Here is a 106870-nt window from a genome sequence, read left to right on the forward strand (position 1 = left end):
CTCCTCCGTCCTGACGTCAGAGAAATGTTCAAATCTGGATCAGTCTGTATCAGATCCGTTGCAGCCCCGTTTTTAGAGATTTGGGTATGGAGGAAAATAGAGAGGGTTGTGTTTTCTGACACTTGGTGAGTTCCCTGGAACACCAGGGACACATATTCATGTATAAAAGACGTACAAAAGTGCATTTTGCATGATAGGTCCCCTTTAATGTGTCACCGAAGGGAAAATCATTCCCCCTTAACTTCTACAAAATATATTTCTATACTTTATTCAGGTGGACAAGTTGTCTGGGTTATCACCATTATTATCACTCAACCAAAACAATCGAATTTAGGAGTTTGAGTTTATTCAAGCACACATTTAGTCCATTAGCTAAAAGCACCAGAAGCAGGATTTAGGGGACTTCTACTGCACACAACCCTGTAGGTCCTTACACAATCTAATGTCCTAGATTCGACATTAAAAGCTACTGTTATATTCATGAGCGGAGTGTGGCAGTCACAATGTTTTTGGGTTGTACATTGTTCATTTATTTGTTCAAGATATTTCAAACAAAAGCACAAGTAATCAACAAAATCAATGGTACATTATGATTAAAAACAGATTACTAACAGCTAACTCTTTAAAACAAATAGTGAATAAAATCACACATGAGAGATGCATGATGATTTAACATAACTTGTGAATACAATTCTGTATTTGTATGCTATGTTGAATGATAGAAATGATTGTAACCATAATATTCAGGATAGAAAAATAAAGATGTAAATGTATTCAGCCGGGAACAAGTATCTTTACCTTTGAGACATTACATACAATCAAAAACTTCCTACATTAGCTCTGTGATTCTGTCATTATCTGCTACAGCCATTCGTATAATCCAGCATAAAGTGGATCATCTTTCTTTCCGTAACAGTCTTATCTGTGCTGAGAGAAATTAGAAGTTCTCATAGTGATGAATAAAATGCGCCTGATCCCTCTTGTTCATCTGCTGGCAAGCTTTCTCCACATTCTTGGTCAGTCCTGGTGGTCCGCAGCTGAACACACCAATTTTGCCCACCTACGGAAAAATTATACAGATTGAAACAGGCTTGTGTTTCAGACAAACATTAGGGAGTTGAATATGCATGAAGCACAGACCTCTGGATGAACTTCCTGCAGTGAGCTGAGAAAGGAGACCAGGGGAGGCCGTCCGAAGTGTGTGACGGAGCGCAGGCCGGTGAAGAGGCTGCGGTTCCACACCTTCTGAAAGTGGCGCTCACACACATACTGTCCACACATTACAAAATAAGTGATCCTTAGTGGATTTCATTAATATTTAACTTTAAACAAACTGTTTAGGGAAATATCCTTAGAGCTTTCTTTCCGAGAGTTAAATGAGAAAATCAATGCCACTCTGTTTGCTAAATATGAAACAGCAAGCAGCCAGTTAGTTTAGCTACTTACACAGCTTTGTTGAATACTCAATCCTGATTAGTCTATTAGGTCATTCCACCGTCTGTTATATCTGAATTGCTGACCACTGCTATGGAAGCAGTTCTGAGCTTTAAAATAGGTTATAATAACTTTAAGATAATTAAAATCATGAATTACATTTGGGTTAAAAAGTGGTAATTGTTGGATTTTGGATCCAGCTGTTTCCCCTGGTTCCAGTCAGTATGCTAAACTAAGCTAAATGCCTGCTGTCTGTGTCTATATATATTTTCTTTCAAATATAAGAGGGCTATCTTCTCATCTAGCTCGCAGCAAGAAAACATGGGAACATATTTCCCAAAATGTTTGAATATTATTATATTGTATAAAACATATACAGTATTTCAACATTGAAGTGATTATTTGTTAAATATTTAGCTGTATTTTACTCGATTTTATATTTTCTACACTTGCAAAAGTGGACTGCAGATCTTACCAGCATGGTGGTGCGGAGGTCAAACTTTTCGGCCACCTGAGTGATGTAAGTGTGGACAGAGACTAGCTCCTGCGTGTCCATCTCCTCCACCTCCCTGATGATGTCTGACACCCACTCAAACTGACGCTGTGTGCGTGTCACCCAGATGAAGTACACCTTCAAAGAATCAACGCATGTTAGTGACAGAAAAGAGAGGAAGAGATCGTATAGAGAGTGAGCTTCATGCACAAATAAGAAAATTGCACGGAGGGATACAAAAAAAAGAGGTAATGGTAGGTTTAATTATAAGCAGCACCTTTTTACACAGAATCTTGGACTTCATGGAGGACTTGAACACGAGGTCTTTAAGGATGGAGGTGAATGGGGTGATTCCAATTCCTCCTCCCACCAGAACAGACACCTCAAAGTCAATCCACTCCTGATGGCCCTCGCCAAACGGGCCATCCAGGTACAGCTGAGGGTGAAATCAAATAGGAATATCAGTGTCATGAAAAGACAAAGAATGATGAATCAGATTGTTTACACACATAAAACAATACTTGAACCTGCCTTTGGATAGGCGCCAAGCTCGACCAGGCTCTCCTCCGTGTAGAGGTCTCGGAGCTGGCTGGTCCACGGCCCCACCGCTCGGATGTGCAGACTCAGGGTCTCTTCATGCGGGGCTGACGTGAGTGTGAATGGATGGTACTCATCTGTGCCTAAATTCAGGCACGCAATACGAACCCACTGGCCTGAACGGTACACGAAGCCCTGTGGTCGCTTAAACTCCAGATGTGTCACACCTGCAGGTAGGACAGCCGAGGGACAGGTGAATTTCAACACAAACAAACAATTTCAGTACAGCGGATGGAATAGTGCTTTTTAGTTAGTGAAGACAGAGAATAATTAAGCTATTTCTAAGGTTTTCAAGAACTATTACCTGAAGGCAGCAGCTCAGCTCTCACCACAGGGATCTCCACATTTTTCCTGCTCAAACTGATCAGTTTATCCAGCAGGAAGAGCAGTGCAGGTGGAATTAAGTAGATGTAGAAACGGGGCTCTTGGATCAAGGCAAAACTGCCATGAATAACTGTCTGTTGACAAAGCAAGCATCACATTGTTCTTAAAAACTGCCCCTCAGCATGAAAGCCACCTGAAGTGCATTTTGGGTATTTTAAGGTCATAAAAGTACTTACTAGAATGTACACGACAACGTAGAGGTAATGTGTGATCCAGAATGCACGAAAGCTGATGCGACGGAAATAGCGTGAGGCAAAAACATACATAAATGCAAAAGTAAAAAGAAGCAGGACACCAGTCGTTCCTAGGAAAAAGACAAAGAAGAGCAAATAAACTGAATTATAGCACAACAAAAAAAGCTTAATTAAACGGGATTGTCCCACTCTCAATAGTTTTAAAGGTCAACTAAAAGAATGGTTGAGAAACCAACAGACGTGCAATCACCGCTAAATGCACTTTAACACAGGGGTATCTCCTCTTGCACTTTATATGTCGTTGCTGCTATATTGTACTGCCATGTGGTAAATGCTTGTATATGCTGCTCTTGCTCTTTTGCACATCATGTATTTGTTTTTGCTATGTGTATAATTGTCATGTTCTTAAATGTTTTATGCGAGAGACTGCCGATGGAAATTTGCTCCAAGCTAAAATGTGGCATATTCACACTATTTGCATTTTCTTGTTTTAAGTGTTCATTAATGTGCATTGTCCCTGCTAAATAAACGATTAAAAAAATAATAATAAAAAAACCAAAACAAGTCTTATCATACCTGGAACAGTTTGAAAGAACCACCATGACCACTTCATAGGAAGTTCAGACCTGAAATGAAAACACATATAAGTCTGTGAACATGACTTTCCACAAAGTGTTCTGCTAGAATCAGAAGGAGTATTCAAACATTACCCGTTGTTATTAAAGACTTTGGGGAAAAGACAAGACAGGATGCCAAGGTCGCTGATGGAGAAGATCCAGATGTTGACCAAATGGCCCAAAGTATGAATAACTACAGTTAGAATAGAAAAAGGAGAGAGGTCACATTAATCAAATTTAAAAAAGTGAAGACACCAGAACTTAATCTTCCATAATCCCTCTCTGCTATCATCTCCTTGCAGTCTCCCAACCTGAAAGGACGATGGCAGTCATGGCCATGAAGCGATGGAAATCAATGGCTGCGTCGAATGGGATGTATCGGTTGAGGAAAGTCTCTCGGCACAGCGTGATGAGGTTGCGACACACAGTGAGCAGCATGTAGGGAAACAGGAAGGAGATGGCGGCAGCCGAGCCACGGGCGATGACGATGCCCACCATTGAAGTCTCTGGGATACCTGTGGCCTCAGACTGCAAAGCGTAGTCTGAACAACAAGGTTTTTAAAGTGTTCAGAAAAGGCACACTGACAAAAAAAAGGGTATGAAGCTGAAGGAAATAATTAAAACTTAAACAAAGTGAGGAAGCTTTACAATTTCTACTCACAGTAACACCTTTCAAGAGCCACGCCAGCTGTGATGCCGTACACGACGATGAAGCAGACGATATGACGGCGGTAATTCTCAATGAAGCGCTTGAAGTGCTGGATGTTTTGCTGAATTGGGTTCCTTATGTACTGCTCGCGCTTGGGCTTCACGTAGACATTTGGAGTGCTGACACCTAACCTGAAAATATCAAAATCCATCAGATTATTATTGAGTGGATATACTGTTCTGTCTATTATTGTGCGGTTCAGAGGAAGTCGGGTGTGATACTTTAAAATACTTTAAAAAAAAAAATGTAAACCTTGGTTTTTCAAACAACCACAGTTTCCTCAATACATAAATATTAGAGAAAGAAATAAGCAAAAGGTACTCAGGAAAACTTTTTTTTTAAACTATAGATATAGTTTTCAAAAATCTAAAAAGAACAAACTTTTTCCGTCTGCGTAGCTCCGATCCATCTGTCTTGTAGTTGCTGTAAACAAGAAATGGACGAGCTAGTAAGTTGGGACACAATGGATATAAATGAAATGAGTGAGTTACAAAGCTCCAGTGGATCTTTGTTTTTATCCACATTGACAAGCAACAGATTTGTGATCTGGATGAGTGATCGTAGTCTGTTTGCTGACCTGTTTCCTGGACAGATGAAGGACACTCTCTGGTCTCGACTCATCCGCTTCTTCCCCTGTTTCTCCATCCCTGCACACACATTCATTTCATCAGACAAGGTCAGAGAAATGAGGACGAACAAAATAGTTTTTACACCAAACTTTTCTGACCTTTGACATTGAGCTGGGCAAACTGCAGCTCCTTCTCGTGGTCTCGCAGGAGGAAATGGAAATCCTGCCATGAGATTTTCTCTTTGTTATTAAAGCCTGCGGCCTGCATCATGGACTTGATGCCATCCTCCGCCTGACTCTTTGACAGAGCACCGTTGGAGATATCAATGAAAGACCTGCAACACAACAAAAGGGCTAAGATGAACCAACAGATAGAAAAAAAACAATCGAAGCAGACAGAAGGAAACATCGATCAAACCTGAGCATCCGGGCAAATTCTTCTTTTGATAAGAAACCAGTTCCACCAATGTCGTTCATGGAGAACATCAGTTTGGATTTTTCCTCAGAGGATCCTGGTTAAATACAAACATCATCAATGACATAATGTAAGACTAGACTTATTTTACTAAGTTGACTGGTACATGACCTTTTTTTATTAAATATCCGAAGTGCCAGTCATGTAGTCCATTCTCTATCCTAGATAGAGGATGGAGAATGGACTACATCTGGTCTAAATCTACATAACATTAGTCTAGAAAATCTGATTTATTAATTGATCTACTTCATTCATTCATTTCCAAATTTGTTCTGCAGCTTGATTTGTATTTGCAGCTAGACAGTCATAGTAGGTATCCCTTAACATTATTTTAAATTTTATTAAAACGTTTTAGACACTATGGTCTAAATGCTGTTTCAGAGTCTTTTTCATTTTTGCAAGAATTTTGAAACATTACATTTTTATGTATAAATGTTTATGTTTAAAACTATATTTTCTGCACAAATTCAAGGATATTTGCAGAAAAATATTCATTGCACATTTATTAGTACCTTTCTTTTCCTTTTTTTTCCCAAGTGGTGATAAAAATCCCACCTCAAAAATAATTCACTCTAGAGAATCTAAACCTTCAAACTGTTATGCAGTGCTTGGATGACAGCATACCTAAACCTAAAACAACTACAGCATTTTGGGTTTATGCATTTTACCTTTCATAAAGATAACCATCACATCCAGAAACTCTTGGAAGGAGAGGTAACCGTTTCCATCTTTATCTGCGAGTGTGAACATGGAGTCTACAAATAAAGAGTCAGACTTGAGGCCCAGTGCATCTGCAAACTCAGACGCTGTCAGCTCGCACTCGAGGACCTCTCTGGCTTTCTTGCGTGAAACGCCGCTCATGTCGCCGGCGTCACACTTCTCTATTTCCAAGACCTGTGCACAGGAGGGACATATCATTACACGTAACCAAAGTGTCATCAGTAATATCATCGACGTTGACTAATGACTGAGGTTACTGGATGTCCATCACACATGAGGTCACCATCAAGACCAACAGATAGTTCTTTTGGGTAGAGGTCAGACCTACTTTGACCTCAAACAGGGATTAACAACATTTTGTGGTTAGCTGCTGCCGTTGAGGATGAGGTAAACATCCAGAGGCTGTAGTTACCTTGGAGAAAGCGTGTCGAATGAAAGTTTCCACAATCTGAGCCCTCTGCTCTCTGGTTAAAGCCTCTTTCAGCAGTTCCCTCTCTCTCATCTCCTTCACTCTAATCTCCTGGCCAATGTCTGTCACCCCCGGGCGCAGATGCTTGACAAATGCTGCACGTTTGCTCTCGTCATCAAAAAACAACACCTGGATGTGCAGACAGGAAAGGAAAAACAGGACTGGAGTCAGATAAAAGTGATTTAGATCGGGTACATCTGCAGAATTGTGCTTGCATCGACGGTTGGATAAGGTGAAAATAAGAGCAAAAGCAACTTAACTGCAAAAGAGAGAAAACTGGATTTGCTTAAAGTGCAGAAAATCTTAAATGTGAACACATTATTTGGATGTTTATGCTTACACAGGAATCAGAATCAGACTGCAGCTGTTTTAGATCAAAAACCTGAACGTGAGCCCCCCGCCTGTCCTCACCAGGTCGTACTCTTTGGACACTTTGAGCAGCAGAGCTTTATGGTTCCTGTCGTTGGAGAGAAGCACGTCTAGGCAGTCCTGGTTGCCCAGCTTGAGGCAGCGCTGAGCGTACCCAGATCTGTCAAAGACCTGCAGCTTCCTCCTCTCATCCACCGCCACGCTGACAGGATGCAGAGGTTTTTTATGGCCCTGCCACTCATAGGCTGGAGAGCAAATTCAGAATGAGACGAGGTGAAAGGCAGGGCTCGGGATGATGATGAGCACAGGATTTAAAATAACAGAAACTACCAGATTGGTTTCACTGTCATCTGTCAAGAGTTTTATTTGTCTGGTTTAATAAGTTGGGTTTTGTAGCTGACGGAATATAAATCATGAACGGTCATTACCACTTCAATTCATTCATCAGCTCAGTTTCACCATTGTGTTGATACTTATATGACATCATAATGGCTGCTGAAGGGCGGTGAAGCAGTAATTCAAAGCTGATGATAGGCAGTTGTGTAAAACTGGCATCGAGTCAGTTTTTAAAACCTGACTTATAGATATTATGTTTTTAACAATCAACACTATTAAAAGGATCCGATTTATTTCGTACCAGCAATTCCCACAGCTGGCTCCTCTGTTCTGTCACCAGCCTTTCTTCTTCTCTGGAACTTCCTGTACCTGTACTTTCTGAGATACGCTACCATACAGGCCACCAGGAAACTAACTGTGGAAGTAAAAAAGGATCAACAAAACTGCTGAGGAGTGAAATCTGAATTATGCTGAGTGAAAACAGATGGATTTGGGAGTGTGATACTGACCAACAGGAAAGAGGAACAGAACAATGATGAATATCACGAAGCCAGCTTTACTTCCATCTAAGTAATTCAGTCTAGTCGCATTGGTGCAGGGATGGACAATGGAAGCATTCAGCTGTGTGGGCTGAGGACAAGGGTCACCTAAAGCAACAGAGAGCTGTTTCCTTTTATCCATGCTTTAAATGTTTGTTAATGAATCAAATATAAAACACATGTTTTTACCATTCTTCCAGAAGAACACATTATTTTGTATATCAGTGGCTTCTGCACTTGTGACTGCGATAAGAACATCATGAAAGTTTACATTGCGGATCTTCTGGATCTCCTCATCTGTGAACAAACTGGAAAACAACTGTATTAAGAGCATATGAGATAAATCACACATTACCATAGGATCAGATACATTGACAGTTATGTATTTATTGAAAGACCTACAGAAAGGAGCTTACCCATTCTGTTTGTTCTCAAACCAGAAGCGGTCTCCATTTCTGATGCGTTCAAACTGGTCTAGGATTATGGAAGAGAAAACTGGACCCGGAGCACCGACAGCCTCCAGCAGTCCTCCGGGGAAGAGCTCCAGTTTTGAGATATCTCTGTTGTACAGCTCTGCAATATCCCGGAGCAGCTGTTGGACACAATTACACACTTTGAACCACAAGATCACTGCCAAACTTTTTTCATGTGCTTTCATCATACTTTGTTGTAAGATTTTAACCTGTGGGTTGCTCCGGTTGAGTTCAGGATTTATGTCTTCAAATGTTTTGACAGGAGGCAGATCCAGAGCTTTTCTGATCGCAGTGTAACTACGCAGGCCGAAGTCTCTCCCTCTTTGGACCGTCATGGCCACCAGATCTGTCCGCGAGAACCTCAAGGACCCGTACATGAAGTCTGTCAGGGCGCAAATCAGATCAGATGAATGAACTACCTTATGTGTGTACTGTATATGAATGATTTGTAGAGGGATTTTATTGTGCATTTCTATGTTATATTTAAGATTTTCTGACTATTGTGGTTCTTTTAATTTCTGCACCAAAGCAAAAAGGCAAATTCCTTTTATGTGAAAAACGACTTGGTAATAAGCCTGTTACTGATCCTTCCCACATGCAGTGAATAATCATAAATAAACACCTCTAAGGTCCTCCACAACAGTATTGTCTTCTCTCTCTGCGATCTGGGAAGCCATGCCCATGACGAGGTCGTCCACATCCTGGCTCGTATTCACATTGTTACTCTAGAAACATATGACGAAGCATTAATAAGGTATAATACACCGCTTAATACCTTAAATTAAATGCAGATAAATTATATACCTGACGTTTCCAAAAGCTGTTACATAGACGCATTGCTGGTGATAAGCTGCCATCCATGTTGACAGTCTTCCGAAAATGGCAGGTTCTGTTTCTGAAGGACAAAGGAGACGTTTTATTTCTTATTAGTTATTTATACTGTATTTCAGATAGGGCAAGACACTGCTGACAGCAACATATGGACAATATTACACTTAATTAAAGCCCACTATACAAAATGTTCTTTGGTTTTACAGCTTCCAGGATAATAAATACTAATACCTCATGTAAACACCAGGTGGGGCCATAGTGATGCCAAATCGCATGGCAGCTGCCTGAAACTCAGGAGAAATCCCCGGATCAACAAACCTCTGGTAGCCTGTGCACAGATAGATCAGAGCATAACACCATACAATATAAGAAAACATTATAATTTATAATCTATCTTGGAAATAATCCTCCTGCATGATAACTGTGATACATTTATTGGAGCAAAGAACTGGAAACACAAGGAGGACACTGGAGAGCTTCAAATTGATGTAAGACACTGAAGATGTATTGGAAGAAACTTTGCTGAGACACAGTGGTGACACAGCCTCTGCTCAAACTAACTCTGAAGTTATCTTCCCCAGTCCCTGATACCTAACCACTCCTAAGGGCATAATTAACATTATACTACAAGACGCTCACAAAATGTCCTGTTATTGTGTGAAGAAGAGATTGTTTTATGGTCATGTCTAAAAAACACAGCTGTTGGTGAAACCCATGCACAAAATAAGTGCCTGCCTTATCATCAACAGCTTCCCCAGTGCTGTTTGCCTGTGATCAGAAAGAGAGGGGTGACATGAGACGTTAAGGCTCAAATAATCAAAACTAAGGGCCAAATAAATAAATTCCCTAACAATAACAACCTACACCATAATCAAAATGGTCAACGTTAACAAAATAAGTATAGATATAAAATGAAGAGTGATTAAGGTGCTGGTCTTATCAGCCCTTTGTCCTTTTAACTTTCTTCAGCAGCGGCTGCTTATTCAGCAGAAGAAGGGGACTGAGGGTGATGCTGTGCTGACGAAGCACATATTTGTCAAACACCAACAACGATAGCTCACCTCACCAAGGCTTGTGGTCATCGGTGCATTACCTGTTCCCCTCCACTTGTACGCACACGCACTCTGGCTGAGTCTTACCTGGATAAGGAGGAAGCTTTTTGTCTCCAAGATATGCAGGCAGCCATTCGTAGAGAGCAATATTCTGTGTGGAAGAATAAGATGGGAAAAAGTTATTGCAGCATTTGAATCCACACTAAAACCCAACATGATTGCATTACATTTGATGATTATATATCCATCCTTTTTTGTGATATAGTTTATTCTTATACATTAAACTCTTATTTTAATGTTGATATGAGGAAAATATTATCTGATAGCAAATAGTAGAGTATAATTTTCAATATAAGACGAGAAGCTACGTGTTGAGGACAGTTTTTGCAGTGGACAGACTCAACTAATCAAACAAGAAAGAGATGATGCATTCGCAATTAAATAAATCCATAAATCCATAACATTAAGACCACCTGGCGTACATGTATCCTCACTCTCTCCAAAGTGCAAATTAAATCTGCAGCTGAGCAGCGAGAGGATTACATGGAGATGTTTCCTTCTACCTGAAAGCTGGCCACAACGGTCTTCCTGGCGTTTTGAAAGAGCTTTTCGTCTGACCACGCTGGGTGTTCCTCATGCAGTTTGTAGGCTACATAATTGTGGTAGCGAAACCAGATAATCCCCTCTGCTGCCGTGAACATGTTCTCATTGGCCCAGGCATTTCCCAACTCTGGACACAGAAGATGGCACACATTATAGGGAATTCTGCTTTTCCATCATATGAATTCACATCACTGCAGCTACAACCTGAGAAACACACACTAGGTTGTATATGCGACATGTTTTTATACAGCGTGGTGTAGAAACTGGAAAGTGCAGTGTGACAATCTGATTGCATTGATTGATGAGGATATCTGAACACTAATGTAATGATAAATGATCTGTTTGTTTTGAAGGAAGCGGCAGCAGAGCGGTGACAACAGCAGATGATCCTCCGCCTCTCCCCCACATAATTACGACAGACTTTTAACAACACTAGCAACAAAACACTTGTGTCATGACAACTGCACTGCTTCTCAATGCTATACAGAGAGGGATTTACTGTGGTGAGCCTCACAAGCCATTAACACAATAATTAAAGAGTCATGACTTACGTCAGGCAGGGCCTCTCTGGACTAAGCCTCACAGGCTGCAACACTGATCGAAGCAGACGTGGCGCAAATAATATTTGCAAGAACGTCTTGCAGCTTGGTTTCTGCTGCAGTATCGATTAGGTGGTACTATTACCACATACACTGAAAAACAATATTTCACAAACCAGATTGTTTTAAAGCTGTAGTTCAGCCAAACACACACACAAACCTATTTGATCTCATATTGAGTGAAGTTTATGCAGGTTTTAGAGTAGAGTAATTTGCTTAGATTTGGAGATCTAGTATATGCACTTTTTAACCTGTATGCAAGTGTCAAAATAAACTCCTTTTAAGTTAAAATACTCTTTTAATGAGGAGAGAATGTCTACAGGCAGAGCTGTGGTCTATTGTGAACTTAGAAAAATACATTGCTGTTGAGTTTGGGCCTTAAAGGTCATAAATTAAATGCCACTTAGCTCCCCAGTTTTGGTATCCAGCCAACATTCCTGCTTCAATAAATCACACTTAACTATAAGGTTGGAGGTACTGCCCTCCAGGTAAAGAGGAAATTATATTTGACCGTGCTCTAGAGTAAATCAATGACAAACAGTCAGTTAAGTGCACTTTTCTGCAACTAATAGCAGCGCTGATGTATTTATAAGATGCCCTCGATATTGACCCCACTTTCTGCTGACTCACTGATTCAATAATATTACTTATTTACAAATGGTGTTATGTTTCCGGTCAGTTCTGAAGTTTCTCACCATAAAGGCCTTTTGGTCCATGGTCTCCTGTAGAGGGGTCAGCGGCACTCCACATGAGACTTGGTTCTTTTCCCTGATATGGCATGTTCCCCTCAGAGCCTGAAGTCAGGAGCCCTCCAGAGAAGCTTCTCAGGGAGTCGGACCAGGAGCTGGAAGGGCCGTAGATGGAGCTGCCATCTATCCATGCTGTCACCAAGTTCACCTGCACGTGTTGCATTTGTTTGATCATATTTGTGTGTTCTATTGGACATTATAGTGTTCAGGTTTATCAGTTGTATGGGGAGGCAGCATTATGAGGATACCATTAACAAACCTTCCGTTTTATACTGATACCTGTGTGCGAGGGTTACTGGGACTCTGGCCGGACTCTTTGTCCCACAATCCTCTCTGGAAGGGCAGCAGGACCTTCCCGGTGTCAGTGGGGTCAAATACAGGATCTCCCTTTGGGACTGGGATGTTCATAAACTCAGGCGGACATCCAGGTGTTCTCGAGTCAAAAATGTCAAACGAAACATGATAACCTAAAAAGTACAAAAAATAACAATTAAATGCCAAAAAACTACGAAAACATTTACATGGTTGGTACCTGAATGTTGTGTTATGCTCACTCACAAACAAAGAAATTATGTCATATTAATGGTTTAATATCAGCAAATATCTAATTTAATTTAGAATATGCTTCTCTAAAATATTATGCCTAGGAGTTTGCCATTTAAATCTACGTTTACATTAGCAACAATGAAAGTAATACCTTAAAATCGTGGGCAACACTTTCGGTAAGATTTAAGTTGAAAATAGCATGTCGCCATTGTGGTGCATTCTCATTCTCACAAGTTGTACTTGTTGCCTCAATGTTGTATTCAGTCATGTATCTCTGACTGCATTTATTGAAGGTGCACTTCAATGCAACAACATGCATGATATATATTTACCGAAGAACAGGGAGAGCACGGTCTGGTTGCGTGCTGAGGGCCGACCGGAAGGCCCCCCGGTCAGCAGGCTGCTCAGTCTGCGGGGGTTTGGCAGCAGAGGCTCGTGGACAGGTTGGTAGACTCCGTCCCAGTAATCCGCGGGCACGAGGCGCACAAGGTAGGAGCCTGCACGAGCACACACACAGTGAAGTGACCCAGGTGTTCTGGCAGCCTGCACGCTACTGTTACTGCTGCTGCTGCTGCTGCAAACTTTTAAAACTCTGTAACTCACCGACAGCTCCGCGTTTAGGATTCCCTAAACTGTTGTACCAGCCGTCAAAACGAGGAACCTCCCAGGTGTTTTCACAGCGTGAATCTGTTCAAGACATGTCGAGTTTAAACACTATTTTTCGAGATTAACTGAGCTGTTTTATGTGACCCTGAGTATGAAGCACAACTGCTGTCTACTTACGTTCACTGAGTATGAGCACCAAGCCAACCGCTGCGCAGACACTCAAAACCCATTTACGCAAATCCATTGATGCGAGAGATGCTGCTCAGTCAGTCTGCAGCCAAGAGGAGTGAAGGACTTCTGAAAAGTGAAGACAAGGTGAAGGTAAATTACAATTTTCTTTCAAATTACTATTACATTTCCTTTTAAATATACTTTGTTGGTTTAGCCTATATTTAAAAGGCAGGACATTTAATGCTACAACCTTTTGTCTGCTTTAACACACACCAAAACGTAACAAAACTTTGATTATGTTCCTGTTAGCCTTACCTGTAAACTGCAGACATCCAAAGATAATGACTTGTTTGTTAGAAGAAGATGAAATAGTTGAGTCTTACCCAGTGCAGGGGCTATAATGTAGTCGCAAAAAGGAGCACAGGTGAGGGATGGTGCAATAGTAAAGCCTTCATGTGTTGCATAGATTTTCACAAACTGCATGTGACCTGTGTTGCCTAAATGGGAATGGTCATATGTTTGGATCACTCCTCTTTTCCCCAGCTTGTCAATACATCCTCCCCCTCACAAAGGACACAAAGGGGGGCCGACACTATAAAAGAAGTGTATGTTTCCTCAACATTCACACTCTTCTGCGGTCCTCATCTTTCAACCTTTGGGTAAGAAAGACCTTTTGCATTTTTTTCTGTGTGTCTTTGATTGGTTTGTTTGTCACATTGGTTCAAATGAATCCATTACAATTAAGAAAACAGGTGGATGTATACAATTGCAAACCTTTGTGCATTACACTGATTAATTTATTTGCAATAAAGATATGCAGTACCAGGGAATATAGATGAAATTACATGAGTCAGACATATTACTCAAGAGTCAGATGTTTTACTCAATTAAGTGGCGTGTTTCAGTATTGTCCCATCCTTATCTACTGTAAGAAATAAGAGCAGCTATCTCTGTATCTGGAGGAAACTGAGAACCCTTCCACTAACACTGTCTTCTCTGTTAAACTCTCTAGTCTCAACTAAAGCGCTAAGATGACTCTCTTCGATGACATTTACCCATTCTACCCTCTACAAAGATCCTCCTTCCTCTTCAGTGGCCATTTGATCACAATAATTCTAGTCTTTCTTTTGCTAGCAGCCAGTCTTCTTATCATTTTGCCAGGGATACGAGGGAAGTCGGTGAGTTTCAAGCATCAGATAAACTTTTACTCACTGCAAACATCTCAGAATGATTGTCTCCTTTTTAATTCAATGTACATGAAATAGTTTTGAACTACTTTCCAATCAGAGGCTGTTCTGGATGATTCGAATAGTTACCAGCTTGTTCATAGGTGCAGTGTTAGTGGGTGAGTTTTGTATTCTTATCACTGTCGTTGAATAAATCACACAGATTTTCCTTTCCGTGCGAACATCCCTCACCTTTGTGTCTTTTCTCTACAGCGCTCAACTACACCGACGACTGGGCTGAGGCAAGAATGACCACTAATGCCACCTATAAGTCTTTCAGCGACGCAGTGGTTAATGCTGACATCGGCTTGCATATTGGGCTGTACGGTATCAACGTGACACTAAAGGGTGAGTCAGTGTGGCTGCTGTTGTGCAGAAATGTGTATTATACACTCATACACTGATTGCTTACCCTAGCAACTTTGATCTTTTGATCTTGATGCTTTTATCTGGTTAAATAAAGGTTAAATAAAAAAATAAAAATCCAGATGTTCACTCAACAGACTGATAATATATTCCTGTCATAAAACTACAACACCCTTTTGTGGGAAATGTGTGATTTTAGTTGTCATAAATGCACTCCTGTTTTCTCTCTCAGGGAACCCCATTGTACAGTTCAATGAGACCATAGACTACAATGAGATGTTCAGCTGGCATGACACTATTGAAGAAGAGTATGAGGAAGCTCTGGAGAAAGGTTTACCCAACCCCATCCTGTACATAGCTGAGAAATTCACCATAAGCAACCCATGTGGACTCATCTTTCAGTACAGATACTCTGGCCGATACGCCTCGGCAACCCTCTGGTAACATTAAATACCTGCATACATTTTGGAGTTTTAAAGTACTGTCAGTTTAAGCAGATGGTAGTAAAAGTAGTTGAATTAAAACATCTGCACACTTTCACAGGACGGCTTTCTGCTGCTGGATTCTCGCCAATATCCTCTTCTCCATGCCGGTCATTCTGTACGCCGGGTACATGATGATGGCCACCGCTGCCTTCATCTTCTTCGCCATGGCTTCTTTCTCCACTATCATGAACGCACCTCAGTGTGTTTTCTCCATAGGATCCGATTCATTTGAAGCACAGTACAGCCATTCATTCTGGCTGGCTCTGGCTACAGGTAAAGATAATAGGCTTAACATTTATTTAATATGTTTGTATGTTTTAAACTGTACATTTTCAAACAGCTGTGAAGATTTCTAGTAATGGAAATGTTTTTCAGGTTTGCTGTGCACCATCATCGGTGTTCTGGTGACGCTGTTGCACTTTCTCATACCAGAGAAGATGAAAGAGGCTTTCAGTGTTGGTGTCGACAGTTATGAAGATGAGGATGTTTCTTATGGGGAGGGCTACCTTAACGCAGTTTTTCTTGATGGAGTGACAATTTCACCGCTGTCATCAAAAGTCAGAGAGGTAAGGTGGCAATAATTAGAGCTTAATACCTCCTTTTGACACCTTCTATGAATTTGCTGTGAGACTTGACTTTGATATACATTTTAATGATGCAGAATACATATTGAACTCTGTGACGAATGCTGTATTAATAAGGGATGCCATCTTGAAATCTAATGAATCACTGCTAGTATAGCTACCATGGCAACTAAATCCTTAAAGCTGAGTGTTGCACTTTTATGTTCATGTATAACATTTAAGAAAGGTATTTCCTTCTCTGCTTAACTGTGACTGAGATGATTTTGTTTCTGTGTTTTAGGAACAAATATGACGCTGTCCTGGTTTCCCTCGGGGAGCTTTTCCAGCCAATACTTGAAGATATTTCTTGCTGAATGTGTTACAGATTAAGTGTCTTATTTCTCATCTGTTTTAATTATCTTTGTGAGCCTGTGAAGTGTTATACATCATTGAACTGTACATAGTTGTATTTGTGAAGTTCTAATGTCATGTTGCAATAGTTGTAGGAACAGTATATGAAGTTGTATGGGATCCATGCAGTATGTATATAAACTGATCAATAAGGAATCTGTCATTGTTCAACTTCCTTTCGTTCATTTCAAATGAAAGATGAGACAAATCGTTAATTTGACGACTTTCTTCAGAATTCATGGAATGCATGCACATAGCCATGGCAACACTATGTGGCTTACTTTGATCATACTTCCTGTGGGTTGAAGTATCTTTATTTCACAGCTTCTAAGATCCAAATAAATGTGAAAAGATGAGAAGTAGAATAAGTAGCAAACTGCCTCGTCAAGAATAATAATCTCTTAAAGGGACCCTATGATGCTAATTTTCAGGTTTATTTTGTTTATAGTGCCTCAACTGTGACATGTTTACATGCTTTAATGTTGAAAAAGCTCTGTATTTTTCTCATACTGCCTGTGCCGCAGCACCTCTTTTCACCCTCTGTCTGAAACCAGTGCCAAGTCTGCTCTGATTGGTTAGCAGGCCGGCTCTGTTGTGATTGGTCAACCGCTTATAGATGTCCCGCCCCTTAATCACGAACAATGTGTTTTAGCAAATAGAAGCGCGAGTGTAACATAGTGATGTCATTATGTTACGGAAGTAAGTATCGAGTCTAATGGAGGCGTTTCAGGCATCGGGGGGGGAGTGAGTGGGAGAGAAAATCCTTCTGGAGGGAACTTCGAGATTTTAGCCTTTGTAGACCATTTACATGCACATAAACCTATATAACACACTACAGGAAAGGGAAAACCCTGAAAAGCATAATAGGGAACCTCAAACCATGCAAATGTAATGTATGTCTTGTGTGTTTGTAAGTACTTTTTTGCTGCAACACCTCAATAAAATAAAAAACAACAACAAACATTCATCAGTGAGATTGTATTCTTAGTGTTATAACATTACATTCATTCAGAAATGTATATTTTGATACATTCTTGTACTGTTTGCTCTGGGAAAGGTAATGATCACCGATTCTGTAAGTCTTTGAAAAGTAGTTGTGTCTTTGGCCTTCAGCATCACCATAATACACAAAGCTTTTGTACAGCATATTATTATCTTATTTTAATACTTATTTTTATAGATTATCATGTCAGATTGAGAAAGAATCCCTGGTCAGTAATTCTTCATAATAACATGCATATACTGTAGGAGTAATATGGCCTTTCCAACCAATTCCTTGAGTAGTCCAAAGTATTTACAGTATAAGCACATTTTGAAACTCCATACACATTATAAAAATGACTAAATAAAAAATAAATGTACTAATTTATCTCTTCATAAGAAAATAATCGTGACCTTAAAGCTACTTCTCTTCAACACCAGAAACTTACGTACAGTACTACAGACAGAGTATTCACATTGTAAGGCCATTATGACAATGTAATTCAAGATAAAACCTGAAAATGAGAACCGGATGTTCTTTACAGCTTTGCAACAAGAGGCCGGGAAAATAAAATGATAGAAAAATAAAATCTCCCCGTCCCACTGAGCCACCTGTCCATCATCTGTCCTTCGCCTCCACCCAGCCAGACATGCAGAGCTACAGTGGGCTGATCCATGCACGGTCTCTAAATGTAGAGGGGCGTCTCCTGTCCCGTCAGCAGTCTGAACATCACGGCAGGCATCGTCTTCATGTTGATCTGGCAGAGACGAGAGGAGGGGGGGCAATTACACTGTCAACTTAAGGGTCCGTTTATAGAGTCATAATCACTTGAATCCTGGCCTAATTGACTTCCTTCTGTGACACCAGAAACTCAGAGGAGACCTTGAATCAATTAGTGACAAAGAATATGCTTCTATGGCTTTAATGGAGACATATACTGTGATGAATAGGGGCAAATAAACTCACAATAACATCACACGATGTTCACATCTTCGTAAATGTGTAAGTAATGGATCTGACCAAGAATGGTTGACTCATCAGAATCAGAATACCTTTATTAGTCCCACAGAGCCTAAAGAAAACTGACCTAATAATACACTTTGTATATTGTAATAAACTGTTCACAAAAATAATCAGATTGTTTTGCTCTGGCTTTAATCTTAACATTTAAGGCATCCTTATTCACTCTCTTGCTGAGAATTAGGTGATGATATTGCTCATCTTGTACATCTGTATTATATATATGAAGCTGCTGCTAGCCTTCAGTTAGCTTAGCTTAGCCAAAAAGATTAGAAACAAGGTCAACAGCTAGCATTGCTCTTTCCAAAGGTGACATAATACACCTACCTGCACCTCTGAGCTCACTTCTTAACAAGTTGTGTCAAGTTCTTTTAATCTGTTCAAATACCCAACGGTAGAAATTAAACATCAGGGTTTTACAAAGGTTTTTGTGGTTGACCATTCTCTGGCTTAGTAACCGTGAGCCTAGTCGTCACCTTGAGGTTTTGTTTCACACTTAAATGTGTTGTAAACAAACAAGATATGACATGATAATTAAAATTAGCTTCAGTGTTGTTTGTAGGTGGATGAGGATATTAACTTTCATTTGTACATTTGAGCTAAAAAACAAGATAGATTTGTGTCCTAAAATGTATAGTGTAGAAGGCCTGAAATTAAATCATGCTTAATTTTTTACCGCTCATCTGCTGCTACACTTTTCAGCCAACAATCTAGCCCAAACCAAATGTAAAGATGTATTTGATTGATGAAATGCAAGCAGTAGTAATTTATGTAACCAAAACTCTGTGCCTTGAACTAATCTCTAATCTGAAGGCATAACTTTGAAAGGCCTTTATGCTACAGAGACTTGTGTGGGGCAGTAATCAGAGAAAATTGCCATCTTGTCGCATGATGTCTTCTTACCTCACCCACTGAGACAGACAGGGTTTGAACAATCTTCTCGTGTGCCATGGCAACAACACTCTGACCATTTATCTCAATGATCCTGTGTCCAACACGAACACCGCCTCGCTCAGCTATGCCACCTCGCATCAGACTGCAGATCTGAGGGTTGAAAAACTGCATAGTTTACAGCAGACACTAAACTCAGTGGTTTTCTTCAGAAGCTGCCAAACCCTTAACCTAAAGTGCCATGCTTCATACCAACAAAGGCTTACTCACAATGCCATTCTGCACACTGAAACCAAGCTGGAACTTGAGATCAGGTCTCTTGATGAGGACAGTGGTGACAGGAGGGCAGCTCACAATACTCAGCTTTACCTTCACCTGGTTCTTCAGACCCTGAAGAATAAAAACCGATTTTAGGATTCCAAAACCAAAATGAATTCATCCTACTGATGGGTAATACCTGCTGTAGCCAAATTCCTTATTCCTTTAGTAGTGTTTAAATCCACATTAAAAACATGTAATATGTAGTTTATTTGAAGTTGATCCTTTATACCTGGTGCTGCTCAAATAATAATACTAAAAGTAGTCTGCAACAAATGCACTATTCGCTCCAGTTTGAGTAGCATTTGCAAACAACTAGGAAATTGTTTAGTGATATTTCGTTAGAAGACTAAAGGAAAAGGGGAATATGTTAAATCCATAATGAGTTACCTTGATGATGCCCTGACAGGTTGCCAGTGGCAGACCCACCAGACTTGTGTCATTGATGGACATAATCTGGTCCCCAACACTGAGTTTTCCGGAGCGAGCTGCAGGGCCGCTGTTCAGCATGCTGGCCAGAATGACGGTGGGCAGGATGGAGCCCCACCCAGACTCCACAATCACCACACCAAGACTCTCCCCTTTCTGCTTCTCCACATTCAGCTGGAACCAAGAAAAAGCTTTTTCAATCATTTTGTAAGCACATTTTGAATGTCACATGCCAGGGTTTAGAAGTACAGTGAATGATGTGGAGGGAAATCCATCTGTCCTCATCCACAAATCACCTGAAGCCATAATGAAAAAACTTCAAACCTCTTTACAGTTGTCTGAGTTTGAGAAATGGACGAGGTCATCGTGGTACATTTCCTGGGAGTTGATGATGTCACTGTATTGTTTCTGGCTCAAGTCGGTCGGGTTGATGCCGTTGGCTCGCAGGAACTCTCTGTAGGCCACGCTAAAGGCCTGACCGATGGACTGTGCAATGAGCTGAGCCTGTGGGAAGGGGAGAGTTTGGGGAAACTACTCAGCAGAAAGGCTATCCCAGTTGACAACAGCAAGGAGGTGGGAAAGATGACAATGTTATAGACACCATCGGAACAAACATCTGATATAAAACTAAGGCATATACTCAAAACTCAAAATGTATTTCAGTTTAGCAGCAAATACTCACATCTTCAGACTCAAAGACATAGCAGATCATCCTGTACTGACTCTTCCCTTCGCCAGCAGAGTCAGGAGACTCTGAGAAATCCTCTGATGAGGCCTGAGACAGGCGCCTCCGAGCCATCAGAACCACAATACTGCCAATGTCTGCGATATAGGAAATGGTCCGCAAGGCACTGTCCATCATTGTATCCTGCGTGGAACAACAATAATGGCAATCACTACTCAGTTATATAGACTTAACACACAAGGGAAGCTTATGTGTTAGATTTAACACACAAGGGAACACAAAAGAGTTACTAACCTGTGTGTCAGCATTCAGCACTTTGACAGCTTTGGTGGAGATAAACAGGTCCACTTCTGTCATCATTTGAGAGTCTTCATCTTGGCTCTTTGAAATAAATATATATTATTTTAATCAGATGTTTAATATTTGTTGTACCTGTATGTTACAATGCAAACTCTTAGCTTATTTTAAAGACACTAACATGGCCGTTGAGAAAAAAGCCTATGCAACAGCACCACCGTGTGGTAAGGAAAGGACCATGCTGCATAGTTTACCCTTTACAAATAAATCAGCTGGCAATATACAGGTACATATACACATACAACTCCCACACAAATACAAAGTAAAATGCCTTTTTGGAGCACAACCCACTTGCATTGCTAAACAACTACCTTGTTGTTTTACTCAGAGGCATCAATATTGATTCTTAAACCTGCAAACACTGATAGCAGTTGGAATCAAGTTAGCTCGATGGCTAAAGATTAAAAGGCAATGTCTTGTGTTTTTTCCCATCATTTTCTAATCAATTTGTCCTGAACACAAAGACCAGATTAAAGAAGAATGCATGCAGCAACCTCTTTAGCAAGTTAAATATGTATAAACTAAATCAATGGATATTAATGAGTGTCTCTGAAGAGACAGATTACCTTGATGCGACTGACAGCTTCATGGGCCTGGGACATGCGGACAGACTTGGATGGGTTTTTATCAGACAACACCTGAGTGCAGCCAAGGTAGTTAGCAGCAAAAATGATCCCATCAATAAGATCCTCTGGCTCACAGGGACCTGGGACTATGCAGAAAACAAACGGCTGTCAGTGGAAACATTTGAATGTACTGGAAAGATTTATGAAATATAGGAATATTATGAGATAATCACCATCTTCAAAGCTTGGGAAAGAAGCAGCTTCCTGTGTATTCTTAAAAATAAGCATGTCAATATTAGCCTTTAATTGTACAGCATTGGTATGACTATTAATACCTGAGATACATATCAGTTAATCATAGTAAATATTGTATAAAAGCATATCAAATAGAATCATTAATACAAGAAAAATAAGGCAATAAATGTTCCAGTGCAGTCACATAAATAAATAATTATTTGATATAATAAGTGGCATACAGAAAAAAGTATTCTTATAGTGGGAATATCAAAAATGGAAGTTTTGGAGATGGAGAAAAGGCAGATTAATTCCCTTAAACTACATAAATTAAAAGAATGTGGATGTCATCAATGAAACATAGTCTTCTGTTTTGTAAAAAGTATTCACCTTGGGTGTGTTGCTGTCCTCTGCAGGGAGGGGCTCTGGACTCGGAGGCCTCCTCGGCTGCTCCGGCACATCCTCAGGTATCACAGCCGTGCTCGGCTTCTCCCCCTGTTGTATTCAAACATCTGCTATAACTTTGGCATGTCTTGTTTTTTTAATTTCCTATTGTCCTGTGTAAATGATAACCCCATGGGGAAAGATACTTTTCATGGCAAAGCATGTACTTAACATCATACTGCAACCACTCTAGGACACAGTGAAGGTAGATTGTGCAGGAACAAACACAAGCCCCAAGGGATGGGATCTGAAAAAGACCTGCCCTATTTGCATTTGGTTACCTGCTGCGGTTTCTCTGGTCGTCTCTGCCTGTCCTCAGGAGGCTCCTTCTGTGGTTCTGGTGTTTGATGAGCAGCCAAGGCTGGTTTGGTAACCCTGGGTTCACTCTCCTGGCTGTCGGCAGAAGAGAGACTGGCTCTGGGAACAGGAGGAGTCTCTATGCGAGGCGGGGCCTTCTGGGTGTCGGCAGGAGGCTGAGCATGTGCGTGACGAGGTGGCGGGGGAGGATGAGGCCTACTGGAACCAGACCGAGCTTTGGTCCTCACCACAGCTTTTTTGCTGTCCTTTGACAAAGTCTTTGGACGCTGTTCACTGCTGTTGGTCGTGCATCCTTTGATCCCAGAAACAATGGGCTCCATGTCCTCTCCTGCTACCCTCCTCCCTCGTCCTTTACCCTGCCTCTCTGTCTCCTTTGAACCCATGTGAGACGCCTCACACTTCTTACTAGCTACGGGGATATTACGGTTTCTGGCCACTCGAGTGTCATCATCTCTCTTCCTTTCATCACCTCCCTTTCTAACTCTTTCATTCTCCTTGTCCTGATAAAGGCTGGTCTTTCTTTGAACTATGGTCTCTTCCTCCTCTAAATCCTCTATAAATTTGGCCCCGTCCAACACTTCCTCTATCTCATCTCCGTCATTGAAGAAAAACCTGTTCTCCTGGCACTTTTTCACCTCCCTCTCTGCTTCAGCCACAGCAGTAGGAGCACAATGCGACCTAAATCCATGGCCCGTCTTGTGAGGTTTAGTGTCTGATTGTGATCCCTCATATATTTCTGTGCCATGTCCCGGCCTGGGAGTAAACTGGTCAACAGCACTGCTGCTGTCATTAATATTATCGCCTACTGCATGCTTTATATAGCCACCATCCTCAGGAGAGTACTGTTTGTAGAACCTCGGGTCCACAACGCCCTCTCTGTTTAAATGCAGTACCTCATCGTAGTCCTGCTCCACATCAGAGCCCACGTTGTCGTACTCGGAGCAGGTGTCCTCCATGTCCTCAGGACTAGGGTCACAACTCAAGTACAATTGGCTTGCAGGGACAGGAATCAGCTGGTCTTTGATTTCATCCTTCAAGGTGCACAATGATTTCTCAGACGCCTCCTTTACCAAAGCTCGCTGCTCTTCTTGTCTCGGTTCAGTGACTCCTGGACCGGAGCACGGTGGAGGGCTGGGGGCCAATACTTTGGTGATGGGTCCTGGCCTTTTTCCATGAACCATAACTGGCCTTTAAGCACACTATACCTTCAACCCTGTGAACAATAATAGATAACCACAATTAAACCTCTGAGATGCATTATGCTACTTTTACACTTCACACCGTGAACAGCACATTGTCTTTTTTCACATAGAAACAGAAACATTGAACAAATGTTACTTTTTAAAAGATAATGTACAACTTTACCGCCTGTTAAATGTCTTTACTGAAACCAATGTACTGCCACATGTTATTCCTATCTCTGTTATAAATACACATATTATTAAGGCATTCATATTTAAAATGTCAGCAAAACAACTTTTTCTCTTGCTTACCATCGAAAATCATAACACACACTAACAACACATTTTTGGAGCATATCTCAAGCAATCAAACTATATCAGATAACATATGATCACAGGTTAGTTTCCACAATAGCACACAAATTAGAAACATTATATTAGAGTAAATATATTTCTTTACATTCAATACTAACACAACCCCTACTCCAAGGTCAAACAGGCCACCTAGTATCAAGTTATCTATCTATATATCTATTACTTCATTACCATCTAACACCAACATTCACCATCTGACTCCTTTTGTCTATGACTGCTAAGGTTGTTTGTAACCTGTCATCTTGCTTTGAATCTGCTCTAATTGTGCCTTGATGTCCTGCAGAATAGGAGATATGCAACAAAACCATTGAACAGCAGCATGTGATGTTTTTATGATGTCAAATAATTGTTACTTTTTCAATTAAAGTGATATTCTTCCTTAAAAACGTATCTCTGATACACTATTATCATTTTAGTCTATGCACCAGATTCAAAATCCAAGTCAACTTTTTATTTGATGATTAATCGATTAATCTGCAAATGTTTTAATTACCACTTAAAAAATGCCCAAAGAAAAAAAAAATACATTACAATAATAGTTTGCTGCAACCCTACAGTGTGTAGCTTTACACCAACAAAATATATTATAAATATGATTCATAACAAACAGAAAATACGTTCATCATTTAGGCCTTATGCATTCCCTGGATCCATTACTCTATTTGAATCTTTTATACAAAAGAAGAGCAACATAAAATGCTTAATTCTGTTCTCAGTCTAATATTTAAGGCGTTAACACTTAATAGTGGCCTTCTGACAGTAGCTCTCACACTGAACACAGTGGGCTGATATCCGCCCAGTCTCAACATGTCAACACCCTCATCAAAACATGAATCGTGAAGGCTTGAGGCTTAAATGGGAGAAAAAAACAGTACGATTGTGCTATTTGGCCTTAAGCTTTTTGAATATTATTTATGTTTATCACACTAAACACAATAAATCCTAACCGCTCACAGTGTTGATCTCATGACAATGCAACTGAGATTATGCTGTTATGAATACAAAAACCTAATCCCCCCAGATCACCTCCCATAGGCTATTACACGCGGACCTAATCATGACCTCTCCATGGTGCTGAAGTGCTTATTAAAACAATAAGGGTCATTATGGTCGCGATTTCACGCAGTTCGCCCTGCCCTTCACATATTTGTGTAGGTATCTAATAAAGCCATTCTGATTAACTTTTGCCGCAGCTGCAGGAGTGGATGTTGTGGTGGCTCCGGTTTCCCCACAAGTGGACGCCGCATTCCCATCTGCTTAAACATCGATAAGATAATAAGATATATGGTTTTCCTGCGCATATAGCACGCAGTGATGGATCTGACTCCCTGCAAACACACTCTGCTGAATTCATCATCTGCAAGCAAATATTATCCTTCTGCTGTAATGCACATCGACCTTGATTTGAAGCATCGAGGCTGCATCATCCAGTTTATGGGCTGACGTTGTACCAAAGGACCACATCCAGCAGCATTGTCTTCGGCTCTCTTATCGCAAGACGAAGAGGCCTATGTGCATCACAAATACATGTTTCCCCATCCAAACACAGACAATGCTATGTGGCACTTACCAACATCAGTCCTGTCGGCCGCACCTCCTTGTAAAATGCCCGTGTGCTGATCACATCAGATTGCTCTCCGGAATGGTGATTTTTGAATAAAAGCCGCACAGCAGCCCAGGAACCTGTGTAGAAAAACACACCCCCATCATCATGTGCTCACTGCTCGGTCCCCCAACTAATTACACTGTGATAGGCATAATGACCACAGAGACAAACATACTGTACACCTAAATAACTGACCGGTATCGTGTATGTATATATTTCACTTTAAAATTCTGTTTTTTAATTTCCTATTTGGGGATTTTCCTATTTAATGTTTATCTCGGCTTATTTTGTAGCTACTCCTTTTCATTTTCACATTGTGTGAAATGCCTTGTTTACATGCCGCTGTATCGAACACAAATTCCAAATTGGGATCATTAAAGTATATCTTATCTTATTATCTTATCAAAAAGTTAAAAACCCTTCCAAATCTTAATTTCCCAAAAGATTAACAGTAAATTAAAGGAGAAATTTACGATGTAAAAAAAACACTTTCTATTTTTTGCATTATAGTAACACTGACTTTATTTAAAAACACACATCAATTAATATAATTTAAAATTGCTTTTTTCTTTATCTTGTTAGCGTTTAGGTGGTTGAGAAGTATCGATGTAGTTGGGATCGATTGGTACATCCTTATCAGGCAATCTGCGCTCCGCTGGTTAAGCCTGGGAAGCGGGATTGTTATGATCGTGCAGCGCTCTTCTTTTCTACCGGTATGTTAGCTTCTGTTTTCAATTGACAGTCTTTTTATATTAGTGTTTTAGCGTTTTTCTAATGCATATTTGAACCACCAAAGCTACATGTGTATACTCGTTTAAAGAAAGTGTTTTTATGAGTCGAGTTAGCCAAACAGAGCCATTAGCAGTATCTGTCGAGCCTATCCGTATTATGCAACAAAGAAAAGCTTATAAAAAAGCCTTGTATTGAGCAGCAATTCAGCCTGCATCATGACGGAAAGAGCCAGCAAAGTAACACCGAGAGGAAGTTTGTCATTGTCTAAGAGTAAGAAGAAAGGCAATGTCAAAGCTGGGATTTCTGCCAGTCCTGCCACCACCACACCTCCCATCAGCTCCTTCTTCAGCAGCCAGCCCCCCCCTAAACTGGCCTGCCCCCTGTGTGGCCAGCTGGTACCAAGATTCAAGATCAATGAGCACATTGATTTGCAATGTCAGAACTTTGAGAGAGGAGACAGCAGTGCAGCCTCAGCAAGTGATACTGTCGTGCCAAGCAAGCAGCTGTCACCCATAAGGAATCCCCCAAAGTCCCTAAAGCTGGATCCAAAGAATGAAGAAGAAATCAAAGGCACCAAGACCAGCCCTTATTTCAAGAAGAATGATTCTCAGCAGGCACCACTGGAATTGAGAAGTAAAAGTGTGGTGAGGACCATTGACCTGGGAAGTCTCTCCTCCAAGTTATCTATGAAAGGACATAAGTCACCTAAGAGGACAAAGACAGGAGATAAACGGGCACCAATGGATCCTGAAAAGGCGATATGTTCATCTCCTGAGACCCTCAGCAGCTCACAGAAAGAAAATATTCAGACTTTAGAAGCCGAACAAGATGGTGTGACAGTCATTGACCTCACAGACACTAGTAATGACTCTCCAACAGCAGTGGAAGATATATCATGTTTAGACAAAGGACGTAATCCTGAACGCAAAGCTCCTAAATCAGAGAAAGTGGTTACTCTAAAGCTGCTCTCTTCTTCCTCTAAAGTTTTGGTGTCTAAACTATCAAAGAGAAAAAAGGGAACACCTTCCACTGGCAGCGCGTCAGGACTAAGAAAGAAAGCAAAATATGAGGGGAGCAGCGTTGAGCCAGAGGACGTGTTTTCTAGTGACATTAAAGCAGCGATGACTGATACAGACCAGACTAAAACTGAGGGACCTTCTACCACTACTTGTGACCCCCTTCTGACTTCAGAGGAAACAAATGATGCAGCGATCAAAAGTGATACACAGTCAGAGTCTATTACTGAGAGCATCCCGAGTGACCAGGCTGTCGATCCCCTACGGCTTCCCTACTACCTCCGTAACTTCCTGACCGTACTACAGGCTGTGCTGGAGAATGAGGACGACAGGTCATTGTTCAATCAGGATGACATGTCACTCATCCATGCATTCAAGAAACTCTCAGGTAATGCCGATATAAAACTTGAATTATCTGTAGATTATTTTCCATGAATTGTTACACAAGGACAAAATAGTCAAACATATACATACTAGTTTGTCCAAAGGGATATCTTTAAATGCCTTGTTTAAACGTCCGAACATCAAAATAATCTAGGGTTATATGTATGCTGTAAAACAGAAAAGCAGGACATATTTGTATTTTAGAAACTGAAAACTAAATTTTCTACCATTTTGCATGACATTTTATTAAATGATTAAAGATTAACCGATTACCATAATAGTTTGCGATCGACTATCTGAGTAGTAGGCAGATTGTTGCAGCTCTACCTTCTGTTATTGTTATTTATTTTAAGAGAGGCCTCATCACTCACATGTATTTTCCCCTCAAGTCATGGGGCAGAAGCTGTATGTGAGACTCTTTCAGAGGAAACTGAAGTGGCTCCAAGTGAATAAACTGGATTATGAAGAGATATGCAGTGATCTGGGACCTGTGGCTCAGGAGCTGGTTCAAACTGGTTTTCTCCAGTCAGGTAAATGATATCTAATACTATCGTTTTTATTTATGGAGCCTCTTTAGAAGAGAACACCTCTTGAATTACTTGGAACATGTATATTGACAGTATGATTTTGTTAATGAAGGATTTAGATGTTGTTATATCGTAACTTACAGTTTTAGCTAAGTTGTATAGTACCAATCTTTTTTGCCATATAATGTTTTTAACATTCTTTTGAAAATAGCTATATGAATAAAGTATTTTTAAGAACATACTGTATGTTATCCTGCTGTAACACCACATCGAAAACATCTTCTAGTTTTATCTCGTTAATGCTCATCTCTGCTGTTTTTGAAAATCCTAGAGTGTGAACTTCAGGACTTGGGGGAGACTCTCGATCTCCTGCCCGCTCCTGATCTCAAATCTCTGGCTAAGACTTTCCATCTGGGCAATTCTGGGACTCAGAAACAGCAGCTGGTGGACGGACTTCTCCGTTTGAGCCGGCAAAAGTCCCTCTTCTCTGTGTCCGCTGCTCAGAACATCATTGGGGCTGTCATTCTCAAAAGGTGAAACAATCAAACACATTGTGTGCATTGACAGTTCTAGTATTGCAGTAATGATCTCACCCTTGTCTCCTCTTACCTTTTGAAAGGGCAAAGCAGCTTGCAAGTTCCTGTGTGCGCCTGTGTCGCGGTGCTCGAGCCGTCTTCTCTCGGATCCTGCTCCTCTTCTCTTTGACGGACACCCTGGAGGACGAGGAGACGGCGGCTGGTGGGCAGAGCCAGCTGTTCACCATTCTGCTGGTTAACTCTGGACGCCTGGCCTTCCCAGACTACACCGTGCAGCGTTCAGCCAAGGTGTTCCAGGACAGAGAGGATCTCATCAGGTGCGGGGCTGCACAAAGAGCTAAAATGTAGTATAATGTATTGTATATACAGAATACATATTAGGGCTGGAACGGTATACCGAAGTCACAGTTAGAATCGTTCCCAGTTTTATGAGCCCTGGTTTGGTGTGCAATAACTGCAGTACAGTGGAAAACTCCATATGCATAAGGCTAGATTTATTTTCATTTCTTTTGAGTAGACAGCAGTGCAAGGCACACAACTTTTTCCGGAAGACAACAATTCACAAAAGGCTATAAACGTGAAAGGCTTATACTCCAAAATATACAAATTAAAACATTTGCATTAGGAGTGTTTTAATATGTGTCACATTGGCTAAATGTTCACATTAACAAACAAAAATATTCAGTGTTTGACTATATTTACCGTGCCGTGACAGTTCGGTAGTAATACAGGAACCATTACAGTCCTAATTAATACTCATGATTCCATCTATCCCACTAGATATGAAGCATCCATGCGGACCCTGCAGGAGGTAGTGTCAGCCATGCAGGGGGGTCAATGGGAAGAGGCCATGGAGCTCTATACTGCGGCTAAAAGTGTCTGGAAGGAGCTGAGGACAAACCATGACCTCAGGTGACATAAATCTTTTAAATAGCTTCTGTCTTAAACCAAGATATAAATTCCCTGGATATCGTTTAATGCTAATATTACCACTATGTTCGATTGGATAGTCATGAGGAGGAGCTGCCTGTGTTCCTACGCAGCTTCACTACAGGATGGGCTTACACTCGGGTCTTAACCAGAGGGGTGGAGATCTCGCAAAGGCTACGTTGCTATGAGGTTTTCTGACCCTGTCCACTCGCATTTACTGTAGATCAAATAAAAGTACTTTAAAAGGGAAAAGTGTGTATTCAGGGGTTACATTTCTAATGGTTCTTCTTCTGGTTTGCAGGAAGCAGTAGAGGAGCTGCAGTCCTTACTGTCGCAATCTGTTTACTGTCCTGACAGTCGAGGCCGATGGTGGGACAGACTGGCACTCAACCTTCACCAGCACCTTAAAAAACCTGAGCAAGTGAGCACCGTTACCCTCGGTTCCATTTAATCGTGTATCTCTTTGTGTGAGTGCTCAACAATAGCTATGGTGTTTTTATTTGTTTGACAGTGTTCTTTACCCATTGCTCTCAGGCTATATGTGCTATCAGAGATGGGATGTCAGACCCTCTGGTGCGTACTGGACACAAACTGTCTCTTCATCAGAGAGCTGTCAGGATGAAAGAGTCTGCCAGCCTGAAGAAGCATCGCCTGCAAATGAATGACATGCCCACTATCCAAGTTGAAGATGTCACTCATGTGAGTCTAGCACAGCTCAAGACCCAATACTTACAATAATGGAATAAGAATGGCCACAAAATCAACATTTATATAGATTACCAGGGACTACAGATGAAAAATAGCCTCTTGGCTAACTCAGGCACATTTACAGCAATGTTAATTAATGTGTTAAATAAATGAATAAATAAAATTATATAATAATAATAATAATACATGTCATTTATATAGCGCTTTTCCTGGTGCTCGCTTTACAAGCAAGTAAAGAAGATATATATATATAGAATGATAAAGAACAATCACAGTTTAGAACATACAGTATACAGTATGTATTTGATTGCAAAAGTACATCACTGGAGTAATCTAATTTGCTGAGTGTAATGTTATGTTTCTAACCACCTCATAAGATACTTTCACTATGAGCACTGAATAATATGAGTACAGAGAGCAGTAAGGCAACCACTATGTCAGCTAGAGTGGAGAGTGCGGTCAAGTATAAAGAGAACATCACAGCAATAATGAAATTTGCTGAGCTGAAATGTTGTTACATTTATTACCACCTCAAGCCTAACAAACATGTTCTACTCTCATTTCCTCTCCTCTTTCTCAACTCAAAGTTTCTTACCCTCTCTCTTCAGCACTCAGCCTTAAACCACCAGATTTAGCAGCTCTGAATAATTTCTTCTGATTCATTTTTTTAATTGTTCTCTTTAAATGCCTACAAGGTGACAGGATATTGTCTTTAAAGATACACACACTCATGAAATTACTGGCATCTATCAAGCCTTGAACCTGACACACAAATACAAACGTCACACACACATTAGCTACTGACTCTTCCTCTGTCAATGTTTAATAAACGTAGCGCAAGTCGGGGACGGAATATCAATTTGCCAAGATAACCTAATGTTACATCATCGTTGGTTGTATATAAAATAATGAATGTATGAAATACTGTTTGTACCTTTGTCTGCAGGTGACCATCCGGGGACAGCTGTTCCCCCACGAGGGGGGCATGGGAAAATCTAGGTTTCTTTTACCAGCAATTGGAGATGGGGGAGAGAGTTCTGATGCCACTATTATATGCTCTGTGGAAGACCTGTCTTTAGCACATTACCATCAACAAGGCTTTGACCAAGGTAAACAGTTTTGCTTCACCTATTAAACATCATTCTGTATTCTTTATTGTTATTTATGTATTATTCATGTAAAAGGGATCCATGGCGAGGGCTCTACATTCTCAACATTGTTTGGCCTTCTGCTATGGGACATCATTTTTATGGAGGGTATTCCAGATGTTTTTAGGAATCCATACCAGGTAAAGTAAACCCTATGAATACAGTATTTGTGAGATTTCAATGAAATACCAATTCAACTAATCTGCCTTTCTTCTCACAGACATGCCCGCTGGATCTTTACACTGACTGTTTCTATGAGAACAGAAAAGAGGCGATAGATTGTCGTGTGCAGTTACTCAGCGAGGCTTCTGTGGAGACTCTGCATGTCATGTTGGCGGAGGTGTGGACCTCCCATGAGGGTATAGTGTGTTCACTGGTCAACTGGGAGCGCTTCTCATCCCTGCAACAGGCACAGGTATTTATTTGTCCAGCTGGTAAATATACACATAGTGGCCACTTGAAAAATCGAATTCAAAACAAGGCAACTGCTCAGCCACAAACTCTACCTTTTAAAATAATAAACATGTTTAGATTTGATTGGCACTGTCAGCGCTGTATTAGTTTTACTTTAAAGGGGACCTATCATGCAAAATGCACTTTTGTACGTCTTTTATACATGAATATGTGTCCCCGGTGTGTCAGGGAGCTCACCAAGTGTCAGAAAACACAACCCTCTCTATTTTCCTCCATACCCAAATTTCTAAAAACGGGGCTGCAACGGAGCTGATTATTATTTGAATTTTTCTGACGGCAGAAAAGGGGTGCTCCGCCTATATGGGCAACTCTCCACCTATCAGGGGAATGAGAGACCGCTCGAAAGCGCTGGAGACGCTGTAGTACATATGCCAGGCCTGTAAGTGGCGCTGTAGTCTGCCACAAAAGCAGAATCAGCCCTTGCAAAAACAGTGCTGGAAAAGAGCAAATAGAGCGAAATGAGGCATGGCTAAAATGCATGATCTGTTTGATATTTTGAAAAAAACACTTCACAGACATGTTTTATATAGGTATGGCCCTACAATATATGTTTCAAATGTAGCATGATAGGTCCACTTTAATGTTTATTATTGAGGTCATAGATTTCAGTGGTGTTCAAATAGACTTCATATTATTGAGAGGTGTTTCTAATGTTTTGACAGCCCCATTTACAAACATGAGTTGGCAATTAATATTGGAAACACATCATTTTTATACTCTACATATCACAATATACATTATACAGTTGTTACAGATGGACAGGCCCATGTAAAGATTCAAAGTGGCCTTGATATGCTATGACAGGTTAAGTTCAAACAGATTTTGTCTACCTTTGCATGTCACCACTTTTTCTATCGCAGTCCCTTGTGTCATGCATGAGAGGAGCCTTCTTAGGAGGGGTAATAAAACGAATGGCGAAGGACTACAGACACTGCCGTGGAGGTTTGCCTGATCTAGTGGTGTGGAACACCTCAAACAACACCTACAAGGTGAGACCACACCATATGATTGATTTCTGAATTTGATATTGTTCTTTGTGTGTGGATTTTCGACACTCTGTGGTACCTGATTCCTTTACATCGATTGTACTGCAGCATGCAATGGACTGTTTCAATGTGGGCTGTCTTGTTGTTTTAGCTGGTGGAGGTGAAGGGGCCAAGTGACCGGCTGTCCCAGAAGCAGCAGATCTGGCTGGATGAGCTTCAGAAGCTGGGGGCAGATGTGGAGGTGTGTCACGTGACGGCGACAGGAGCCAGAGGAGCTCGTCTGGAATAAGCAGACACAGAGGAACTGACTGAAAAGCTGCTAATTAATCAGATTGTGGTCAAAATGGAAACATCAGCAGACAAGACTCTGGGAGAAAATATCTGGGTACTTTTTCTGATTCATGATCATCTAGAACCAATGTTCATCTCAAAAACTCACGTCATCTTCAACATGTCACAGATGTAATCCTATTTCTGTAAAGGAAGTGTGCCTTGCAATATGTGGCGTTAACCTGAGGGAAACCACTGCATCAGCGGGAAGAGGATGAAGATCACAAGATGAAGATCATCACTGAGAAACAGAAATAGATTGCCTACAGATAATTAGAGTTGATGTATGACATGAAACGAATCCAAGGTTCACACACCAAACGATGTTTTTTTTTTTTCTTCGGTTGCCAAGCAACAAAAACTCACAATTTGTTGGAAGCTTAAAGAATTGTAAGACAGCTCTACGAGATTGTATGCAAGTAATTACTGTGATAAAATAGTACTCTACCAGAGAAATGTAAGAACAAGGCTGCCATTAATGTATTAATCATATGGTTTATAAATGTCAGAAAAATGTGAATGTTCTTAGAGCCTGAGATGCTTTCTCAACATTGCTTGTTTGGTCTCATCAATATCAATACACTGTATAAAAAAAAAGTTAACTAAGAATAAAAAATAACTAAACTTTACAAAAACATATGGAGAATAATTTAATATCACTATCACTTAACTGAATCCTATATTAAGTGACAGTGGTATGGTTGAAATGAGAGTAGTGAATAATAGAAGAGTCAGCATTGCTTTGTTTACAGTGAACATCATGAATTAAACCTTATTCCCCCCAAGGCAAATTTGCTTTACACAAAGAGCATAAAGGAATATCAAAAGCACATCAACAACCATACATGACAACACATTAAGCAAGGAAAACATAAGCATCATAAAAAGTAATCAGCATATATTATTTGGTGAAGACACTTATGGTCAACAGCCTTGTGTCACAATATGAGCTAAGATAAAATAAGATTGGGAAGAATACAAATTAGACAGAGCCAGAGGTATTTGTTAAGACTTAATTTTTTAACTTTTGAGTTCAAAAGGCAGACATTTCTTTGTTTTGCATATGGAAAACGTGTATACAATTTTCTTTCATATTAGGAAATGTAATGGGGATGAACAATTTCCTACAGAGGCACCTTTGCCCCGAGGGCAGTAGCTGGAAATTATGATTTAAGGGATATTTCGCCGTTTTCTGCGCCAGTAATGGTGGAAGGAGATCTATAAACAGTGCACACATTACATTACAGCCAGGCATATTGAATGCTGTGCCTGGGCGTGCTGTAATGTATGCATTCCTGGATCATGGATGCATTTGGGGGAAGGGATGGCAAGCTGCCGTGCGTCTGACGTCATGACGCAGGAGCGAGGAGGCGATGAGAGGAAGGTGCAATAAACACACAGGGCGTCTGCGCCTATCTAAGTAGGACAATAAAGTGAAAACGGTATCAATGTTCTAACAATGGATTTGTCAGACATGCTTGTTCTTAAAGTTTTCCTGTTCGTGTATTTACTAAACCACACCCAAGGTGAGTGAGGCGTTTTGAGAGAAAAAGCGTTTCAAGTTGTGTTAAATCCATGAAGCTAAGAGGAGGGCTGGTGTTAGCTCACAGTGGATCAGCAGGGCCTGCTTGTTATGAACAGGACTGCACCCTTTTTGCCGTATTACTTCAAGCTAATAAATCATATATAGCGTAAAAGCTGACTTGGATTCGTGCTGTCGATTGAAATAAACCGGTATTGATTGGTTATTTCTGTGTGTTGTCACCGTTTTTATTGTCAGCTTTGTGTCGGTTTTGTTGTTATCGTGCGGATAGCGCCGACAGCCATTGTTATGAGAAGATGGAGATGCCGACCGGGTGTACGGACCGTTAGCTTTGTGCTAGCTAACACTTTAGCTGCTATCATCACGATTAATGGGAGGAATAAGACATGTAGCTCCTGTCATTATGTTACCTGCACAATGGCAGGGTTTACCATTTTACATGACTGACACGTTTTCGGGATTGCTGGCATCGTTTTTCTTTCTTTCCCTGCTGTCAATGCTTATGCTACTGTCACTATTCTCTATTTTACCTCAACGCTACTGTGTAGATCTATTTCATATTTGAAAAATCTGTATTATTTGTGCACGAAATTGCTCCTACGTAAAATGCTCCATTGAATTGTGATGTACCTGTCGTTATGGCATCCTGCACCTGCTGTATATCCCGCTGCTGTGCTTTTAAATCGTTTACCTGCAAAATAATGAGCTACATATGATTAACATCTTCTTATACAATGTTCATTCAGTTCATTAGGGTCCATATTTCTATTTGGCAATCAGTATACTTTTTATATTAATCTAAATTCCTTGCCAAACTATCAAAAACAGCAGTAACAACTTTTTTAATTTTTTTATTATAGGACTTCCTTTTTATTCAATGCTTATAATACTTTTATTTTCTAGTCCTTGAGAGGTAAATATATTTGAGAATAGGCTTGGCCTTCACTTCTAATTTTCACCTCAATGAAACATTTAATGTTAGCAACTAAATATTTCATACTTCACATGAAAAGAGAAACCAGCTGAAGCCTGGGTTACTTACCCCTGTTTCCTCAATAGTTGAAACACTGAATCCTATAATTTAGGCTCTCTAGAAAGGCATAATTACCTACCAGACGGTACTAATTATACTGTATTTACTGAACATACTTTCTCTATGTTAAGGGGCAAGGATGTGATCTTACAGACTCAATATGCAAAAAAAAAAAACTTACTTTCAATAGGAATTAAATGGCCTTAACAAAATTACTACCTTTGCTCGAAATGGAGTTTGTCAGATTGCTTTTGAGTGTGAAGCATGTGCTGAACGTGTGGGAATTTCTTTCCTTGGAGCCTGCCTCCTACTCCACTGGTGGCAAAATAATGATGCTGGGGGCTGTTGTTAAGCACTGCTTCAATACAGCATTTAAATTACTGAAATATAAATAGCTCAATTTAAACATGCAGACCATACTGATTTGCTGTCGGTCATCTTAATCCTGTGTGTAAAACATCCGCCTGATCTTCTATTTTTAAGGCCCCTAAAGCATCCTAATATATACCCTGCCTCAGTTACCTAGTCTAAAACCTAGCTGTTATACTGTAATGTTGCCTTTAAGATTCAAATAAAACTGTGAAATGTTTGAAAGATATTGTTGAATTAACACACATAACTAACATTGGCATCTGGTAATAATAGTCGATGTAACACTGTGGTATCAAGGCTGTTACAGGCTTATGGAATTGGATGTACGTTTTTTTTTGTTCCTCATCATATGCTTGTTAACACCTTTTCTCTGGCAAACACATGTGTTTTTGTTCATTTTCATCCATATACAACCCAAAGGACTTAAAAAGATTGGAACAGAAATCCTAGGATTGCTGTCTTGTAAACAGATTAGATTTGATCTGAATTCTCTGACATTTAATAAGGCCTGTGTTTTCGTTTTTGAATGCTAAATATGAGGTCCTCCTTTTCTTCCCCAACAGGACACTATAGAAATCCCCTGAACAAGTACATCCGTCACTATGAAGGTCTCACCTACGAAACAGAGCCGGTGCACAGCAATCATCAGAGGGCCAAGAGGGCGTTCTCTCCTGAAGACAAGTTCCTTCATTTAGATTTCCACGCCCATGGAAGGTTGGTCAATTTTCCAGTTCTAAACCTAAAGGGAAATTCAGTCTGGATCTCTGTCTGTCTTTATGTCTCCTCTTTATTCACCTGTCTGTCTGTACATCTGCACAATTATCCCTATTCCTACCTTCTTCATGATTAAAGATGGATGTAAGCTGTAGCAGAGATTTGCAGTGTGATTGACAGTTGTTTACATTTAATCCTGTTTTATTGAATCTCAGACCTGGTCAGGGGCATCACATTTGCTCCATGGTGAGGAAGGGTCAGCCTTGCTTCTGCCTGTGTCGTTTCTATGTGCTCTTTAAAGCTTAACTTATGTATCTCTTTCCAGGATATTACCTAGCATTGGTTTTAAATAATCCAACTTCTAAATTGTGAAGATTGCCTGTTGTGAACTTATCATTTCTAAGCTTGGTAATGTTGGTTGAACAAAAAATCTATTTGCCTAACAGTTCATTTAATAATTTATAAGATTAACCAGCAGAATAATAAATGATTAAAATAATTGTAAGTTGCATCCCTGGTGTGGGTTTGTTCTGATTTCCTGTCACATTTCCCTCCCTTTTTATTGTATAATAAAGTGATTACAGAACAAGTTCAGGGTCACACCAAAAGAGAAAAAACAAAGTAAGACAAGGCTGAACAACAAAAACAAAGGGGACAAGATTTTCCACAGTCTGAATACATGCAGGTCAGGTGAAGTAGAAACTGTTAATGTGTTGGTGTGCATGTTAGCCCTGTAATGGCTCTGGTGTTCCTGTTCACTTGCTACCTGGGTGGGGAAACCCTTTAAGGTATAGAATAGGGCTGCACTATATATCGTGTCATGACGATAATCGCGATATTAAGTAGGCAAATGAACTCAAACACGTCATGTTACAATTCTTTTGCTGCTTGCTACAAAAGGAAAACTCGCGCGGCTCTCATGTCAGGGGTACTTGAGTGAGTGACATGCAGGCTCTGCATGCACAGCAAACCACCGATCACAATCAAATCTCCAAAGCAAACAAACCCGAAAACACTGAATAAAGTAGTTTCATGTGTTTCTCCAGGGCAGTTCGGCGCTGCTAACCGAGCTCGCTCAGCTTGTTGCTCTGATAACTTAAGATCCAGACCTCCGTGACTAAAATCCTTTATCCGGTTAAATATAGTTAGGAAAATACCAATTGTATAGCATTTCAAGTTCAAGAAAGGATGGTTTGCGGACAAAAAAAACTGTCTTTCCTTCAATTCCTGTATTTTTTCATATCGCAATATATATCGCAGGGGGAAAAAAATCGCAATGTCAGTTTTTTCCAATATCGTGCAGCCCTAGTATAGAAGATGGATTGATGAACATATGTAGTTTTTATTATGGTTCTTCCTCCAGCATTTTGCAGAGGTGTTATTGTTTGATGGAAAGTGTCCACACTTCATGACAAAGTCAAGACCATCTGGCTGGGCTTGGCAGAGGCTGCTTCTCGTCCTGCCTGTAGCACGGCCTGCTGTTCCCAAACCGATGCTGCTTAATAGGGACAACAACGCAAAGCGCCGCGCAAGCAAACGCACAGAAGGAAGTGTCTGTTCCTTTGAAAAGCAGAAATGTGCCGGCTTCTTTTTCTTTTGAATTCATGACAAAGCTGGAGACACAACTCCTATTTAATTTGCAGCACCCGATCCACCTTCCCTTTACTTGTACAGTGTAAAAACATGTTCTAAGATGTATATATAACTTACATTTTCTTTTGTGATTTAAGTCATACCAGAAAACAATGGTGGTGCAATGGATTCATTCAGATCACCAGATGTATTTGTAATTAAGTCAAGTTTGACTCTAAATTGTACAAAAACCCTGCTTTCTTGCAGATACTTTGCAGTTAAAAGTCTGAACTACAGAACCGTAACCTTTACAGTATACTAAGAACCAAAAAGAGCACTGTTAGGTGTTACAGGAAATCCTAGGTTTGCTGTAACACCTTTTGTTTCTCTGCTTTGATCAACAAAGAACAGCATTGTTTCAAGATGTCCCATTTCCCCCTCTCTTACAAGATAAGACAGCAGTTTCCCTTCTGCAACAGAAAGCACCTCAGATGTTTTTCTCTGGCAAACCATGCCTTCCCTTTCACCCTTTTTCCCCCTTTAATTTGCATTTTCCTTCTCCTCAAAGACCGGGTGGATATTACTACCTCCCAAAGAGAGGCCAAATTTAGATCCACACCCAAATACAAAGGCTCTCACTGTGTGACATGAATGCAACGGTTTAAAGAAACAAACTTCTTCCAAAATAGATAACGCTGTTGTTACCTCCTTCATTACATTAATTTGCTTTTTTTTTTTCTATTCCCTGAAGTTTAATTTATTTTGATTTCAGGCATTTCAATTTACGGATGAAAAGGGATTCCACCTTGTTTTCTGAAGATTTGAAGGTAGAGGTTTCAGGAGATGAGGTTCCATTTGATACCTCTCATATCTACACCGGAGAGATCTACGGTGAGACTGATCTTGTTTTCTTTAATATACTTGTTTTAATATAAGCTACAGTGATGCTTGATCTTGTGTGAATCCTCTGACACCTTCACCTCTGTAATTTGGATTCCCAGGGGAGAAAGGCACCCTGACTCATGGCTCCATTGTGGATGGTAAGTTTGACGGCTTCATTCAGAGCTACCAAGGCACCTACTACGTGGAGCCTGCTGAGCGATACCTGGAGGACAAAGACGTTCCCTTCCACTCCGTCATCTACCATGAAGACGACATACGTGAGTCCCCTGCAGCCACACAAATACTGACAGGATGTAATCCTCATGTAATTGGATGCACGCATATGTAAATGTGTGATCGGGAAGTGCAAGGTTAGGGCAGCTGAGAGGATGGAGGCAGACTGGTGTGATCGCCCCCCAGGGAGCAGAGAAACCCGCGGTGCTCATTAGCGGAGTAACACGATCCTTCTCTCAGGCTCATTTTAGCACTCTTACCAATGTTGGTACTTATAGTGAGCACTAGGCATACTTCATTTCACTGGCACCCCCTAATTTCACATCATCTGTGTACATATAGTATGTAGCTGAGGGGCAAATTAAACAGAAATGTGAGAGGAATCGCTAATAAGAGCGACAAAGAAAGTAACGGCTCACTTGGCAAAGCTAGGCTCAAGTGGCGTGTAAGCACATCCATTAGCTGATCATGAATAGCAGCAGAAATAGAGAGACTCAGGGGGTTAAGTAGCTAACATTGTCTTCTATAATCCTAACTGTGTTGTGTCTGCCTCTCTCTCTCAGACTACCCGCACAAGTACGGCCCGGAGGGAGGCTGCGCTGATAGCTCCGTGTTTGAAAAGATGAAGAAGTACCAAGCCTCGGCCGTTCGTGAGCCACCCAAGGTGAACTTCACCACACACCACAGTAAAGCCCAACAGACTCTATTAAAGGGATATGAATATCTTCGTCAGGGTCAGAGATAACTATGAATACTCTCTTTAAGTCTCTGTAAGCACTGTGGATATATTGACTTGTGAGAATAGCTTTTGTACTTTCTATTTAAATATGGAATTTATGCAGAAATCATTATGAACACACTGCAGCTAAAATCACAGCCTAAAAAGACCAGACATTATTTATTCATCCCATGTTTAGATGGAATATACACATATATATGTTTTATTTAACTGCCCATTTCCTACTCTCCATCTCCTTTCACCAGGAGCTCCACACGGAGGCGGGCTCTAATGACCCGGTGCTGCTGAGGAAGAAGAGGATGGTTCAGATTGAGAAAAACACCTGCCAGCTGTTCATTCAGACCGACCACCTCTTCTTCAAGTACTACAAGACCCGGGAGGCTGTCATCGCTCAGGTCAATTACTGTCACTCACTTTACACATGCTACTTATCCATATACCTGATACCATAACTGTGCTCTATAAGAGAAGTTAATGTTGGGAAGGGTTAGTTTGTAAAGATACAATAAAAATGTGAAAACATGATGTTATGATTATTTTGCACCAAGCACAGATATTTTAAAGGGAGCTGTTGGTAAAAAGGAGACATTGCTGTTGTTGTAGGTGTAGTTAATTTGTAATTTCTTACTCTTTCAGATCTCCAGTCACGTCAAAGCTATCGATGCTATCTATCAGGGAACAGACTTCATGGGCATTCGCAACATCAGCTTCATGGTGAAAAGGATCAGGGTAAGTCTCAGGCTGATTTTAAGTTTTGATTTCATTTTTAAGCCCCTTTCTCCCTCTGAACTCATCACTATCATCCTATTCTGCAGATCAACACCACCAGTGATGAGAGGGACCGGTCCAACCCGTTCCGCTTCGCTAACATCGGCGTGGAGAAGTTCCTGGAGCTCAACTCGGAGCAGAACCACGACGACTACTGCCTGGCTTATGTCTTCACCGACAGAGACTTTGATGACGGGGTGTTGGGTCTGGCCTGGGTCGGAGCCCCTTCAGGTACTAAAAGACAGTCCTCTATGACCAGGAGCTGCACATAATTGTCTTATTCTTAATAATGCAATATAATTATAATATTCCTTATGCAAGGTTGTGTGCACAATGTCACAAAATACTCACAATCTTGGTTGAATATGGGATTATTCTAAAAAGGAAACAGAGTCATTTAATTGTGTTGTATCTAAATGGCATATTGCAGCAACACCATGAAAAGTGTCAGTGGTATTTGGGATTGCAAATGCTGATTGATTCAGACTGTTATGAGAACCAAGCAGCTTCAAATACCAACTCCGACAATATGCAGATGGGATGATTCCCAAAGGTTTCATTACGGCCCCTTGCCATTTATCCGTTGCACTCTGTAACTCAGATGTTTTCTGTGCTACATTCTTAATTTGAAGTTCTAACGGAGAAATATTGCACTGTTGAAATCTTTAATTTACTTTTGGAGTTTGTGTGTCTTCTGGTGGCAATGAAAAACAATTTAAATGTAATATTTTCTAACAAATCACTGTCATTATGTTGAGAAGTAAGGCATTAAATCATCCGGATTAAAAAATGGTCATGACATTAATCAGATTCTCCCTCTCTAATGAGCTAATGTGATTCATGTTTTGTTGCTCTGGTTTTTAAGAAGTCTTGCTCCAACTTGTGCTTTTCTTTCCCAGGGAGCTCGGGAGGCATCTGTGAAAAAAGCAAGCTGTACTCTGATGGGAAAAAGAAGTCTCTGAACACTGGTATAATCACTGTACAGAACTATGCCTCCCACGTACCTCCAAAAGTCTCCCATATCACTTTCGCACATGAAGTAGGACACAACTTTGGCTCCCCGGTGAGTGACTTAGATGTGCCACTCTTATGCCTGATGGAAATTAATTCATTAGTCTCGCAAACTTTTTTTCCCTTCTGCTTCTTACCCGGTTTTTTTCTCTCGCATTCACAGCATGACTCTGGATCTGAGTGCACTCCAGGAGAATCCAAGAGCCAAGACAAGAAGGAGAAGGGCAATTATATTATGTATGCAAGAGCCACGTCGGGAGACAAGCTCAACAATAATAAGTTCTCCATCTGCAGCGTGCGCAACATCAGCCAGGTGCTGGAGAAGAAGAGGGGAAACTGTTTTGTCGGTACGTTTTACTGTTTTAGTTCTGATCTTGTTTTCCTGTACTAATGTGTTGGGGACATTTTAAACCCAGTGCCCCATTTTCTGATTTCATTCAGGCAACTATCTGGCACCAACATATCGGCTGGTAACAGCTTTGAAAAGCAACCTTGGCGTTAGTCCAGGACTATTTTTAACCACAGTTGTTGGCATGTTGTGGAATTTTTTTGCTTTTAGGATATTTTTGTGTCACACTTAATCCAACTGTCAAATCTGAAGAATAGAATACGTGTAATATTTACTGTATATAGCTTTTGAAAGCTTAGCTTATTTTGCACCTGATGTTTTGTAGCCTCCATCTTGGCGGATGTGACTTGAAAAATATTAGCTTGTGGTGAACGCCTCAACCTTTGACACCTGTTCTGTGTTATGTTGTTGCCTTTCCTCAAACAAACAAAAAAAGGTCTGTTTGAGTTTATTGTTGCATTCAAGGGTCTGTTTCTATTTGAAGAGTTATATTTGTTGCAGCAACACATTGTCCTCAGAACAATATTTGTTTGGCTTTGTAATGAGACCGTTCTCAAACACTTTTATCCTTCAGTGCAAGAAGTCAAACCACGAGACATGTTCCAGTCTTCGGGGACCAGCCTCAATGTTTGTTTTCCTTCCCCAAACAGAGTCTGGTCAGCCCATCTGTGGTAACGGCCTGGTGGAGCCCGGGGAGGAGTGTGACTGTGGCTACAGCGACCAGTGCAGGGACCAGTGTTGCTATGACGCCAACCAGCCTGACAACAAGAAGTGCAAGCTAAAGCCCAACAAAGTCTGCAGGTAGGATTTCGCTTTTGACCATTTTGAAGTTTCATAAGGAAAATCTGGCAGCTCCTTTGTGATCATCGTTCACCAAACCCTTCTCTTTCCCACAGTCCCAGTCAGGGTCCCTGTTGTACCCGAGAGTGCTCCTACAAGGGTCGTAATGAGAAGTGTCGAGAGGAGTCGGAGTGCGCTCACCAGGGCATGTGTAACGGGGTCGGCCCTCAGTGCCCCACATCTGAGCCCAAGGCCAACTTCACGGCCTGCCACGGAGAGACCCAAGTCTGCCTCAACGGGGTGAGTGGCTGCAGACTTCACACCTGGGAGAACCGGTTGTTATAGCAACTTTATTTCCATACCAGTCAGCGTCTGATCTGGCCTGTCCTCATGCTCCTCCCCCGCAGGGCTGCTCCGGATCCATCTGTGAGAAGTACGGGCTGGAGGCCTGCACCTGCGCCAGCCTCGATGGCAAGGATGAGACGGAGCTCTGTCACGTGTGCTGCATGGAGAAGAGTGAGTCATTTACCCTTTTGGCTTTTTTTTAATATAATGTGCTGTCCTTTTCATTTAAATTGAGTTGACTGTCTGTGATTCATCTCCGCAGTGAATCCCAACACGTGCAGCAGCACAGGATCAGAGCGCTTGTCTCGGTTCTTTAATAAGAAAGTGACCACGCTGCCAGCCGGCTCCCCCTGCAACGACTTCAAAGGCTACTGCGACGTGTTCATGAAGTGCCGTCTGGTCGATGCAGACGGCCCGCTGGCCCGGTTGAAGAAGGCCATCTTCAACCCAGAGCTCTATGAAAACATTGCCGAGTGGATTGTGGTGCGTATCAACGTCTTTGATTCTGATTGGACGGTTGGAGGGGTGTTTTTTTTTTTTTTTGACTGTGCTTGATTTGTGCTTGTTTCTCTTCTCCAGGCCCATTGGTGGGCGGTGCTGCTGATGGGCATCGCCCTCATCATGCTCATGGCCGGATTCATCAAGATCTGCAGTGTGCACACTCCGAGCAGTAACCCCAAACTTCCTCCTCCCAAACCTCTTCCAGGTGAGTCCACAGATTTACACACAGAGTTCATTAAACCAGAGGAAATTAAACATTTTATTTATAAATGTTTTGTACATGGTGTGTATTTAACATCTGTTTAAAGTCAATTGAGAACAGTTAACCTGTATGTAGCACCTGCATTTCCACGGCACTGATGTTCATTTACAGTTGTGGGGTTGTTGTACTGAAGGTGTTTTTGATATTGTGTCCATCCCTTGAAAATAAAACGTATTTGTAATTGCATCTGTTTAGTCTTATGCATAGTTAAAAAAGAAACTATGAAAAACAGGCAGTGTAACTGTTAGACACTAAATACTGAAGTGCCAGTAGCTGTTAATGGGTAAAGGATCAAATTGTCAATAAATAAGATCAAATGCTTTGACTCACAAATACAAGTAAGGATACCAATGGTCAGAGAGTTTTGGAAACTCTTTCCTGAGAGCAATTGTAGGTTTCGCCACTCAGCGTTTTAACTTGATGTTTTAAGTAAGGCCAAAATTCAACTCAAGATTGATTCTGACATGTTTGCACAGGATAAAAGGCAGCACTATAATCAGAATAATCGGCCTCACTGTTAGCCCCCTACATGAAAGTGAACAGTCAGTTTGAGTGATTTATTTCACATTTTTCATTCAGTTCTTTCATTTTCTCTGACTGAATCTTTTTCCTCATGCAACACACATTTGAGGTTTTGTATGAAAGGCTTTCAAATGACAGACCTCGAGTCTCAGGAGTTTAGAAACATCTTCTTTATTGCCATACTAGCGAATGTGAGAAAATTACCCAACTGTGGGTTTGTGCTGTCAAAGGAAAGACGTAGAAGGTAATTAAAAAGAAAATGGGGTCAAACCGTACAATTTAGAGCTTCAGCAAACATTAGAGCTTACTATGCTCCCGTCTCATCATCTGACATGCCTCCAAAATGATTAGCGTACTTTCTGACACAGACAGCGAGGCAATTTCACTTGACTCATCTCTCACAATGTGACATGCAACGAACTCACACGATGGTTGTTACTGCAGTGCAGGCATCAGGAGTGTCAGTAGGAGCAATTTTAGCTTGGAGTAAACGCACAAAAACTCCTTTTGCAACCAGCAGATTCTGCGGAAAACGGAGATCATTCTGGCCTCTCCAGGGGCCTCATTTATAAAGCCTTGCGTATGATTGGCGTGGGAAGTTTGCTTACATAGGACAAAGCAAATAAATACGCACCGACACTTTCCGATTCATAAAAGACTGCGTACCGGCACAGGACTTGCGTACGGCACATCCTACGCCGGTTTCCCTTTTTATAAATCACAATCAACTCGAAATGCGGCGCAGCTTTTGCGGGCTTCACGTAACGCCCATATTTGCCTATAAATAGTCAAAGAAACGCCCATTCATTCATTCATTGTGACTGACTGCATGAAGAAGATCGCAGGAAATGACGACAGAACAGCTAAAAAAGACATCTCACACCGTGTCAGATTTTGGTTATTGTGGGGAGGTCGAGATAAATCATATTGTTTGGTGGATGCAGTTTGAACCAGAGTAGCAGCATGGAGGTCGGATCGTCACCAAAATAAATAAATAAGTGGTCCGAAAAAGGTTAATGACAAAAAAAATACACATAGCCTAACCTTCCTCAGGCAGTGTGTTTGTCCCGGGGACAGGAGACACCCCCTTGATGAGAAACTGTAAGAAATGATCGGGGAATCCCTCCGGAGTGGAGTCATGACGACTGGATCTGAATTATTTTTTTGTTTTTGGTGGTTTGTGTTCCAGCTGTCGATCAGCAACTATATATCCATAATCCACCAGTTAAAGGAAATACAACTAATGTGTTGTGTTAGTTTCCATACCTCCTGTGTTTTACGAGCGACTTATCAAGTAGGCTATTGGCGAACGGCATAAAACATGATTAAACATGATAGTATATAAAACCATGCTCGTATCTATACAACCTATAGAAATGCAAAACGGCGTCAGTTTAAAGTAATTATATCCTTCTGTTTACCGCATCATTTATGAGAATACATTTCTTAACAAGAACATAATCGAGGGGTGATCAATAACATTTCCGTATTTATTTATTTCTCCAAGTTATGTTTTTGTGTGCACTTAAGATTGGCTTTAATCAATTTGTGAAAAGGAATTCTTCATATTTGATAAATGAGAGGTAACATTCTATTTATGGTATTATTTCCACATATTTCTCTCCATTCTTCCTTCTGCCAACGGTGTCGCAGTTTCTCGTCTCTCCCGTTGTTGTGCTTAGTGCGTACGCATGGGTTAGAGTTTGCGTGGAGGACCGCACATTTTCCCGTCAAGTTTGTTTTTTATAAATCGTAAACATTGCGTAGAAACTGGCGTACGCCATCTTTTGAGCGTACGCACCGTTTATAAATGAGGCCCCAGGTCATGTTCTTGCAGATGAATTTCATCTGTTGCCATCAGGGCGTAGATATGCTCTACCTGCTCTTAAGACACATCGCTTTTCTAAATCATTCATCCCCTCTGCACTGAAACGTTTAAATTCTTGATAGGTTTTTTAACTTGATTATTTATTTACTTATTTATTGTGATGCTATGAACTATTTATCGTGTAAATTGGAATGATCCACATCCAGGCCCCCGGGGGTATCTGTGTGCTTTCTTCCTGCACATGACATAATCTGCTCATAACCAATTGCCCCTTGCAGGATTAATAAAGTGGTTGATTGATAGATAAAATCTGTCTTCTAACGAGCTCACATTACTGCCTTTCCCCCCCCCCCCGACAGGCACTCTGAAGCGGCGGCGAGCGCAGCAGCAGGCTAACGCCCAGGTGCAGAACCAGTCCCAGCACCCGCACGGCCACCAGCATGGGGGGGGGCAGCGGCAGCCCCCCCGGCAGCCCCAGCGCCAGGCACAGCCGCAGAGGAACCACCGCCAGCCCAGAGAGAACTATCAGATGGGCCAGATGAGACGCTGAGACCCCGCCCCCCCCCTCCCCCCCCCCCCCCCCAATGCCTTGGCTCCTCCTTGTGCCTACAGTGGGAAAACAAAAGCGTCACTCCATCCAAAGAAAAAGCCTGACATGGTTGTTAGTCGTCATCATATCCTCCATTTACAGACAAAAACAGACACGCGTGAAAAAGAGAACACAACTATCTAGCAACTCGATTGGCTCTTTGAGGAGTGGACTCGACCATCAGCCATTTCCAATGCAGTGCGATCAAGCATCCTTTTCCACCTTTTATTTTTCTTCTGTTTAAGGAGTGCCAAGGAGTTAAGGAATCATGTGTAGCTTTAGTACATTCTGTGATGTGTTTTTTGTTTTATTGCAACGTCTTCTTGAGTGACACGCCCGTGGCTGCTGGTGAATTGTTCCGTGATTTTTCTTTTTTTTTCCGCCATTCTAGCCAGGAATGAGAGACACTCGGTGGGGATTTGCGGCACTTTTGTGATTTACACATGTCAAACGGCAAAAGACACAGGCTCCGGTCTCTCGTGCAGACCGCCTTCTGCATGTGACTGTACATATTTAGTGTATCATAAGTGAAAACAAACTATTTCTTCTACTGTAAATGTGTAATTCTTCACTTTTCTTTTATTCTTCGGTTAGTGCTCTCAGGACTCTTAACACGTAAATGAAGGAATGATGGTTGTGAAGAGTTCCTTGGACGTTGCTGTTGAGGATTTGGCGCCATCAAGTTCTCTTCGCAGTCGTCCAATCAGGTGGATCTCTTTCACTTTCGTTAGATTGATAGATTTCCAATTTGGGTCACCATATCCCACTTTTCAGGCCTTCTTTGTTCAAGGTCCCTTTTTTCATCTTTTTTTTAGTTTTTTGTATTGTCTTGCTAACATCATGTTTTGCTCATGTTGTGGAACAAGCCGAATGAGGTGAAGAGTCATGGGAACAGAAAGGGAGGATCACCTTTTATTGTCTTTACCGAATTGTTTTTGATGAATAATGAAATAACCACTAACTGAAGCTGAGGACGATTCTACCTGCTCAGATATGAAGACGAGGGAGAGGCTGCTGTGGCTTAGTTTAGAAGTGAGAGTGTATCATGTTACAGAGTTAGTTTACATGAGTGTGGAAATAAATTGAAAAACGACTCCGGTGTGGATGTTCAAAAAAAATGTGAGATCAAATCATTCTATTATTCTTCAGATAGCCAATCTAAGAATTTGTCAATGTGGGCATGCAGACACATTTATTAAATGTGACTTTTAATTGACCAAGGTCTGTAATACTTGTATGTCACGCAACACTATTTCCTTTGACAGCTATTAATGTGAGTCTTAAAACCAGTGGAAGGCGCCGTGTAACGCAGCAGTTTTGTCGCACTACTCACACATCTCCTCAGTGTGGTCACTAGTTTCACAAGAGGCAAGCTGCTGCTTTTTATTTCTTATTTAAACTCACCTGCAGTTTACTCCCGCTCAGATTTCATTACGGACTGAATCCCCTTAAGAGCTCATGAGTGCCGGCCTCCATTTACATCAGTGTGCTATAAAACTTTAAACAGCTGATCTTTTGTGCACAGGTTTTGTAAAAACACCGTTTTCAGGAGCCAGTGAAAATGGAAAGCAAGAAGGAGAGGTGATGGGTTGTTGTTGGACTTTCAGACCTCAGGTGTTTCCATCCAACCTTAGTGCGGCACAGCATGAGGGGCAAATGACAACATGATTATACTAAGCAAAAAATATTTGATATTTTGTGCAAAATGTCATGTTTTACTTGCCGATAAAACATTTCTCCCACCAAATAGGATGTGGCGAGTGGGTGAAAGGTTAGCTATAGACATATTTTGCATAATATGTGTGGCAAAGGACATTTATTGCTCTGACTTTATTTTACCCTAGCAGTATAATTTTGAATTGCATGCAATACTAATCACAACTAATATCTTGCAACACTGTCCTGATGGTTGTAACATTCACACATGTGCTCTGGAGGGGACATATTAATAACGTGTCTCACGGTTTGACGCGGCAGATGAACTAGGCAGGTCTGCGGTCGCTATAACGTCTCATGTCTGTACAAAGTGGAGCTCTTTTTAAATTTCATCTACATGTAAACTTGTACAGTACTTCGAAAATGTGCATTTCATTTGAAAATGGAAAAATTACATTTTGATACATCAGTTTGATTTTTTGTATTCTAATTCCAGAGTAAGTTGTTCAAAGATGTTCATATGTGACAAACTTTCCTCTCTAAGTTATTTATGTTCTTATATGTGCTAATTGAACTGGAGTTTGCTTTTCTCCACCATCATCAGTGGTAAAAACAATTCAGGGTGATGGAGTAAATGTTACATTCTCATTTCTGTCTTTGTTCTCCTGTGGCATGGTTTGGGTAGAAGAGCAGAAGAATAATGCCTGTAAATTTACTTTCTTTTTAATTTCGTAGTCTTGGTAAAGTTTTTAGATAAACGTGCACTGAAAATGTCCAAATTGAGTTGAAATGTTGTAGGTGATGTAGGCCGAAAGAACACGATTAAAAAGTAATACTACTGTCTGATTTTAATGTTCACTGTGTTTTATACAGTATCGGAATTTTTTGTTCACTTTGAACATTTTTACTAAAAAAAAATTTCAAATTGTATTGTGCAAAGAGATGTAATTTTTGGAGTACTTGAAATGCATTAATTAAAAGACTCGTTCAAAAATAAAATAGACCCCTGTTTACTGTCCGTAATGTGTGCTCTGTTTTTCTATTTTAATTTGTAGTATATGCTGAGGATTAATTCAGAGGAGTTTAAAATGGCACAGATTTTACAAATGGAAATCAGTTTTTTTTTGTTTTCGTTCAGTTATAAATGTCATCTGAATCTCGTGGTGATTTCAGTGGAGTTGTTTCAGATTGTGCTTGTGATCTAAAACGCAAAGTCTGCAACCTTTACTATTGTACATTCAACTTGTTTTTGTAACATAATGTATGAATGATTCTAGCTGACAATGTTTTCTCAAAATAAATAGAAAAAATGCATCAAATGTTTATAAAACCAAGGGTCAGATTTATAACATCCTCCTGTTTTGTTCATAAAGTTTTCCGTGTGACCAACGAGGATTTGGATTACACGTTTCTTTTTTGATCCTTAGATTGACCATACAAAGGGATATATCATGAGTTATATTGAATTTCAATTACATAATATTGACCTGCAACTTGTTATTAAAGGCAAGGCAAGTTTATTTATATAGCACCTTTCAACACAAGGTAATTCAAAGTGCTTTACCAAAATGAAAAACATTAAGAAAATGGCATTTAAAAACTGTCATTAAAAAGCAAAGATAATGAAATAAACATTAAAAGAACAAATTCATGAATAAAAGTTACAGTGCAGTTTAAGATATGAATATATCAATTAAAAGCAGGCCAAAGGCGGGATGGATCATCCTCATATTGGATTTTGTCATTATACTTCTTGCATTATAAAGAAGTCTGAGGTTTAAAGAAGCGATTTGAGGATAAGACCCCTTCTTCCCTTTTATCTTTCAATTTAGTATCTGATGAATAATGTTTGCCTTATAATCTAGCCCTCTCAATACTGTTGCACTTTTGAATAATAATAATAGGTTAAATTTGTATAGCGCCTTTCAAGGGACCAAAGGCTGATTAAACTTATTGACGGCTTTTCCGGGAGTGATGACGTTCACTGCATTGGAAAGTGTATGTCCGATCCTGGGAGCACGCATTTGCACATGCAGTGGAAAGTGGCCAGCCATTGATTTTCAATGCGGATCCTCAGCTGTGTCAACCACAACAAGTTGACGTTCAATATTTTCTAGATAATGCAGGCGGTGAGTTGTATTGCAATATCTACAAACTCAGATATATACAAAACATGTCTCTGAAGTGTTTGGCTCGAAATACCAAACAGATCATTGCAGCATCCCATAATCCTCTCTGTTTCAGCCCTGTTTCAAAAGTGCTGATTCTCTGTCTGTTACTTCAGATGAAAATAAGGAGCCACTCCCCACGCCCCTCTGAGAGATATTTGGTTAAAAAGAACACAATGGTGCTCTAGGAGGAGATTCAGGTGATAAGGTGGGGGGGGGGGTTACCTTGGTTGGTTATTGGCTAATGGTTACACAAGCCAAAACATCGTTATGACATAAAGTGGCCAAAATCTGATCAGCTCATTTTCAGACTGGTTTTTGTATAAATGGATCAGGACAAAAAGTGAGCGAATCTCAGAGGGGACGCATGTTTATGTATAAAAGACATAGAAAATGGATTTTGCATAATCGGTGACCTTTAAACTGATGCACCATTCCATTTTCTCTTACCTCTCCAAGCTGATGTCCCTGTGTGCCTTTAAACAATGACCCTGCAGAGAGGACAATGGGACTGCTCTGTGTTTCTGCTGTTAGAGTTTCAGCTCGGTGCGAGGAGCTGACGCCACACACAGAGGAGCGAGCAGCACCTTTTGTCTCTCCTTGCAGTGACAAAGCATCATTGTAAAAACAGGCACCCAGGGGCGTCACCCGCACTGAACTGAGTGACACTCGCTTCAACACTCAGCTGACCCTGAACACACCATCATACAATATAACTACCAGTTCAGTGTCCAGCCTCACATAATGCTCACTAGATTCTCAAAGCACAGATATTTAACAAATTATAATTTAACCAATAATTATGTGTCCATTGATGTATTTACTTTTAGTAACAATTGAGAAATAGTTTTAGGTATACTTGTTCATTTCCAGATGTTTTGTAATGGATTAAAAAGTGGAATAATTGCAAGTATAAAGTTGTATAAAAACAATCTCAGAAGTACATTAAATGTATAGTTAATACAGGCAACAGAGTGAAGGCAAGTTCACAGAACAACACATTATAAATCGTACTTGAGGTCATTTAAGGTAACATTAGCTAGAAACGGAATTCCTTGGGCTGAACTTATTTGGTGTGTTCATATGATTTCACAAAGACAAGAAAATGCTATTTAACAGACCCAGTTCTCAGCAGACTCTGTGGGATTTTCTCACAGTACTTTTTACAGCGGCAGAATCAGCATCCCACATCATCCAAACCCTTGGTAAGGTGTGAGATGAGAGATGTGCTCCATGTATACAATCGTGCAATGTATACACGACATGGACAATAATGAGATTTCTACTTTGACCCTCAGGCTAAACGCGTCGTGCAGCTCGCTAATTCCTTAAATTAATTTGATCAAGTACTGCCTAAGTGCAATTTTGAGGCCCTTCTAGTCTACTTGTGTATTTCGATCTTGTGCCGCTATCAATCTCAACTCCATTTAAGAGATACATGTTGTGGTTTAGCTCCATTTTATATAACACTTTCTATTATTATGATTTAATACAAAGAACACATGACAAGCCTCTAAAATATAAAGATTTAAATAAACAGCTGTAGAACTTAAAGATACGTGGACAGTGCATCTGCAATAATAATCCACTATGTTAATAAAACAACACATGGACTGCTAAGTAAATACTTCTACTTGTGATACTTTAAGTACATTTTTCTGTGAATACTTCTGTTCCTCCACTTAATTCATGTTTCACTGTGCGTTACTTCACTTGGCTTTCACTGTGCACTATAATAATTGTGACACTTAGTAGTTGTTTCAAATTCTTTGATTTAAAGGGGCCCTACCATGCTAATTTTCAGTTTCATATTTGTATTTTGTGGCTTTACAGTAAGATGTGTACATGCTTTAATGTTCAAAAAGCTATTTATTTTTCTCTCTTTTCACCCTCTGTCTGAAATCAGAGCCCAGTCTTCTCTGATTGGTTAGCTGGCCTATCACATACAATGTGTTGAAGCAATAGAAGCGTTAGTGGTACATAGTGATGTCACTGTGTTACATAAGAACACAAAGGAGTCCAATAGAGGCATTTCAGGCGCGGGGGGGAGAGAAACTCCCTCTGGGGCAAACACAGGGATTTTAGCCTTTGCAGACCATTTACATGCAGAACAAATTATATAACATACTCCAGGAAAGGGAAAACCCCAACAAGCATACTAGGACCTTTTTAAAGGACCTCACATTCTCTGTTTTAAGGTGGGAAGACATCTTATTCATGCTCCAGTTGGAAAGTTGTACAAGCAAATATGTGCTTTTTAGATTTAGATGCTTTTTTTGTGGATGACAGGAAGATTTATAATGTGTTATATGTATCCGCATTCCTTATATAACTTCAAAATCAGAGGTACCGCCTAGAGTTCGACTTCAAAACAGACATCTCACTGTGACTCAAATCCTCTTTAATATGTACAAGGACATTAACTGGAGTTATCAGCTAATACAGGCAATACTAATAAAGGCATAATGCACTGGGCTGACACTGAGAGGTGTAATCATCCTCTGCAATCATAACTAAAAACAAATGATCCATCTCTCGTGTGGGTCCAATAATAGTTGAAGGTGTTTACACTAATAGACTAATAAATGTACTGCTGGTGAGGTTTCCTGCACAGATTCATGCCTGCCGTTACTGTCCTCTCTCCCTTTATGACACAAGCCGACATAACAATCTAAGGGACGTTTGACAAGGTAATGGTGTAAATGCTGAGATGGGAATTACATAAACAAATTGTCAGCTTTACTGCAGTTTTCAGTGATCCCTGAAGTGAAATATCTGTTATGAAATTGATATTTGTCGAAACTTTAATGTAGACAAAACAACACAGATCAAAACACAATAATTAAGAAAGCATAGAAGGGAGGATTCCTCTTGGTTTGCAAAAGAAGAAAACAATAATAAGTTAGAACAACAGAAAACAAAAGTAGATATACAGAGAATAACAACACAACCACTGGTGTAAACAGGGAGCAAAACTAAAAGGAGATTGACAGGGATATACATCTACTAGTTCAGTATCAGATGTATAGTTTATCCAAATAAAGGGTCTAATATCTATAATACAGTATTTACAACATGTGTATGTTAACAATGTGAAGCCCACAGGACTGAGATCTATGTGCTTATGAAACATAAAACATAAAAAGTTATATTTCAGAGGAGACAGTCCAGTATTTGGTGTGGACACAGAGGAAACCTCCGTACAGATGGACGCTGAGTGCAGATTAATTTGACCAGAAAGTCCTGAAAGTCTTTTTGTTTTTAGCTCATGGTGATCATCTCATATTTGTCCTTGATGCTGTTCCCCTCATCATCCTCTTCCTCCTCTTCCTCCTCTTCCTCCTCCACCTCGTGGGTCGGCTCGGGCTCGGCGCGGGGGTGGTGCAGCTCGATGAACGCATAGTAGACGACGGCGGCGACCACCCCCCCCACCATGGGCCCCACCACAGGGATCCACCACCAGTGGTTTCCGGTGCTGCGGTGGGAAAAGGAAAAAAAGTTAAATAAATCTGTGGCAGTCAGAGGCCACTGCAGGTCAGGGGCCACACCGGATCATTCACAACCATCGACTTCCTGTCAAGCGCATGTGACGTTATGTAACACCGTGCTTCGTGTCAGCAGCTCGCATGTTCATCAGTAGACAGGGTGACAGCTCATAAACGATAGATATACAATTATTAACTGTCTCCTGTAACAAACTCTCAAATGTAATTTTGGGCTAAATTAAGTTCAAATCTATTTCTTTAAAAAACATAACTTACTTATTACACCTATATACAAATTACATCCTGGTTAAGTTTGACAACCAAACCAACAATACAAACAGATAAACATCATATTACAGCAAAAAACTTATCTCTCTCAAAAAGAGCAATTCACAAAATGCCATTATAGACATCATGCATACTATTTAGTCTATATAGTCTATATGCTTACTCAAAAACTATTTAGTTAATATAAATATGTGGGTTTATAAAATGATAGGTGTTCCCTAGAGATGTAACATATTTTATACAATTTTTTTATATTTCTTATTTATACTTTTTTTCTTTTAAAGAATTATCTCATATGGCTTTTCCTTAATTCATAAATGTAATACGTTTTAAAATAAAGGCATACAAAATAACATGAAAAATGTATGTGTGCGTGCATGTTTTTGTTATGTGAAGGGGTTTCCATTTATAATTACTTTTGTTGAGTGGCTGTGTGTTTGCTTGTATATTACTGTGGTCTCATATGTATGCAGTGATGCTACCAATGTTCTATTCATGTGTATATTTTCAGATGTTGTCTTTAAAAGTGTAATGAAATTAGCTACACAAATACAATTGCCACTCTAACTAACATAAGGCTCTTAGGGTCTGTACACAGTTACCTGAAGACCTCCATCCCCCATCCTGCTACGGCTGTGAAGAGCCGGGGGCCCAGGTCTCTGGCGGGGTTCAGGGGGTACCCACAGTTCAGCCCCATGGACACACCGATGGCCATGATGATCAGACCGATGGCCAGCGGCTCCACGCCTTTAGGAGCTCCGATGTTCCCGTCGTCAATGATAGCCAAAATACACAGCACCAGCATGCCCGTCCCCACCACCTGCAGGAGAGGAATGGCACTCGTTTGGTCAACTGGAAATTAGGCAGGTCAGGGATAAAAACAGAAGTAGTATTTTATGTAATTCTGTTTCTTTGTTACTTTAGTTGAAGTGTTTTGCCTTCTCCTATTCCTACTACTGTTTTTTGAGAACTCTTGGTAGAAAAATGCGTGAATGTCTTTGTTAACATATCATATATTTCATAACAATTGTGTTGGTTTTAAATAATATTTGTAGAGATAATGTGTATAAGTTTTAGGCTGTATTGGGAACACTGTTATCACATTTGCCACATTTCTGTTTGCCATGTATATAAATGTTATGTTCATAAATGTTGTATGTGACGGGCCTACGGATGGAAATTAGCTCAAAGCTAAAATCCGGCTCATTTACATTTGAAAGCATTATTTTGTTTAAAATGTTCATTGATGTGCACTGTCCCGGTTCAAATAAACGATTAAATAAATAAATAATAAAATGTGTTTAGCACATGATTCCCTCTGTAATATTAATCATTTAATCTTGATGGTTGAATAAAATATGGTTTTAACTAATATTTATATTTAGTTAGCACAACCTTTACAGCACAACTGATTTTCAAAAGTTAATACTAATATGATCGCTCTGCACAATCACACTGATAAGACTTATCTCAGTGGTTCACCTGATGGGTTTTCATCAGTTTTGAGCTGTTAGATGTGTTATCTGTGGATCGCTTCACACACTAATGGTGTTAAGTAAATAATTGACCTTCCAGATAAGGCCAGGAAATGGCAGGAAATGGCAGGAAATGGGTAATTAGCCCCAAAACTGAAGCAAAAGAGGGGGTGTTCTCTGATTAAAGGGGGCAATCAATTTTGCATTGGCTACACTGGCCAGACTTTGTTGAATTAGAGCCTGAATTTGAGCCTTAATGCACAACAGAGCGGACGTCAATGTTGCCACTGACGTCACGGTGACCAGATCTCACCTGATCGATGAAGCCGCCGAGGACCGTCAGGTGTCTCGCAGGGTAGGAAGCAAAAATGTGGCCTGTTGCATTGATTCCTGTGACTGACAGAATCCCACTGGTGAAGTCCATGAAAGCATCTGTGAGGGGATAATCAGACATTAGTTGTGCAAAGGAATACACTTATATCTCACATTGATGACGCTTTTTACTCATACAAAGTGGTATGGTGTAATATTCATGTTAAAGGAATAAAGTTGAGCTGTATTCACCATAGTATAATCCAAAGACTGCAGCAGCTCCAGCAAAAGCACCAAGAAACTGAGCAAGGACGTAGAAGGGGAACTTCCAGATCTTCAGTTTGCCCAGAATCACCATGGCCAGGGAAACAGCAGGGTTCACATGGCCCCCTGGGAGCAAGACAAAGCAGAGGGTGAGAGAGGGATGCAGCGGGTGGGGGTCGTCTGGCATGATACCCTCTCCATCATTAGTGAGGCTGTCACATTTACGAGGGGCAGCAGAAGGGGAGCGGCCCCCCTGGGCGGTGCAGGGTTTTGTTATGTATGTATTGTTCACGAGCAAAGAGGCCGAATAATGGATCACTTATTTAAAATTCAAAGTAGAAAACAAAAGGGAGTATTACTCAGTTCCTTTTTTATTTCAGGCTGTGCTCCCATCCTGACAGATTTTACATTTTAAAATGTTGCCTGTCAGTGATTTGTCTGCATGAATTTAATTTTATTGTGTTAATGTGAAAAAGCCCTCAAAACTCACCTATTCACTCTTGCTCTCAAATTTTAATCTTCTACCCCCTTGCCTCTTTAACTCCCTTTTAACTTAGTCCAGGACTTTTTTATTTATTTGTCATTATTTCCTTTATTTACTTGTAAAACGTCTCTGAGCACCAGGAACAGTGCTATATAAATACCTTGTATTATTATTATTGTTATTATAAATTGGAAGTAGCTGCAGCTCAGATGAGGCGAGCGGGGTCGTTCGGGCTGAGTCTGGTGAACGGAGCCTGTGATCGATGCAGTTTGCAGGACATTCAGTGCCCAGGGTTATGTATGACCCCGGAGAGGCTGTGCACTCGCACTAACAAATCAATGGTCAGTGCACATTCATTGGATCTGCGCAGAGCTGGCACGTTCCTGCTGACACTGGAGTCGTAGAGGTGGCACATGGCTGGACAGGAAGCCATAACGTTATATCATTACAGACTGCAAGCCTCATGAGTAACAGTGTTTTCATTACAGGCGAGCTGTGTATGGTTATTTGTAGGTTCTGGCACAGGTCGTTTTTGTAATAACTATGAATTATTTTAATGCAGTCTGCGGCGCTAAACAGTAGATTAAATGCAGCAAATAAGCTGAATGTGCAAACAACAAATTAACAATATAATTAAAGCTGATATTATTTTCCAGTAAATTTGACAGGATGCCAATAAACAGGATGCCAATAATAGTCTTGACTCAAGAAAATCCATTAACAGTTATTTATTTATTTCTCTTGCACATGCATTTAAAAAAAAAAATCTATTGCACGTGTGGTGGATGTTGTTTAATAAGTTGTACTTGATTGGAAATAAACAATTAGGTGCAGAGGTTCCTACAGCCACATTAAACCACCTTACCTGACACTCCACCGGCCACGTACGCCGCCATCATCAGGCCCACGGAGAAGCCGATGTGGACGGTGAGAGGCTCGCCCAGGGTGTTTCGACTGAGGACGGTCTGAGCGACTGAGCCACAGCCGAACAACTGACGAGGAAGAGGAGAACAGACTGTCACTAACATCATAAAGAACAAGGAGATTTCTGCAGTCTGGAGTTCTAAACTATACTGAAGAAAGCATATAAACAACTTCTCAGACTTGACACAACTTATAAAGCAAACCATTTTTGCACTTTTGACAATATTTAGATTTCTAACATGAGAAAAACAAAATGTTGTAAATAAAATGATACTTACAACCAAGACAAATGTCCCCAGGAATTCTGCCAGGAATTCCTTGAATATTCCATGTTTGAGAGCACAGCGTTGCCTCATGCTTTTCTTCTGTTTTTTCTCCATGTGTCCCTGTGCCAATCCCCGTTACAACTACCAGATGTCGAGCAGTGTGAACCTCTGGAGCTGTCAGATCTCCACCTCTGGCCGACAGCAGCCATTCAGCACACACCATTGATCCATTTGGGACCATCACACTCCTCTTATCAGCCTCGTCAACACACAAACTAGAATTTGTGTTGCATCTCCATAAAATGCATCTTCAAAACTCATTTTCTTTAATTGTGTGTGTCATCACAAGACAAACATACAGCTTTTAAAAGTTACTGGAGTTGTAAACACATGAGTTCGTAAAACACAGACATTTATTCATTGGTTTAAGTTTGCAGTTTGCATCATATTACAATAACACACAACAAAAATGAATAAATTAGAGAAAAGATTAATCAAATTGAGTACACGTAAATAAGCTTTTTTGCATTGTAAAACCTCAGTCTGTCAGATATTGCAGTTATACATTTTGCCACAAGAGGTCAACCTTGGCAAGGTCTCTCACTTTAACAACTGCAAACATTATGAAATCACACCTGAGTTTGTTAATGGAATAATGTTATGATATCAACGATTCTTCAAAGAAAGTCCAACATTTCTGAAAGTCCAGAAATTGTTATTTAGCTTTTAATCAGTCAATCAGATCCCAAGTCTTCCAGGTCGTTCCCGTTGTCTTCCCCGGCCTTACTGACAGGAGGCGATTTCCTCTTGCGCCTGTAAATGCAAACACATAAAATGACAGAAATAGTTATAGAACAACATGATTTAATAAACACTGTATCTTAGACAGAAACTCAGTGGCAGGAGGTGAGTGGTCACCTCATCTCGTTCCGCAGCGAGCCCAGTTGACCGTGAAGTTGCTCGTTGGCCTCGATGTGCTCGTCCACTTCCCTCTGCAGCTTCTTCTTAGAGTGCTCCAGACGCTCGATCTCCTCCTCCGCTTCATCCATCTGCCTCTTCGCCGTCTTCAGTCTCTGAGTCAGCTGAAATGAGATAATGAGTCACAAGTACAGTCCACAGATCCTGACTACTTAACAACTTTGAGTTATTTCTCTGCCGTTGTGTACCTGGTCTCTCTGGCTCTGCAGGTTGATGTGCTCCTCGTCCGTCTGCATCTTCATCTCCTTCACCTTGCGCTCCAGCTTACGGTTTGCTTGTTGCAGGCTGTTGTTGTCTCTGAGAGCAAAAAGCACCAAGAGATCACATCACTGCTGAAGCTTCCTGTAACTCAACACCTTCCTAGTGTGTTTCAGACCAGAGATACTCTCCCCCTCACAACCACAGGGAAAGTGATATGTGAGAGTTTTCTGCTCTACGGCTACCATAAAGTATCTGATGGAGCCATTAATCAAAGTGTTATCGGGTGCTGTGACTTACAAACTCTGTACACATGTATTTATGTCAAGAGCTATAAGGTCATTACTTAATCCTTACCTCTCTTCTCCTTGCAACCTTTCCTCAAGTTCCTGGATGCGGCTGTTAAGTTTGGAGACGAGTGAATCCTGGTTGGTCCTCTGTGATCCCTCCAGATGAGTCACTCTGCTCTTCAGGTCTTTATTCTGAGACAGGAAGTGAAACAGAAAAAAATCATAAACTAGGCTAAATTAAAGCGTACCCTGGGGCGCTTGTGACACCTAGTAGTGCCATGGAGCATTGTAGAGACACAGGAGGACACACATGCATGCACACAAGCAGGAGGAGGGTGCAATTCACAGTCCAGCCAATGATTACACATCCTTCCACTATCCTACAAGAAGTGCAGATTGTACCATAGAAAAAGCAGGAAAGGAGGAAACTGCAAGCATGGATGAAAACAATGCAGGTTTAACAATTTCAAAACAATTGGCTTTGCAAATGTTTATGAGGAAAGGAAATGCTTTCAACATTTTTGTTGGAGCTCAATGTAATGCGATTTGGTAACACGTAATGTAAACAGAGAGTGTTTGTTAATGGGAAAACCTGTCCTTTAAGTAACTTTACACTGACATGTGGACGTCAGCAGAGGGTGATGGCGTAGGTTTATCCCTGCTGCACGTCTGATGCCAGATATTGAGATGTGACTAAATTAAGCAGCCTTTGTGTGGAATTATAGTCATGTGATAATAAATTCAACGGTGGTTTGTTGTGGAGGCGTTGTGTGAGGTCAAAGGTCAGTACCTGTCTCTCCAGGCTCAGCTTGTCACACTCCAGGTCCTGTCTGACGGCTCTCTCCTGCATCAGCTCGGCCCTCATCTGATCCATCTGTCAGCGAGAGGAAACACACCCATTCAGCACTGATGGAAAGTAACTAAGTACAGTAACTGTACTTAAGTATAATGTTGAGATAGCTGTACTTCCACATTCTGATTCTCAAAAACATTTGCCCTTACCTTGAATTAAGTATTTATCAATTGTTTTATTGTATTGAATAAGTAAAGGATCTTATGGATCTTTTCACCATTGGGCTTCCCTCATAATATATAAATAATAAGTAGGGAAGGAAGGGTAAAGCATGTGGTCAATAAACCACTAATACATTATTTATGCCAATATCTAAACATAGAGTTAAGTATAGGCTTGCATGTTATATGTACTTCCTTCAGTATTGACTGAAAACACGACAGTACCATATTAACAAGAAAGGTCACTTTCAGGTTAAATGAAATGTTTTTTCTCTTAATTCCTAGAATGAGAGGAAATGCTGTCTAGTCTGAGCAGCCACGTCAGATCTAAAGCTCTCTCCTCTCTAATAACATCCAGAGGCCCGGTGCAGGGAGTGTGAAAGCTGCTCACAATAGTTTGCTGTTTTTTTCCTTTGCACTTTGTTTTGTGTCAATTAGTCTGCACTGCCCCGCTCCCATGAATGGTGGCCTACTTAACAGGCGCACTGAGGATGTGAGGCTCTTATGGAGACATAAGAGATGAACAAACATATATCAATTTGTTGCATTTCAGTCATGTTATGGATGTTAAAAAAGTGATTGTCAAGTAACAGAGCTTAAGGAGTGGAAACCTGAATACTCAGTCCTTCATTTGTTTATGTTTAAAACCAGTTGCAGGGCTGTGCGTTCAAACAGAAGACTGGGCAATAATGTTGTCTCTTCACAGTTGGGGAACTTTATGAATTTTAGCGAACGCATAATACGATCTTTGTGTATAAGAAAGGTAATGGGAGTGAACCTGCCTGCTCTTTGGTTTTGTCGAGTCGTTCCATCAGGCGGTCAGCACTGCAGCGCTCATCATTGAGATCTTCTTCTAACTGGCTGATACGTCCCTGAGAGGAAGGAAACAAACATAATATGTCAAACCACCATCAAGATAAATCTATCCCTTGAGTTTGTAGTTAGTTGTAGTCTGCTTTCTGTCTTTCATTCACATAAAAAAAGACTAGTTTCTGATTAAAGGAATATAAAAAGGAATGTATCTGTTTTGTTTTCCTTATACTGCCTGTAAATGAATTATTGTTGTGTTTTAAGCGAAGTACATGTATGGACAAACCAAGTCAATAAATAAAAAGGAAACAAAAAGGTAAAAAGACGAATAATAAATGAGGAAATCTATGGAATTAAACACAGTTCAGTGCTGATTGGACGGGAGTGTTTGACACTGTAAGAGGGGGACAGAGTAAAGAAGATTCCTGAGAACACCCAGACAGGTTTGATAACTTTGTACAGTAAACAGGAGCTTCCTCGGTTGATACGCAGTGTCAACAGTGATCACTGCTGTCACTGTGGGATGTTTTGTCATCAGCAAGACAAACAGTGCTGAGCTGTGAGAAGTTGTTGCTATGGCAGCACCCTTATAGTTCACAGGAACAAGTGAGGGCAAATACTGGCACCTGAACATTTCAAAAGTTTGCCAAAAAAATCATCTCTGTATCATAAAGTATCCTTGAACTGTGTCTGTTGCCATGTACAATATTTTGTATTAGTGGCTTAATGATGGTCAACATTTTATGATATTTTATGACATTTTCACATTGAATTGTGAATTGCATGAAATGATCAGCTGTGTTTTTTTGTTTTGTTTTATGTATGTTTGCCTTTGTGCGTGAGAACCCCAGGAAGAGTAGCCTACGCTCATGCTAGTGCTAATGGGGATCCTAATAAAAAATCTGATAAATACTTCAAACGATGTGATAAACTGAATCATGGTGGGACGTTCGGCTGTAATGAGAGTTTAAATGAAAAACTCCAGATGATCACTAGTTTAGAACGCTTTTTAGTAAACATAACAATACGTGTATTATTATTATGTCAGGGAAAATTGCTGTTTTCATCTAAACACTGTATGACTCAACTTGTGTTATGAGCGTGACTAAACGATGATGATCGCAGGGATACTTTATTTCATAGTGCCTTTTTTCAGAAACCTGACTGCACCACATAAGAGGCACATCATACATTTTGCAAGCGCTTATTTACAATGATCTGCACAAAATACACCTAATAATAAAGGAAAAATGAGGAAAGCAAGAGTATGTATGTATGTCCGAATTATTTCTCTTTTTCTTTCTCTTTCACCCATTGAAAAAATTACGAAATGTTCAGTTTTACGGAAATGCAGTTTAGAATAAATACATGTATTATTTGGAAGCATGTTTATCTTCTGATGGCACTTGAAGGGGCACTGCGTTAATGGAGTTTGACTCTTACTAGAAGCTAAAGTCAGGATATCTAGTATCTATGATTGTCCCCAGACATTATGGGAGCACATTACTAAATGCTGGGACGTTACCTCCATGAGTTTGACCTGGCGCTCCCGCTCTCCCAGCGTGGCAGCGTTCCTCTCCTCCAGCTCCTCCGCCCTCTGCTCCAGCTGCCGGCCCCTCAGCTGGGCCTCCTGCTGCTCCCTGTGACAGCGCCGCAGATCCTCCTCCAGAGGAAGCAGCTGAGCACATAGCAGAGCAACACACAATGCAAGATAAGGTCAAACGCACCGCCTGCTATGGGGTCAAACAGTCACTCGAACAGAAATGAAGACGTACAGAAATCTGGTAACACATCCGAGACTGCTTTTGTTTTTCCCCCAAAGAAAATGAAAGAAAAATACGATCCATTAACACATGATAAGAAGCAAAATAGTTCAACAAAGGGAAATGACTCCTTCACACTTTATTTTAGTTGTGACTCAGTTGAACAGTTGAACTTGCATGTTGATGAATCAGAGAGACAATGAGTACCACACCTCTTCCTGAAGTTTTTTGGCTGCTTGTCGGGACTTCTCCAACTCTGCTCCCTTTTCCTGCAGCTGTCTCCGCAGATCGTCCAACTCCCTCTGATTCTTCTCTCTGGCCTCATCGACCTGGCTCTGAAGAACATCTGTAGACGTCTCGCACTCCTCCATAATGATGTTCATCTAAACAAAGAGCTTAAACTGTGAGATAAGTGGACGTGTTTACGTTTTATGGCCATATGGCTTGCTACATCTAACCCAAGCACAAGAAATACCAGATTTTTCTGCTGATCCCATGTGGCTTCAGGGTTAAGACAACAAGAGTTTCAGGTGTGTGTTGGCTCCAAAATAATAATAATATTGTCATAGGGCCCAATAAACATTCCTGGTCCACCTCTCACCTTCCTCTGCAGTTGCTCCATGTTCCTGTCCTGCAGCGTCCTCTCATCTTCCAGCTCAGTTTTGGTTTTCCACAGCTCCTCTATTTGTCTCCTCTCCTCCTTGAGCTTCTCCTTCAGGTCCCTGTGGTCATGATTAAGTTTGGTCAACTTACCCTGAGGAAAAAAACCCAAAGGAAAACAGATCAGTTTCAAAGCATGGCTAAACAGGCAGTTCCCGGTGTAGAGAGGCAGGAAACATGTGACAAGAATGGCATGCGGCAAACATGCAGCCCCATGGTATGCATCCATGCAACCAGGCTAGAAGTTGAAGATATATTTTTTAAGAGTGACTTGGCCAAGAGGACGGCATAGCCATTGTTACACACACAACAGACACATACAACTTTCACACAAGCTTGAAAGAGCACAACGTCCACCTACTATGCAATACAAAACAGTTCAAACAGGTAGTATTTGTAATAGTTACAGTCAAAGATGTAGGTCACCACAATGCCACCATGCTTTACCTGCACGTCCTCCAAGCGAGTGAGCAGCGACTGGTTAGACTGACACATCTCCTCCTCGTTCCTCCTCACATCTCTTAGTGCTTCCTCAACCTGCTGCTTTTCCCTCTGCAGAACACCAAAACATCGGGACGTACATAGAAAATGGATGATTAGATCACATCAGTAAGTTAAATGTCAATAAAAGGATATTTTTGCTTGCGTCTATTTAAATGTTCCACCTCCAGCTGCTTCACTCTCTGCTCCAGCAGCCGCTCTGTGTTTTTGGACTCCTGGATATCCTGACTCAGCTGATCCAGCTTGTTGGTCAGCTCTTGCACCTTTCCTCTCAGCTGATCTCTGTCCTGGCTCGTCTCCTTCAGCTGCACCTGAGCTGATCCTCTCTCCTCCTCTACTTCAGCCTTCTTTTGACCCAGCATAGCACTGCTCTGTGACAGCGGACAGAATAACAAATGATGAAACCATGTTGTAGCTTTAGGAAAAAGAGACAAAGACGGAGAAGCATGTTACCTCTTGAGCCAGCTCTAAATCCCTGAACAGCCTTTGAAGCTCCTTTTCATATTCCTCCTTCAAAGCGGCCATGTAGGAATCATGAGTCTCCACCTCCTCTTTGAGCGCCCCCTTCAGGGCGATGAGCTCCCTCTCCCTGTGGTGCAGCACCTCCTCCTGCTCCTCCTTCACCTGTAGTATCTCATGAAAGTCCAGACGTAGATGCGCCATTTCCTGACATACATCAATCAAAATAAAAGGTCACTACCTCGAGGCCAGGGAGGGAGCTTTACAGCTGCTTCTGATTTGTGAAGAGTATCTCGTTCATGTGGTTTCACTTACCTCAAGGAGGACTTCTTTCTGTGTATTTATCACTTCAGCCTTTTTGGCTTGATCCAGCTCATCGTGCATCTCAGAGAGCTGTTGCTGAAGATCTTTCATCTCCGTCTTAGATCTTTCCCTTTCTGCCTTCATGCGAGTCAGCCTAACATCCACAAATATGCAGGAGAGAGAGATATATTACAGATATGTGTTGAGTTCAAGAAAGGAAGACTGTGTACCATGCTTTAAAGTTTCAGAAAGGTGATGGATAGAACTAGATAACAAAAGAGGATATCTGCACACTTAATCCTAATGGTATTTGACCCCGCTTTCGGTCAAATGACTTTCATCAGATCATACAACACAGTTCACTTGAATGACCTTAAAGCAGAGGTTTGTGAAGTGTGAGGCGTTTATCTGGTGTATTCTGAATTAATTTCAAACAGCACATTTAGGCTATCTCGGCGCAATGGTTGAGTTGTTTGGGATCAAATAACATCATGATCCAATAGACATCCAGGAGTTGCTAAAGGGAAGGGATGTCTTTTTCCATGATTTGTATAAGAGGCCCACTGTCTCAGACTTCCAAAACCCCTGCCTCAAAGTATTAGCAGAAGCTTATTTAAGCAAAGTGAAACAAAGCATGGAGGTATTCATTTGAGGTATTCTATCCGAGAAAAACATCAACGTCTATTTGATACACAGTTTGAACAGCTAGTTTGGCTCTATCCAACAAAAACAAAACCCCCCTACCAGAACATTTAGAGCCCCGCCTATTTGCAAGTCCAGGACTATTTTATGGCTGGGAACAGTGACTTCTAGAAGCCAAAAAAACAGCTAGTCAACAGCAGCAGTTTTTTTCCTGTTTCAGTCTTTGCTGGATGAAATGTGGTGGCTTGAAACTAGATTTTGTTACAATACTAGTTTAGCATCAGATTTGAGTTTTCCTTTTAAATGTTGTTCAAGTTCTTACTCCTGTTTGGTGGACTGAAGTTCGGCCTCCATCTGAGCCAGTCGGTTGCTGAGTCTGCACAGCTCCTCCTGACTTTTGGCCAAATCCTCCTGACATTTCTTTTTCTCTGTCCTGGCCTTTTCACAAGCTTTGGCCAGAGTCTTTTCATTCTGCGCAACACAACAACATCATTAGTCACAGGAATAGGAAATGAGTGTTTTAGAGGGGAATCAGCAGGATGGGTCTGAACTACACCTTAATCTCTGTTTCCAGTTGTTGTTTTAATTGAGACACTTCTTTCTGCAGCACTGCCTGTTTGTCTTGCAAAAACTTCACCTCGGCTGCATAATCCTACACATGGAAAAAATCAGAAGCCCAACATGGTTGTCCATTTCAGTCAAAGACATTAAAACATTATTATCACAAGACACATTTTCTGTTCCTCCTCCACATTTTCAGCAGTCTTCCACTTGACCTTGTTGACCTTTTCAAGCAGCAGGATGACTTTCTTCTCAGTGGTGGAGTCATCATCAGTCGTCCTGAGGAGAAAGTTAAATACTTTACAAACACCCTAACTGTACTGACAGGGTGTAATGATAACATATATATCAGCCAAACGAAAACATTGACATGACCTTTCATTAGTGTGAAAGGGAAATGTGAAACGCTACGCCTACCCAGCGTTATTCTAAACAATAGCTCTACTTCTGCACATATTTTAAAAAGCCACTGATAGATCGTAAAAACTTTGTATGAGAAGAAGTTCTTTTATCAGGGGAAACAAGTACATGCTCTGCATTCCTGTCTGATGCCTGAGCACACACAGCTGTAGCAGCACCTCCTTATCTGACTACAAGAGACAGTGTTAACGAAAACAAATGTCAGCTCTCAAATATATACAAATTGAAAATGCAAACTTATTTATTGAGCTGTTAAAGATATAATTAGAAAATATTATATATGAAGATTGTTGATGATTGTATCTGTACTATAAATGTAAAGCTACAGCCATTTAGCTAAGCTAAGCTTAGGTTAGCATCAAGGATTGACACTGGGAGGAAACCGCTAACCTTCCTGTGTTCAAAGGTTTAAAAAAGAATCTGTCAAACAGCACATCTAACATCCGGGTAGTTACTGCCCGGGCCAAAAAAAACCTAGAGTTTATAATCTTCAAAGCATAAAGTCACATTGCTCTTATGCTAAGCTAAACAGCTGCTGCTGACTATAGCTTCATATTGAGGGTACAGATGTATGAGTGGTATCAATCTTCTCATTGAACCCTTGGCAAGAAAGCAAATTACAATACTTCCCAAAATGTGAACTATTCATTAAATTATTCCTTTCAATTATTAATTTGAACTGTAATTATTGTTGTGTTTTATATTAGTTAAAATGTGTTTTAATGTTGTTTTTATGAATTTTGACATGTTACGTCTCCGAGTACCCTGAAAAACGGTAAAATGTATAAATAACATGTATGATAAAAAGGTATTATTATTAATTAAGCAGTACTTACCCGTCTTTGAGGTAGGTGAAGAGTATTTGTTTGGCTGTGTCTTCAGGTGCGTCTACTGAGAGTTCTTGCTGTCCTTTCAGAAGATCGGGAGTGACCTGGTTAGGGAATAAACAGCCAATCAATACACCTTTTTAAATGTAAACTGTGACTCGGCGCCAATCTCTTTACCTGTGCATCTCTTTCATCAGATGCATCGGTCTGGTCACTACATGATCTGGATCTTGAAGGTTTCTCTGCTCTTTGAAGTAATTTTGCTGCATGTGTGGAAATCGTCTCTTTTCCATTATGTCCTTTAATCAATGTGGTGTTCTTGTTCTCCTCCCTCGTCAAAGAAGATTCTCCGCCAAGGAGTCGAGCCCTGGCTGATCCTGGAGGATAAACCCCACCTGGGGTCTCACCCCTGACAGCTTTCAGAGATGAGGCTCTGCTGGAGGAAGAGGAGGAGGAAGAGGACTCTGAGGTTCTACCGCTGTCCGCGCTGCGTGACCTTCGACACTGCTCCGGGTCCAACCGGTTCCTCGGGCCGCCTCTTCCTCTCCGCTGGCTGCTGTTGAACCGGCTTATTAGCTTCCCGACAGATATGAAGGAATCTGTCTCCACTGAGTTAGGCGACCTTGCGGGAACTTGACTACCTGAGGGAGGGGTCACATCACTCTGGTCTCCCACTGGGCCCTCAGCAGGCAGAGGGATCCGGGGTTTCTTCACAGTCTCAGGAAGAGGGCTGGTGTTCAGCTGTGCAGGTCGAGCGACTGACGCTGCTGAAGGTACAACTACGTTCAGGTTATTACTCTCGGGGTCATAAGGTCTCAGAATCTCCGGATGTTTCTGATAATGAAACTCAGAGGAGGATTCAGGCCTCTGTGACTCAGAGGGAGAGCGTCTTTCATCCTCAGACCTCCTCACCATGCCAGGATTGTACCCCGCCTGGTGAGTGATGACAGAGACGTCCCGGTGGATCTCCTGGCCAGAACTGTTCAGAACCACGTAGGGTTGACCTTTAATTCCTTGGATCTGCACCCTGACTCCGAACAAGTCATCCTGGCTGCCTCTGGGACTCTGCTGCTTGGTGTAGCCCCTCTGTATCCTGACGTCCGGAGAGCCACTCAGCCTGCGAGAATCCATCGTGACTCTGAACTGTGGAAAAAACAAACCTGCTTGTTAAATATGAAGCTGAAGCAGACTGACCCTGCATGGGAATTGGAGACTGATGAACATGTTTGGTGTTTACACAACATTGGAGCAGGGTCAGGGCCTCACAATGACACACATCCAGGGAGCTCCTCACACAGCTGCACTCAGCAGATATAAAGACAGAATAAATACACACAGACAAGAGGCTGATATTGCAATGAAAACAGCTCCTTCTGTGTGCTCATGACAGAGTACTATTGTACAACTGCATGACGACTACCACTGGCTGGGGTCCCCGAGGTGTCGTCACCCACTTCATGGTATGACACTTCAGGAAAATGATTGTCTACAAATATGTTACTGTGAGGCCGAAACACAAGAACACAGGAGGTGTTGTGCAGAAGACAAAACCCAGGAGTACAATCCTGAGGGTATCGCTTTAATCAGTAACACAACAGCTCATTTATTTAAGTTTAAAAAAAAGTTAGTTCAGAAAATAATTATATGGTACCATTTTCTAATAAGGCACCGTTTACAAAGTGGTTCTATAATTGCTTTAACAGTGTTTATAAATGATTTACAAGCGCTTTATATATGAATTCAAAGCTATTAACAAGAACAACTGTTAGGCGACAAAGTTGTGGTAAATCCTCCTCCGGCATGACCTCTGTTTTGTTTTTGTAGTTTACTATTAAATTAATAATAAAGACCTCTCAAAAGGACAGTGTAACAAACCAACATCAATTTGTCGCCAACTACAAAATGATAACATCGGCTACTTTACAACATACAGTCAATTGAAGAAAAGCTTACCAAAAGGATTTGTACAACCTACCCGAATGATGTATTGACAGAGTATAACTGTACCATGAAACATTATTAATTAACATTAATAATAGCTAATTACAGCTTGACGCCTTTATAGAGTGTGCTTCATTAGAAACAGGACATTTGTCCAAAAAGTTGTTCCTATGGCTATTTCAAATATATTGAAGCGACAAGTCCATTGTTTCTTATTTTTATTGATTTTGCCATTACTCTTTTAAAGTAATTTGTCATAGGCTACGTGTATGTCCACTCTTTCTATCGATCTCATGTAGGCTTTGAACGTGCAGCGGATATGCGTTTATCCGGTTTCAGGCTACTTTACTTCACAGTAAACCAAGTCTAAAGTTTTCGGTTACTTTGAAAACAGGCATCTAAGATTAAATAACATCTATCTATAACATCACAGAGTAGGCTACATCACAACACTTTACACTGAAGAAAGAAGTTGAAAAAGTATACTATGATCCGTAAACTCACCACTGATCCCCGCAGACACACCCTGCAAGACAGACGTCGTAAAAGCAATACGGGGCTGGTAAATTAAGGACACATGCGGTAGAAATCGATCTGAGCTAAAAACTTACCAGCTGAGTGTCTGGGTGTTGAACAGAGTCCTCCTCCTCCCTCTCCGTCCAGAAGACTGTCCTGCCTCCACCCGAGCCCTGTGTCCCGCTCAGAGAGGCGTTCACTGCCTGCTCTGTCAGATACTCAAACCATATGGGATATTATGATTTACTCCACCCGTTAATGTCTCCATGTCATCGTCAGTGCACGCCATGTAGCCTATATCTTACTGGTATCTTTGATTATTCCTGAAGTTTGTCACAGGACCGGGAAAATATATCTCTATTTTCCATTGAACAATAGGCCTACTTAAAAGGCTGCCGTTAAAGGCATACTTTTTCTGATCATGCAGGTGGCCCCCAAAGATGCATCTTGTATTAGGCCTAGAGATGAAGTTGAATAAATGTGTTTATCTGATTTTGTTTTGGAATTGCCCATAAATAATCCACAACTGGACCACCCCCATGATGGAAGAGATGGGCGATGACAGACAACCAAAGTACCTAACAAAGGTCTGGTCTGGCCACTAATAAGGGGACCTCGAGTTTGGTAATTTTGTAACATTTCATAGAAGAAAGTTTAAGCAAACTGTTTTGCTAGTTTGACAAACTCTGTGTGATTTTCTGTTTTTTATGAAGAAGAGCCTACAACATGAACTATTATGTCATTACTTTGATAACGGTTTTTTTGTTTACTTTCCTACTACATTAACCATCTCACAAGATTTCCTGTGACCCTTTGAAGCATCTTGACCTCTGGAAAGCGGAAAATACCAATATAACAATGACCACAACCACCTAATAATTAAATACATGATACTTTTTTAGTCGTTGCACTTTGTAGATAATATGCAAGTTCTGTTCTGTAAACATTTGGATGCAGGACTTTTATTGAAATGGCATAGGGCCATAGGCTATGTTAGATAACTAATTTGATTACTGCAAATACTGATTCGTTGTGAGAGTAACTGGGCAGGTATATATATATATATATATATATATATATATATATATATATATATAAATATATATATATATATATATATAATATTCATACAAATGTATTATATGAAAATATGATGTTCATTGTTTAGAGTTATTCTAAGGTTTATGGGAACTCACAGAAAGATCACACTGTTGAGATTTCTGCCTGTTTAACACACTTTGACCAACAGGGGGGTTCAGATGAAGCCTCATGAGATGAACCCTTTTGAGAACCAATTGGCTGGAAGGCTTCAGAGCTTCATAATGCTTCATCTCGCCATCACTAGCACAAATGCCAGCATTAGGCACTACCAAAAACAGGGGTGTAAATAAAATATTGAAACACAAGTCAAACATAAATAAACATGAAATCAAAATACTTCACATCAATTAATCGACGTAGTTATGAATAATACATTGAAAACTAAAACAAAGATACCAACTATGTCTTGCTGTATACATTTAAAACGTACCCCCCTACTCAAACTTCTTGGTGTAACCCTCCCGGAACCATAAAGAGGTGTTTAATGCCCGGGGACTTTTTTTAAACGCACACCCTGGGATGATAGGAGAGCACAGGTAAACGTTTATAACATGATACGCTGTTTATATATCTGTAACTTTACAAAAACGCTAGCAAACCGGCATTCAGGACACTTATTTTTGTTTGTACACATGTTGTTTATCGGAAATATTGCTCCACCAATTGCACCATAAAAGGCGACAGGTGTAGTTTATTAGTTGGCGCTGTCACCGTTTCTCCACCCGGCATCTGGAATAAACAACAGGTGCTCAGATTGCCTGCAGATATTACACCATGCAAAACATATATTTAATTAATGAGCCATTGTTTTCCTTTGTAAATCTTGTCACAATGCCTCACTGTGCACAACCTAATATGCATTGTAAAGAATGCTACGCCAATAAAGACGCCTTTCACAAATGTAATGGACACTCATTTGGCCTCAAATGAATTATATCTTCTTGTATTTGAATGTTCACTTAATAGTAATACAAGTTTTAGTACTTTAAATACAGTAGGTGTATGTGCATGTGTTTTAGTTTTAGTAAAATATATAAAAGAACACACTGAAAAACTATTTGAAAAGACACATTTATTGCTACATTATCATTTGACACATGCCTGTTGGCTACTTAAACTGTACATGTCATGATGGAAATAATTTCAGATTATTTTTAATTATTATTTGTTTAGCAGTTTGATATGCAAACAAGACATCAATTATTATTTTACACTGTATTGCTCAGAGCATGGAATATGGCTACATCTATTAAAACAGCACAAAAAGGTTTTCATATATAAAAGTAAATGGAGACATTATGAAATGCACAATATTATAAAAGATAAGTTACATAACTTATAAAAAATTAATATTCTAGTAAAAACTCAAACATGCAAAGAGCTTTGACTAAGTCTGAAGAGCGAGATTTACTCTGAGAAGACGAAGTCCATTTTCCACCTCTGTCTCGTTAAGTGTGATCCTGTTAACAGTGCTATTACATAAATGTGTGAAATGTGTACAAATAACAGATGATGCCGACCTGTCAAAGAACATTTTGGGAGATCTGTTCATTCATAGAATGGTCAAACTCCTTCGCACACATGCACACACTAAACAACAGCTCACACACTCTCACACACACCACAGGACAATTGAAATCCGATGTCTGAACACAAATATGGGAATGTCAGTTCTCTGAGCTCGGTGAAAATCACGAGTGTACGTGGTTAATAGTGATACACTGAAAAGATCAATCAGAAACATATCTGGCTCCTCCAAAAATCAAAACTGCAGATGACACTCGTCACTACTGGGTTTCATCCTTTCAGATACTGTATATTCAAAACAGACAGATAACCAATAAATATATAAAATATGTACAAAACATCGGCAGTTTACAATGCATTTGTCTGTTACAAGTTAAGTGTAGGCACAAAGTTAGAAGTCCGGTTGGGAAGCAAGGAGATGATTGTTCAAACTGAGAGGGCTTCCTGGTTGCTCTTCGATCAGCATCTGGACATCAAACACACAGATGATAGCAAAATTAGACCTTCTATGGAAATATTATTAATGTCAAGTTTGTAAACCGGGTTGGTAGCATTACAACATTTTTTACAAAAAAGAAAAATACAGTTACTGTCTGCTAAAAAATATACAATGTCTTTATCACATATGTGTAACTGCTGTTTAAGTTAATGTTACTTACTTTATGCTGTATTTGATTCAGTTATTATCAGATGCTCAGAGGTGGCCCATGGGGTTTGATGGGTCTGTCAGACTGGGATGGAAAGCGAGATGCATGGACTGTTGATCCGCCATGGCTGCAGACGCCTTCTCTTCCTCTCTCCTCCGCAGACACGCTGCCTTCGGGTTCAGGTTCCTCTCTGTGGGATTCAACAACAATGGGTAAGCGTTTGACTAAGTAAATAAGCTAAAACATGTGGTAGAACAAGGATGTTATTCATTGCCATCCAATGTGAAATGCGAGTTCAGTTTATTTTGAAAAAAACAACTGTATTCTGCTTTGGCTATCGCTTTTCTGTCAATATGACTTGTTATGGTTAAGTGTACTGCTGTAATAGTGGCTTTAAAGCTGTTCTTATCAATATTTGTATATTAACAATCAATTTGACTTTGTTTACTGTACATTATGTTATTTGTAGTCAAAAACCCACAGGCAATTTTCACCAGACTGCTATTCTTCTCAGCTAATGATGAGCGTTTTAGCATCTTTCAGCTGTTGTTTTGATTTGACGGTTTGTAACCTCAATGTTTTGGTCTTATCAGCTTTCATCGGTGTAGTTTTCAACTGCAGCAGCTGGCAGCTGTTTTGACCCTGCCTAGAACCAAAGAGGTGAGACTAGCTGGTGATAAAGGAGCATTTAGCTGCTCGAGATATTTCCCTTAGGAGTTGGAGGGCACCAAAAAAGAGCTAAAAAATAGAGTGAATATTAGGCTCATTATCATCAGGTTGACAGAAACATGACTCCAAATAAATGATAATATTGCGCTATGTCTGCTAATTGTGCTAAACTTTTTTTACCTCCAAGTGGATAAAAAAACTATAAAATAATGCATGTTCAAATTGAAAACATAAAAATGTGTGTTAGTAGATATAAGATATTTACCCTGGATAAACTGTTTACATCTTTAGAGTCTGTAATCAACTGATTCATCTCCTACGCTAACTCCAAACCTCTTGTTGTATGTTAGGTGTCACTCTCCGTTATTTATTTTACTTAAAGGGGACCTATCATGCAAAATGCACTTTTGTACGTCTTTTATACATGAATATGTGTCCCCGGTGTTCCAGGGAACTCACCAAGTGTCAGTAAACACAACCCTCTCTATTTTCCTTCATACCCAAATCTCTAAAAAAGGGGCTGCAACGGATCTGATCAAAACTGATCCAGATTTGAACACTTTCCTGACGTCAGGACGGTGGCGCTACGGCTATTGGGCCAACTCCACCAATCAGGAGGAGACAGCGACAGCCATTGCCGTTCTAAAGCGCTGGAGACGCTGTAGTACATATGCCAGGCCAGTAGATGGTGCTGTTCTCACTGAATCTGCCCTTGCTAAAACAGATCTAAAAAAATTCAAATTGAGCAAAATGAGGCATGGCTAAAATGCATGATCTGTTGTAAGCATAAATATGCCTTATATAGGTATGGTCCTACACTATATTATTCAAATATAGCATGATAGGTCCACTTTAAACCATTCCTCCTTTAAGGATGCGCTGACCTCTGACTTGTTGTTCCAGGCTGAGGATCACAGACACGGCCTGGTGCAGCACCAGCAGCTTGGTCTGCGGCTTCTCGCTCTTCAGGTGCAGCTGAACCATGTGACCCAGCTCCTTGAAGGCCTCGTTGATGTCCCGCACACGCAGGCGCTCACGGGAGTTGTTGGACATCCTCCTGTCGCGCTCACGTTCGGCCTTCTGCTCCGGGGTCAGATTCTCATCCTCATCGATACTGCAACATCGATGAGAGAGAAAGAAATGCTGGTAAGAATTCTGTATCAAGTTATTGTCTAAATCTTTAAAAGGCCTCTTATGTTTTGATACTGATATTCACACATCAGTGGACTGTGTTGAGTTATACTGTGGGTGTGTCTGCCCTCTGCTGGTCACTGGGCTGACATGTTATTGGGTCTCCTGAGGTTATTTGATTCATCCTCATTTGTTCTGTGAAAGCCATTCCATACTATATTGAGAATCCATTTCCAATCAATAACCCCTGATCAAGAGCTGCAATTTAATCACAATTTAATAACTGTTACAATCATAGTCTCATTGAGTGTGAATAAGAAAACAGAACAAAACAAAACGTCCAATAACATGTTTTTTTGCTGGAGGATTGCCCACATACGTCAATTTCAATTTCCCCGAACTAGATTATAGATAGATATAAGAAAACACGCACTCAGGCTCCAGAGCTGATGTCATGAAGAGGGTTGTCCTGAAGTGACCGCTGAAACTAGAGACACCAGGACATACCCTCAAATTAATCTGTGACATTTTCAGGAAGTACAGTCTACTTTTAAATCTCTGGCTCATGTAAAACCAAACCAAGTTAATGAATTTAATTGCAGAACTAAACGTTTAATAAATGTATTGAGGAAAAGAAATGCCAAACTTTGTGGGGATTTAAGTATCTGTTGTCTTTCTGTTTTATATTTTCAATACATTTGGATTTCATGATGTCACTTATCATATAATGGTCTGATAACACAAGAAAATACATGTAGTAGTTGCATCCTTAGTTACAAATAATAATACAAACTATATGGAGCAAAATAACTAAGCTTATGTTGTATTTAACCCCTAATGGTGATTGGCTACTGAAGAACGTGGAAGGACTCTATAAAAAGACTAATTTTGGCATCGCTTGTGTACTTCTTTCATAACCTTAATACACCTTTCAGTGTCTTTACATTCACTGAAAGTCCTGGCAGCTCCTCTTTTCTTCTCCCTTAACTTAATGCAACATGAAAAAGAAATATGAGGCAGAGTTAAATAGGCTGGCCTGGACGCAGCTGCCCTCCACAGCAGGGGGTCCCGCAGTGTTTTCAATTAGTGAAACCAAACGGTAAGAACACTCTAATACTTGCCTCTGAGGGAGGGACTTTCCTTAAATCTGCTGTAATGCTTTACTGTCACAAAACCCATTGTTTTTCAAACCAATTGTTTTTTTTCAGTGCAGATTTTAAATCATGCACAGTCATTTTAAACCAGTAAGCCATACTAAGCAGCTGGTTTTAAACACAAAACTAGTTATTCTGAATGGGTGAATGCTGTTTTTTGTTCATTCTAAGCAGATAAGTGTTACCTGTTATCTCCTTGTGTTTTGTTTTTGCTCTCCTCATCTGACCTCTGGCTGTCGGAGCTGTGACTGTGGTTAGTGTGGTTCATCTCTTCCCGTTCCCTGCTCTCCATCTTCAGCTCCAGATTACTTCCTGTGGCACAACATTTAAAAAAAATGGTATATTAAAACTGTGAAATCTACTCAGTCCTAATAGCTCATGGGTTCAAAAGTTCAGATGTGAAATACACGAGTGCATCAGCCTCTACCTGCACTTTGCATGTCATGTATTGTGGCCCTCTGTCTGATTGGGTACGGGTGGCCATTTTGTGTGTGGCTCTGGAAGGCTGGGTGGTTGTTGTTCATATTGACAGCTTCAACCTTTAAGGATCATAAAGAAAGGGGAGAGATAAGAGCTTTATTCATAGCCTCAGTCACATACAGTATACAACTTTTACATCCAACCAATGACAAATAAGTAACAAAACCAACATCTGCCTCCGACGTAACACCGGGTAGAGCTCTTGCTCTACAGAATTAAATTAATCTCAGACCATCTTAATCCTCCCCTTAAAACTGCTATATACTCCCTGCATATAACACTAATTCTGTTCAGGAATGATTCACTTCTAACAGATACATCATTTGAAAAAATTAAAGTGAGAGAATTTAATGCCCCCTCCCCCCAAAGGATTAGACTAAAAAGCCCTTTCCCCTGCATATACTCCACTCCAGCTGGGCCAAAATCCCCTGGTCTGCTGAAAGGGAAACATGCTGGAATGGGAATTGCACGATGAAGGCGTCCCCCACCACCCACAGTGGAATTAAAATCCGCACATACTGTACCCTCGCCATACAAGGGCTATGCTAAATACCACTCTCCATTGTGCTCAGTTTCCTTTTTCAAGGACAACAACCCGTACATGAGGAAAACATGCAGACATAGCGGGTGGAACATTCCAACACATACACAAAACATGGAATTTCCATACACACTGCCATGTCCTTCCCTAAATATTTAAAGGAAATGGATGTTTACCATGGCTGGAGTGTGGCAGGTGAGCGGCAGGGGGCCGGCAGATCCCAGGAGGCCTTGCAGGTTCTGGTTCAGCAGGCCGTGGATGTCTGCAGGCAGGCCGGCCGTGGGGCCCACAGCGTGGTTCCTCAGGACGTGGATCACATCGTCCAGTCTGTCCAGCCGGTCCTCCACCTGAGACTACGCACACCAAGAGAGGAGAAGTTATTTATGTGACGTTTGCCAATCAGGAAACAGTATTGAATTTAATCGAAGTTAAATTAAATCTGACATTTTTCTGTAACAATTAAGAGCTCTTAAATCAATTTTCTCAAAAAACTTGCAGTTTTTCAGTTTAATTGTGTCAAGAACAGTCATGTCAAGTAACATAAAGGTTTAATTGGAAGTAGAACGTCACTTGTAAGGCTAAGACCTCTGCTAAGGCCTAATGCTCTCCCGCAATGTTAAAAAAGATAATGTCTGTATCTGCCTCATGATTTAGGTCTGCTTCTAAACATATTGGGTTCATCATTGGCCCATGCTACACCTGTCCACCACTTTAATGAAAATCCTGCTTATATACAGGCAGAAAAAAATAACAAAACTAAAAATATAACCTCTATGGAGGATGTAATAATATATACCTGAAATAAATTGTTTAATATTTGTAGGACTGTAATAAACGTCCTGCAGGAGAGATAGCTGACAAATAGACACCACTCTCATATCTGTGTGTTAGATATAAAGCCAAGGCAAGCAGTTATATAGCTTGACTCTATTGGCTCTATTTCTTGGCCCGCTGACCTCCTGCTGTCTTGTCGTGACCTTGAGGTTGCCAGGTCTGGCAAAAAAATCCTGTAAAACCACAACTTCCGTTTAAAAAAACCTTTTAAAACCTATAACCTTTGGACATAGCTAGGCTAGCTGTTTTGCCCAATTTCCAGTCCTTGTGTTAAGCAATTTATTGTCATCATTATTAAAATAAATTGTATTAGTATCACCATCATTTTTTGGTTATATTTCATAATGGCCCTTTCAGGTGTTTGCACAAACATTTGATATTTTTCACATTTTTAATATCTGTTTTTATTGTTGAATACTTGCTTGAATATACTTAACATGAAAAATATCTTAGGAACTGCATATTAAATATATTCTCCTTTTCTTTTAATTTACATCTATATAACACAATCATTTAAACTTCATGTGATATAAATCAGGTCTTTACCAATGATATAAGGGAAGACTCGTAGTGTGGTGAGACTGGTGCTTGGGCTGAACTCCGGGGCCACATGTTGGTACCTGAGAGGAAGAAAATAACCCAATAAGGCCATGAAAAGACAGAAAAACGCAGAATATAAATACTATTTCACTGTGAGGAGCCGCTACAGCAGCTTGTGTTCCTCCAGTTTACCTGCAGGTTCAGTTGCATTCGGGGACGGAGACCTGACTGGTGTGGACGAGCTGGAGGGGAAGTTGCTGCTGGTGTGATCGGGGGAATAAATCTGGCAGCAGACATGGGGAGAGAGAAGGAGGGGGGGAGGGGTGTGAGTAAGGCATGGATCATTTTAAAAGCACACCTTGTCATTTCTGCGTAGGGTTTTACAGCCGCTGCCTCAGCCTTTGGAGCAGGCTCGTAACCTGAACTAAACTCATCAATTCTGGTCATTTTACTAGTTGGCAGCCAATAAAAAGTCCAGCAGCACAAGAGTGGCCTTTCGTTAATACGCACTAGCCTGCTTCAGGCAGGGACAAACCCCTATTTTCCTTTTGCATTATGCCGCTGTGGCTCTCAGGGCTTGGTTTTATGCGCTGGTCTGACTGTTTGAACATAACACGGCATAGATGAGCCGCTCTAATAGGATTGAGGTGCTGCATACTTACAGAGGCCAGAGCTTTGCCCAAGGTATCGCCTGTCTGTGATCCTCCTGACACATGTCCCTTGCTTCCTGAGACTGAAAAGAATAATAATATTAAATATTAAAACAATTAGCAGACAAACCAGAGCTGACTTAAGGTGCAGATTAATTCCTCCATTTCCTCACCTGTTGAATTGTCTGAGTTGTTGATTGTCGGAGTGTGTGATGCTGTGTTGTTGCGGTGAAAGGTGGACATTGGAGGGAGACCCCTGTTCATGTCGGCAGCCACCACTGAGTGTGGAGAGTAGTCCTGAACAGTAAACACACATCATAATTAGCACAGGATGCTGTGCTGTCAGACAGCCTATAGGTGCAGGATGTGAGTCTCACCAGGTGACTGTGCTGCACCGGCTGCAGGCTGCTGTACCCCCCCGCCTGGGTCTGGTGGGCTGCTCCCAGAGCACCTTCATAGCCCTGCTGGTTCAGCCCATTTACAGCATTCCAGATGTCGGGCGAATTGCTTGTCCCCTCTAAAATGAATAACAATATGTTATAGCCTGCACTGGAGCGGCATCTCAAACAGCCAGTCGAGGCATTAAGCTGTACAGCGGCCTCCACGGAAACAATAAAGCCCTGTCAGTCTGGCAATGGCTGGATAATGTTATTTTATAACAAACTATGTCTGAGCTCTGAGAATCATGGGAAACACCTATTTGTTTTTAATGGTTCATGAAACATAATATAGGAATGTTAAGGTTCAGTAAGATTTTTTGTGGTTTCCTTACCTAAATATATATTACATATGACTATTTTCAATATCAAAAGTTTTCCTGTTTTACTAAATGTGTCTTACCTTTATTGTTATTCTATATGTCACTGCTGTTGGTATTACTTATTATACAGAACATTTAATATGTATTACTCTATGTTTTTATTTTAATCTCTAGCACAAGAATGTATTTCTTATCTTATCTTCAGTATCATATCTACTAAAGCCCAGAATATAAAAACCACTTAAGCTATGTGTGTTTTTATGTTCCTTAAAGTGAACCATATTTCTCTGACATACTTGGAAAGGGACGGGTTAGCAGAGAGCTATTGGATGTATAGGAGTAACATTATGTACAAACATTCATGTGTTCTAAGAATTAACTCTAATTACTTTGTTGATTCTCTGAATTTTTATCACAATTATAAGGTCAATATTTGTATCATATAATATATTGGTTCTATCTATACTACAAGAAAAAATGGTTTTAGTGAATGCTAAACCTCAGCTGAATTTTCTAATCGCAGTGATTACTGCTGGAATAATCATGATTATTCAGGATTGTTTGCGCTCACCAAAGAAGGTGCTTGCGAACACATTGTTGTGGGCCTTGGAGGATGGATGAAAAGATGAGTTCTGGTTGATGTCGTCGTCATTATTGGGAGACTGCCCATAAACCTAGGAAGAAAAGCGTGTTTAAGGCATTGTCGACTATGACGTGCAACATGATTTTACACAAACAATGATATTCTATTTGTCTTTAACACTGAAACCAATCTAGCTGTCACAAACGTCCTAATACTGTGAGTACGAGCTGAAGCAACAGTATTATAAAGCAAAGCAGAGCGGATGATGCACACTTAGAGCTATTGCGATAATCCATAAGCTGCAGATCCATGCACCTCCTCATCCGGATTTAGGAACCATTCACCATGAGAAATCCCTGTCCTAATCATGATCAGGTTCGACTGGCTGCAGAAGACCGGGATACAATTCCCTCTCAAATAATTACAGGCCTGCACATACTATGTCCTCTGAAAGAAACAAACACAGAACCCTAATGATCCCCTTATGTAGGAAACAAAACATTGCAAATGGCAAACAGATTTAAGAATTTAACTGAAGATACCTCTGGTTAATGTTTTTCTTTCAGTTCTAAAGGCTACAAACTGCACATATGCGCCTGAAACACACCAACACATGCTCACTCACTCAAACCAACCAAGAGGTCTGGGCTGCACCTGCACCTCCCCTGGTTGCTTTGATGTGCCCCAGGAAATGAAAATAAACCTCCCTGCACAGCATCAATGGGGTGTCAGTTACCCGGGCGACAAGTTCTGTAAAGCAGGCTATTAAAGACTCTCTTGAGTATGCTTGTGCAAGCACACTCACAGGCTCACACACACAAAGACACATGGTCTTAAGCACACACACACACACACACACACACACACACACACACACACACACACACACACACACACACACACACACACACACACACACACACACACAGCCGTGACCCTGGCTGGCATGAGTCCCATGGTGATTGTGGGCTTGGCCAAACAGAGGAGCCCCTGTCGACACTGGGCCCGTCTGAGCCGCCATGGGCAGCATATGGCGCAGGATAAAGCCAATTGTCCTCCTTACCATCAGCATAGCAGGCGACCCGTTAATAATGGTCACACCCCCGCCCCAGTACGCCCTCTGTGGCCCCCACTGGAGAGGGGCCGTCACCATGGCATCGTCTTTTAGCATAGCATTGATTTAGGAACCATCAATCACTGCATCACAAATGATAAGGGACCTTTCTTCAACCAAAAAAAAACAGAACTAAGAGAGAATTTAAATAACGTAAAACCTTCATACTTGCTTGACCTCATATCATTTTAAACACAAGTAAATGTTATCATTTAGATTGTATTCATAACATTTCTAAAGTCATTTTAATCTAAAAGATATGTTACACACACAACAAAAAGCCACACTATTTCCCATTGTGAAGGCACACAGCTTTACTCTGCTGGATGAGTGAAATATCAACTTGCTATTCAGGGCCTATGCTGTGCCCCACCATGGCCAACTCCAGCCACATGCAACCAATTTTCTGCCTCTGTGATCCACGATGTCTGGATATGGTTAGTCTCACAGAGATCAAAGCTGCCTTTGATAATGGCAGCAGTGGTGGAGGGACTGCTCCAACATAGCGGGGTTAAATCAAATAGAAAAAGCAGCAATCTGCTTCATGTCAAGATGTTTTCTGCTGCTAGGCTTGACTACACGGTGCTCAGCGAACAGGAAGCATGAGGTCTCAACGGTGCATTTTAACACGAGATTGTTAAAACCACAAGTGAATGAGGTGTTAGTGGATGCTAACATTAATTCAGATGCTGTGCAGTTGTTATAAGTTGTGTGATTTTGTAGGTAATCATTATTTTGTTCGTTGATTGTCATAGAAAAATGCCTTTCTATGCGAATTTGGTTTGAATTTGTTAATGGGGAAACAAACAAACATACAGGCAGACAAACAAATGACCAGTAAGCATCTCACAGAGATTTTATTTTACCTTATGTTTCACAAAGTTCTTTCAAAAAGTGTCAACTAATTAAGTTTGAACAAGAATAAGCTTTATATTGTACCTTTTACACAATTCTTCAGGGAAGTGACAATGACACAACACATAAAAACCTCTCCACCTCGGTTTCTCCATCACACACAGACACACACAGACACACACACACAGACACACACATGCAAACCAGCCACATGAAACAACCTAACATCCCATCAAATGTTCTGAACAGAGTAGGAAGTATCCCCACCAACTACCAAGCCAATGCCTCACTAAAAGAGGATCAGAAAGTATCAACTTTGATATAGCTTCCACATGAATGCATTTCATATTGATGCATAGTTAAGTTGTCAGGGAGATAACACACTCTTCAAACACTATCAACAAATAAAATGTTTTTCATAGTGCAAGTCCACAAACAAGCAGAACATCTGAGAACACAATTAAAAAGTGCAACAGCATCATCAGCAAACACACTGACAGTGACATACATCACCTTAAAAACATAAATATAAGGAATGTACTCACCGGTTTCATGTTGTAGCAATACATCAGGGAGTTGTTGCCTGTGCCAGAGACAGGATGAGCACAGTACATAACTCCGTCAGATTCAGTGCAACACTCTCATACAATCCACTAGCAGCTCCTCTGTCCGTGTCTTTACTCATGTGTGTGTAGTCCACATGCACTCCTTCCCCTAACCTACCCCTGCTGGTCATGCAGCTACCCGCAGACAACTTATGCAAATAAGGGCCGGACCATTCCAGGCGGCAGAGAGGGGTGGCCCAGGGTTGATGCTATTACTGCACTACAAGCCTGGACTAGAATATTCTATGCTGTCTTTTTGTATGTATTCAAATAAAAGTATTAGAATAAACTAAGTCAGGTTGTTTTGTTACGTTTTATGTGTCTGTTTTTAATTAAAGAGGCTGTTGCGCAAAACTGCATCATGAAAATAACTCATGTAATAATCAGGGGATTCCCCACCCACACCCACCAACACCTTGACCACACCAGAGGAATTAAAACAGGGGGGTGAGGGTCCACTAACAGTGTCGTTTATACATTTTGTTGTTTAAATGTCCTCCTCTTCTATGACATCCTACGTTGGTGTACAATCATATGCAGGCAAATTCAGAATGACGGCATACATGCAGATAATCACGTGTAAGCCAGGTAGATGTTTCCAGTAAACAGAAGCCTCCACACTCCTGTCTGACCTACTTGTACAAATAGATCCCGATCTTCAGTTTGTAATCACGTGTGAGCTTCTCCAGCGGCTGGGATACAAGTTATTTATACAGCAGCCTGTCTGGGTGACCTGGTACTGAAAACACTTCCTGTGTGAGGTAAATCCACTGCTTGAAACTGACAGTGAACTACTGCATGTGCAAACAAACAGCTCAGATATTTTAGGGTACTTTCTTTAGAAAACTCTCACTGTCAACTTGTGAGCCAATCCTCATACACCATACTGTCGGGGTACCTTTAACTTTTCCTGTTTATTTTTGCACATTTCTACACAATGTTAACTCTTTTAAAACTGCGTAGCTCTTCCACTTTTAAATCCTGAGATTCTGCACATATGTAATCTTTCTTATTTTCATATTTCTATTGTATTACCTTTTTTGGTTTGTTTATATTTCTTGTAAATATAAATTGTTCTTGTTTAATTTTAAATAGATTTAAAAAGAGTTATATATTTGCTCTTAATTTAGTACTTAATTAAATCTGATTCTAGGAAGTCAACTGAGCTGCTAATGTTAAAATACTAATAGGATAGACGATGTCAACTGTGCTAGGCGTTGAGCTGCTATATGTTGTGCAGTAATCTCTCTGTATGTTACATAAATATAGTTAACCGGAGAGGGAGAAACAACTCTGCTCAGACCTGGAGTGTGCCGGCAAGTGTCCTAAAAAGACCTCACAAGAATCCAATCAAATAATTTTCCCTGAGCCAGCCGCTCAGCACTTATCTTGAACTCACTGTCATACTAACCCTGCAGTGTTGACACTGAAGCCACACGGGACTGTGTGATGTGGAATCTTCTCACCACATCTATTTCCATTTGAGTCATTACCATAATGCATGCTGTGCTGCCCCTATGTGTGAGTTTAAATGCACAGCTTGTGTATTTCAAAAATAGTAAACCACATTTTTTCAAAGAATCTTTTTAAAGGATTATAAGAAATAATTTAAAGAGCCGATTATATAGATTCCATTTTTTTTTTATGCAGTTTCATTCATGGCCATGATAAGGAGTGTTATGTCAACTGATGGAAGAAAGTGTAAAAAAACCTGATCTGAGAGCAGAAAAAACTAAATGTGTTTTCTGGTTTAAATCTTTCTTAACCTGAGCTTCCTCAAAGTCTAATCCCGACCACGCTAGTGTTAACTGGGTTAGGCGGTCAGTCTCTTCATCATAACAATCATTGCTGGAACTTTCCTTTATTTTCTAGGAATAGCATCTCCCCTATAATTATTATTTTTGTCAAATGGTATTGGTTATAAAGAAGAAATGTCCTTATTGCAGGTGAAATAAATGACACAAATCAGGACACATAATCCTGGAACAACAGTGGATACTGAATGACCTTTTCTTCTGACAGAAATCAGTTCTCCTATCTGGCACACTAAGGATGCATCTCACACACACACACACACACACACACACACACACACACACACATACACACACACACACACACACACACACACACACACACACACAGACAGACAGACATCTTGGGTAAATGATCCAAGAGCAAATATATACAGTCCCCTAACCCTGAACTTTGCATCAATCTTAGTTAATTGCAGTCTTGTCAGGAGTGCGATTATTCAAACAGGTAATGCAAATGTTAATGAGCTCAGATTTGCATATCTTTATTTTCCCATGGTTGAAATGTCATTGGTTATGACGCTCTACAATGAAGAATGTCACTTCTGATGGCCCCATGATAAGTTGTTGGCCATTAAGAGGCCAAAAAAGCAACTGAAGAGGATGGGAGGAAAGGATGGAAATAAGAAAGGAAATTAAGACTTTTATATGCAAAAAAAAACATATGCACTCACTGTAGCCCTCAGTTATCAAATTCAATTTTATTTGCAGAATATATTAAAGGCAAAAACTGTGATTGCATTTTGTAAAAGTAAAAAACCAATTTAGATATGGCTCACCTATATAAACAAAAATATAACGTATACCACTTTGCAGTCATGGTTGTCCTTTTCTGTAAGATTGTGCATACTACGCCTGCAACACACATTTCAAGTGTTACTGGCATATTGCTCATCGTCATGCGCCTGATTTGACATGGCTCTAATAACTATCTTCCTGCCAGTGATTGGCATTCACACAAGAAGGGGTGAGTGGGACTGGGGAGCAGATGGTGACATTCCACATGACCAAACTGATCAATCAGCATGCTGGGACGCAGGTGCAGCACAGGCGGGCAGCACCACACCATCTATTTCACCATCTACGGGGCACAAACACATGGGCACCAATCGTGGCACCCTGAGGGTCTGCATGCTCCTCTGTCCCGCTGCGCCAAGGTTGATGACATCAGAATTTCCCATCCGCTCTTCCACAGGACGCCAAGGAAAAGAAGGCGGAGAAAAAAAAATGCCGTATAAAATCTGCAATAACAGGGATAGGTTGTGGTGACGTAGAAGCCAGGGACTCCCATACTTTATCCTTTTACTAACCTGATTAACAGAAAGTAAACGTAGATAAAGCTAAACATCTTTTAATTTACGGTATTATTACTTGCACATCAAACCGTATTTTAGAGGTAATCATTATTTTTTATTTCTTCCTCACTACAGCCACATTATGCTAGCCTGCACGCTTTCCATGACTTCATCGTAATATTTAGTTTAAGATTTGAAGATAATTATCATTGACCATAAGCCATGTTGATGTATTCAATTGTTTCTGTATCTCAAAAAACACATTCTCACAATTTAAAAGCTGGAACCATACAATATTTGCCTCTTAAAACATGATTCAAACAATTAATCTATTATCAAAATAGATGCCAATTAATTAAAAAGCTTTCGTTCAAACAACATTATTTTTGGATGAGCAAGGAGTTTACTATCAACAGTAGTTCTGATTTTATCAGACAGATCAAAATGTATTTGGTTAATGGCTGTACACTTACAACAGCCAGCTTTTAAGAGTATTGTGTTTCTACTAAAGCAATTCATACAGAAGTTATCTTTTCATGTTTCCCTTTAACGGACATGTCAGTGAATGCATCTTAAAGCAAGCAGGCCTACTGTTGGCATACAGAGGGAAGCGTGTTGGCCGTGGTGTTTGATACCTGTTGGCGTGACTCTGTGCTGAGGATCTCCTGTTTCTCCGGGATAAGACCCGAGCACGGAGAGCTGATCTTATAGTCTGGCCTGAGTGCAGGAAGAAGTGGGGGTTGTAAGAGGATTGGAGAGGCCATTGCTGCATGGTGCACGTGTGAGCTAGACTCACGGACCTCTGCACCACGGTAACTGTCCCACATTCACCATAACCTCCGAGAAGAGGATGGGTGGCTTAAGGTCACTGCTGCCAGTCTAGAGCATGACCTGCTTCATTTGCAGGGAGCAGGTAATGAAATCAAAACTGTACAACAACAAAATAAGTGGTGATTAGGGGCGATGAGTGTGTTTAAGTGTGCCAGCACATACTGTATAATGTGCAGCAACAAAGGTTCACACAATCAGCTTCCTTTGCTTGTCTCTAAGAACAAAATCCTCTTTAAAAATGTACATTAAAATATCAACCGTCAAGAATGGGTGGCCCTTATCAGCTTTGTCATTATTTATTTATTTCATTTTAACATGTTTTCTTATATGTAGGTGCTCGGAAATATCCGGCATGTGTTTGGTAAAAATATGGCTAAGTATATTGTGATATAATTCCTCTTAAAAGTTTTTTTTTGGATCATCAAGCGATAATAGCCAACACATGACTCAGAACTAAACAGGCCTTATTGAGGAGATCTTTTAAATTGAGAAGGTTTCATGAAATGGTCACAAAAATGGCAGCAACTTTTGGAAGAGAGTTGTGTAAATCTTAGCGTTCGGAGGAATGAGCAAGGGCAAAGACTGCTGAGATGAGACCTTCAAGCCCAAATGGGAAGTGACAGGAGACTGACAGTAAAATAAATCAGTCCAGAATAGCCAGCAACCGAAGGTCAAAAATAGAGTGAGAAAACAATGACTAACAAGGAAAAACATTTTCTTGAGATTTAGATGAAGTGTCACTGTTCCACCCCCCCCGGATGTTGTTAACAAGCCAGAAAATGACGAGGTCTGATGGATGTGTGTGATAACACATAGAGAGAAGGAGAAATTGTTGACACATTTTGAAGCAAATTACAATCTATTTAATTTTTTGGCCACACGATCATAATTAAATCACGTGTTTAGAGATGTTTTTCACAATTTCAGGCTGTATCCAAAACACCCATGACATCCCAGTCACACCACAACTAAATTACAATCCTAAAAAAGGACGGTTTTATTTGCTTTTCATACAGCAGAGGGTGCTATGCTGGCCACCAAGACACTACAATCTGCAAAGAAGAGTAGAATATCACATCATACATAACATATATATTATTTATAGCTGGTCCATGCCAACCTCATGCCTCACCTCACATGACTTCCTCCTCACGTCCTCTCGTTTGTGACTATTTTGTGCTTTCCAGGAAACAGCTCACTGCTCTGTTCTGCTCACATCTCTCTAACTATATGATAAAAGATGTATACAGTGGAGTATGCATATTGGTATTAATAAACGTATGACCTTTAAGAGCAAACAGCCTTTATAAACACAACACACACTCACAAACTCGGCTTTATATACTCATGTATTGCCAAACAGAAGAATAGAATAGATATTCATTACAAATATGCAGAAAATGTATAAGAAATAAACATGTTGTCATAAGTAGCTTCACTATTTAGGCTTTAGCATCATCATCTTCATCCCAATACTGACATTTAAATACCAATTTCAGGATTATACATAATGTTCATGTTATTTTATGAATCCAGTTTCTTTGTAAACCACTAAATTCGACAATTATCGCCCACAGATGTCATATTCTCATTTTTAGGAATGCTCTGATTTTAGTACATCGTCATGGCCAAGTTTTGATTTGAATCATTTTTGTCAACTGTTTGTGTCTTATTTTTATAATGACATTGTGTAAGGTCATGTTATTAACAATAACAACGTAAGGTGTTACCTCTCATCCATTTTGAACATATTTGTGGGTTGAATTTGAGAGAAGTTTGTTTGAGTAAAAACATGAATACTGAAATAAATAACATTTGGCACATTTGTCTGTGAGTTTGTTTGGCTTCTTCTTGGTATGTAAGCAGCTCATGTTAATGAGCCTGAGGTGACTAAGTTGCATCACTTAAACTAGTTTCTGATTGGAGGGTGTTACAACTGAACCGGTTCTCCTTTAACCTGCTTGCACACACACACTCAAGTACCCAAGTACGCTGGTCTTTTAGGGTAAAATCATCTGTTAAAAGCACAATGCATTCAAAATGCTTCACCATCAAAATTATGATTGAGTATCAAAATATACTCAAAGTACTAAACGTCAAAGTATCTGTATATTACTTAATTATATTAAAATTGCACTGATCCATTAAGTCTAAGCATCAATAATATTGACATTTGACATCTTGACTGATATCCACTTATTAGTTAATATTTTTGTATGAATAATCAGATTCTTCAAAAAAGCTAGTAACGTAAAAAATAGATGCAGTGACGTAAAACGTTCAACAGCATAAAAGTGGCAAAAAATACTTGAATAAATGTACATTCCACCACAGATGTTATGTTTGTATACCTCGATGATGCTCACTGCACAGGACAAACAGAAAATCAGTCACATAATGTGCTAAGAGACATTTAATAAACAACTTCACATCCTGCAAACAAACAGAAGCCCTGTAGCAACATTTTGTATTATTCCCTCTTCTTCCTGTTATTCTTATCTTAATAGCCACTTACATGTCTATACATGTCTTTCCCGTGTGTGCGTCTACTGCTGTCTTACATTATGTTTCATGTGCATGGTGGCAGTGGAGCAGTGGAGTAACATTACCTTTTTCCATCAACAGAGGGCAGCACAAAATAAATCATGATGAAAGAATGTATTTAGGTCTTGTTTTTCTTGACCTGGTGGCTTCATTCCTCTCACATTCCACATTTATATTTCCAAGAAGGCGATATAAAAACATGACTGATTATAAATAGGTTAGACACAGTAGTTCAAAGCAAATTAACTGTGCATGCGTGTAATGTAATTATACGGCAGGTTTATTAGGGGGACATAAGTGAACGTTTTATTTATATCTGCTACTCAAAGTCCCAACCTAATTCATCATCCCAGGTTATTGTTTTACCACCAGCTGTGTCTCAGACTTCCACAGAGGAATAAATCGTAAGCTGTGTGATGAGCAAAGACAAATATTGGAAGATGTGTTTGGTGTTTTTGCATTTCCTCACCAAAAGATTGATCACATTATCAGTCGATAGAAACATACTGGCAGATGTTTTGATTGATACCCGTGCTGGTAAATGACCGGTTTATGTATACAGTCTACGGTTTATTTGTTGAGGTGATATCATTCTGGCTGTTTACCCGTCATTGTCACTATCTGATCAAAATGCTTCCTGCAGCAGCGCCCATGCAGGCTGACAGCGGAATCGCAGCGCACAGACCAGCGTCAAGTTACAGGAAAACACCGCATGATAAACTAACATACACTTCAGGATTTTAAAATTAAAACGACAGCACAATACTTTTAGAGTGCATCTATTTAACAAACAAATTCTGATTTCATGCCAGTTCATAGGAGGTGAAAATATGTCTTCAATTAGACTACCAGTGGAAATTAAACATTATTTTATCTTTGTTAAGTCTTTCAACTAATTGTTGAATATTTGTATGTGCAAAATGACAGAACATTTGCAAATATTACATTCATATTATATTCAAATGGCCAACAATCAAACACCCAAAGAGATTTAGTTAAATTCAAGATGGACCCAGCAAATGTTTGGCATTTTACTTCTAATTGTTATTGATTGTATTATATTATTGTCTGCCAATCTACCAATCAATCACTTAACACATTTTCAGCCGTTTCGGGAACTAATTTAACATTTTGATTCGGAATTTACTTCCAGACGGTCCTTAAAGTTCATCATCATTGTAGACATTGGTCTGACTTGCTTGAAAATGTGTTAACCAGCCAAAACGATCCTTTATAGCATAACAGGCCATAAGTAAAACAGCAGAAATAACTCTGTTAAAATATTATAGAAATTGAGTTGTATGGGGTCTTAAGTTTACAGTGTTTTTAGAATAGTTTTAATCCGTTTTTTATTATCCCCAAGGAAACACTGTCTGCTGAAACAGAGAGACGCTGCTCGGTACAAAAAATACTTTAACAATGGAAGATGTATCCATCACATGAATAATGCACGTCAATTATTCTCTTATCAACTCTCTGAATGTAAATCTCGAATTATTTTAAGATGGATTTAAACATTTTGGAATTGTCCTCTAGGGTCCTATTTATGTTCCCAGGTCCTCACTGTTAGAAAATAGGCTATTTTCGCAGTTCAAAATTGCAAAACAACAAAGAAGATCGATGCTATATGCATTTTTAATGGTGTAGCCTACATCTGTTATGCATGTCTAAAATCTAAGCCTGCAAATGTAAGGTTGAAATCAAAGATTATAAAATCAGTGGGCTACGTCTTGAACTGTAGGTGGGTGATTTCTAGGTAGCCCATAAAACACACAGGCCTGCGTTGGACTTTTGATCCAGGGAGTGTAACATAAAACCATTTAAAATATATTACTAAGTGACACATTATAGGATGTTGAGCTGTGGAGCATGATAACCTAGTCCTAGATACATCATACTATGGCACATTTCATGCTTTTACTTCGAAGGCCAAATCCCCGTTTACTTCCGGTCTCCTCCGCCCTGCCTGTGTGTGACTTGACGCAGCTCGTCTAGCTGCTGCTGGCTGCTGCAGGCGTGCTATTTGCGGCAGCGGAGAGAGACCTCTGCGAAATGCCTTTTGTATTCCCGGGTGCTTTTTTTGGTTTTAATTTAGTGTTTCTTAAGGGTGATATCCCAGTGTTTGTAGCCATGCTGTGCGGTGGATTCAGCGGGCTGTCCTAGCTGCCTGAGCCGCTCCAGCAGCGGAGGGTCCGGTGCAGCACAGCCGGGGATGAGGCCTACTTGTTAAAGCTCCCCCACCAACCCCTCCATCGCGATGGCTGATGATCAACAACAACCTGGTCTGAAGCCTGCCTCGGGATTAGGCTCTCTTCCAGCGCTGGTGCCAGGACTCCAGGGGCCCGAGGCTAACGCGTTACAGTTCAAAATAAAGAATTCCATTTGGTAAGGATGCATTTTATCCTCCTGCAACCACACTGTCCTTTTTTCGCTAGCAGTAGCCTCATAATTAGCGTATCTAGCTGTGGAGAGGCAGGGAGTCTGTGCTGCACAAAGCGGCTGCAAATAACACCAGTGCTCCCGTGCTAACCCGGGATATTTAACGGGAAATACGACAACAGCGAGGGATGATGCACATATGCAAACTGTTTATGCATTAATAACATGTTAAAATATGGGTATTTGCAGCAGTAGTAGCTGTAATCATTAGCATCGAGCCATAGGAGGCCATGTGATGGATGACACCAAGCCCACCGCTGGTACTGATGCTCAGGATGACAGGTGTCAAACCAGAGGCAGACCCACACTAATTTATTGCTGATAATAACAACACAACACACTGCTGGTGATACTGCAGTTTTTACACGTTGAGGTTCTGGAGTGGCTTTGGATTTATTTACACCTCATTTTTTTCTGTTTGATTTTCCATCATCCTGCAGTAAATTGTGATTTAAATCAACTCAATTAACTTGACATTTTATTATCTATATCTACTCCGGTCTTATAACGTTTTGTTCTGTGGCTTTGGGAAGAGTGTACACCTCATTCACATATGCCTACTTTATAGATGTCATTTAAAATGAATTACATGTTATTACGAATTAAGACACAATGTACTTAACTGGATCCTTTAATATAGATGATTTAAAAGGAAAGATGTGGCAATTTAAAAACAAAGTGCTGTTATAGTCTTACCTTTTTCATCTTCTTACTCATTTACCCATTATGACAAAGTGATAACATGCCTTTAGATTGTTTTTGTTTTTTTCAAAAGTATTTTTAACATTTCTAAAAATGAAATTGCTCATTCAGATAAAGTATTTGCTACACCTGCTTTGATTATTGTTGAGATATCGAGGGATGCGTCTGAAATGCCTTTTCCACTATTCTAAACTCCTATAACGATATGGTGCAGTATTGCTGTCCAGTTCCAAAAACATTTTATTTAGTTCAAATTTGAATTTAATATGTATGGAATATGCTTAATGGTGGCCTTGAATCACAGAAGTTCCTTTTTTGACAGAAGTCACATTTAATAAAGCTTCATAATGAAAACAATGACGGCTGAGTTGAATTTAGCTGCTGCATTTTCAGGGTCCTGGTATCGTGCATGCTGGCTCGCTGTCACACTGTCACAGCTTACTACGATTCCTTAATAGAGCACCTGGGCTTTTACTATCATAGCGAGTCCTAATGTGTAATGTGGAAAACAAAAGTAGTGTCCAAAAGCAATTGACTGCATTTAAAGATGCATTAATTACAATTGTGTGACACTACAACTGCCAACAAATTATGACAATTTACAATTTAAAAAAAATCTCACTCTATAATAAACTAAAGGGGTATCCATTGGTAGTAGTGGATGAGTATACAACCTATAACTTCATTGCTTTTTTCCTTTGGCCAATTTCAAATGACTTGGCAAGGTAAAAACTTTAAAACTGGCCAGCCAGCATCACTGGCTAACATCACTAATTATAATAAAGCAGAGGGATATTAACAGCATGATGGTGTGGCGGTGCTTCTTTGCAAAATAAACTTGTCAAAAGGAAGAAAGAAAGCAGACAAATACAAAAAGGACCTTGACGTAAACCTTCTCCAGAGTGCACACAAACACAGAGAGGGTGCTGAGGTGAAGGTTTACGGTTCAACTCGACAGCAACCCAAAACAGTCAGCCAAGGTGGCTTTGGGAACATTTCTGTCCTTGAATGGCCCAGTTTAAGCCTAATAAACATCTGTGGAGAATCTTGCAGATGGCAGTTCCCACACTACCCAATGAGAAACCACCAGAAAGAAGAGTTGAGACTGTAGTTTTTGCCAAAGTTGATTCTTTTAAGAGTCTTAATTATCATACAAATGAGAGATTTATAATTTGTATAAATATGTATGACACTCTGATAGATCTTTCCACTGTTTTGATGTGCCATATATATTTCTCTTTATTTCAATTTCTTTACGGCATGGTGATGCAGCAGATTTTACAGCACGTCAAGTTCTATATTATAGTTAAGCGTATTTATTTGTATTAAAAGAAAAACAGTGTTGGATGGAAAATTATAAAAACTCTTTCTGTTTCGTATCAAATGTATTGGAACAAAAGGGATAGGAAAAAACTAAATTAAATTAAATGAGAACATCTTGCATGTATCAATGTTCAGGTCATATTTATTCACATTTCTGTCTTTTGCTCTCTTCTTTTATTATAGCAAATCTGTACAATCAAAAGTGGACAGCATATTGGTGAGTATCCATAACATGAATTCTTTAACTGGCAAATTATAATTAATCACATTCATACATTGGAAATCCTTTAAAGGAAGTATTGTGTATTCAAAAAACATGATTTTGTGTAATATTTGTTGATGTTTAGCCTTCCAAAAACATAATTTTGCACTACAGTCAAATAAAAAAGCTTTCCATTCGAAAAGTAAAGCCCAGCAATCAAAAATCATAAATTACAGTTATCCAGAAAAATCCTCGGCTGATAACGTCTAAAAAATAAGGACAGACAATCAAAGCTTATTTCAAATAAAAACTAAATATAAACTTCAAATGTAGAAAAAAAAATGCTTATTGTAATGGTACCTGCGATATACACATAGTGCTTGGCCGTTGGGTGGCTCCGTAATCTGTGTCATGTGATTTTGTAAATGAACATCTCATTATGTAAACCGAACCTCTGAGGTAGCCTTGGTTACCTTTTTATACTTTTCTGACGCCAGGTGTAAAGGTCAACTTAGAAAATCCAAGAAAACCTTGAAGGGCATGGTGCCAAAAGACCCAACAGCTGAGAAGCACTAATTCACTCTATGCTTGTAGCAATGGGCTGTAGTAACTAGCGTTTTCATTCAGCGCTCATTGGCTGACGGCTCTCACCTCATTCATTAAAGTATTGGTTCCCATAGCAACAAAGGGGCAAATAGAAAAGGAAAGAGGTAAGATGAGTCCGTTCTTAGAAACCAATTGAAAAGCAATTTTCAATTGGGGGGGATCAATAGTAGGAAGGTTGAGTGTAACTCTAACCTTTTTAGCGTTTAAAAATAGGCGCTAAATTCTGAGTCGATAACATTTTTGAACAAGAACAATGCATAAAAATACATTTATCTTAAGAAGAGATGAGATGCTATATGGCAGATTATAACTAAAAGCTATTTTCCATCAAACGTTCAACAAATATTAAAACATTTCTTAGTGTCCATCACACTAACAACTATAACAACTAAAACACATCCAATCACAGATGTATTACATAGAATTACTAGCAAATTTAATACAACTATAATGTTACAATTAATTCAAACTAACATCTAACATCACCAGCTGTGAATAGGTTACAATTGGAAATCTTGGATTAAATTTAACATTTTAAGTCTTTGGATCACCTTATTTCTCCATTCTCTATCCATATTGCATATTGCTATTTATTTAATCAGTTTGGGATTTTTTTTTACTTAGTTTTATATGAATAAGCATTTTCCTTCTGTGGTTATTTCATTATACAGCAAGATGTTGAGAAGTTTACAGACATCGAAAAACTCTACCTCTACCTGAAGTTGCCTTCTGGTCCCAGCAGTGGCAATGATAAAAGGTATGGCACACACACACACACACACACACACACACACACACACACACACACACACACACACACACACACACACACATACACATACACATACACATACACATACACATACACATACACATACACATATACATACATACATACACACACACGCTTTACTTTACTAGTTTTTCACTTTACTTTTTTTTGTCTCACATACATAAGGCTGCTTTGTTATGGCTCTCATTACATTATTGGCACTGTTGTCTCATTGCTTATTACTATCTACTGGGTGGGGAACATTTGAATATTTTTCACATTTTTGGGGGGTTTCTGTAATTGGTGAGTTTTTTTTGTACGAAATTATCATTCATTTTTCGGCTGTATGATTGATTATCATGTTGAAGCAATCCACAGATTTCTGTAGACTTTTGCTATACCTAGCTGTCTGTGTTTCCTTTGTTTCCCCATATCTATTCATCACCCCAACCCCCAAATTCTGCCCATTTGGACTGAGAATGAGAGGGGGTCCTCCACTCCTGGATTATGGTATTAAAGTTTCTGTATTAACAAGAAATGATGCGTACAAATGGAGGACACTGCCTCACTAGATTTATTTTTTCTTTCTGTAACAATTTCAGTGATCAGAGTTCCATGTCGTCAAGCCGTACTCAACAGATGTATGCATTCAACTGGATACGGAATCACCTAGAAGAGCACCCGGAGACTTCCCTCCCTAAGCAAGAGGTGTACGATGAATACAAGTGAGTGTGTGGGAAACGAAAAAAGAACTAATATCAATATGTATTTCACCTTTAATTTTATGGAGGATGCTCTTCTCTTGCAGGAGCTATTGTGACAATCTGGGCTACAACCCACTGAGTGCAGCAGACTTTGGGAAGATCATGAAGAATGTCTTTCCTAACATGAAGGCACGCCGACTGGGCATGAGGGGCAAATCCAAATATCCTTTCATTTAGATGAACCGGTTAACAAAGTCTTCCTATGTCCACCTTTGTTTTTGTCTTTGCATCACTTTATTCTGCCTTCATAGTCTTCAAATTGTGAGCAACTAAGTTGATGCTGTGTGTTTGTTGTAGGCATGTAGTGGCAGCAAGATTTGAAGAGGAGAATGTATTTCCGTTTTAACTTTTAAATCAGAAAAATTAAGGTTATAAGCTTTCCATCATCTGAATTGATGGCACATATCGTCCACATACATTTAAAAATTCTAGATTTAGATAAACTCTTTGCCCATTTACAATTGTGTTTATAGCATTGATAGGTAAATAAAGGCTATTGCCTGAGGGCTATAGAGGTCTTCTTGCTCAGACCTGGAAGATTTGAGCAATATAGACTAGACGCAAAATCGAATTTGTCCAGACCCAACGTAAAACCAGCCTATCATTTACATTTCTTTATCCTTTTATGATGTTTCACCTTAACTCCTTCTCACATACTGTTATAGCGGGTTAAGGAAGAAAGCTTTTGTTCACATGCCCTCCTTACCCAACCTGGATCTGCAGAAATCTGGTGATGGGGTAAGTAACAAAAAAAACCTACAGTAAAATCTAGTTTGACTTGTAAAAAGGCCTGATTGTCATCCACCTGCTGCTCTCTCCCTTAGTGTGAGCTGATGGAGCCTTCGGGACAGTCCCCGAGCGCTGAGGATGACATGAGATCTGCAGCCTGCGGACTGGTGTGTGAGTGGGCCCAAAAGGTCCTGAGTCGTCAGTTTGACCACGTGGAGGACCTGGCCCGCTTCCTGCTCAATAGCCACTACATTGGTACTAAGTCCATGGCTGCACTCACTGTTATGACCGGAACTCCCACAGGTAAAATGCCCTCTGATCTGCTGGTGGTGGGACTGTGTGTTGTTTGTGTGCACTGTACAGCATTTGTTGTTTACATTTTCGTTTATGTGCCTTATATTTATCATTATTGGACATCATAGTTTACGGCGCCTGGATTTTCACTTATTTCTGTGCAAGGTGTTGAATTCGAGAAAATGTTTTGTCAAACTGACTACATTGTGGCCAAAGCACTCACAACAGTCAGATCTTGGCTTTAATGCAATCAAACACAAACCAAAAGTAGCTTAAAATCCAAAAAGACAATTCTCTCACACTTCCTCAAAAAGGAGCGGAATCGAAAATTATGTATTTTGTCAATACTTACGAATCTCTCGTATTAGGTGCTTGTCAATATGTAAGGAAGATTTTCTATGATAAAAGGGGTTCTAGTTTTCAAACACTTGATAATATGCCGCAGAGTACTTTAGTTGCTTATATTGTATTTGGCACTGCAAATCTTATATGTGTTTTGCTCTGAATGACAGTGTATTTTTTTTCTTCTACTCTTGACAGGAATGAAGACGCCAACTCCATCCTCTGCGTTTGTGCCGACAGCTGAGACGAACTCTTTCCAGCCCCAGATGAAGACCCTGCCCTCTCCCTCTATTGATGCAAAGCAGCAACTGCAGCGCAAAATCCAGAAGAAGCAGCAGGAGCAGAAGCTCCACTCACCTCTGCCCAGCGAGGCCCAGATGAAGAGGACGGAGGCCAGCACCCCCGGCCCCATAATGCCTTGTGGCAGCCCCGCTCTGCTGTCCCCTCAGCCCACCATCGGCATCGTGGTAGCAGCTGTCCCCAGCCCAGTCACGGTATGCAGCTTACATTTCTTTCTCTATTTATGATCAGATATGTTATTGACAAATGGTCCTAAATGTTATTCTGTATTCTCCCTTTCCTTCTCCCAGGTACAGAGAGGCAGGCAGTTGATGACCTCACCCAGCCCTATCGGGACAGCAGAGGGGAAAGTGTTGCCTGTGAACTTCCAAGTTGTCACTCAGTCTCTTAAACAATCCCCCAAACATCCCCAGAACATCTCCGCTAGTCCTGTGGGTGACCGGATGGCACGACACGGCACACGGTACGCACAAATCCTGCCCAAGCCCTCTGCCACCGGTGCCATCACGCTGCGCTCCCCCCCCACCCTGCTCATCACCAACAGCCCCATAAAAACTGTGATGCCAACACCTCACGTCAGCTCGGTGAACGTGGTGAAGATGACGGCCATCGCTCTGGCTCCCAGCAGCAGCAGCACAACAGGGCGTCCTGCCTCGGCGGGTGTGAATACAATCGCTGCTTTGGACGAGTCCATGCAGTTCCACGGTGCGTTCTCAACTGCCTCTCAGTCTAGTGCAATCAGACCCAATGCCGTAGTCGCCACCGCAATCCTCTCCACTGATACCAAAGTGACGTATGCAGCTGGAAATGACAATAACCACGGCCATGGCACAGAGAAAATGGCTTCTGGGGAGAGAATGGCTAAGTTCAGGGCCGCCAGTGAGCCGAGCTTCCTGATTAAGTGTTCTCCGGGACCAGACAGAGGAGCAAGGGGGAAAAGTGACCACATGTCCACTTTCATCTCTGTATCTGCAGCTGGGACTCGGGACAGCAATAACAGTAACTGCCATGACAGTACTTTGTACCTGACTGTTGATAATCAGAACTCCATTGGCTCCTCCGCTGTTACCCCCATGACAAAGGACCCCTGCCTAGATGCTAAGAGCCCCAGGAAGCGCACAGGCGGGGAGTCCCATGTGATTCCTGTGAAGAGGGTGTTTATCTCCCAGCAGCCACTCACTATAATTGACAATCCCAAACCTGCTTCATTGAAGAGGATCCCCAGACCGGGAACTCCTGCCAGACCAGAGAGTGCCCCCTGCAAAGTGACTGTGAAACACTCCTCCATCAGGCCCACACAGATCCTCGCACTCTCCGACTCGCCCATCACACACACGCAGGGCTCCCAGACTGTTGTCAAACCCCAGGCTTTGGTGTTGAAACGCGAAGAGCGTTCTCTCAGCGCCGACACCAGCACGTCGGATCAGGCTTTGCTACGGCAGATCACTGGGGGCCCTCACGCTTTAGCAGCCAACTCAGGAGCACACGAAGCCTCTGTGATGAGCCACTTAAAGAGCACAATATGGGAGGAGGGACAGCTTGACGAGCTCCGGAAGCAGGCGTTTGCGCAGCAGATCCCAGCAGAACACAAACAAGCCCCCACTGACCAACTTTCCCTAATAGCTCAGCCCTCCGAGGCCTCAGGTCAGCTCACCCTCACGCAGGAGATGGTCGACTTTGCAGGTTCTCAGCCCAACATGGACTACTTCCCGTTCAATGACGATGACATGACCCAGGACAGCATCGTGGAGGAGCTGGTCCAGATGGAGGAGCAGATGAAGCTGAAGGGTCTGTTTAACAGCTGCGTTGACGTGTCTTTACAAAGCCAGTCGGCCAGCAGTCAAGGCTCCATGCTTAATGCTCACCAGGCTGGCTCCAACTTCTTCCACTCGGTCCACAGCAGCACCACTCCGGTCCAAACTCCCACGCCAACTCCGACCCCAACTCCCACTCCCACCTCGGAAATGACGCTTGGGCACAGCATGACGAGAGAGAGCCCCTGCTCCCGCATGGCTCCCATCACCCCGGTGGATGGAGCCATGGGTCGCCACACCCCCATCAGCACACCGCTTTCCAACTGCAGCAGCAGCGTCCCCCCGAGCCCAGTGGAGTGCAGGAACCCTTTTGCATTCACGCCTATTAACTCAAGTATCACAGGTTACCACGACGCCAGTATTGTCTCCAGCAGCCCTGTAAAGCCCATGCAGAGGCCGATGGCTACTCACCCTGACAAAGCCAAACTGGAATGGATCAACAACCGCTACAACAGCAACTCCACAGGTCCTTTGCCCAACCATAGCATTGGCATTCTGCCCAGCTACCAAGACCTTGTAGATGACCAGTTTCGTAAGCCGCATGCCTTTGCAATTCCCGGTCAGTCATTTCAGGCTCAGACGAGACAGGATGCTTCTCACTTTGGCCGTTTGACTCCTATTTCCCCAGTACAGCAGCAGCAGCAGCAGCAGCAGCTAATAGGTGTCACTACTCCCACCAAACAGGAGAGTTTTGCTGTGCCTGCACCGTTAGACAACAAAGCATCAACCTCATCCGCGTCTAGTACTTTCCGTTGCCGCAGTGTCAGCCCTGCAGTGCGCCAGAGAAACTCTAGTGGCAACACGGGCCCTCAGACCTGCACCACAAATACAACCACAACCACCCCAACCGTGGTGTCACCCTTTAACTCCCCCATCACCGCCGAGGTGCTCAACATACTGTCCAACAGCCAGAGGGTCAGCTCTGTCCACAGCATGGTCCAGCGTAGCCAATCTGTGCCCCTGAACATCATGATGCAGAGTGAGATGATGCCTGTTCAGGGGCAGAGTAACACCGCCAAAATCACCAATGTTCTCCTCAGCAAGATGGAGGCTGATGGGGACGATTCAGTCCGTGGCCTGGGTATAAACAACCTCCCCTCTAACTACACGGCCCGTATGAACCTCACACAGATCCTGGAGACCACCCCTGGCTTCTCTGGAGGAACGGCTCACCAGAATCTGCTGCCTGTTAGCTCCAGCCCTGCTGCCTTTGAGATGCAGCAGCATGGCTACCTCAACAGCGGCAGTGGGGAACAGGTGAGTTTCTCCACTGGGGACAGCCAAGCACAAGCGGGTCCTGGTAAGCAAGACCAGCAGCAGCAGCTCCAGGAGAATCCCGTGCAGACACAATCACAGCTCCTCCTCCAGAGCACACAGCAGCAGGAGGTGGAGGACGAGCAACAGCAGCTGGATTTCAACAACACTGTCAAGGACTTGTTGGGGCACGATGGCCTCAACCCCAGTTCCCAGTTGGTGGGTCAGGTAGCCTCTGAGCTCAACGCTGTGGCGTCTGACTTCTCAAATGACATGAGACTGACCTCAGATCTGTCCAGTAGCATCACTGACCTTAACACGTTGGACACCAACCTGCTGTTTGATCCCAATCAACAGCAGGAACAATATGAAGACTCAACACTGGAAGAACTGAAGAACGACCCGCTTTTTCAGCAGATATGCAGTGATACTGTGAACTCTGGTTTTGACTGGCTAGAAAGCAAAGACCAGCCAACTACAGTAGAGATGCTGGGCTAACGTTATCTAATCTGTATTATTTCTGTTTTCTGTTGTCTGTTTGGTGCGTATGTATTTTATCTGTTTTTAAACTATAGTTTGTTGGGATTTGTCTGGACTTTGCCATCCGTTCTGTTCAAAGTGCCAGGCTTACCAGAAAATCTCTCCTACTGACCTTTGGTTTCTTCTCTCCTTTTTCATTTGTCACCCTGAGTTTCAGTACTCAGTACTTTTCTCTCTCTCTCATCTGAAATTAGAAATCTAAGCATTTCAAATAAGAAGTGTGAGTACTTGGTGGCAGCATACACTTACAAATGGTATGGATATTAAGAGAAACAATCTTCCATGTTATAACCAATCAATAATGCAATATTTGTATTTAACGGACACTTAATGATAGAAAGAGATGGGTATGAAATTTGGCACAAAAGACCAAAAAACCTATGCTGTTGTATACTATTTTCAGTGTGTGCAGTTCAAGTTCAACCAAATGGAGACAATATTGGGATTGAAGTATATGCACATAATAGTTGTAGTACATTTGCCTGCCATATCGGAATATTAAAAAAGGGTAGCATCATGCTGCCAGGTGCTGAATTTATGACATATTCTTTATACTTTATCATATACCAAATCATTGGAAAACTGATTCACTTCTGAGCATTGTCCGAGCGTGACATTTTCTTAAAGCCTATACTTCTTGTACTGTTTAATATCTTATAAAGGGAGTAGATGAATCAGTAGGGAGAAGATGGGAATTCAGGCCACTTTGTGGACAATACATCAAAAGGAATCAACAACTGGCTGCCTTATTCCCAAAGTCCAAGGCCTTATGCCATCTGTAGAGAGACTGTAAATAGTATGTTAAGAACATTCTGAACCATCCAGAGCTTCATCATATCAAGGCAGCTGTACTATTTCTTATTGTTTTTGTTTTGCAGTGTTACAATATAGATGCGTATTGTATAGGCTAACGACTACACTGTGTGTGCCCTTATTATTAATGGATTTAGAGGAATTTGATACGCTGTCCATCAACCATGGCAGGCACACTTTCAGTCATGAGATTTATTTTGGCATGCTATACTCCCAGCTTGGATAAGAATATCAATGGTATGGAGAAGGCTTAGTTACGTAGAAAGCTAGAGGCTGACATTTATGTTTTGATGTCATCTTGGGATCAAGAGGAAATGAAATTATGTTTGTGGAGAATCCAGCCTTATTTCCATACCAAAGATGATCCATTTGAATTACATGAGATTATGACACATCGAGACACTCCTAGGAAACATTACCAACAACGAGAAACGGGGCACCTCGGAGATATAAAAGAGTTTTATTGCATTTGAGGAAAAGGGTTAAGTTGCGTAAATCTTATGTACAGTATGTAAATTTGTGAAATGGTCGCTGTCCTATGTTTTATAGGTAACCATGGACCTGAAAGCATGTTGAAACCATCACTGCTAGCCAGGTAGGCTCTGTGATACAGTAGGATGCTTGCTTGAGTTTTTGGCTATTGTCAATGTTGTATAAGTCATGTTTAAGCTCCATCTGTAAATAGAATAGATACATAGAGATTTGATGTATCAAGACACTATATTATGGCCCTTATTCTAGCCAAGTATGTGCCATTCAAAAGAAAAAAAAGCTTAACAGATCTATAGTCGGCAAGATACTGTATGTTGTGTGTTACATTTCTGGCTCAATGTGTCGTAAAGTAATGCTGTCTGGTCTCGCTTGCTGATTTACTTTTACTTTTTTTCTATTCAAAGATAATAGGTCTCTGCAGTTGCAGAAGTGATGTGTGCTTTGAGCAGGATTAATAGCATGGTATATTGAGAAAAAAAAGTTGTGATACTGTTAGCTGGTTGCAAACATCTCTGTGACAGACATTGTGCTCAAAGCCTTTCAGCAGACACTGGGAAAAAAAACGATTACTCATGTTTCAACAAACTTTGGAGGTTCACATTATTGCACTAAATTTTTATGACACGGCTTTGCCACATCTTTATGGACAAATGTAATGATGGGTGCCCACAAAAAAGAAAAAAATATTTTTTATGACGAGATGAGTAGGGAAATTAACTGTCGGAAAATGACTAATTGTCTTGTAGCAAAATGTGCATTAATCTCAGTGAGATACACATTTCTTACTCATTCTCATACATGAGAATAAAAAGCATTGAGGGAAAAAAAATGTTAAACAACCTTTTAAAACCTACATGCGCATTATGTTGATAAATGATTGTACGCACGCATGTGTGATGACTTCTGTTGTACTTTGTATTCTTGGTAACCACTGTCTTCTGTGATTTGGGCAGGTTCTGTTAACCAGACTGGCAGTGCTAGTTTCATGAGTTACATTATTTTGTTGTGTGCTGTTTACTCAGTTAATGTTGTTCTACATGTTATGTTGATGACTGTTTTCTGTTGATTTGACATATTCCTATTTTGCTAAATGCATTTGTGAAGAAACTTTTAATTCTTTCTTTAACAATAAGGCACTGATAATTGAATTTGAATGAAGGAAATGCACCTCTTAATGAGTACAGGAGCTCCATCAAGCAGTGACTCTGATTCTTTACCTTTGACTGACCCAGAACCAACTCTGTTTGACTATCTTGTCCATTTCTACCGGTAGAAAAAAAAACCCTCCTCTGTGGTGTTGTCTGGTGTACTGCTTAATGTACAGTAGCTTGTTAATATTGCAAACGCGTTGTTTCTTTTTTCAATGGAAAGTACTCACTGGTGAGATTTTTAAAGTGGTTTTAAAAGCCAATAAACTTTTTTAAAGAATCTTCTTTGTGTTCATGTGCTCATGATTTTGTATTTTATTCCATTAAATAAAACTATGCTTCAAAGCATGAAGTAACTTCACAGGACTTAGTAGTTGTGGTATTTAAAGAATATTAATTATAAATATTTCAATTGGCTTATTTATTAGCTAAACAATTCTATATGAAATATCATTGCTGGTAATGTTATAATGTTTTTGAAAGATTTTAGATTTAAGGAAAGATGCTTAGTATCTGTCTCCAATACAAACATTGCAGGATAAAAACTAAGTTTTGATTGATTTAACCCCAGCTTGTGACGTTATGGTATTGATTTTTGTCAAACTAATACTGATGTTTATTTGTTCTTGGGTAAACACCACACACGTATACTATTTTAGTAGTAGAGTATCCAAACCTTTTCATCCCCCCCTCGAGATGAAGTCAGAGGTCATCTGCTCTTCAGATGACCTCTGGGGTCAGTGGGGGGTGGCCTCTTCACGCTGCAGCCAATCAGAGGCCAGTTCATTGGTCCTCTGCTCCGCTTTCCCAGGGCCTCATGATATTCATAACATGTTAATGACCTTAACCCTATTGATCATGGCCAAACAGCCTAACCTTAAGCCATGTGAAGCCCAGCGGTAACCTACACAACACAACACAACATCTGTGACTCAACAGATTTAGCAATACTGGATAATGCTTCCTGTTTGTATACAACCTATCAATAACCAGAGAATGCACAGATATAGATAAAGTGAGGCAGCAATACAGATAAGTTGTGTTTTGTTTATGTTAGCCACCTACATTTTTTTTAAATCTCTTCACTTCTAAAATCATCAGTGTGAGGAAGACATATTCTTTACCTCCAAATAAACTAAATATATGCTTTTTACGTCAGTGCCAACGAATGCATGTCAATAAATTGAACTAGTTAAAAATCATACAAAACTAATAAACTACAACATAAGTGATGTCCCAATAAAGAAAGGGGTATTTAAATATATAATAATAGATGCAGTAGTTTCTCCCGGGTATAGAATCTTTAATTACATAATTTGAAATCTAAACTATTAAGTCAACACATTAAAGGATGATATTAACCTGACCCTAGGTTTTGAGACTTGAATTAAAACTATAAGGCTTTGGATGATTAAATCAATAGTTAGCTCTAATCAATACATAATTACACTCCGCTCTCCTCATTTGATTGGATATTGAAGTTTGGGGGTGCATGTTTATGACTGTCATCCATAAATACTTAATCAACAATTGATAGATGTTGTTGAAAACACGAGTTATATAATATATTTTGGAAAGCACAACACACTTCCTGTTCTAAATGTGACGACTGCATTTACCTGTACCAATGAATGGGTGTTTTGCTGATAC

The 106870-nt window shown here is 40.6% G+C and overlaps 9 protein-coding genes across 12 annotated transcripts; 4 read left to right on the plus strand and 5 right to left on the minus strand.

The window, feature by feature from the left end:
- Nucleotides 1–504: 504 nt before the first annotated feature.
- On the minus strand, nucleotides 505–13607 carry duox (dual oxidase). The gene is made up of 33 exons (XM_034141778.1): nucleotides 13541–13607; nucleotides 13361–13444; nucleotides 13090–13254; nucleotides 12491–12678; nucleotides 12158–12359; nucleotides 10824–10990; nucleotides 10348–10411; nucleotides 9440–9536; nucleotides 9182–9272; nucleotides 9000–9102; nucleotides 8587–8759; nucleotides 8321–8496; nucleotides 8094–8212; nucleotides 7875–8012; nucleotides 7667–7780; nucleotides 7072–7274; nucleotides 6604–6789; nucleotides 6140–6365; nucleotides 5415–5508; nucleotides 5156–5331; nucleotides 5006–5075; nucleotides 4810–4851; nucleotides 4381–4559; nucleotides 4031–4261; nucleotides 3813–3912; nucleotides 3679–3728; nucleotides 3085–3212; nucleotides 2829–2982; nucleotides 2459–2691; nucleotides 2205–2363; nucleotides 1910–2065; nucleotides 1141–1269; nucleotides 505–1060 (listed from the first exon to the last, which is right to left on the minus strand). The coding sequence occupies exons 1-33, from the start codon at nucleotides 13605–13607 to the stop codon at nucleotides 938–940; spliced, it is 4587 nt and encodes a 1528-aa protein (XP_033997669.1). The 3' UTR covers nucleotides 505–937.
- Nucleotides 13563–16919, plus strand: duox2 (dual oxidase 2). Its single transcript, XM_034141217.1, has 9 exons — nucleotides 13563–13684; nucleotides 14078–14193; nucleotides 14547–14712; nucleotides 14822–14879; nucleotides 14974–15108; nucleotides 15359–15566; nucleotides 15670–15884; nucleotides 15987–16177; nucleotides 16476–16919. Exons 3-9 carry the CDS (start codon nucleotides 14566–14568, stop codon nucleotides 16485–16487), a joined length of 966 nt encoding a protein of 321 aa, XP_033997108.1. The 5' UTR covers nucleotides 13563–13684; nucleotides 14078–14193; nucleotides 14547–14565; the 3' UTR covers nucleotides 16488–16919.
- A 642-nt stretch (nucleotides 16920–17561) lies between these two features.
- Nucleotides 17562–26009, minus strand: apba2a (amyloid beta (A4) precursor protein-binding, family A, member 2a). Its single transcript, XM_034141796.1, has 12 exons — nucleotides 25956–26009; nucleotides 22793–24042; nucleotides 22458–22562; nucleotides 22067–22106; nucleotides 21834–21979; nucleotides 21205–21291; nucleotides 20908–21093; nucleotides 20550–20729; nucleotides 20187–20399; nucleotides 19749–19868; nucleotides 19491–19631; nucleotides 17562–18324 (listed from the first exon to the last, which is right to left on the minus strand). Exons 2-12 carry the CDS (start codon nucleotides 24008–24010, stop codon nucleotides 18253–18255), a joined length of 2508 nt encoding a protein of 835 aa, XP_033997687.1. The 5' UTR covers nucleotides 24011–24042; nucleotides 25956–26009; the 3' UTR covers nucleotides 17562–18252.
- A 661-nt stretch (nucleotides 26010–26670) lies between these two features.
- fan1 (FANCD2 and FANCI associated nuclease 1) lies at nucleotides 26671–34381 on the plus strand. The gene is made up of 13 exons (XM_034141146.1): nucleotides 26671–28127; nucleotides 28513–28653; nucleotides 28982–29183; nucleotides 29270–29503; nucleotides 29967–30098; nucleotides 30197–30305; nucleotides 30418–30537; nucleotides 30651–30815; nucleotides 31771–31933; nucleotides 32009–32112; nucleotides 32193–32387; nucleotides 33307–33435; nucleotides 33584–34381. Exons 1-13 carry the CDS (start codon nucleotides 26939–26941, stop codon nucleotides 33719–33721), a joined length of 3021 nt encoding a protein of 1006 aa, XP_033997037.1. The 5' UTR covers nucleotides 26671–26938; the 3' UTR covers nucleotides 33722–34381.
- Nucleotides 34382–35020: 639 nt separating this feature from the next.
- Nucleotides 35021–47792, plus strand: LOC117491647 (disintegrin and metalloproteinase domain-containing protein 10-like). Its single transcript, XM_034141726.1, has 16 exons — nucleotides 35021–35288; nucleotides 37274–37424; nucleotides 39769–39887; nucleotides 39998–40156; nucleotides 40676–40776; nucleotides 41097–41246; nucleotides 41488–41580; nucleotides 41667–41850; nucleotides 42519–42682; nucleotides 42794–42977; nucleotides 43630–43780; nucleotides 43876–44059; nucleotides 44167–44275; nucleotides 44367–44587; nucleotides 44684–44810; nucleotides 47577–47792. The coding sequence occupies exons 1-16, from the start codon at nucleotides 35222–35224 to the stop codon at nucleotides 47765–47767; spliced, it is 2355 nt and encodes a 784-aa protein (XP_033997617.1). The 5' UTR covers nucleotides 35021–35221; the 3' UTR covers nucleotides 47768–47792.
- A 6628-nt stretch (nucleotides 47793–54420) lies between these two features.
- Nucleotides 54421–59242, minus strand: LOC117491723 (aquaporin-9-like). Its single transcript, XM_034141815.1, has 6 exons — nucleotides 59141–59242; nucleotides 58804–58930; nucleotides 57443–57580; nucleotides 57192–57310; nucleotides 56006–56223; nucleotides 54421–55105 (listed from the first exon to the last, which is right to left on the minus strand). The coding sequence occupies exons 1-6, from the start codon at nucleotides 59240–59242 to the stop codon at nucleotides 54892–54894; spliced, it is 918 nt and encodes a 305-aa protein (XP_033997706.1). The 3' UTR covers nucleotides 54421–54891.
- A 280-nt stretch (nucleotides 59243–59522) lies between these two features.
- Nucleotides 59523–71200, minus strand: LOC117491722 (cingulin-like protein 1). 3 transcript variants are annotated; one of them, XM_034141814.1, is made up of 19 exons: nucleotides 71107–71200; nucleotides 68732–69697; nucleotides 68564–68658; nucleotides 67523–67586; nucleotides 67303–67398; nucleotides 67069–67217; nucleotides 66117–66258; nucleotides 65796–66008; nucleotides 65507–65713; nucleotides 65289–65393; nucleotides 64783–64935; nucleotides 64394–64564; nucleotides 63944–64096; nucleotides 62391–62480; nucleotides 61385–61468; nucleotides 60662–60786; nucleotides 60295–60403; nucleotides 60047–60210; nucleotides 59523–59941 (listed from the first exon to the last, which is right to left on the minus strand). In XM_034141814.1, the coding sequence occupies exons 2-19, from the start codon at nucleotides 69683–69685 to the stop codon at nucleotides 59863–59865; spliced, it is 3153 nt and encodes a 1050-aa protein (XP_033997705.1). In that variant the 5' UTR covers nucleotides 69686–69697; nucleotides 71107–71200; the 3' UTR covers nucleotides 59523–59862. The 3 variants fall into 3 exon arrangements, with proteins under 3 accessions (XP_033997705.1, XP_033997703.1, XP_033997702.1); XM_034141812.1 differs by having other exon boundaries at nucleotides 67532–67586; nucleotides 71107–71183; XM_034141811.1 differs by lacking the exon at nucleotides 71107–71200 and adding an exon at nucleotides 71000–71096.
- Nucleotides 71201–73174: 1974 nt separating this feature from the next.
- Nucleotides 73175–84304, minus strand: LOC117491250 (transcription factor 12-like). The gene is made up of 13 exons (XM_034141135.1): nucleotides 84143–84304; nucleotides 81617–81719; nucleotides 80663–80802; nucleotides 80459–80582; nucleotides 80298–80368; nucleotides 79828–79918; nucleotides 79642–79715; nucleotides 78438–78614; nucleotides 77668–77779; nucleotides 77426–77552; nucleotides 75840–76069; nucleotides 74299–74476; nucleotides 73175–74105 (listed from the first exon to the last, which is right to left on the minus strand). Exons 1-12 carry the CDS (start codon nucleotides 84209–84211, stop codon nucleotides 74334–74336), a joined length of 1461 nt encoding a protein of 486 aa, XP_033997026.1. The 5' UTR covers nucleotides 84212–84304; the 3' UTR covers nucleotides 73175–74105; nucleotides 74299–74333.
- Nucleotides 84305–92692: 8388 nt separating this feature from the next.
- Nucleotides 92693–105504, plus strand: LOC117491898 (DNA-binding protein RFX7). Of its 2 annotated transcripts, none has more exons than XM_034142019.1 (10): nucleotides 92693–93071; nucleotides 95334–95367; nucleotides 96630–96715; nucleotides 97154–97240; nucleotides 97333–97455; nucleotides 97539–97655; nucleotides 98148–98232; nucleotides 98319–98526; nucleotides 99058–99353; nucleotides 99450–105504. In XM_034142019.1, the coding sequence occupies exons 1-10, from the start codon at nucleotides 92944–92946 to the stop codon at nucleotides 102723–102725; spliced, it is 4440 nt and encodes a 1479-aa protein (XP_033997910.1). In that variant the 5' UTR covers nucleotides 92693–92943; the 3' UTR covers nucleotides 102726–105504. The 2 variants fall into 2 exon arrangements, with proteins under 2 accessions (XP_033997910.1, XP_033997911.1); XM_034142020.1 differs by having other exon boundaries at nucleotides 97202–97240; nucleotides 99450–102725.
- The last annotated feature ends 1366 nt before the right edge of the window (nucleotides 105505–106870 follow it).

The sequence above is a fragment of the Trematomus bernacchii genome, unplaced genomic scaffold (genome assembly GCF_902827165.1).
Source record: "Trematomus bernacchii unplaced genomic scaffold, fTreBer1.1, whole genome shotgun sequence".
NCBI lineage: Eukaryota > Metazoa > Chordata > Actinopteri > Perciformes > Nototheniidae > Trematomus > Trematomus bernacchii.

Excerpts from the sequence above, each read along its gene's own strand:
- duox (XM_034141778.1), bottom strand. The coding sequence starts at position 13,607 with ATGGATTTGCGTAAATGGGTTTTGAGTGTCTGCGCAGCGGTTGGCTTG. Across the intron at positions 4,852-5,005 it reads TTCATCTGTCCAGGAAACAG|CAACTACAAGACAGATGGAT; the intron begins GTCAGCAAACAG and ends TCTTGTTTACAG. Across the intron at positions 1,270-1,909 it reads ACCTCCGCACCACCATGCTG|TATGTGTGTGAGCGCCACTT; the intron begins GTAAGATCTGCA and ends ATGTGTGGACAG.
- duox2 (XM_034141217.1), top strand. The coding sequence starts at position 14,566 with ATGACTCTCTTCGATGACATTTACCCATTCTACCCTCTACAAAGATCC. Across the intron at positions 14,880-14,973 it reads CATAGGTGCAGTGTTAGTGG|CGCTCAACTACACCGACGAC; the intron begins GTGAGTTTTGTA and ends TTTTCTCTACAG. Across the intron at positions 15,567-15,669 it reads TACGCCTCGGCAACCCTCTG|GACGGCTTTCTGCTGCTGGA; the intron begins GTAACATTAAAT and ends ACACTTTCACAG.
- apba2a (XM_034141796.1), bottom strand. The coding sequence starts at position 24,010 with ATGGTTCATGGAAAAAGGCCAGGACCCATCACCAAAGTATTGGCCCCC. Across the intron at positions 20,730-20,907 it reads ATGTCTTTGAGTCTGAAGAT|GCTCAGCTCATTGCACAGTC; the intron begins GTGAGTATTTGC and ends CCCTTCCCACAG. Across the intron at positions 19,869-20,186 it reads CCTGTCAGGGCATCATCAAG|GGTCTGAAGAACCAGGTGAA; the intron begins GTAACTCATTAT and ends TTTATTCTTCAG.
- fan1 (XM_034141146.1), top strand. The coding sequence starts at position 26,939 with ATGACGGAAAGAGCCAGCAAAGTAACACCGAGAGGAAGTTTGTCATTG. Across the intron at positions 28,654-28,981 it reads AACTGGTTTTCTCCAGTCAG|AGTGTGAACTTCAGGACTTG; the intron begins GTAAATGATATC and ends TGAAAATCCTAG. Across the intron at positions 33,436-33,583 it reads CCTCAAACAACACCTACAAG|CTGGTGGAGGTGAAGGGGCC; the intron begins GTGAGACCACAC and ends TTGTTGTTTTAG.
- LOC117491647 (XM_034141726.1), top strand. The coding sequence starts at position 35,222 with ATGGATTTGTCAGACATGCTTGTTCTTAAAGTTTTCCTGTTCGTGTAT. Across the intron at positions 37,425-39,768 it reads GATTTCCACGCCCATGGAAG|GCATTTCAATTTACGGATGA; the intron begins GTTGGTCAATTT and ends TTTTGATTTCAG. Across the intron at positions 44,060-44,166 it reads CCCAAGTCTGCCTCAACGGG|GGCTGCTCCGGATCCATCTG; the intron begins GTGAGTGGCTGC and ends CCTCCCCCGCAG.
- LOC117491723 (XM_034141815.1), bottom strand. The coding sequence starts at position 59,242 with ATGGAGAAAAAACAGAAGAAAAGCATGAGGCAACGCTGTGCTCTCAAA. Across the intron at positions 57,311-57,442 it reads AGTCTTTGGATTATACTATG|ATGCTTTCATGGACTTCACC; the intron begins GTGAATACAGCT and ends ATCCCCTCACAG. Across the intron at positions 55,106-56,005 it reads TGGGGGATGGAGGTCTTCAG|CACCGGAAACCACTGGTGGT; the intron begins GTAACTGTGTAC and ends TTCCCACCGCAG.
- LOC117491722 (XM_034141814.1), bottom strand. The coding sequence starts at position 69,685 with ATGGATTCTCGCAGGCTGAGTGGCTCTCCGGACGTCAGGATACAGAGG. Across the intron at positions 65,714-65,795 it reads ATTTAGAGCTGGCTCAAGAG|AGCAGTGCTATGCTGGGTCA; the intron begins GTAACATGCTTC and ends CCGCTGTCACAG. Across the intron at positions 64,565-64,782 it reads TGGAGCAACTGCAGAGGAAG|ATGAACATCATTATGGAGGA; the intron begins GTGAGAGGTGGA and ends CTCTTTGTTTAG.
- LOC117491250 (XM_034141135.1), bottom strand. The coding sequence starts at position 84,211 with ATGTACTGTGCTCATCCTGTCTCTGGCACAGGCAACAACTCCCTGATG. Across the intron at positions 81,720-84,142 it reads ATTGCTACAACATGAAACCG|GTTTATGGGCAGTCTCCCAA; the intron begins GTGAGTACATTC and ends TTTTCTTCCTAG. Across the intron at positions 78,615-79,641 it reads AGTCTTCCCTTATATCATTG|TCTCAGGTGGAGGACCGGCT; the intron begins GTAAAGACCTGA and ends TGGTGTGCGTAG.
- LOC117491898 (XM_034142019.1), top strand. The coding sequence starts at position 92,944 with ATGGCTGATGATCAACAACAACCTGGTCTGAAGCCTGCCTCGGGATTA. Across the intron at positions 98,233-98,318 it reads TGCAGAAATCTGGTGATGGG|TGTGAGCTGATGGAGCCTTC; the intron begins GTAAGTAACAAA and ends TCTCTCCCTTAG. Across the intron at positions 98,527-99,057 it reads TATGACCGGAACTCCCACAG|GAATGAAGACGCCAACTCCA; the intron begins GTAAAATGCCCT and ends TACTCTTGACAG.